The 144179-nt window shown below is 41.3% G+C and overlaps 1 protein-coding gene across 3 annotated transcripts; it reads left to right on the top strand.

Moving 5' to 3' along the window:
• The first annotated feature begins 83916 nt into the window (after nucleotides 1–83916).
• On the top strand, nucleotides 83917–126200 carry LOC137273817 (70 kDa neurofilament protein-like). Of its 3 annotated transcripts, none has more exons than XM_067806678.1 (11): nucleotides 83951–84660; nucleotides 106819–107005; nucleotides 110794–110889; nucleotides 114086–114247; nucleotides 114681–114806; nucleotides 119009–119229; nucleotides 121412–121521; nucleotides 123661–123818; nucleotides 124108–124212; nucleotides 125058–125174; nucleotides 125627–126200. In XM_067806678.1, the coding sequence occupies exons 1-11, from the start codon at nucleotides 84119–84121 to the stop codon at nucleotides 125663–125665; spliced, it is 1863 nt and encodes a 620-aa protein (XP_067662779.1). In that variant the 5' UTR covers nucleotides 83951–84118; the 3' UTR covers nucleotides 125666–126200. The 3 variants fall into 3 exon arrangements, with proteins under 3 accessions (XP_067662781.1, XP_067662779.1, XP_067662780.1); XM_067806679.1 differs by lacking the exon at nucleotides 121412–121521 and adding an exon at nucleotides 120193–120227 and having other exon boundaries at nucleotides 83971–84660; XM_067806680.1 differs by lacking the exons at nucleotides 123661–123818; nucleotides 124108–124212; nucleotides 125058–125174; nucleotides 125627–126200 and having other exon boundaries at nucleotides 83917–84660; nucleotides 120645–122373.
• Nucleotides 126201–144179: the final 17979 nt, after the last annotated feature.

Raw genomic sequence — 144179 nt, 5'->3', positions numbered from 1 at the left:
CAGAATTTTTGTTTGTTTCATTGGTTATTGTTTCGGTAAGTGAATTCGAAAGAACTAAACGTAGAGTGAGTGAGTTTAGTTCTATGTCGCTGTTAGCAATATTCCAACAGTATCACGGCGAGGGGACATCAACAGCTAACAGTATAAATATATAAAATGTCTTTTCAAAAATTTACTGGTAAGTTGTATTGAAACAAACCTCAACAAACATGTTATGATGAAATCGTGTGTGTTGTTAAAAGTCAAAGTGTCATTTACTATGACTTGGATGACCGATTCAGAACAATTCCGCTATGATGCCTTCCTGTAAAAAGATGTGACTGTTTGTTTGTTTGTTTGTTTGAAGACAATATTCCAGGTACATAACGACGGTCTGTAAATAATCGAGTTGGGACCAGACGAGCCAGTGATTGACATCAAATGGAGTGAGCTGATGGTCGGCATGACGAGAGAAAGCTTTCACAACCTGATTACCGCACTTGACCTTGATTGTGCAAAGCCTCTTCACAACAATGCAACAAGAACGACATCCGGTTCGTAAACAACTTGGCGAAAACCGTACAGATTTAGGTTAATTGCTAGATTTACAAGACTGATGTACCGCCAAACTGGCGCCGGTAGATATTTTCCAGATCTTTTCATGATGTTTTTTTTCTCTATCAAAGTACTCAAGTGATCTGATACGCTTATCGGGGTGAGATCCGGTGTAGATCTTGCTTGTCGATCTCATCGGCTTGACTGGGTGCCGCCACGTTTATTGATGCAAATGAAAGTGATTTGAGACGTGGAATCTGGACATACAGCTCGTAATATCTGCTGCTGGCGAAAACGAGAGCCACGAAATTCTAGCATAATTCTGCAAGATGTGGATCCGTTGGTTAACAGGAGCGCTTGTCCCCATGCTTGCCTCAAGCATAGGGATTTCCCAGTAACCAGATAACGAGTACACCACCCTCGTCACCACCCCGGATGTTGGACGAGACGAGCGAATACTTTAACCATTAGGCTACCCCACCGGTGGGTGGGAAGTGGGGCAGTGTAACCGTCGTATTTTTTGGTAGAATCTGTCCCCAGTCTTCGGGCAAATTCACTAGCTAATTTCTTCTCCATGCTTGGCTCAGTGTTTGTTTCTGAGACACAATAGGTACCAGCTAAGCCAAGGTGCTTGAAGGCCAAGTTCAAAGAAATGAATCCACTAGTTATGAGTGAGCGAAATAGCTTCCAAATGTTTTTGGCCTGACTAGAGTTTTACTAGCCACGGGCTAGCGGCCCAGTGTCTATTCTCACACTGCCAGTGATTAGAGATTTTGAGAGTACGCAGTCCGTCACTAATTCCACATTTCGGGATGATGGAATCCCTTCTCTTTCGTCACGATTTTTTATGGCGTTTATACAGGGAAGTTTCACGACTTCATCAGTGACGATGTGTCGTACCCAATGTGACTGTCACCCTCATCACGAAACAAGTGATCAAGTACATCTTCACCATTACCGTTAATGCAACAGTTGTTGAAAACACACGTCACAATCATGAACGGAACAGAGAGAGCATGACTCTGTTCCTTTCTGTGATCGGGTGATGGAGTCCATGCGCACCATTCTGGACACACAGATCAGGTTCTCTAGCCATTTTCAACCCAACGACTCGAGGGGAAACATCAGTGAAACACGGACAACACAATGATCCGCGTAACAAGATGTCTGGTACTACCCACAGGCAAACTGTAGTGCAAACGGGGATGTGCAACATAGAGAAAATGTCCAGTGTTTGTTCATTATTATCTGTCTGTTGTGCAGCCCTATTTGCGCTACAGTTTGCCAGTGCACTACCTTAACAAGATAACTTCGATCCTGCTATAAAGTGTTTCATTCATGTATAAGTCCGTCAAACACGCGTGGGATTTCATTAACAATCGATAAAATAATTTCATTTGTTTACTTGTTGTTTAATGCCGCATCTGAGCAGTATTCCAGCTATATGATGACGTTCTGTAAATAATCGACTATGGGCCAGACAATCAAGTGATCAACAGCATGACCATCGATCTGTGCAATTGAGATACGACGATATGTCTCAACTGAATGGAGCTGAATGGTTATAAAATGTAGTTTGACATATTTTGATCTAGTATATAAATCTGTACAAATCAAAATGTATTAATGTATACACGTCATTTTTAACGGATTTTGTTTTTATTTTTCATATGAACTCAGTTTAGCTTGAGATTTACCAGTTTTGTCGTGACAAGACTAACAAAAGCTTCTCAAGCCAAATTCACTGGAGTTGGCAGATGTTTACGATGGCTGAGCAGTGGGGTAGCCTAGTGGTGAAAGCGTTCGTTCGTCACGCCGACATGGGCGCAGTGTGTGAAACCCATATCTGGTGCTCCTCGTCGTGACGTTGCTGCTATATTGCTACATTAGTGTAAATCTAAAACTCACTCACTCATAGTAGACGAGGTACCAACGTGTTCCAAGGACAATAACTACATCATCTCGGACAGTTGCAAATTCATTTCCAAATCCAATCTTTACAACAACATCCGCAACCGCCCTCAGATCCGTCATCAAATAATGTCTTGAGCCAGTTGCGACCTTCACGGTGCGGAAATCCCATCTGACCGGTTTAATGACCACGCCGTATCCATGATCATCCGTCACCATGCCACGGCGACATGGGAGGGTCAGTTCAACGTCTTTGAACCAAACACGTTCTGCAAGACACTCGGCGAAAATTTTAGCCCTATTTGTCCTAGACATGTGTGCAATGGGCGTAGTTGATCTACTGCATTGCCTGATTGTATATCAATGTTCTTTGACCTCGCGGTCAAAAAGTCCGTCCAAAATTGAGGGGTCGGTGCGGTAGACGACTGGTTGAAGTTCCATCATTTAGCTCTTTTCCCACAGGGCTGTAATGAACGGAGCTTATTTCTGGTATCCCCGACATTAAACCGCCAGTGTGGACAATTTGCAATAAAGGGTACCTCGCACATGGGTGTAAACTGACTGGACGACTGACTGTTGCTGGTATCAAGACATACTGCTGACATAGTAGCGAATGCGCTGTTGGTGTATGATATAAATATAAGCTCGATAATCGATCCCAACTCGTGCGTTCACGTATTTCATTGTTTAACTGTGCCTAAAACAATCTAAAAACGTAAAAATACGTTTGAATGTGAGTGTTTCACTCACCAGTGTTACTGTGTAATTGTAAAATATTAACACCTTGAAACAGTGTTTTACTGAAAAATGTTATGCCCGGATAATCTAGACTGATGTTTTCGTTGCATCCGGATTGGTGAGCCATGTGAGTTCATCTATAAACTATTCTTTCCGATCATTGCCGATTATTCAGCACCAAACTCCTCGGTAATCGTCCCTGGTGTCACGGTCACACTCCCCTATATTCAATTTACAGGCCGCGACCAAACGTAGGGGTTCGATTCCCCACATGGGTACTGTAAATGCAGCCTATTTCTGGTGTGCCCCACCGTGATATTGCTAGAGTATTGCAAAAAGCGGCGTAAAATGAACTCACTTTCTAAACGGAAGGCGCCATTTTCTGGAGAGTCGACAGGTTTGAGGTATTTAATGGGATATTTTGAAAGGCAGTCTGCATATTTTCAAAAGTATTTGTTCGCTAAAACCAGTTTTGAAATAAATGCCCCAAGTTTAACAAAATATTGTATTGCTCTTCAGACAAACTGGATGTACTGTGTTAAATGTAAACTAAAATGTTTTCGGATCATGTTTTAAGGGGAACGGTAGGGTAGCCTAATGTTTAAAGCCTGGAATATTGCTAGAAGCGGCGTAAAACCATACTCACGCAGTTAATGTTTCAAGGCGGTTACCGAAATACATTCAACCTACATATATTAGGTCGCTGTTTAGTTCCAGGCCACTGAAATCTGGCTCAGACAGCAACTACTTTAGCGTAATGGTTTAGAGTATTTGACATTGTATGCACTGGGAAATCGGGGATGGTTTCCCCGGGGAAGAGTGTAGGTTGTCCTGGCTGCAGGCATCAGGTGAAAGAACGCGGGTCAACAGCCCGTGCTAGATTCAGGGGTTACAGGCATATTAATGGCTGCCGAAAGTAAGTACTATGGCACGTTGTTGTCTGGTTGGTGAAGCTTTCCATTTGTAGAACGCAGCTTTAGTACCAGTTTGATGATTAGATGATTAGATGTGTTTGTTCTTTAAACTATCTCAGCTCTGACACGGAGGGGAAGCCACTACTACTACTACTACTACTACTACTACTACTACCACTACTACTACTACTAGAATACTACTAATACGAACTGAAATATAGATATCACTATCTATTGAACTGGAGGCTGTTGGGGGAATGGAGGCGAAGTACGATCTGCGTACCACGAGTGGCGCTTAAAATGTTGAATAAAATATATTCACGTGAATAATTATAACACGTCACAATTTAATTCTGGACTCACAAAAGTCCAGAAACTCTCAGCACTGTGGCCACTCTCTCACAAGGGATTTCGCAAAATTAAACAGGCAGCTGTTATGTATATGTGCTAAGGATGAAAAAATGAAAAAATTTTTTTTCGAAAACTCAAAATTTAAACTCGCTCGCCCATGGGCACGCCCATGGGCGAACAGTGGCCAATGGGTAGGCCCATGGGGAGGCCCATGGGCGAAAGTGTTTAATTTCATCCAGAATAAATGTTTTGGAGGTTGTAAATGAATGAAAAAATGTTAATAAGTATCATGACACAAATTTCAGCTTGTTGTGACTTGACTCTGCTAACTGACAGCGATTTTGAAAAATCTCGCCCATGGGTGAAAAACGTATTGGCCCATAGACGAGAATAATTAATTTCATTGAAACTACATGTTTTTTTCCAGGCTTAGCAGTTTTACAATGAATGAACGTGTATTTATTATTGTCTTGACACGAAATTAAGCTTATTTTGACTTAATCCGGCTAATGTATAGTGATTTTTCAAAACGCCTCGCCCATGGGCGAAAACCATTTGGCCCATGGGTGAGAATATTTACTTTTACTCAAAATACACCTTTTCCCATGTTTTGGAGGTTGTGAATGGATGAAAGTATGTTCATAAGTATCATGTCACAAAATTCAACTCATTTTGAATTAATTCCGTTAATTTAGAGCTATTTAACAAAATCTCACCCATGGGCGAAAAACATTTTGGCCCATGGGCGAGAATATTTCCTTTTACCCCAAACACATCTTTTCCAATATTTGGAGGATGTAAATGAATGAAAGTACATTTATGAGTATCATGACAGAAATTTCAACTCATTTTGACTTAATTCCTCTAAATGAGAGCAATTTTGAAAACTCTCGCTCATGGGAGAAAGACATTTTGGCCCATGGGCGAGAATATTTGCCTTCACTCAAAATACATCTTTTCCTGTGGTTTGGAGGTTGTAAATGAATGAGGATATATTTATCAATATCATGGCACAAAAATCCAGCTCATTACGACTTAAGTCTGCTAATTGAGACCGATTTTCAAAATCATCTCGCCCATGGGCGATAAACATTGGGCCCATGAGCGAGAATATTTCCTTTTCACTCCAAATACATCTTTTCTAATGTTTTGGAGGATGTAAATGTATGAAAGGGCCATTGTGAGTATCATGACACAAAATTCAACTGATTTTGACTTACTTTTGCGAGTTCAGGAAGATTTTTAAAAAATATGCCAGAATAATCACTTTTACTCAAAATACATCTTTTCCTGTGTATTGGATTTTGTAAATGAATGAGGATATATTTGTAAGTATCATGGCACAAAATTCAACTCGTTTTGACTTAATTCTGCTAATTTGTAGCAAGTACAAGAATCTGGATTTCCACTTAAATTTTCATAGATTTTTTTATTGTCTTGGGGGTTGTAAATTTATGAATGAAAGTGTGTTTATAAGTATCACGACAAAAAAAATTAAATCATTCCGGTCTTAATTCGACTAATCTCTCTCGTGGACGAAAATATTTTCGTTTGCTTGTTTTCTTTATTTTGTAAACATATGGTTTAAAAATAGATGAAATTCTAATGACGATTCAGTTTCATTTCGTGAGTTTAGTTTTATGTCGCACTCAGCAATATCCCAGCAATATGGCGGTGGCTTGTAGATAATCGAGTTTGGATCAGACAATCCAGTGATCAACAGCATGAGCATCTACCTGCACAATTGGGAACTGATGACATGTGTCAACTAAAGTCAGCGAGTCTGACCACCCGATCCCGTTAGTCACCTCTTACGACACGCATAGTCGCCTTTTATGGCAAGCATGGGTTGTTGAAGCCCTCTTCTACTCCAGATCTTCACGGGTCCCGAACACTGAGCTTTACTTCCAGCAACATATACAATACACTTAGAATACTAAGCCTTGAGAATCTTTTGAATTTAGGTATTCTATAAATATACCAAAATTCAGCCTATATCTATGAAGTTGAAGTTATTTGTGAAAGCCCTAATCAAGAGTGACCAAACTCCAGTGACTATGCTGGGACACATTAATAAACGGTGTTGTGAGATCTTTAAACTGTATTGAAATATGTCTTGCCAATTCCGCTGACATTCACCAAATGTACCTACCTAGTAGTTTTAAGTGTACCTACCCAGTTTAGCATGTTTCGTTTTAATAGTGTGGTCTCCATTTTTAGTAATTCCCGTTTGCCCGTCCCGGCTTTTCTTCGTCCGAGGTTTTATGGGGTATTCTCCTATTTGTCAGACCAGAAATTATCTACAACAGGGGTAGGTCACTCGCTTGTTTTCTTTACCATTTGTACTAATTAGTATGCGCCTCCTCATGCTTCAATGCACACAGTGACCTGATTCGTCTCCATCGCAACTTTAAACTTTAAACTTTGCGTTTAACAGTACTTCAGCCAGTTTACTGTATCAGTCGAAATCTTACAGTGAATGAATGAATGAATGAATGAATGAAGAGCAAGAAGTATATGTGAATGAATTAAAGAAATAATAAAAGAAAGAAGTACATATGTGAATGAATGAAAGAAGAAATGATACACCACCGCCATCCCTTCCAAAACATGCTAAAGAACGCAAAACTATCGTTAGATCACATGTGTTAACATCAGCTTGTTATTGTCTCCCTGGTCAGGCGTAACAATTGTCAGACAGGTTAAAACAACAAACTATCTGGTTGACTGCACAGCTGCCTGTTGACGTAGTATACCCACATCACCTACTTTTCCTGCGTAACCTTCATCTACATCACCACCCTTAATATATTGAGCAGATCGGTCGGTCGGTTCCTTCGTTTTTACGACCCCTTCTAGCAGAGCTAATTTCGGGGTCGGGGTCGCTCCATGCTAGTGGTTATTTGGAGTATGGAAAGAAAAAAGGAAGAGCGATAGTGATATAGGCGAAGTTAAAGGAAACGACCCAAAAAAATGATAAAACGGAGGGTGGGGTGGGGGGGGGGGGGGGGGGTAAGAATTGGGATGGGTTTGTTTTAGGATGGGGCTATTTGGTTGTTGTTGCTGCTGCCCTGAGGCTGGTTTGCTTTTTTCCAACTTTTTAGTGACTTTAGCTTTCTTGACGTGTGCTTTTTATACTATTACACTGATTAGGAGCTTGCCTTTTGGCTTTGGTTTGGGTATTATGCTTCGGTGGCTATTTCTGGTGGGTTTGTTAGAGTAGTTTCATAAGGTTTGTTTTAGTGATGTAATTTATGATTGCGTTTTGTACTTGTAGGGGGTTGTGGGGGGATAGGAGACTGTGGATGCTTTTCGTGTATTTTGTGTCCAGTGTGTTGATGTACTGAATTCTGTATGGTGAGTAGAGTGTACATGTGTAGAATAAGTGTTGTATGGTTTGTGGGACTTGACATGAGGTGCAAAGCCCATTGGAATGGCGATGGTTTAATTTTGTGATGCCAACATATAGCCTATTTAGTGTAGACTGTATCTGCCGTGAGTGGCTAAAGAGGCTAACTGATGTGATTTGTTTTTGGATTGTTTTGTACGTCCACGTGACTGGGGAAGTATGTAGTTGCTTGAAATTTTCCCTTGTTATTAATTTTTTAACAATAGATTTGTATTCTTGTTTGCTGTAAGTTAGTGGGTAGTTGATGCGTGAGTTGTTTGTTGCTTCTTTGGCTGCTTTGTCTGCGATTTCATTGCCAGTGATCCCAATGTGTGAGGGTACCCACACTATACTGATTTGTTTATTTTGGTTTGTCATTGTGTTGGTTGAGTGCAGTATTCGATGTAGCAGATTAGGCCTGTTTGTGAAATTTCTGTTTCTAATAGATTGTATTGCACTGAGCGAGTCCGTGATGATTAGGAATTTGTTGTGATTAGTTTTTTCTGCCATTTTGAAGGCTAGATATATTGCCGTTTTTTCTGCGGTATATATGGATAGATTGTTTGGGATGCGTGCTGATGTTGTAGATGTACCTGGTTGTGTTGTGTGTATTGCGAAGGCTACTGTGTGGTTATCCTGGTTCTGTGACCCGTCTGTGTAGATGTGTGTCCAGTCTGGCCAATGTTCATGTATGTAATCCATTACCTGTAGTTTTTGCTAACGTCTGTTTGTTGATAGTTTTGTGATGCTTGTTAGGGCAGTGTCCGTATGGGGAGGTGGGAGGTGATAAGTGTAGTCATGTATGACTGGAGTGAGTTTTATGTTTCTAAGCTTGTAGGCTTTCAGAAGGTTGTTTAGTCGAATGGTGTATGGGAGTCGTCGTTTTTTCTTAATCAACTTGACCTTTTGTCGTGGTGGTAGGTTTTCAGTTGTGGTTATGAGGTTGCCAAGTAATGGGTTTGTATGTGCAGTGGCCCAGTAGTTGAGTACAGCTTGTTGGCGTTTGAGTGGTAGGGCTATTTCTCCAGATAACTTTAGGAGAGATGTAAGTGCAGTGCCTGATACAGTGCCGAATGCGATTGTTAGTGCCTTGTATTGCACAGAATCTAGTTTTTTGGAGTCTTTTTGTGTCAGTGCGTCGTATGCAGGTGCGGCATATTCCAGTTTGGGTCGTATCAGTGTTTTATAGACAGTGAGTAGCGTGAGTTGGTCTGCTCCCCAATTTGTACCTCGTATGCTTCGCATAAGGTTTAGATCCTGATTGCATTTTGTGACGATGTATTTGATATGTTCCGTATATGTTAGGTGTTGATCTAGTATTAGGCCTAGGAATTTTGTTTGCGTGCTGTAGGTTATTTGGCTGTTGTTTAATATTAGGGGTGGTGAATAGTTTTGCATGTAGGGTGTTTTGAAGAGCAAAGCTACTGTTTTGTCTGTGTTAATTTTGAACCCCCACGTATTTGCCCATTTGTTGATATCATTTAGTGCTTGTTGGATGTGTTCCTGGGCTGTGCTTAGTGTCTTGTGTGAAGTCCAGAGGGATGCGTCGTCTGCGAATTTGGCTGTTTTGATTGTTGATCGGATGTCTGTGAATATGTCGTCGATCATGAGATTAAAGAGTGTTGGAGAGAGGACACTACCTTGAGGTGTGCCGTTTTGGATGTGATGTGGGTCTGAGAGTGCATTGTTTACTTTCACAGTTATTGTACGGTTGTTGAGAAAGCTGTGTATAAAGTTTAGCATACGCCCGTTTATATTTTTGTGTTTCAGTTTTGTTATGAGCCCGCCATTCCAAATCATGTCAAAAGCTTTGGAGAAGTCGATGAATATGGCCAAAAGATAGTGCTTGCTTGCCTGGGCTACTCTGATGTCGTGCTCTATTCGAATGATGTGGTCTAGGGTTGTTCTGTTTGGCGTGAACCCGCTTTGGTCTGCCTGTATGAGATTGTTTGTGTTTATGTGATGTTGGAGTCTTTTCTTAATTATTGTTTCCATGATTTTGCATATATTTGATGTCAGTGATATGGGTCTGTATGATTCTGGGTTCTGGGGTGGTTTGTGTGGTTTCCTTATTGGAATGACAAGGGCTTGTTTCCATGTAGAAGGGATTTGTGACGTGGACCTGATTGTGTTAAGCAGTTTTAGCAATAGCGTTTTGCCGTGTGGGGTGAGCTGTTTCAGCAGTATGTAAGTTATGTCATCTCCTCCTGGAGCAGACGACGTGGGCTTACTTTGGAGAGCGTGTGTGAGCTCATGTATTGTTAGGGGTGCATTGTAGGGTATATGAGCTTGGGGCGGTTGCATGACATAAGCTGGTGTGGCGAGTATTTTCTGTTGGAGTGAAGCAGGATGATTGGTGTTACTGCTTATGTTTTGATAATGCTGGGCTAATGTTTGTGCTTTTAATTTATTATCAGTATAGTCATGTATTTTATGGATGTGTGTAGATTTTTTGGTTCCGTTTATTGCCTTTAATTTGTTCCACATGACTTTAGAGTTATTTTTTGTCGTGTTTAGGGTGCTGCAGAATTTTTCCCAGTGTTCCTTTTTTGTGTTTTTGATAAGCATATGTGTGCTGTTTCGGAGTTGTCTTGCATAGGGAAGTTCGTCAGGGTGAATTTTTGCGCGTCTGAAAGCTCGTTTTCTTTGTCTTCTTGCCTGTTTGATTTCTGGAGTCCACCAGGGAACCCTGTTGCGTTGGGGGTTAGGATTTGTTTTGGGAATGCACTTGGTAGCTATGGTAATAATTTGTTCAGTGAAATTGTTAGAAAAGGTTTCAGGATCCGAGCTGGTAATTTGTGAATGGTCAATTTGGTTGATTAAGGCTTGATATTTTCTCCAATCTGCTTTAGTGTAGTTGAATTTTGGGACTTGGTGCGTTTGTTCAGCTGTAAGGTTGGGACCAATGTTGATATTTATTGAGCAGAGAGCACAGAAGGCCTTATAGCTGTAACCACTGAACCGTGGCGTCTCTCTGCCCCCAAGTTCCCAAGTGGGGGTGTCCTTTTCTACCTATTCCATTAATCTTTAAAACATCTAACAAGCTCAACGCATGCATTTGTTTACTCAAATGTGATGTTATACATATCATAAGAGTATTTGTTATGTGTTATTCAGTTGATAAATTATTATTTCACGATACATATATGTACAATATTTTGCTTCGATTCTGTAACTACCCACATTATGACATTGAGACCATTCTGATTTATCGAGTAAAATACGATTGTATAGTTTTGAGTTTGAATCTTGGCATATTTTACCGGTTTGCCACTTTTGCACTCTACCTTTTTAAAGGGGGCGTGCATATTTTGGTGGTTCTTAGTATTCCATCTATTCATTTGGATTTATTAATTTATTTGTTTTTGTTTTGTTTTGTTTTTTGACTGCTAGTGGGCCTGTTAGTCTGCTTTGATAAGTGTAAATTTATTCTGACGTTTGACGAGCGGAACATGAAGTGTTGTTATCATGTATGTTATGTAATTATATTATTGGTATGGAGCGGCATTGATATGTATGTTTATGCTTGCCAATCCAGTCCCCATTGCTTGAGGAGATTAGTTTAAACTATAGATTAACGTATCCATACTATTAATGTGTAATCATTATATCGGGCTATGAGGAATACGTAATGTAATCAAGATTGACTTTGCGTTTACTATTCTATTTTTAAAATAAATTTTCACTATTTTTGCTACACTCGAACAGATTTACTTTGGCTTTCGTGATTGTGGTCTCTAAGTATTTTAGAAATTATGTTGTTGAGACAACTGGAACTGTTGATCTGCAGTCTTTCAAAATTCATTTTCACGAGATATATTCTCCCTTTTTACCAGTTCTCAAAATGAACATATAGCTGTTTACACAAAGGTATCTTCCCGTAAAAATAAGTAGGACGAAACGTGAAGCATAGCAGCTTTACTGAAGCCATAACTGATTGCCATAACTGAAGTTGTTAAAATGATCCTGAAAACTGTCATTTTCAACATTCACCTTGCAGGCAATTTTACCAAGAAACTAAATAATTCATTACTAATGGAAGGAGTGAACTGAAAACCCATCTTATTAACTGAAGTCACTGATTGTACTCGCTAACATCGATTCACTTACATTCTGGTACACGTGTCTTATTCGTTTCCTGAGGACACACATTTTACTTTTTTTATAGAAAATCCGTGTCTAATCCCATAAAACAACACCGTTGTCACTACACCAAACGATTTTGACCTCGACCCAAAACAAAGGTTTAACTTACAGGACTACCTGTAAGATATCCCTTTCTTGATAACGACTTTAACAGCTACGCCGAAATGCTGCTTACCTTATAAGAAGTTGTATATCCATAGAACTTTCGTATTATTTTCCAAATGATCATGACCTGAACAGATATTACTTTGTCAGAGACTTCATGGGTGATTTTCAAGTTCTAATCCACACACTGATTTCCACTTTTTCATCATTTTGACTTTTATTTCAGTTTGTTGAATATCTCAGCATAACTCGCAAAGACAATGGAAACTGAGCGGAACGATGACGCTTTCTGTTTCTTCCGCGTTCACTTACGTAATTTCCGCAAAGCGAGTACGACAATTTGCGCCGAAAACGTTATGTCTCGTCCGCTGGTCTTGTTTATTGGAGTATAACAGCTGCCGCTTTCAAGTGTATTTTACTTGTCATATACAAAATTCATCCATGGATCACATTAGGTCATTAGGGGACACCAGCTTTGAAATGAACAGGTGTTCGTGAGTGTATATGGATGGAAAAGACTGATTGCGCAAGACGCGCAGCCAAATATCTCACATTCAAAGGAAATCTCGAATTGATTGTTTTATAGGGCGTCGAGCTGACCGGTTGGTTTTGGTGTTGTGTATAAACCTCCTTTGCAAAAACTTTGTCAAGCATACCTGCTTTGTCCTTTTGCTCTGGAAAACCTTGTCCGGCACGATTTTCCTTCCAATTTAGTTATTGTGTGCATGCTGCATTTCAGTTTTGGAAATGTGCTTAAAACATATTTTGATTCTCAAAGAATGTGGTTCGTTTAGCAAGCAAAATATTGCTTTGATTAACACTTCACCAGTACTATACAATATTACAGAATACACAAAACCGGATACACAAAAACGACAAATTATAGCATTGTGATCAGGGGTATATGGGGTTATAGGAGTCCCTTTTTATCCACCGAGACAAGTCCTACACGCCGTGGTGGGGTGTGGATTCGGGGAGGGGGTAACGGAAGAGATGACCAAGACACACGTACTCCATACGCTATCATGGTCTTCCTTACTGCTTGAAGATCGACCTTTTCTCACTGCGGTCTATGATGACTTCGGTGAACGGAAAAGAACTTATTCACTGTGAAAACCAGAAAATAGTTGAATCCGTCCACGATTTTATCATAAAACACAAAGCTTGATTTATATTTTTTTAACAGGAAACTAATTAACTTGTCAAAAACCTTCTCACAAATGTTCAGTGTTTCTACAAAGAGCTAGTCAGACACAACAAACCATAATTCTATTTTTCGTGTTTACTTATATGATAGATGTATTTGATGTAATGATATGTATGCATATGTTATTATATGATAGTTCATATGGATGACGACACATGCTTCATTTATATTTTGTATTATATGCTGTATGGGTGAGGTACTGTAAAGCTTGTTCACCAGTCCCAATCAGAGTTACAAAACACACAAAAGTACAACAACATGGAGATGTGTGGAGAAAATAGAGACATATGGAGAACAGCAATGTCATAACTGAACAGAAATCATTCCCTCTATTGATGTAGACCGTGTGGGATTAGTTAAACAAAGAAATCTAGTCGACCATGCCTCCTAATCCTCTTACTCCTTAAACAAACGACTTGCCTGGGCTGTCTAAAATTGAATTGAAATTTTTGTAAATTCGATGTTTCGGGTATTACGTAAGGAGGTAATCAGGTGTCAACACTATGGCGTTCGACGCTCCGGACATGAAGGAATACCAAATACGTTATAAAGTACAGTAATGTGGTCAGTATGAGCGAGGCAGACAGTCTGATGAGCACAGCTCATTACGGAAATCTCTTGTCTTTGGAGCTGCTCGTTGAGACGGTGAAGCCTTCTGTCAAGTTCTTCTTTATTCTTTATTGTGGCCACTGTGTCACAATATGCAGTTTACATTGCTCACAGACCCTCGATTCACGATGACGCCAACTTTCTCGACTACTGTTCGTGCGACGACTATCATTCAGGAATTGGTTCCACAGCTCATTCTTTCACCGAAGTCTTTGTGTATGTGTTTTAGCTCGTTAATTAGCGTAGAGACGAGTCTTCTGCTATTCTCGGGCATTCTCAGGCACAAGTTCTCCAAGGTAGTCGACGCTCCGGGTGTCATTAGAACAGTGTTGAGTACTGTCACACTCCACTGCTTTTCGACAGTCCTGTTGTGTATTTGATAAAACAATCGACAATCCGGGTGTGAACCAAAAGAGGATACCACCATTCTCATCGGTGGATGAAATGGGATGAAGAAAACCCGCATACTCTTCATCACATTGCTACACCGTATTTACCATAACGAATGTTTAAATATCACTTTATGTAAATAGAGCATCAAAACAAGCTGAAACCATGTATTATATTAACATGGTACTAACTATAGTCGATTCGAACCACTGCGTTACAGTTCACTGACTGGATGCAGGCTTTTCCCACTTGGCGGGGTAAAACTTAATGATCTATTCTCCCTCGCAAGGCCACGTGAACCAATCAGAAATGGACATTCTTAAATGGGGTAGGAGAAATGTGCCCTGTACGTTCTTATGAACCTTGATCTTTCAGGTACATTTCATCAGTTGTGTACAAATAATGGTCTAGAATAATGTTTCAAACACTTTAATACGTATTGATGCAGGGGCTCCATATATGTTCTTGTTTACGTCCCGCTCGTCAAACGTTAGAATAAATTTACAGGTATCAAAGCAGACTCACTCGCTGGGCCACTTGCAATAAAAAACCCAAACAAAGCAAAAACAGGTAAATCAGTTAATTTAAACAAATAGATGGAATACTAAAAAACACCTAAATATTAGTATGCACGCCCCATTTAAAAAGATAGAGCGCTAAAGTGGCAAGATTCAAACTCAAAACTATTCAATCGTATTTTACTCGATAAATCAAAATGGTCTCAATGTCATAATGTGGGTAGTTACAGAATCAAAGCAAAATATGTTACATGTTTATGTAAGATTTATTTAGCAAAGCCAGAAAAATCCCCAACAAACACGACCGCTTCTCCTCAATACGTGGGTTTGTGAGAGTGAGGGTACTCCCTACAAGGCTCACTCCAATTAGTTAACAAGGCGTCCTCCCATTTTATGTATTTTTTACTCGATAGGTACGGAAAATTAATTAGGCGATGTGGGTATGTCATGACTGGTTGATTTCTCAGGATTGGGTATGGCAGAGTCGATATTCTATGATCAGAGAGGATTTAGCAACCATGTTGGAGTGAAGGAATGACAAAACTCTGTGATAGATTGATGAGTGTCTTTTTTAAGCATTATGAAAATGGGAATGGTAAATTAACACAAAATGCCCTAGACCTGTCCAGCGTGTCATACATATATATATATATATATCATAAAATAATAATTTATCAACTGAATAATACATAGAAATACTCATATGATTATGTATAACATCACATTTTAATAAAAAGATGCATGCGTTGAGCTTGTTAGATGTTTTAAGATTAATGGAAGAGGTAGAGAAGGACGCCCCCACTTGGGAACTTGGGAGCAGAGAGACGCCACGGTTCAGTGGTTACAGCTGTAGGGCCTTCTGTGCTCTCTGCTCAATATGTTAAGAGTGGTGATGTGGATGAAGGTTACGCAGGAAAAGTAGGTGATGTGGGTATACTACGTCAACAGGCAGCTGTGCAGTCAACCAGATAGTTTGTTGTTTTAACTTGTCTGACAATTGTTACGTCTGACCAGGGATACAATAACAAGCTGATGTTAACACATGTGATCTAACGATAGTTTTGCGTTCTTTAGCATGTTTTGGAAGGGATGGCGGTGGTGTATCATTTCTTCTTTCATTCATTCACATATGTACTTCATTTTTTTATTATATCTTTCTCATTCATTCACATATGCACTTCTTTCTTTTATCATTTCTTTAATTCATTCACATATACTTCTTGCTCTTCATTCATTCATTCATTCATTCATTCATTCACTGTAAGATTTCGACTGATACAGTAAACTGGCTGAAGTACTGTTAAACGCAGCCTAAGTTGCGATGGAGACGAATCAGGTCACTGTGTGCATTGGAGCATGAGGAGGCGCATACTAATTAGTACAAATGGTAAAGAAAACAAGCGAGTGACCTACCCCTGTTGTAGATAATTTCTGGTCTGACAAATAGGAGAATACCCCATAAAACCTCGGACGAAGAAAAGCCGGGACGGGCAAACGGGAATTACTAAAAATGGAGACCACATTATTAAAACGAAACATGCTAAACTGGGTAGGTACACTTAAAACTACTAGGTAGGTACATTTGGTGAATGTCAGCGGAATTGGCAAGACATATTTCAATACAGTTTAAAGATCTCACAACACCGTTTATTAATGTGTCCCAGCATAGTCACTGGAGTTTGGTCACTCTTGATTAGGGCTTTCACAAATAACTTCAACTTCATAGATATAGGCTGAATTTTGGTATATTTATAGAATACCTAAATTCAAAAGATTCTCAAGGCTTAGTATTCTAAGTGTACTGTATATGTTGCTGGAAGGGCTTCAACAACCCATGCTTGCCATAAAAGGCGACTATGCTTGTCGTAAGAGGTGACTAACGGGATCGGGTGGTCAGACTCGCTGACTTGGTTGAGACATGTCATCAGTTCCCAATTGTGCAGGTAGATGCTCATGCTGTTGATCACTGGATTGTCTGATCCAAACTCGATTATCTACAAACCGCCGCCATATTGCTGAGTGCGACATAAAACTAAACTCACGAAATTAAACTGAATTGTGATTAGAATTTCATCTATTTTTAAACCATATGTTTACAAAATAAAGAAAACAAGCAAACGAAAATATTTTCGTCCACGAGAGAGATTAGTCGAATTAAGACCGGAATGATTTCATTTTTTTTTGTCGTGATACTTATAGTATTTTGAGTAAAAGTGATTATTCTGGCATATTTTCAAAAATCTTCCTGAATTCGCAAAATTAAGTCAAATCCAGTTGAATTTTGTGTCATGATACTCACAATGGCACTTTCATTCATTTACATCCTCCAAAACATTAGAAAAGATGTATTTGGTGTGAAAAGGAAATATTTTCGCTCATGGGCCCAATATTTTTCGCCCATGGGCGAGATGTTCTTGAAAATCGGTCTCAATTAGCAGACTTAAGTCATAATGAGTTGGATTTTGTGCCATGATATTGATAAATATATCCTCATTCATTTACAGCCTCCAAACCACAGGAAAAGATGTATTTTGAGTGAAGGCAAATATTCTCGCCCATGGGCCAAAATGTCTTTCTCCCATGAGCGAGAGTTTTCAAAATTGCTCTCATTTAGAGGAATTAAGTCAAAATGAGTTGAAATTTCTGTCATGATACTCATAAATGTACTTTCATTCATTTACATCCTCCAAATATTGGAAAAGATGTGTTTGGGGTAAAAGGAAATATTCTCGCCCATGGGCCAAAATGTTTTTCGCCCGTGGGTGAGATTTTGTTAAATAGCTCTAAATTAACGGAATTAATTCAAAATGAGTTGAATTTTGTGACATGATACTTATGAACATACTTTCATCCATTCACAACCTCCAAAACATGGGAAAAGGTGTATTTTGAGTAAAAGTAAATATTCTCACCCATGGGCCAAATGGTTTTCGCCCATGGGCGAGGCGTTTTGAAAAATCACTTTACATTAGCCGGATTAAGTCAAAATAAGCTTAATTTCGTGTCAAGACAATAATAAATACACGTTCATTCATTGTAAAACTGCTAAGCCTGGAAAAAAACATGTAGTTTCAATGAAATTAATTATTCTCGTCTATGGGCCAATACGTTTTTCACCCATGGGCGAGATTTTTCAAAATCGCTGTCAGTTAGCAGAGTCAAGTCACAACAAGCTGAAATTTGTGTCATGATACTTATTAACATTTTTTCATTCATTTACAACCTCCAAAACATTTATTCTGGATGAAATTAAACACTGTCGCCCATGGGTCTGCCCATGGGCCTACCCATTGGCCACTGTTCGCCCATGGGCGTGCCCATGGGCGAGCGAGTTTAAATTTTGAGTTTTCGAAAAATTTTTTTTTCATTTTTTCATCCTTAGCACACGTACATAACAGCTGCCTGTTTAATTTTGCGAAATCGCTTGTGCGAGAGTGGCCACAGTGCTGAGAGTTTCTGGACTTTTGTGAGTCCAGAATTAAATTGTGACGTGTTTTATTAAATATGGGGTTGGAATATGAGAGCACACCTATGTGAAGAAATGGCAGTGAACCTTTGATGGGGGCGATATTTTATTTTGACATGAAAAATATTTTGGAATCGGAGCGTTGGACGTACGATGCCAACCAATGCTCGCTTCGTTCGCATATAAGAAGACTGGTCACATTCTTTATGCTGCACAGCCATATCTTTACTACAGATTGCCTGTGCCTGAAGCATACGGAAAGTAGCGATGCCTTACTGATAATCACTCTTTTGAAACATAAAAATGCACTACTAACTCTGATTGCAACCAATCACGAATCCTGAACACTCGCACCACGAAAGGACCTGTACGAGATGGCCAGTAACTCCTCCCAACAGTGAACTCACTCAACCTCCTTCTCATACCAAGCCACTTTTCAGATGAAAACGTCTGCCCTTATCCATCTCAAAAGACATGTCGGTGTCTTTGGAAGAATTCTCGACAAGGAGAATCGTTTTTTTATTCTCTCTCTCACCACACTCTCCTGGCAATAACTTTGAAGAAATAAGAGGATCTTTCATGAGGTCCTGGATGACAATCTTCCTGTTTGTCAATCAAAACGCTGAAGGGGTTATTCTCGTTACTAATTCATTACCATTCAACGATGTGCCACTATCTCATGTTTCTGACCATTTAATTTACATTTATTGCAAAAACTCGAAGTGACTGGTTTACGAGCAATTGAATTTACTCGAAATTAAAAAAAGAACCTTTTCCACATCCATGAAAAACCTCGACTTTACAATTCCAATAATATCATACGTATGTGTTTATTAATGACTATCAGATAAATACCTACATTGATACCGTAACGTCAATCTCACGTTATGAAGACGTTGTCAATTCATGTGTTTTATTGTTGTCTTTCTGCACTGTGAATTAATCATGATACCACTTGTTCGGGAAAAGGTGAGCGGATCCTTCCAATCTAACAGAGCTATACACTCACGAGATATGTTTTCGATATTGGAAATCTTGTAACAAGTCTTTGTTAATCTAATTTGTCACGGGACCGACGAAGCAAATTATTTGACAAAACTGATGTGCTCATTGTAGACCTCTGTTGCAAGGTGATTGGACGTAGGCTAATGGAATTTGGAACCGAGCGATCAGCGGAAACTGGCGTGTAGATCTTAACAGGACATAATAGACGTCGGTGCAGCTAGAATGGGTGAAAACCTAGAGCAACAGAGCATTTGATTACAACTGGGATAGGGTGTTATATTTCAAGCTGCCATGGCGTTGACACAAACTTAAATATGCATGTCTGTGTGTACCTCCGGGTTTGAGATGTGATGGAACAAAGTGTGAAACTGGCGGTTCAAGATAACCTACGTAAGATTCTGCCGTTCCAGTCGAATGTTTGTCGACACAATATAGAAACCTGCCTGATCAGGATTCGTGCGACAGGTCTAGTTTTTCATAGACTGGGTGTTCCTTTTAAACAGGTTTCTGTAACATTTGTCGAATTGGTGTGGACAGAATTAAGATACGACGTAAAAAGGAAATCTACCACATCCGTAGAAACCAGATGCTTTCGGAAGACTTGTTTATATGCATAACTGGAAAATGTTCTTTGCCATTAGCTTATATCTTGGACAAATTATTTTTCAGTTGGTTCACTGACATTAAGGAATAAAAGGGTCACAAGTCCAGTATATATACAGGTGAAAAGAAATAGCGTTCTTGTAGATGTCGATAGGTCAGTAGTTACCAGAGATTCTGAAGGGAACTAAAGCATCTGGGAACGAACCCTGATCGTAGACGTGGTGGGCGAGCACTTACCCACAAGGCTAACATGCTACCACCTGTATTAAACTCTATGTCGAGATAACGGATATTTCTTCTACACACAATACAGCTTATTAACTATACCATCACTTGACATTTTAGTTCCGACCAAACACCCATGTTTCGTGCCTTTATAAACTTCGTTAACTTTCCTATTCTGGTTGACTCGGATGATGTTCGATTTTACGAATAAAAAATCGACAATCCAAACACACAAGACGATTCCTCGGGTTCAATTGCCCCACGCTCTCCCAAGGGGGATGTAATGAGACTGTAGCGTGATTCAGTGTTACCGAGTCTACTTCATGTCGTGCGGCCACGTTTTTTTAGCACTAGCAGGTAGTTTTTTAGGCGTGAAATAATGCATCAGTTTAACACGTTGAAGCATACTGCCCGAGGATCACCCGACATCGATCTTAGATCACGTGTTCGATCATGCGTTTCACATACAAGTGAAAAACATATGGTTTTTATCTGTTATTGATACTGAACACGTTACTGGCGGTTTTCATCTTGATTCGTCATGAATCTGTGTGGGATTCACGTTGGAATTCTGTATTCATTGGGGGGACGGGATTCCCTTTAAAAGAAAACATTCAAGAATATGGTTTGTATACATATGAAAATTGAAATTTAATCATTTAAAAACACACTTGTGCCCGCACGCGAACACACCTCTATGAATATACGGACGCACGTGCGCACACTTTAACATACCCTCACTCACAAACACACACGCGCGCACATACATTTTTATCACTCACAAACAAGGCAATAAACGTACCCTTGAATAGATATTCAGGACATATGGGGTGTGGGGGTGGGGGTGGGGGATGGGGAGAGGGGGGAACATATTGTGCCTTGTAGCACTTCCACATGACGAGCAAATTCTATCTACAACCACGTCGTCCTTTGCAAGAATAACAGCGGAATGTGACACTACTACCTAAAGACAGGGTCACGTGTCGTCTGGGTCATAGGTTTTGCTCAGGAATATTGTAATTTTTGGAAAAGGTGAAATTGATTGACGAGATAGATCAGCCTCCTGTCGGCGGAGTGCCAGGATGTTATTGCATCATCATGTTAATGTTGCACGTACTCGTGTGTATTTGTTAGTGTGCAAGTGTGTTCGTGTGAATGTGTGTGAATATGATGGTGTGTATTTGTGTGCGTGTCTGTATGTGTGTTTGGGCGAGTGTTAGGAAGGGTGGGGGTGGGGGCATTTTCGTGCAGTGGACTAGACAAACTAGTGGTAAGAGCAAAACTGAGCCTCCACAATCAGCCAGATCACATGCCACAGCTATAAAGTCGATCTATTAAAGGGGATTCCAAGCTGAGCGAATCGTATGATTTAGCGTTGATCCTATGACAACTATCCCGTGGTCACTCACTCACTCAGTGTGTGTGACATGCATATATACGGCAACGTTGTCACATTAAACCCACGACTCCCGTATATCTCCCTAAACTACACAGCTTTAGGTCGGTTAGATGCAGCCAAACATTTATCTGTCTGTGACTAAATCCCAGTGTTTGACTATCGATTTGTCTGTTGGTTTCCAACCTAGGTCCTTGAACAACGCCGAGCCACCGCGCAGATAATTTTCTTCAATGTCTCTCAAAAAATGGTCAAGTGAGCAAAACGGTTCACTTCTGAATAAAGTCTGGCCCTCAACCTTAAACCCAGGTCTCAGTTTAGGTATCTGGATTGGATTTGACACATCCTCTATGTCCTATATTCAAAGCTGGTGTATTTGGGGACAACCCTGCATCCTTCTTCATCCTGGAGTATGTGTTACCACCCGAAGATATATAGTGCAGTAGCATCAGTTACCTGTAATCACAGACATAAACCTGTTGACTTTTCTTCCCAAAACGTCAAAGGTATCTCATTTATTGTAGTCATGTTACCTTGTGGCATACACTGTAATGTTTCTTCTGGGACGTATGAAGATTCCGATCGGTCTTCAGCAACCCATGCTTGTCGGAAGAGGCGACTAAGGGGACCGGGTGGTCAGGCCCTCTGACCTGATTGACACATGTCATAGTGTCCCAACTGCGTAGAACGATGTTCTTGGTGGTGATCATTGGCTTGTCCGGCCCAGATTTGATTATTTACACACCGTCACCATATAGCTGGAATATTTGCTGATGCGACAGTAAACAACAAGCAAACAAACACATATGTGCTTCTGGAACAAAGGTATATCATTTGGTTCAATTAATACTCAAATTACATCCAAGTATTTATAGGAGCAGTGTGGTAGCCTAGTGGTTAAAGCGTTCGCGGAAGTCCCGGGTTTGATCCTCCACATGGGTGTATTGTGTAAAGCCCATTTCTGGTGCCCCCGGCTGTGATACTGCTGGAATATTGCTAAAATCGCGCTCAGTCAGTAACACCAAGTAATAATGCTTGTTTTGATCAATGCGTCAGTTCTTGGAAAGAATGCTCATATTTCGGAAGGAATGTTCATATCTCGGAAAGAGTGCTCACGATCATCTATTTAATGCGCTAAAATGTAACCCGAAAACGGTAACTAATTTAGATGCTTATTTATAACAGTACTTCAGTTCTAGGCAGGAATGTACTATATATTGCATTCACTAACACGTAACCGAGTACGCTGAACATTACCGGAAATGTCCGAGTGGTAACGGATGCTGTAGTAGTGAGAGACATCCAATAATTAGGTCCCGAGAATGAGGTAAGCATCAGGTGTGAGAGCTGAGATTCCAGAACACAAGGGACATGATTGCTGCAGTCGACCTAGTGCCCCAGTATTGATCTGTATTGATTTTCTGATTGGCTGATCAGTTGCCGGTTGTCACAGAGCTTCAACGGCCAATGTATCCTATTCCAGCTTGACGAAGCGACAGAAATGTTGTTGACGTGGCCACCGTTGTCGACGTCCCAGTTTTAGCTGCTGGTAATGGGGAATTACATTACAAGGCTTCACTCTGCTAGGAGATGAAGTGTTGCTGATTTGAATAAACCAGCTCCTTGGCTTTTACGCGGCGGCTTACACTGTATATAGGCTAACGAACTCTTGTATAGCATATGTTTGTACTTGTAAACATGTTTTTGACAATAGTATGAAAAAAGCCTTAAAAGGTTCCAGTGTAAGAAAAACCGGTATATGTGACTGATGCTGATGTTATTCTTCATGCTCATGTTCACAACCTAAAGTAAATAGAGGACTTTGTGATAAATGATACGTGTTTGTCAGTTTCAAGTACAAATATGCATTTATCTCCAAATACAATTTCTCCATTCTCTGTGGCAAATGTTAAATCACAAAGCCACGAAACCATTGCACATTTTGATAAAGGAGCTTTTATTCATAGAAATGTCTTGTTAACTTCTTCAAGTTGCATATATCTATCAGAGGCTTATTTCACACAGTTCCTTGCTGAGGAATGTGTACTTGCCATCAATGCCTTGTTAATCTCGAAGAGACAGGATGTCCATTTGAGTGTTCTTGTTGAACACTTTAAGATGGATTTTAGGGATAAACGTGCTTAAAACACGGAAAGTGACACCGATTGCTCTAAAAGCGATACATGTCGTTTGTCGGCGCACTAGGAGTTTCGCTGACAGAGAGGAATTCGTAAAAAGAGTTTTTTTTCTAACAGGTGACTTGTTATAATATTGATGTGGCCAGGCTATCGATGCTCCTGCTCTTCAGCAACCGTCTTGTGAAGGTCGGGATCACGATACGATAGCTGAAGACATCCTTCAGAGACCATCTTGGTTTAGAGTTCGTTGTATATGTTACGGTATAAGAAACAGAAGAAGTGCCAAGGGAGTCATAGGATTAGATAGATAGATAGATAGATATATACTTCGGTCCTGACTGACAGGATGTATTTTGAGGACCAAAACAACCCTTTTGGGATAATAATTTGTTTTAGACTAAATATTTTAGTTTTCATTTGCTTATAATTATATTTCTTGAAGTAATCGTTTTCTGTTGTGATCGAGATCCATTGGTCGTTGAGCAGCTGACACTGCAACAGACATTTTGACTGACAGTATGCACTTAAGGATACGGTACACACCTATCTTTATGAATTACTTAAAGACTATCAAAGGTATGTTAGAAGATATTAGTTCACAAGAAAGCCTAACACACAGTATGTTAGTGACCTTATGATTCCACATTGTTTGGCTATACAGTGCAGTAGAATGTTTCATCCTCACCTCAACAGATTTCACGAAATTCATTAAGGATCGAGATTAACTTTTCTTTCTGTGTTTAGTGGACATGCGCACACGCGCCATTAGAATGCCGGAGGAGGCTTCGAACAGCTATGGTGCCAGAATGTTATGGTGTACAAGGGAATCTATCCATCTTGGTAATCGAACCCAGGACTTCAGAGTGACGCTTTAACCACTCGGTTACCCGCCCGCCCCATTGGATTAGGAATGTGAAGCGTTGGGCAACGTCACAAATGGGTACAATGTCGACGGCGTCTTGGAGCTATAAACACAACGTCTGTGACTTGGGTGTACTTTCTTTTGAACGCCGGTCTGTTTACATCCTGGAGGAAAACAAGTCATTGCGCCATCAAAGATGGCATGAAACTAAAATGGCTCTTTGGTTTTTTTTTCAGAACCATGCAAAAATAATCAAACATTTTGACATGATTGCACATGTTGACCCTGGGTGCTGACGTGCGTGAAGATTAGCGCGTGCGGGTAAACCTACGAGTAAATGATAGTTCATACATTCCCTGTATACACCTGTCCGAGTCATTTCAAACCTAAGTACCTCATCGAAGACTTTTAACTGTCGAAAGCAACTTTACTGATTGCCAAACGCCGATAGACCAAATGAGCGGTTTTATGTAATTGGTGAGCTTGAAAACGGAAGAGCCGGTTGTTAGACGTTTTGTGTTCATCAAAAGACTAATCACATTCTGGACGTCCACAAGAAAAGTCACGTCGGCAATATAATCATATCTGTCTGGTTCTCCTTCCAAATCGGTTTGAGACTGAACTTAGGAAGCCCTCAGTGTCCTTGGCTTACATCCGACTAGAGCAAGGACTTCGAAGATCGAAGAATCGATTACAAGTACATTACACAGGGCCGCGTCGTCCAGCTGTAGGTCAACTGTTGATGCAGAGGACTATGATAGGATAGTCATATAGCAGACTTGGGGTAGGTGTGTGTGTGTGTGTGGGGGGGGGGGGGGGGGGGTGTAGGGGAAGGGGGGGTGCACCTCACAGACTCATTCATTGATTTTGAACTCCTGTTGCTATCGCATACAAGGCGTGTTTAGACTAAACATGCTTAGGAATGTGTACAATCCTTAACACACAGTGGTTGTGTTCTATCTGAACATGTTTAGTGTCTGAACATTAGGATAGTGTGCAGTCCTAAATAGACACTAGTTGTGTTCTAGCTAAACACGTTTAGTATCTAAACACATGGAACAGGCTCAGCGAGTCCAACAACATACATAGGCAGATATGCTCAATAATTAGTGCGTTTGGTGTAAAAAGAGTTCAACATATCGAGAACTATATCGTAGTTTCAGCGTAGATTTTACGTTTTTGCATTCGACAGCGCTCTTTTGCAAACACAAGTTCACGGTGTTCATGGTGTTCACTGTCCACAATGTTGGCGCGTGTTCAATGTGTTCTAGGTGTATATATGTATATTTATTTCCAAAGTACAGGAATCAGAATTGGCGCTAACATCGCCTTCTGAAACAGACCCCTGCTCGACATGTCTAGACCTCAATATCGAAATACATCATTAATATTGCACGCGCTAGACGCATAGTGTTAGAGTGTAGGACAAATACCACTTACACAATGGAATTAATTTGATTGAAACGTTTTCAGAGTCTTCCGACAGACGTCTGTGGAAGGTTCCAAAGCTTGCAGGTTCAGGAAAAACGTATCTTACGTTCGAAGACGTTTACACTGGGTTATTCAAGATAGGCTCTATGTGGAGGATCTGTTCCTTAGGGTGAGTGAATGAGTTTTTGCACATTTGCAAAAGTCCTCCAATATGAAGAGGTATCAACGAATGGGGAAACATAAATAAATTTCACAGATTCCCCCCGATTTGATCTAGGATTTCAGCCTGAGGAGCAAACGCTTTAACCACTATGCAAGCCTTATTGTATGATTTGCTGGTTGGAACATTGTGTGGTCGTCAAGGATTACTACTCATACTATCAACCCCACGTACAAGATTCAGGTCCAGATACCGTGATTGGTTTACAGATTTTATACCTGTGAAGATCCGGATAAGAATTGGTCTTCAGCGACACCCCATCATATGCATATGATGTTCATGAAGTTCATCACTGCATTGTCTGGCCCAGAATCGATTATTAACACATAGCATGGGATATTGATGAGCACAGCGTTAAACTCACGAACAAATTGGTCACGAATTGATCTGTACCCCATGCTTGTCGTAAGAGGCGTCTAACGGAATCAGGTGGTCAGGCTCGCCGACTTAGTTGACACATGAAATCGTATCCCAAATGGGTAGATAAATGCTCATGCTGTTGATCACTGGAAAGTCTGGTGCAGACTCGATTACACATTGACAATCCGCCGCCATATAGCCGTAACATATCTGAGTGTGGATTTAAACCAAAAAAACAAACAAACAAGAAACCCTCTCAAAGACATTTAGATGGATTTAGACGTTAAATCCACAAGCACGTTTCTCGTGTTGACCAACCAAAAAAATCATTCCTGCCAACATTTATCAGGTTTCTGAAATGCAAAAGGGAAAGGTCTGAACATATTGCACAACTAGGCAACGCGTGTCTCCACTAGTTACGGTGTTAGCCGTTAAGCGGAAGCTTCCATTCTCCAACTCTTAGACACGTGATACTCGTTTGGGGCCCAAAGTTGCCACAGGCGGCGTAAAAGGGCACTCACGTACGAATCCTCTGCATCAATCTCAAGGAGAGAAAATCCATACGTGAAGTTGGCCAAATTTAACTCCACCCTTCTCCGATTCCACGGATAAAGATCTGATAAACAGCTTCGGAGTTGCTTGTGGAATCTGGCAGACATGCCCGCGAGACCACATCTCGCATATCGCGTGATCTCGCGGGATTGCAGGAACAAGACTGACAGGGGCTGTTGTACTGATTAAGTAATCTAACGTGTTTATGCGCGAGCAGCCGCATGATGATGCCGGGTCAATATGGATTGTGTTAATGTACACGCACCAGACCGTGATGTGCATGCAGTATAGGTTACAGAGGCAGACTCATCCAGGAGGATAACGTCAAACTCAAACGGATTGACGTGCGTGTCAAGTTGATTGAAATTTATGCCATGATAAAATGTTGATTTGCAAGTTTCAAATCGTTTCAGAATTTCTAAATGTCACTGAGATGCACTGACCCGTTGTGGTGTTTCTCTGTGTCCTCTCAACTATCGGGCTACATAAGGCAATAATGATGACTCACTTCTACATCTAACTGTTGAGGCTTCAAGCAACACACCGAAAACGAGAATCCTATGAAACTCAAATGAGCGTGTCACTGAAATGAGACTGAAGCCTCTTGTAACATTATTAGTAAGTGAATGAGTTTGTTTTACGACGTTCCTACAATCAACCAAACCCTAGCATCTTGTGGAGAACGGAGAATTTATCGAGGGCACTCATCTCAGATACTTCTACTGGGAAAGAAATTCCCAGCTTTTCCTTTTAAGTTATATTTCCAGCTTGATGAGGAAGGGGTAGTGGGGTAGCCGAATGGTTAAAGCGTTCGCTCGTCAAGCCGAAGACCCACATGCGTACTATGTGTGATGCCTGTTCCTGATGTCCCCATGTCGTGATATTGCTGGAATATTGCTGAAAGCAGCGTAAAACCGAACTCACGTACTCACTCCTTTGGGAGAAAAAAATCCGCTGATAAGCTCTAGCCCCGGGACAAATCAAGGCATTAATTCTTATGTGCCCAGAACAAAGAGTATTCAAACTAAGGGCAAATCTGTCCTAACTCCACGAGAACTGCGTGCCCAAGGTCTCCAGACAAAAAGTAATGTTTTTCTTTCCTTGACGGAATATGACGCTTTCAGTGTAGCCAGATTTAGCTACAGATGCCCTCGAGATATTCTACACTTTAAAAACCATCCATAAGCTTCATTTCTTTAAGAAAAACTGACACAATATTTCAAACACGTTTTCTTGCGTCGTTTCGAATAAAAGCATTTCATGTTCGATAATGGATAAAACTGAGACTGGACTCGCATAGATGTTTCCCGAAATGTGATAAGAAGGAATAGGCCTCAAGTGTATTTTAAAGAGTCGTCGCTATTCCAGCGAGAAAACATGATAATGTACAAGGGCATGAAAGGTGATGCGATCAATAGGTTATTATGACACTACGGATTTCTTTCTGAAATATATATCGATTTTTGCGGTTGGGCAAACCATGTGAAATGAGACAAATTAGATTCGTTGTTAGGGCTTTCTCAGATTGATAAATTTGAAAGATTGGCATGATCGTGATTTAAATTTAGCAGGTGTTAATTTCTTCATTTATTGGTGTTCGTTTGAGAGTGGAAGTAGATTTGTAAAGCGTGAGTGAGAGAGACAGAGAGAGAGAGGGAGAGAGAGAAAAATGTAAAGGACGACATACTATCTGACAAGAACAATATGATATAATCATTTGTCACAAGATGAGAGTATGACTAGTATGGCTAGTGGAAGCCATAGAATATCGTGGTGCCGACACCACAGATCTGGAAAGAGCTCCATTAGACATATGTACAAGACGTCACGTGCTTCCATTCAAGCTGAACCGCATATTAACGCCGAATAACCTAAAATGTTTTTGTTCCAATAAATACTCACTTAATGGAAGATATACTTCCTGAAAGGATATAGTTAATGTTCACTGGCTTGAACTACATGAAGACATTCCTTGAATCGACCTCATTTTGACGAATAATTTGATATGACACGCTGACCGTCCCTGCGCGGTGGAAGTATAATGATCTTTGTAACCACAGCTGATGTGTTGATAGAACTGGTCACTGTCATTTTGGCAAACCTGCGTTCGTCAGCAATAACAGCAGCGCTAAGAAACTGACAAGACTGCGACGTGAGAGTTTTTCATAATCATTGCTGGAACAGCCTTGGGATTTATCCCAGCGCTGCTCCCGAAAGGTCGATGCCCAGAAAGTCGGTGGAGCTAGTCTCGCTGGGACTAATAAGACGATAACATGGCAATAAAGTAATACTACCCTGCACGGTGAAATGGTTGCTACTCTACCAAAGTCAGGGATCCACAGCCACTGCAATGTATCTTCGATAAATTGCGTTAGGTGCATTTCCCTATCATAAGTTTCAACAATTCTTTTTAGGTGAATGATTGACTTGCCTTTTCATGTGTTTATGACCCGTTCTTTTGACGAACACATGCTGTGGATTTAACAGGGGTCGTACAAAGGGCCCTTTCTTTTACTGGAGATTTCCTATATTTATGGACAATGATTTTGTCGCTGTGTTTACAAACCAGTTTGATTTGACAATTATATGCAGATAAAATTGGAATTCTGTAAATATTAAATGCATTGCCAAATGTCGCGACTTGTTATTAACTCTGCACATGTAATACATTCGTTTCCTCGTTGAATGGAGTGAGAGACTGTATTTGACTTACGCCGCTTTTTTAATTTTCTTAGCGAATTCTTGCATTTGAAAAGGATTCCACGGTTGACATCCCAGGTACAACTTACACTAAAAAGGACGCCGCAATGGACACCCAAGGTAACTCTTTCCTTCACGAACAAGGGTTGTGAGGTAACCTAGTGGTTAAAGCGTTCGCGTCATTTCAAAAACCCAAGTTCGATTCCCCACATGGGTAATATGTGTGAAGCCTATTTAGGGAGTCCCAGGGGTGATATTACTGGAATGTTGCTAAGAGCGGCGTACAACCATATTCACTCACTTGCGCTTCACAAATATAAACATTCGCGTTAAAAGGACGCTACAATGAACACGATAGGTAGCAGTGTTCTTCAAGAACAGCAACTCACTGTTGGCAGACACTGACAAGACGATGCACTTTTGATTGAAACTGTTCGATATATTATGAAGTATTAATTAGATGTGTTCCCAAGCGTAGAGATTTCACAATCCGGTAAGCTGAGTTTTGTGTGTCACCGCATGTGTGATGTCATTGTGAGGCCGTAAGGCCGTAATGCTATGTTAAATATTTAAACATTGTTTATTCGTGTCCTCCTCTTCCCAGACAGGAATGTATTGTTTCTGAAGCGGTGATTAGTCATGCAACCATCCAGTGGGTTAATGACAGAACACGTCTGTTGTCATGTTACTCCGCTCGGATTATACATTTAACCCTTTAAACGGCAACGGGAGTTCGTTGTGAGCGACGGAATTGTGTTAGAAGACAATGCATGCAACAGTACTTAACATTTTTAAATATATTATATAAATTATTATAAATTGAACTCAATTTAAAGAACTATTCAATTTATAAATTTGAAGGCACCGCCCACAAAATCAACCCCAGTGTAACTACGTCAGTCGATGACGTGGTCTATGTACTCTCGCTATCGACCACAATTCTTCATACACTTGTGGTATTGGTCCTTGACCGCTCAATATACCATAGATTTGGTGATCAATGATCCATTCATTCACTTGCAAATTTAGGACTTTATTCATTGTTTACTTATAAATAATGATTCATGCCCCAGATGAATGAGATACATTCCAGCTGAACCACCACTGCTATATAATGTAAGTGGAGTGTCAGATGCATTAACTGGTTAGTCCATCAAATTATTTTGTTAGTAATCCGTGCAGAAACATGCAACCCCACATCCCGATGTGAAATATCTTCATTTCTTTCAGGCATGTTTGTATTTATGTTCAAGGATACGATGTTTGTACATAATCAATCGATAGTTAGTTTACAATTATCGAACACCAGAAATGGGCTCCACGCATTGTACCCATTTGGGGAATAGAACCCGGGTCTTTGGCATGACCAGCGAACGCTTCAACCACAGCCTCTTGAGGGCTGTGAAGTGAGGAGTTATCTGTTAATTGTCTTCATCGGACCAGATTAGTATGAGCTAGAACACATATAAACACCTTTTTTTCATCATCAACCAATTCAAGCATTTAACCAATTCATCTCATCTCACTTACATTACATAGCATTGGTGATATAGCTGGGATATTAATATTCTTGAGCATAAATCATTTCCCTCTTCTTGATATGAAGACCATGAAGAACAATGACATGAACACCCTGTTTCTATAAATGACAAACGTGTCTGCTCTTATGGTCAGATTCCATGAAAGGGTTTTCTTTTCTCTTTTTTTCTATAACGTCAGTACCTTCAAAGCTGAAAACACAAAACACAAAACATTCCCAAGATCGATTTAGTCTAATATGACTAGATGTGCGTAAACCTCTCTCTCTGAACTCACCTTGGTGTGTAACTAGACTGCAATTCATCTCGTGGTTCCGTCTGTCTGCAGAAAGAGCAATAATGGCTAAACGAAGGCAATCTGATCCTATCATTTCCATTACCATAAAAAGTAAAAAGAGACAGACAAAGATAACAAGAAAACGAAAGTACGATAATATCGCGTACGACTTTGAAATAATGAAAATAATATTTTTTCCCAAGACACTGATATGGTGGAGAAAAGAGAAAAATCTGCTTTAGGACGTTTTAAGCATCACAATCAGCTATATAGAGTTGTGTCCCTTAGGCATTGCAGGAACCCATAACCGTTGGTTTAAATTCCAGTTTATCGTAATTATGTGCCAGGTTTGTTTGGACTATAACTCAGGACTTTAAGTTCTACAAACGGCAGTCTTTATAAGCCAAAATATATAGTTTATATATCTCCCAAAGGCAGGAGAGTTTGGAAATAATATAAATGAAGAAATATATATTACATACTATAAATAGGGAATATTTAGTATAGTTGCAACGCCGAAGTTATCTACAACGTGGCAGGATTTCAGATCAATTTCAGTTGCATTTATTTATACAAACGGGGTTGGTAAAAGTGTCTGCAGACTGAATGGAGAAATGTCATACACACTCCCACAAACGACTCAATCTCTCAGCAGGTCAGTTTGTAATTTGGTCTGCAGGACAAGAAACACAACGCAAGCTCCTGTTCTGAGAGATTGTAGATAGCCGCTGAAGTCTATGTTTGCCAAGGCACACCAAAGTTCGTCTCTGATGTTGATGAGGTAGTCACAGGTAGTCACGAAGTGGATCAGTAGATCCTTGTAGAAGACACCGCATCTACCACACAGTGTTACATCAAGATACACGTCTTTGTAGACTGAACACATCTTGATGATGAAAGAAGCAGGTGTTGATTTTGACACAGTCCCCATGTTGGAAATCGAACCAGGGTGCTCAGCGTGACGACCGAACGCTTTAGGATACTCCAACGCACCACCTGGCCAAGACGTCTTAGGCGTTAAAATAATTTGTGTAGAGTTGCACCCATTAGACATACCAGGAACCTATTACTGATGGTTTCGACCTCTGTGTACTGTGATTATATGCCATGCCTGTTGGTACCATAACCGTGGACTTGGGTTTCAACAAATGGCAATCATCTTAAACCTACACCTGCCTCCCGAAGTACCCTGCAACATCCATCACTACCACATAGAGTCAGATGTTTGTGGGTTAAACTGCCATGACGTTCTTTGTACTGATAACGTACTTATTGACAGCGCCTCTTCAGTCTGCTGCCGGACCAACAAAGAACCAATCGATAAACTAATGATAAATATCACCGCGCACGAATATATTGAAAATAGTCCAAGCATACGAAGCAGTAGAGCATGACGTCCACTTTTTTTCTCCGCGGAGCAGTTAACCTGACGTTCGTTATTTGGAAAGTAGTTCCTAGCATGAGGAGAGACCGTTAGGCAACGGGGTTTGAATCAATATTGCATGATGGAGCCTCTGTTTTGTTCACAGAAACAGTGATCGGTGTCCTGTAACACAATAACCTTTAGGTCATTCTACAGAGAGAAGCAGGCCTGTGTCTTCCAACATGTCTTCAGCATGGTCGACCACCAGTGCAGATCCGGGTCTTCCGCCACATATGGTTGTCGGATGTAGCGACTAACTTGATCGCGTGGTCAGGCTCGGTGACTTGTTTAACACATATCATGGTATCCCTATTGCGCTGATCGATGCTCATGCTGTCGATCAATGGTTTTTCTGATACAAACTCGATTATTTACAGACCGTCGCTATATAATACAGAGTTAAACAACAGACATACACAGTTGACAATACCCACTGTTGACTATGTATAGGGTATATCGCCGCTTTGATCGAAATGTCAGTAATACCACGTCTTGTCAGTCTGATGATGTAGGAAACCTGCCTTCAATATCCTAAAAGAATCTTCACGGGGTATGTGGGTTCGAACCACGACCACACGCTTCAAGGTACGCTGCACATAAGGTGAATGGACCATACGTACCGTGATGCTAAAGCACCGACAAGCAGGAACCATTTGCTGATCATCACCTGACGTGATCTATTGGCACTGTGTTCGTCTCACTCGACACTACAACCCTAGGTTGTCAGGGCATCGTGATAAAATCAGTCAGTGACTTCCTACAATGCTGTACAGTGTGCGTCATCGACTCAACGGCGTGGTGGTTTGTCATGCACTCGGTCCTCTAAATCCCAGCTTCCCGATCCCCGCCGAGATTTAGAAACAAAATGCAGTCCTACTACCTATCAATAAAATCGGGGATCGGGTGGTTAAAATGGCTGACATTACAAGCCATAACTCGTCCTAACTCCTTGCGATACCGTGATACAAGTGGGTATAAGTGAGTGAGTGAGCGAGTATGGTTTTACGCCGATTTTAGCAATGTTCCAGCAATATCACGGCGCTGAATACAAGAACTGGGCTTCATATTTGGTATGCATGTGGGGAATCGAACCGTCGTGATAAGCGAAGGCTACTAGGCTAGCCTACTCCACCGCACCCATTGATCATTGATGGAACTAGAATGTTTAAAACAACACTCACTCGAAGATAACGCCGACGTCGTTGATTGTTCCTTCCCCATCCCATAATTTATTTGAAACAGTCCGGAATATATATATATGTTCTATATATATACACACACAGACACACACAGACACACACAGACACACAGACACACACACACACACACACACACATATATATATATATATATATATATATGTTCTACATATATATAGGTAGTTATTGCAGATCTGGATCTGCAGATATTTACTATCGATTCTCCTGTTCAAATCTGTCACATGTTAAGTGTAGCACTGAATCTAAAGTGTTAAAGTCCCATGCATGCACACATCCATTATTTTAAGCCCCCTCTGTGTATTCAACAATCAGCTACAATTGCTTGAAATATGCATGCATTTTTCCATCAGCTGCATTGTCTTGAATGTATAGATTTTGATCGTACTCCACTGGTAAAATTGATCATGACACAGACTATATCATCGTTTTATCTCTACAATAACAATGGCTCTTCCATTCCTGCTGTTCCAGGAACCCTGGGGATATGTGCGGTAGTTTGCCAGTGGAATACGATAAAGGAACATCTATTATGAAATGAGCGTGTACACACTGATGCATGACGGTCTATTGATCTCGTCTACCGTGGACATCATCGTACAAGCTAAACATACTGTGCCAACACATACTTGGGTATAGATTCCGGGACTAAACACATTTCCTACTTGAGATAGCAAATGATAGATACTATATTCTGCTCAGACGAATAAACCAGCTTTAATCTGTTTGGAAGCTTACCATGTAGTATCTCAGGAACACCGTCCAGAAACCATCACTGTTTCTGTAGAACATCCTCGATCGTCCAGGATCCATCACTGAGCTCGTTGAACTTGCTACGTATCCAAGGAAGAAGCACTGGTACTGTAGAACATGCATGATCGTCCAGAATCCATCACTGAGTTTGTGGGACGTGCAACATCTCCAAAGAAGAAGCACTAATTCAGTAGAACATGCATGGTCGTCCAGGATTCATCTTTGAGCTTGCTGGACGTGCAAAGTCTCCAAGGAAGAATCACTGATTCTGTAGATGATCGTTTCATGGTTGATTTTGGGAATACAACTGCACATAAACGAAACTTTTATTTTATGTAAAATAATACAAATAGATCAATGACAGGAAAATTCCCTTGGGTTGAAAAGGAGAGCCAAAGGATATCTGTGGTGAGATCTTTGGTGTAGTGGACTATGCAGGTGCCATCAAGTATACCCGTAAATAGTCGAGCCTTTGATCTAATGGGCAACACACCAAGGAAACTAACAGATGGCACCTAATCAAAATATCCCCAAAATATATGAGTTTAATTATCAATACTCATAGTCCAGGAGCAGGCAGCTGAAAAATCTGATGTCGTAGCCTCCCCAGTACTGATTTTGTTTGACACTATTTTCAGTTTCTATGATGTCTTGGGCTCATGAAAAGGCCTGTAATACTCTCAGAGTGTGGTATCAATTGTTTCACAGGCCATTTTATGTGGTGGGGGTCTGTGAGCATTTCATGACATTTGGTTTCCTGCCCGACAACATCTCAAAGTTAATCCTGGATAGTTTACTACTATCAATCTGATCACTTTCATTTTGATTTTTTCACTTTCATTGCTAAAGGATGTGGATTTCTTGGACATATTTTTGCTTCTGAAAATAATCAAAATGACCGCCATTTTGGCCACCATCTTGTCCATTTACATCCAATGTTGATACTTTTGATGTTTTTGACACTTGTCTTTACTAGAGTGGTGGCTTGGGCAAGTAATTTTGTATGGTCATGTCGTGATAATATTATGTTTTACAGCTTATTCCTTGAGACAGGGGATTTTAGCGATTCTCCGACTTTTCATGAAAATGTGTGGTGGTGATTTATTTATTGAAAGTTTACATTATGCTTCTAACTAGAATCAGTTGTTTATGTTTCTTCTACACTGTTGTTACTTTTAGAGTGACAGCATGTTATATGGAATTATTTCATACTACCCAGACTGAAAATGGCTGCCAAGATGGCCGCCATTGTAGTTTTACTACTTATACATATCAGAGAACTAACTTTGTACTGATATATAAACAAACAATTCATTTGATGTCAAATGTTTAACATAGTATAAAAACATTAAATGTCAATGTTACGGTTAATAAAAGCCTCACGTTCCTAACATACTTGATGAAATAACATTATCCAAAGTATTAGAAAACTATGCGTCAAGGCCGATAACTGCGTCTAAGTTCTTTTAGTAGCTATTCAAAGTGGTCTGTCAGATAACTCTTAATCACTTATGATACATTCAGAAGCTTACAATTAACTCTCCTCTTCACTTTCTTTCATATCATATGTAACATCATGACAGAAGCCTTTGGGCAACAATCACCCGCCATACAAAAAGACATGTCTCTGTGCACAATAAACCAGTTCATCTGCATTGACATAGATCTATCGGCTGGCATGCTGACTTTTAGCATTTTGTCTATGTCAGTTCAACCAATCCACGGGGAGCGGAATCCCTCGACATCAGAACACCAGAAAAGGGATAAGCTCACCATCACAAATGCTCCAACCATGGTCAACTGGTGAAGGAATATGTTTGGCTGCAGATACTTTTCAAACATGCACATGGTAGTTAACTTGTTCAATGTGGTATTCTAGACTGTTGGATGTTGGTGGGAGCTTTTCATTTAATGTCTTGACTCATCTACAGACATCACTGGATTGGTACATACATTGAACTAAACGTTTGTGCGATGTGATGTCTGGTTATGTTGATAGGCTTTTATAATGTACGTTCTGGTTTGTAGATATTATGATACGCCCGTGTACTGATGTATTTTTGTTGTAATGTTGGACTTGTTTCTTGATGAGTTTCTGTGTTGGCACTGTTTAGCAGTGGATGGCAGTGGATGGCAAAAACAAGCACACCTACACGGGGATAAAGTCGGGTACATCCGATTTCCATGGACAAAAACAGTTCTCGAGTTCACAACTTTCAGAAACAAAACAACAAAACAAACAAGTACAATTGGACCAGTTGTGCGGATTACATTTTTAATGTCATCATTCCCAGCATGGAACAGTACCAAATCCTCGAACATAAACACCAGCATTGTTGCCGCAGAATGTGTGTCTAAATTGACCTTGTTCAAATTTGAGATTTGAACGAGGTCAAAGATAACTGAAGCCCGACACGTAAAACCAGAGATAAAAAACTTTTTTGAGAAAAACAACTCTGGAACCGTATTCCCTCAACGTATGCAAAGCTACCTATTCTACTGGAGGGTTTACAGTAGCAGACACGCATAGTACGTTGTCACAAAATGTTCGCAAAATTGTCACAGTAAAACATCCATATCCTGCTACAGAAGAATCCTTGATCCACTTCTGTCCATGGAATATCTTCTTGGCAGTCGTTCTGCCTCTGGGGGACTTCAGGCTCCATTTCCGCCCTCAGGATGATGGTATCCACGCTCCTGATAATAAAGGTACGCATATTTCACATCATTGGTACTGTGTGTATTAATGCAAAATATATATGACTCCACGAGAAAAAATGCTAAAACATGAAACTCAAGTTGTCACTTGGCAGTAGACGTCATTGTAAACAAGGATGCATTTACACTACCACCTAAATATACCAGTCAAGTGCAGTCAGCATTGGGTCTACTGGGGATGCTGAAAAGACTGGGGCCACAGAGTGTGCCAACCCTAAACTAGCTGGGTTGCTGTAACAACCATCCTGACTGTACAATCAGGCCCTAGCACCGAACCTACTCCATGTACGATCGGCGGGGGGCTACGCGGAGAGCAGACGTACTATGGGGCCACCATGAGACAAAAGCTCATCCCATCGGTCCCCCGGAAAGCCAGTGTACTAAAGTCCAGGTGGAAGGGTTTAGAGGGACACAACACCAAATCCAGAATGTGCCAGGGTTCCTGCGTCTGAAAGAAATGAGTCATGCATAAGCATCTGGAATCACATCTCTCACGTATGTAGATTGATTTAACAACAGCGAACAAGTGTGGTTTTATGTCGCTTTGGGCAATATTCCAACGACGGGCCTCAGAAGTGGGCGTGAGGCATAGTATTTAAGTGGGGACCCGAACACTGGCACTGAACATGGCGTGCCAACACTTGAACAACTAGGCTACACTACCACTCCGTTTACATGCAGAATCCAGTATCAACCTTTCCCATCTATACCTAAATGAATGTATATTATGAGAGAATGAATGTGCACTGTATATTTTAACAAATATTTATGAAGACGCATATTTTCTTCAAAATAGATTTCTAAACACCTACCTGTCTGGTCCTCTGTCGCCCTTCCGAAGAAACCTTGAAGTCGTCCTACAGGATTTCAAGACTTTCTGTCCCCACGACGAATATTTGACATCATTGTGAGTTGGTGCTCAGACGCCAAGAGGGCTTCAGTCGCTCGCTTCGGTCGCTCGCTTAAAGTGTGCAGCTGGAAAAGACAAGGGGCAAACCAGCCACCTTACGCAACCTAATCCCAGTCGACGAACCCGAAACAAAGGGTTAAAGCTATTGAAAGCACCTCAATCACAAGTGTTTGCACTGAGACATGATTTCTGATTTAGCGTGAGCCGAGTAAGACCTGGTAATATTCTTTATTGAAACAAAACGAAACAAAAATTTGCTTCATTAATTACAGATTCATTTATGTAAGACAATATAATTAAAACATATTCAACGGCTAATACAATACAGGTATGACGCACTGTAAATTTAAAATTACAAGTTAAACCCAAAGTGACATAGGTGTATGGATCATTCAATACAAATGAATTAAAACAAACTGTCGTCCGTGGGTGGGAATCTTGCAAATTGTGATGTTCGTATCACTGCTCATCACATTCGTGACTCACTCGTGTTATTCTGCGATTACAGTCTGTTTGCCGTGAAAACGTACCGATGAATGTCTCTTTAAACAAAAAAGTAAATCGAATAAAAGTGAAATTAAGATTGCAGATCCTTATAATTTTACCTTGCCAATTGAACATTTAATTCTCAGAATTTTATTCAACTTAGGATGAAAGTTGTTTAACAAACGATCATAATTTCAAATCAATTTCTTTGTTTGTATTACAAGGGGGTATGCACATTAAATAAAACGCCGAGAAGAAGTTGGGCTGGTCTATGTTTACGCTCATCACGTACCACACGTGATCTTGTTTCACTGTTCTAACTGCTGCGCTTACCCCCTTGCAATACAAACCAGTAATAACGATTTGAATCTATAATCGTTTGTTAAACAACTTTTATCCTAAGTTGAATAAAATTTTAAGGCTTACATTTTCAGTTGGCAAGGTACAATTACGTGGATTCGAAATATTAATTTCACTATGTCTGGTTTACGTTTTGTTTAACGTGAGAAACCATCTCAACATCGGACATCACCATACATGTACATGAAACACCACCATCACATTCACCAGTAAATGGAGCACCACCATCAGCATTACATGAGTACACCACAACATCCATCAATGAACAGGGCACCACCACAGGCATACATGAGTATACCACAACATCCATCAATGAACAGGGCACCACCACAGGCATACATGAGTATACCACAACATCCATCAATGAACAGGGCACCACCACAGGCATACATGGGTACACCACAACATCCACCAATGAACAGGGCACCACCACAGGCATACATGGGTACACCACAACATCCATCAATGAACAGGGCACCACCACAGGCATACATGAGTATACCACAACATCCATCAATGAACAGGGCACCACCACAGGCATACATGGGTACACCACAACATCCACCAATGAACAGGGCACCACCACAGGCATACATGAGTACACCACAACATCCATCAATGAACAGGGCACCACCACAGGCATACATGAGTATACCACAACATCCATCAATGAACAGGGCACCACCACAGGCATACATGGGTACACCACAACATCCACCAATGAACAGGGCACCACCACAGGCATACATGGGTACACCACAACATCCATCAATGAACAGGGCACCACCACAGGCATACATGAGTATACCACAACATCCATCAATGAACAGGGCACCACCACAGGCATACATGGGTACACCACAACATCCACCAATGAACAGGGCACCACCACAGGCATACATGGGTACACCACAACATCCATCAATGAACAGGGCACCACCACAGGCATACATGAGTATACCACAACATCCATCAATGAACAGGGCACCACCACAGGCATACATGGGTACACCACAACATCCACCAATGAACAGGGCACCACCACAGGCATACATGAGTACACCACAACATCCATCAATGAACAGGGCACCACCACAGGCATACATGAGTATACCACAACATCCACCAATGAACAGGGCACCACCACAGGCATACATGAGTACACCACAACATCCATCAATGAACAGGGCACCACCACAGGCATACATGGGTACACCACAACATCCACCAATGAACAGGGCACCACCACAGGCATACATGGGTACACCACAACATCCATCAATGAACAGGGCACCACCATCAGCATTACATGGGTACACCACAACATCCACCAATGAACAGGGCACCACCATCAGCATTACATGGGTACACCACAACATCCATCAATGAACAGGGCACCACCATCAGCATTACATGGGTACACCACAACATCCATCAATGAACAGGGCACCACCACAGGCATACATGGGTACACCACAACATCCACCAATGAACAGGGCACCACCACAGGCATACATGAGTACACCACAACATCCACCAATGAACAGGGCACCACCACAGGCATACATGAGTACACCACAACATCCATCAATGAACAGGGCACCACCATCAGCATTACATGGGTACACCACAACATCCATCAATGAACAGGGCACCACCACAGGCATACATGGGTACACCACAACATCCACCAATGAACAGGGCACCACCACAGGCATACATAAGTACACCACAACATCCACCAATGAACAGGGCACCACCACAGGCATACATGGGTACACCACAACATCCATCAATGAACAGGGCACCACCACAGGCATACATGGGTACACCACAACATCCATCAATGAACAGGGCACCACCACAGGCATACATGGGTACACCACAATATCCACCAATGAACAGGGCACCACCACAGGCATACATGAGTACACCACAACATCCATCAATGAACAGGGCACCACCATCAGCATTACATGGGTACACCACAACATCCATCAATGAACAGGGCACCACCACAGGCATACATGGGTACACCACAACATCCACCAATGAACAGGGCACCACCACAGGCATACATAAGTACACCACAACATCCACCAATGAACAGGGCACCACCACAGGCATACATGGGTACACCACAACATCCATCAATGAACAGGGCACCACCACAGGCATACATGAGTACACCACAACATCCACCAATGAACAGGGCACCACCATCAGCATTACATGGGTACACCACAACATCCATCAATGAACAGGGCACCACCACAGGCATACATGGGTACACCACAACATCCACCAATGAACAGGGCACCACCACAGGCATACATGAGTACACCACAACATCCATCAATGAACAGGGCACCACCATCAGCATTACATGGGTACACCACAACATCCATCAATGAACAGGGCACCACCACAGGCATACATGGGTACACCACAACATCCACCAATGAACAGGGCACCACCACAGGCATACATAAGTACACCACAACATCCACCAATGAACAGGGCACCACCACAGGCATACATGAGTACACCACAACATCCACCAATGAACAGGGCACCACCACAGGCATACATGAGTACACCACAACATCCACCAATGAACAGGGCACCACCACAGGCATACATGGGTACACCACAACATCCATCAATGAACAGGGCACCACCACAGGCATACATGAGTACACCACAACATCCATCAATGAACAGGGCACCACCACAGGCATACATGAGTACACCACAACATCCACCAATGAACAGGGCACCACCACAGGCATACATGAGTACACCACAACATCCATCAATGAACAGGGCACCACCACCGGCATACATAAGTACACCACAACATCCACCAATGAACAGGGCACCACCACAGGCATACATGAGTACACCACAACATCCATCAATGAACAGGGCACCACCACAGGCATACATGAGTACACCACAACATCCACCAATGAACAGGGCACCACCACAGGCATACATGAGTACACCACAACATCCACCAATGAACAGGGCACCACCACAGGCATACATGAGTACACCACAACATCCACCAATGAACAGGGCACCACCACAGGCATACATGAGTACACCACAACATCCACCAATGAACAGGGCACCACCACAGGCATACATGAGTACACCACAACATCCACCAATGAACAGGGCACCACCACAGGCATACATGAGTACACCACAACATCCATCAATGAACAGGGCACCACCACAGGCATACATGAGTACACCACAACATCCATCAATGAACAGGGCACCACCACAGGCATACATGAGTACACCACAACATCCATCAATGAACAGGGCACCACCACAGGCATACATAAGTACACCACAACATCCATCAATGAACAGGGCACCACCACAGGCATACATGAGTACACCACAACATCCATCAATGAACAGGGCACCACCACAGGCATACATGAGTACACCACAACATCCACCAATGAACAGGGCACCACCACAGGCATACATGAGTACACCACAACATCCATCAATGAACAGGGCACCACCACAGGCATACATGAGTACACCACAACATCCATCAATGAACAGGGCACCACCACAGGCATACATGAGTACACCACAACATCCATCAATGAACAGGGCACCACCACAGGCATACATAAGTACACCACAACATCCATCAATGAACAGGGCACCACCACAGGCATACATGAGTACACCACAACATCCATCAATGAACAGGGCACCACCACAGGCATACATGAGTACACCACAACATCCATCAATGAACAGGGCACCACCACAGGCATACATGAGTACACCACAACATCCATCAATGAACAGGGCACCACCATCAGCATTACATGGGTACACCACAACATCCACCAATGAACAGGGCACCACCACAGGCATACATGAGTACACCACAACATCCACCAATGAACAGGGCACCACCACAGGCATACATGAGTACACCACAACATCCATCAATGAACAGGGCACCACCATCAGCATTACATGGGTACACCACAACATCCATCAATGAACAGGGCACCACCACAGGCATACATGAGTACACCACAACATCCATCAATGAACAGGGCACCACCACAGGCATACATGAGTACACCACAACATCCACCAATGAACAGGGCACCACCACAGGCATACATGGGTACACCACAACATCCACCAATGAACAGGGCACCACCACAGGCATACATGAGTACACCACAACATCCATCAATGAACAGGGCACCACCATCAGCATTACATGGGTACACCACAACATCCATCAATGAACAGGGCACCACCATCAGCATTACATGGGTACACCACATCATCCACCAATGAACAGGGCACCACCACAGGCATACATAAGTACACCACAACATCCACCAATGAACAGGGCACCACCACAGGCATACATAAGTACACCACAACATCCATCAATGAACAGGGCACCACCATCAGCATTACATGGGTACACCACAACATCCATCAATGAACAGGGCACCACCATCAGCATTACATGGGTACACCACAACATCCATCAATGAACAGGGCACCACCACAGGCATACATGAGTACACCACAACATCCATCAATGAACAGGGCACCACCACAGGCATACATGAGTACACCACAACATCCATCAATGAACAGGGCACCACCACAGGCATACATGAGTACACCACAACATCCATCAATGAACAGGGCACCACCACAGGCATACATGAGTACACCACAACATCCACCAATGAACAGGGCACCACCACAGGCATACATGAGTACACCACAACATCCACCAATGAACAGGGCACCACCACCACATGCACCACTACATATAGACACCACAGCCACCGACACAACATGCAACATGCACTTTTGCTGAATCAGCTGTCACGTAGACATATGTCATAGTGTGGATGCATCTTCCAGTCATCGCACATTGTAGGTTAAACATTTGTGGATTTAGATCTGGTTTTACATAATCGTAGATTATACATCTGTTTATTCAGATTTGCATCTAAATGATCGTAAATTGTACATTTGTGGATTAAACCTGGTTTGGAATAATCGTACATTGCCTATGCGTGTATTAAGATCTGGTTGCAGACAATAGATCATATAAATTAATACATGTTTTATATAATTGTATTGAATTCCGATTTATTCCCTTAGAATTTAAAGATATTCTTGTGAAATTCCGATGTTTTAATGACCTTTCTTGTGTCTTGTTTCAGGGAAGGGCAGACTGGATCAACCTTACAAAATGAGGACATAATAATATAGGACTTCACTAAATGTGAGAATCCTTGAGAATGGCTTTAAAACTAACATTTGGGGGATCGAACCTCCACTAATTGTTAAAACGCTTCACTCACTCACTCACTCAGCTATTTTGGACGTTGGGATTTAATAGCCGCGTTGTATGCGTATACAATCTGGAACATTCTTTGGCATTCTCTGACATTACACTGAAGTGTTTTGACCTGTTTCCAAAGTGTGTTAATAAGACGGTGTCAGGTGTAATGAAGATTTGATTAGGGACGGTTTTATATTCAAATTGTCCACAAGATATAATGACCGACAAAATCCTGATTGTCACCTAATTATGTGAATGTAGTTGGCGAGTTTCAGATGACTTCAATGTTCTACATGTTCTAAAATGGGACGGAGTGATAACGCACCTTAAACAGGATTGCCGTATGACGAACAGAATCGCCGTACTTCTAACGTAATAGGGATGTGTGCAGACATAATATAGTTAAACATCAGTTGCAATACGTTTCAGCACAGTTTCCACCAGTTTAGCAGACAGACGAAATTCGACCGCATTATGTTCTTAGTTACGAACATTGGTTTTCCGTGCAAATATTCTCAAAACCAAATGAATCGTTCTTAAGAAGTTTGCTGTACATTTCCACTCGGTTCTGAAAGAGCGCAATGGATTCTCATAAAGTTCTACTCGTTCTGCGTTTATGTAGGTCTCACACAGGTCTTACTATGTCAACACTGTGCGCATCTCGATATGACACGGTAGGGTATACACACATGCGTTTTTAGCACGTTCTCCGTTTGGGATAAACATTTTTGCCTGTGAAACATGAACAAATTTGGAAGCAGAACAAGAGTACAATGGGTTGGTAGAGCAAGAAAGGGGGAAACGAACAAGAACTTGTTGGGTGGGAAACTGGCTTTAACCTGAGAAGCCAACAGCTGTGGAACATTTCATCAACTGACACAGTATCTCCGCCTTGATGATCATGAGTCCAACAATTTCTTGAGAATCACTCCACCCATGTTTCATGAAATTCGTGAATGCATCACCCCTTCTTTAAATAAGATGCCTTTCTTGGTCCACCGTCATGTTTCTGTGGAGGCATGGTGATGTCGATGGTTCTATCTTGAAACTGATAACGGAAATAAGAATGGGCTGGGTACTTACAGAAATCAAACCAGGACATGTCTGCTATTACCACTGCACACGCTAGAATCAGAGTGAGAATGTAGTGCGAACGGGAAGAGGTGTCTGAATACGAACTGATTAAGAAAGCATTAGAGCTGGGTAGTGCCGGTTAAGAACGTGGTAGGTCTAATTCAGAACAGATATAAACTGACTAAAGACTCGTTTGAACTGCTTGAAAACGTTGCTCTCATGGGGTGAAGGCGCATTTCTTCCCAGTCTATACGTGATACCAAATGTCTGGGGATTGCTCACAGATGAGGTAGATATACTGACAACTGTTTATGATCAAACGAACATCGTAATTTATATAATCATTGCACGTTTTATCCCGTTCAGTTTCTTTTTGCAGTTATTGTTAAGACAGGTCAGGACGTCCTTAGAAATACAAATGTAACTTGGTGTGCCTTGGGCCTACCAACAGGTAGCATATCCGGACCAACAGAACTCCATCGTTCGTTCGTATGTGCGACAAGACTAGACATGCTGAGAGGACCGCTGATTTGTCCCAATGTCTTGGTAGTGGTATGATTTTACCAACATTCTTGACTTCTTGTGCCGTTGACGATCATCTTGGACTCGCTCCCCTACTTTGACGGACTCTTGCCTGGCATGCCAGTCCCAAACAGCATCCTCTGATGGAGTCAGTTCGATTCCGAATTTATCTGAATGCAAATCAGCCAAGTCTCCAAAATTTGAAGCAGTTCCCTTTCGGCACATTGGCAATTTTGCCATTCCATTAACTATATGAAGAGCCAGCATACTCTCCTCTGCTAGTAGACAATGAAGGGCCAAACACCCCCGTTTAAAGTTCCTCTGACAAACCGCATTTGATGTTTTTTTTCTTGATAGCCATTGTAAAAGCAACAACAGAAATGTCTATGTGCTAATCAGCATTGATGGAAAATCCATTCAGTCTTACAAATTAATGACGTGTCATGTCTGTATCTTATGAACGTTGCAAGTGGAGTTGTTGCCCCAAAGGATATAATTCACAGCTTCTTGCGTGTTGAACAGAGCAGGAGGATTAATATCATATGTAGTCAGCTGAACTCTTCAAAGACAAACTTTTGGTCACCTTTACATCGATTGAACCTGAAACCGAAAATCTTCTCTTCTACATTGATTCCCCAAAAGTCTACAAAGCTCAGGGATGAGAAGCTCCACACGATAAATGGGTCACAGTTTTGATGTTCACGAAACAGACTTTAAATCTTGTGGACAGGTTTCTAATGCTTTGTATGTACCAAATAATATAGTGATGCTTGTAGATGAATTATTGACAAAAACTCCCACAGCATCCAACAGTGTAAAACGTCTTATTGAGCGAGTTAACTACCATGTGCATTTGTGGATACAACCAATCATGAAGATTCCTTCACCAGTTGGCCATGGTTGGAGCATTTATGACGGTCAGCTATCCCTTTTCTGGTGTTCTGATGTCAAGAGATTCTGCTCCCAGCGGACTGGTTGAACGGCCAGCAGAGAGATCTATGTCAGATGAACTGATTTATTGCGCACAGAGACATGTCTTTTTGTATGGCAGGTGATTATTGCCCGAACAGCTTTGGCTCGTTGGTGAGTTTTTGTAACGTTTGATATGAAAGAAAGTGAAGAGGAGAGTTAATTGTAAGCTTCTGAATGTGTCAAAAGTGATCAAGAGTTATCTGACAGACCCCTTTGAATGGCTACAACAGGTCCGCATTTATCATTTCTCATTTAAAGGAGCACTATCCACCTTAAAATAATGTTATATCAATACGTTTATCGAGTGAGTTAAGTGCCATGTGCATGTGTGGATACATCCAATCAGATTCCTTGGGCCTTTTCTGATGTCGAGAGATTCTCCTCCCCATGTGATTGGTTGAACTGTAAATGCAAAAAGTCAGCATGCCAGCCGATAGATCTATGCAGATGAACTGATTTATTGTGCACAGAGACATGTCTTTTTGTATGGCAGGTGATTGTTGCCCTAATAGCTTTGACTTGAAGATGACTCCAATTCTGACATGATGTAACATATGATATGAAAGAAAGTGAAGAGGAGAGTTAATTGTAAGCTTCTGAATGTATCATAAGTGATTAAGAGGTATCTGACAGGTCACTTTGAATGGCTACAACAGGGCCAAAATTATCATTTCTCAGTTAAGGGAGCACCATCAACATTAAAAGAGTGTTATATCAATACGTTTACGTAACCTGTAAAAATATTATAGGGGGCAGCTATAGTCCTGTTTCCCCGAACCTGTACAGCCAGAGCTTAGAAGCAGTTATCGGCCTTGAAGCATAATTTTCTAATGCTTTGGGTGATGTTATTTGGTCAACTTTTTTAGGCAAATGACGCTTTCATAAACCATAGCATTGAACTTTTGTTCTTTTTCGGTACTGTATAAAAATTGACATCAAATGAAGTGTTTGTTTATATATCAGTACAAACATAGTCCTCTGCTATGTATAAGTAGTAAAACTACAATGACGGCAATCTTGGCAGCCATTTTGAATTCTGGGTAATGTGAAACAATTCCATATAACATGCTGATACTCTAGAAGTAAACAGGAAACAAGAACAGCTGATTCTAGTTACAAGAATAATGTAAACTTTCACTAAATAAATCACCACCACACATTTCCATGAAAAGTCGGAGAATCTCAAGGAATAAGCTGTAAAACATTATATTACCATTACATGACCATACAAAATTACTTGTTTTGTGCCCAAGTCACCACTCTAGAAGAGACAAGTGTCAAAAAACATCAAAAGTATCAACATTGGATGTAAATGGACACATTCGGTGTTAATTATTATGTAACTTTAACTGCCGAGAAGGCAACACACGACAATTCAAGATGGTGGCCAAAATGGCGGTCATTTTGAATATTACAACATCAGAATCTTAGTTATCTTTGATCAATATAAAACAATCTCATCATTGTTGATAGTTAACCGTTATTCTAGAAACGTCTACTTGATATTGCTGGGAAGACATGCTCCTGTACGGAATACGTCTTTGTTTAATCCGGACATTCGTTAATCGGGCCGTGGATTCTAATGTCAAGGTTTACGGGCTGCATTGTAATCATGTATCCAAGGATACAATCTGAACGTATTGCAACAGTCTAGCATCTTGACTTATTAATAATAATTTGTCTGCAACTGTATATTTAATCAGATAAGATTGCGTTAAGACAGAATTTGTCAGAGATGTTTTCTTGCTGTACATTAAATGTACAAATGAAATATCGATCTACTCCTGCTGAAAGAAATAGAGATAATTATCTCATCCATTTCTTTACGACTCATGGTGACACACAGCATGAATGCGAACACTCGGAGGCATCTGTACACATGAACCGTTTATAAGTGTGTATTCATAGGTATACATTTCAATTCAATTAAAATTATAGGAGCCAACCATAAGATGTGTACAGGCAATAAACGTCGTTGGTGATACAATGTATATTTGCTGTAAAAATCTGTAAATTGTTTTTATCTGAATCAAATAGAACCACATGTGGGGACAGCATCCTTTTCATTTCTCATCATGGCAACACAGGAAGCATGAGGCGTTGTCACACACGAACAGCGCCTGGGGATACCAGCGACGACTCATTATTGTGCAAAATAAATATAGCAGAAGAGCAGCAATGTACAGCCTCAAGCTTCCATACTTATTTTGGTGAGCTCGTTAGCATCGTAGACATGTTCTTAATGCTAGCAACTCAAAGGCCCAAGGCGGTGTATCTGGCTGCATCGAGTTAGGCCCCTTTGCCGTTTAAGGATCTCGTGGTTCAAATCCCGAGTTCATGAATACATACATTGAATGTACTTTGTTTGCACCCCCCGAAAGTTTCCAAAGTTGACAGGAAATGCCTTTCATCCGAGGTATTGCAGGCTTTACTTATAACTAACATGGAAAGCGGTGGTGCATAAATGTTTAGTTAGTCTCATGTTAATTTTTTTTTGGTTATGTTGTTATTGATAGGTCTTCAGAATGATGAAATACAGTGGAAGCTGTCTAAACCGGCACTCAAAGGGGCTTAAGACATAATTCAGTTTAAACAACATGCTGATGATAAATGTACAAGCCATGGGCAGGACTGAGATTTTATGCCGGTGGTGACAACTTGCTGGATTAGACAGATGCCGGTTTAGGCAGCTCTCACTGTAACACCTACTATAGGCTAATAAACGTCAAGCAAACCGAGCAATTCTAATTCCTAATTGCCTCCCTTGGGTGTGCCAGGAAACTATGATCGTGTACAAATCGGTTGGCCATAGCTGGTACAAACCGGTGCTCAAAGTTTCTCAAAGTGGCTTTTACCAAAGTGTGTTTCACAAAAGTGGGTTTGACCAAAGCGTGCTTCACAAATGTGGATTTCACCAAAGTGTAATTCCTCTCTGAAATGCTATTGAAATCCCATGTGTTTACATATAACGGTAAATTCAATAACGGTAAGTGATGCAATGGATCGTGCTATCAGGTGATGAGATCGTGGTCAATAAATAGTTCAAACTGACTGAAGTACATTTGGAGCTATTCCCTCAACGCAATGCCCGTCATCAGTCAACATTTCTAGATAGAAGCATCTACAATGTCAACCGTAAATAGAACGTATTCAACTATGACGAACATCTTTGTCTTCCCAGACAGATCAGTATTTACTATGGAAGCACGGACGTGCCAACATCTAGTTTCAAGTCGTGCCGACTGTTGGTCAATATTTTATCTCTGAGTTTTCCTATAAGAGTTTTTACACAATCGATTAAATATTCATCCTTCATTGCAAAGTTTAGGTATGATTTCCCTTGAGAGTATCACACCGCTCTACCAACCGGTAACTATCTATATTTCATGAACTGTGGTTTACTTTTCATTGCAGACTGGGGAACGTGTTAATGTTTGGTTAAAAAGTGTTCTGTTCCTGGAGCTGATGGTAGTCTCGTAGTCACACTTCTGTGAGGCATATTGAAGTTAACTTTTTGTAGAAACAAGATCCTGGACTGTTTGCTTGTACTCCCGATTTTATCTTGACAACACATATAAGTTGATATTGTGTTGTTTTACCCCACATAAAATACACCATGTGTAATCAATCCTGGATACAGACATTATAGTGATTGACATCATGAGCGTCAATCGAGGCACTCGGAACGTGATGATATACATAATCCAACTCTGCGAAATTTTACCAATTGTCAATAGCATCTCCCAGCAAGCATGGTTTGATGCAAACCAAATCTAATAGGAGATTTTCGGTTTACAGTGAGGAGTGAGTGAGTTTAGTTTTAGGCTGCACTCAGCAATAGTCCAGCTGGCTCTGTAAACAATCAAGTCTAGACTTGACAGTCAGTGGTCAACAGCATGAGCATCGATTTAAACAATCGGGATACTATGACATCTGTCAACCAAATCAGCGAGCCTGACCAGCCGATCCCGTTAGTCGCCTCTGACGAGAAGCATGGGTTACAGAAGTACAATTCTAACGTGGATTTGTCCAGGTCTCTTATTACAGCTCAGGGCGAGATCTTTGTGATAACTGAAAGTAATATCGACTAACACATAAGGAATAAGTTGATGGAGTTTCTTATTCTACGAATGAATGCGTTTGGCTGAAGACCGCTTGTTCTCAGGTATATCCTGGCGTGCCTGCTTAATGTAGGAGAAAAACCCTGAGTAAGGCAGGTCTCAGACTTCTACCACTTTGTGAGACCCATGTGTACGATATGCAGATAACACACCTGAAAATATAAGTATGCAGAATCGGGGATCCCATGTCGTTGTTCGTACTAAGTTTCCTGGGATCCAAAGGTTTGGGGAAGAGTATATGCTAAATCGATACCCATCTGGTGACGGCTGACGAAAATGGTGTAAGGACACATGAAGGACATCTCCAAAACTGAGATAGAAAAAATATCTGATGCAATTCCATATTTGGCTTCAATCATATGTTCTCGTGTTTTTCGGGTGAACACTGAGTGGCTGTGTTGACGTTTACGTCACCTTTAGCAATATTCTAGCAATATCAAACCAGAAATGGGCCTTCGGGTAAATTATTAACTTGGTCTTGCGTGTGGTTTTGACAACAACAGGACATAATTAACTCACCTTTCGAGACCTACCGTTTCATAACCATTTAATAGTGATCATCACATCATAAAACATCAATATCCTGATAGTCGGAATGTAACAGTGCTCTCAGCTATTACCAGATATTTGTTCTGGCAATGGAAATAGTTTTTGTGACTTTTAATTACTCCACCATTCTATCTCGAAATCTGCGCACAATGCATTCATTTCAGAGGGGACAACAGAACAGTGATATGATAAAAAAATTACAATTGACAAGACCGGGAAATCAGTGTGTTATAACGAGGTATGTGATTGCTCTAATGACACCACCCGAGCAGAAACACGTTATACTAGGGTCTGTTCTTGCACTAAGGTTCCGATATTTCCAGGTGAAAAAATGTCGATTTCACTATGAGGATGAAAACGTGTAAAGTAAGTTGACCTGATCCCAAGAAGGGAAGGTGGCATTAGAAACTGTATCCCAAGAATAGTTGCCCCACTTTAACATGTCGCCTCAAGCCTGCCCAATATCCGCTGCCAGTAGATGCGTGTCATCTTCATTCAAGGTAAATAATTAAACGAGTTAAACACCTTAGAAAATCTTTCTCACTTCCACACTTGTCAGTAATTCGGAGCCCTATTTAATGTGTGGTAAATGGTCAGAGGGTCAGCGTTTGCGATGCTCTAACTCAGCAAGATCCGATGGCACTATTAGGGAGTCGCGTGAGATGTTCCCGAGTCTCTAGATTCATATATTACTCTAAAACTGGACGCAGATTCTGCCTCACTGGATCGTGACACGCCAAAGGGACACAACTCCATAAAATACGGAGCCGTACGCAATTGGGGCACCGGGTCCTTTATTAAACCTTACGAAAACGAAATTGTTTTTAAATGTCCACAATATTTAGTGGATATCAATAGTTCTTTACATGAACTGTGTACATGATTCCAACAAAGAGGGTGACTGATTGGAGTTAAAAAGTACGGGTGTTTATAAAGTAGGTGTTTATGAAAGTGTGATAGAGGTTTTATGGTAGACATGTGGAGGGCATTTCCAAACTGGACGCATCGTCAATAGCCCGATACCATTCCATACTTTGATTTGTACAATATAGCCTCCAATAACTGACTCGCCTTGACGGTACCACAACTACGTTCTCCATCTCATCATGAACCATAAACACTGGACATGATAGAGTCAGAATTGTGCCTTCATTCACGAAGCAAGGATATCTTGTGACTGATGGTTCGCCAAGTCGTTGCTGTGCCTAAATTCGATCCGCGTACCAGAAACCTGTGTTTGTGGTTCGAATCCCGACTCGAACTGACGTTTCTACCTTTGTCATCACTGTAGCCGTGTCTGTAGGTTTAATGAAATAATGAACGTCTGCGATCAGCATCAGTGTGAATTTAAAACCTACCACGTTGTATATCTGGAGTGCTGTTCAAATGGCGATAAAATGCACTCACTCACTCAGTCGAGGCGGAAGGGTAGTCCAGTGGTTAAAGTGTTCGCTCGTCACGGGTTCGATTCCCAACATGGATATACGTAGTGTGTGAAGCCCATTTGTGGTGTAGCCATCAAAACGGTTGCTGGGAACGTGAGGGTAAAACTAAACTCACTCATTCACTCACTATGTGGACATATGTAATTTATCGTAAGCACGACCAGAAATAGATGTCTGCTATTCCAATGGACCCTTAGAGCAAAGCCTAGCAAGTTTTATGTGCGCGAAGACCCGTCACAAGCGTCTTCTTGTGTTTCTACTGGAATGGTGCTTGTGTTCGTTATCCTGACATGGCTTATCCTTCTGGGTCCCACAGACAGAAAAGGGAGACACTTTAATGGGTGTAAATCACGCAATTCAAGAGACGTCTCATCTCTCCTAATGCCGGCCACAGATTCAATTAAAGTTGGGTTTTTCTTTTCGCCCTGTTTTTCTTCCATACTCTCCGCATTCGTGACGTGGAATTAATTCTGAATGATCAACGCTAGTCCTTTTAAATGATTTTATTTGTGTTTTTAATACTGCGTTGGGTGTTTTTAAAAGCGTAATTGGAAAGACATCGGTCTTAATTGTATTTCCTTATGACCGTCCCAAGCAGGATAGGAGCCTGGGTGTGCATGATGTTTTACGCCGCAGAGCAGTGGTTGACATGTAGTACGACAAAGAGTACTCCTGGTCTTCTTTAACCAAGATTCATTAAAAAGGAAGTGGTTCTGGTGGCCAGGTCACGTGGGCACCACCATTCGCTGGTGAGAGTTGTGTTCATTTGGAACGTATAAGACAAATCATTGTGGGTTCGAATCCCATTTGGCTTTGATGCTTCTCGGTTTGGCACACTTCCTCGTTGATTTCAACAAACTGGTAAACATCCGAAACCTGCGTCACCCTCAGTGATTCTTCAACATAGAGTTTCCAACAGACTCACTAACACTCACTATAAACAGGACAGTGATAAATGCATTGTTAAATGATAAATAAAAGCTACAGTCGTCAGGTTTTCGTTCAAGGCGCTGCATGGTTCACTTTGCCGAGTAAACGTAGTATAATTGTCTGGTATTCTCAGTGATACGGTACTCTGCTTATGACCATCTGGTATCTGATATTCTGAACAAAACGGTACTCTCCTCGTAATTACATGGTATCTGATACTCTGTTTATCTTCATGGTCTCATGGTATTTATTATTCTGAACAAGACTGTACCCTCCCGGTGATCATCGGGTGTCTGGCAGTCTGTGCGAAACGGTATTCTCCTCATTTGGTATTGCAGAATACCAAAATGATGCAGAACAAATATATTATATATTTGAAAATGAAGCCGTGTCATTGTCATCTGGTTTTGTAACAGAAACATACCATAATCTTTCTCAACGTTCACAAAATGACATCATCCGCCGCCGTGTCTGTTGCTAGTCGGTCCAAGAGCACAAGACTCCAGAACATGAAGATATTATTCATGTATTCACCATGACTCATTCTAAAACAACGACACAAACAACTGGTTTGTGTGTCCGTTTATCTCGGTAGGTCCGTAACTGACAGACACCAGACTAGTGGAGTTTATACTGTCACAATGGAATAAACGGGGCTTTCTGCAATCGACTTTTATGGAAATAGATCATCTTTCACCTTAATATGTATGTTGTGGCTGATCTACATAACTCGGCCTATTTGTGTACAGAAGACTAACGTAGTCATCCTCTCCGCTTGTTTCTCCTAAACGTCCAGTGGAATCGTTTGAGACGGATAATTGGGACTGGTGTTTATCTAGTATTGACACGACGGCAAGACTGTGCTGCTCAGAGTAGGAAAACCTACTAGTGTGTGTGAGTGTGTGTTTGTTTGTCCGTTCGTGCGTGCATGTCTTTGTGTGACTGCTGCCAAAGCATGCTCTTAAAAGCATTGTGTATGTTTCAAAACCTTACCACCATCATCAAAATCACCATAACCTAGTACAAACCATGTGCGGATTAGCAAAATGATATAGATTTCAGTTACAGCTGGAATGGAAGCTCAATACAACAGACAGACGGAACGACAGGAACACGCACACGCACACGCACACGCACACGCACACACGCACGTTTTCTGTGGGCTATTGGTATCTTAGCAATTTTATTACTTTGACCCCTTCTAACATCATCACAATCTAGCATTAATCCTACCCTACTATTCACAAACATCCAATCCCCATTGAACCTCCTGAGATGTAACCAATGACGTATGCATTCCCCTTGACTCATGCACAATGGCTCCATCACACAAGCAGGTCCTTTCAGCTCCGGGACAACTTGCTCCCTACACTGCCTCTGCACCATTCGACAAGAACACCAATCGATGTAGCACCAGGGGAAAACCAACAGCGTGTATCAAGCGACATCTTTTGCCCATTACTCCTCACAGAGTAGATAGTACACCTAGCAGCGCACCACACATACCACATACACTAGACCATCTCGTTATGTATATTTGCTGATCCAACCAAAAACATATTTTCCCTGTAACCTACGTTTGAAGCCTCAAGCTGCTTCAGATCTTTAGGTATCGGTAATTCAACGCTACATGTTGGGAAAAAAGGTTTAAAGACATTGTAAAGGGTTTCCTTGAGGATACCAAATTGGTTTTTGCATCATTAAGAATGGTCGCGGAACCTGCAATTGGTGTAACTGAACGTTTCAAAACGAGGATGCTAAGAACTACATTCTAGGTATGTTAATACACAAATTTGAAATTCAATCATTAGCACTTCAAAAAGAGGAGATAAATAAACTGCGCTATTTATCCACCAGGACGTTCCTCAGGGACAAACCAGGAAGGAAAGCACTCATCTCCTTCTGTCATTCACATTGCAGAATTTGATCGAAATGTCACTTGACTATATTATTATTCATGGCTCCAAAACGTGTTTGGCAAATTCTGTTAGCTTCATAATATTCAAATAAACGTACGGTTTCGATATTAGCTTTAAAAACCTGCAGTTGTATTACCTTTTCTTCAGTAACTTTATTGTTACATTTTCGATCAACGCTGTTTCAATTGTATGCACAGCTCGTTGAGGTTGTCATACACCGACAATGAATTGCGTATTAGAGTGAAAAACGTTGCTATAAAAATACAATTACATCATTGATACTTAGTGAACCCGACAATGAAAATGTCGAAGAAAGGTGGGTTTTTTTTCGGTTATGACAAGAAAAGGTTTGATTTGATTCGAAAGGAAAGCATCTGAAACACGAGATTACTTCCCACCTAAAAATTCTGTCGGTCGAAGCTGAATTTTCTTCTTATAAATTAAATGTACAATAATTTGAATTAACACTGATGATCGGCGGAGTGCATGAGTATGTTTTACACCGCTTTAAGCAATGTTCAAGCAATGTTCAAGCTTTATCAAAGGGAGACTGGATGTCACACATTTCCGGGTGTTGATAACCGGACCGGGGCAATTAACGTTACTGGGACGCTTCAACCACCTGATCAATCACTTCCGGCCTTCAGATCACCGGCTGTCATTCCACAAGTGTGTTGACCAGTTTATCATTGCCTTCAGTCTTCAACGCCCTTTCAGTTTTATAAAGACTTGCGAGTTTGAATGCCTGCAGTAAACGTGGAATTTGAGATGATCATAAACTATGAATCATAAGAACGGTGATTTGATTCGAATTCATGATCCTCTGATCCTGTCACGACTCGGGGAAAGGACCCAATGCAACCTTTACCGTTGGTATAAGAGAGACTGAGTTTGATTTTACGCCACCGTTACCAATATTCCAGCAATATCACGGCGGGGGACACCAGAAATGGGCTTCACATATTGTACACATGTGGGGAATAGAACCCGGTCTTCGGCGTGACCAGCAGACGCTTTAACAACTAGGCTACCCCACTACCTCTCGAGGGTTGAGACATGAACTTACAGACGCAGATGTATTGTGACTGGGTAATGAGAGACGCTTCTAGAAATCAATATCCACCAAAAAAATAGAGTTGAAATTTCATTGATGAGGTTTGATGTATTCACTATTTCAATTAAAGTCAGCCATATATCATATAAAATCACAAAAAGTCTTATTTTGCGCCTTTAATACTCATTAATCATGAGGAAGAGGTTTTGTTTTAATTATGGGTACCCTTACCCCTTTATTTTTAGACAATCATGACAACTCTCATGTGTACCACTTCTAAATGCCACTCACAGACCTCGTTAAATGTGTTCACACACACAAAACACACACACACAACGGTTTACTAAGGTGTAAGCTGCTGGCAGTCAATATTGAGCCAGTATTAAATTGATATTATTGAAACAATACTACCGCTTGATTATTGATGTTATAACATGATCACCAAGCTGTCTCCATCTCCATCTCTCGCCAGCCTCTGCAGCGGCGGCGTCCTCATCATGTTCTGGTTTCATCCAGCCTTCTACAGCTACAACGATTATTTACCTAGCAACATCCCCGGCTGCATCTACACGATGCCGAGTTGGGAAAAATCCATAGTTCATTTTGGTCAAAGGATGATTGAAGCTGAGACAATAACTTGAACAGCTCACTCTCCCGAAACGACCGGCGTTATGACATTCGTGTTTTATGACTAAGCCTCTCGTAGTAGAGATGTGATGGACCTTTTTTGTCAATTACTGAGCCTAGAAGTCATGGGATGAGGTGTGATGCAGAGTTTGGCTTCTGTGTTCGTGTTTGATAAAATTTAAATTCCATTGAGTAGAACTGACATTTTTAACAAGATTGCAAGACGACAAGGTGTAGCCACCGCATAGCATGTGCAAGACTAACATCTTTAACATGTTACCATCAGGTACCTGAGAATGTATACAACATTTAACACAGGGCGGGTAGAACATTTACACGTGCACACCATCAATGACAGCTATTGCTGAATGTACGTTTACGGCAAAACGTACAAGACCTTTTTCGCAGTGTGTGAAAACGTGAGCATGGGTGCAATACACAACACAGAAAGTGAACAATGTTTACCACTGAATATGGGCAACAGTAACTGCGAATGTGCACAATATTTACCTGAAATTGTTGGTAACATTTACACCAGATTGTGTTAGTGTTAGCAAAATTTACATCGGATTGTGCACATGTACTGCTGAGCGTTAGTGTTTGTAATATTTACATCAGATTGTGCACATTTATTGCTGAGTGTTAGTGTTCGTAATATTTACATCAGATTGTGCACATTTACCGCTGAATGTGTACGAAATTTACTGCAGATGCACATTGCATTCAGCATTTCCCTACATTATTTAAGTAACCTTTCGTTAAGGAACTATAAATATCAAAGCCGGTACACAAACCGGACCAATCCATTTTATCTACCGTTGCCTGATTGACCGATTTCATGAATTCACGTGTAATTCATGTATTTACTGAAACACGTATCAACGGCCTGTTGTGTGCACCATTACCTGTAGAATGTACACAGCATATGAACGCTTGTGTGCCCCATTTGCATTGAAGCATACTCTTCTGAAATGCACTACTGCACATACTTCACGTCTGGCTCCTTTCCACGCCGATGACGTAACTGGAATTCTCGATCTTGACTTAAAGTTATTCACTTGTCAATGTACTTTGCAAAATTATACCTTCCCGCAAATCTAAAAAATGTCCGTTTTGAAAAAAACAAACATGGGGCAAAAGGTTAAAATAGAAAAGAATGATGAACTAAGAAAATAATTTAATCAATAAAATTGTTTGGAAAACAACTTCTTGAATTGAACTCCTTAGTAATAGTTTATGAAATATTGTTCAGAAAAAAACGATTGATAATGGAATCCAGCATGGAAGAAGATGCTCCAGTTAACAGTTGCCCTGTAACGGTGTTTGGCCCCACGATTGAAGTAGATGACATTGATGACCAGCGCAGTGGACAGAAATAAATTGTGATGAATTCACTCAGCTGTCTTTATTGGACTGCCACGATACTAAAAGCTAATTTGTTGTCAACAAGCTATCAAAGATCTCTGTTCGGTTTCACCAAAGCGACCATTTGTTTGGAATTATAATTCAACGCGATCAGCTATATTCCAGATTCACAAACAACTTCTTCTCAAAGGCAGTATTGATTGACTGCCTTTGAATCTCCCTGTGTCTGGCTATATCTTGACCATGTGCTCATGTGTTCCTATCAAATAGTGACGATAACAAATGTTCTTGAAAACCAGTTTCATACCAGAACTGTTCCTCCATTTGGAAACTGTTGTAAATTTTGGCCGAACGTGAAAACACTACCATGGGCAACTGAGTGGTTTGGTTTGCGTGAGTTAAGAAGACGTTATAGCCTTGTATTCGCAGTTCGCAATCTTTCCTCTACTTCAGCTGAACGCGGAAGAACTCACCCAAGCTTCTCTGTCATTTATACATATATGGGAACATCTTTCTAATTGCCCCCCTCATTAAAATAATCGAGACTGGGCTAGACCAACCAATGACTGATATTATGAGCAGCTGTTGCTGGGACATGATGACACATAGGTCACCACCATGGTCACTGGATCCATCCATCCTCCTAAGTGGGGACCCAAACCAATACGGATGCCTAGCCAAATACAATGACATTAAATGATTATATCATTAATACAGTACGTCATAGCTTAGGTGTCTTCAAAATATGGCGGCTTCTACATCACCTTGTATACAATGTGCGAGATAACCACTGGCCCGTTAGCCCTTTCCAGTAAAACTCCAGTCTGGCCAGTAAATCTAGACATTCACTTTCCCGACTGACTGTGGTCATTTTGTAAATATATCACTCGCTCCGACTTGTTAAATTATAATCCACTTACAAATCATGCAAGATTTTGGCCTGATAAAAATGTTCATCGTATTAGCAGCTCATTGATGAAACACGTTTCTACATTTAAATTGCGGTGAATTATTTTGTGGGATAGTATCTTTCAGGTGTAGCTAGCCCAACTGACAAGCAAACTTTGGAAACTATTTCGCGCACTGCTTCTACACAAATAAGACAAATATTACATGTTGAAGGTATGTGGAGAAGCTCTTGTTCTGAGACTTTTTCCATCAATCTACTTTCGCAGGTAACAAACGCATTGTGCATCCCCATGGCCATAGGTAAAGAACCTTCAGTAGGCAATCTATTTATGATTGTATTGCTGTGTACAGAAATATCAGTTCATATGCTAGTTGTAAGCATAAATCTGTGATAAAATATTTTTCTACTTTCCTTTGTTTACAAATATTTATAGAACCTAAGTTTGTTTTATTATACTACAAACAAAAATATGAGAAGGTCCTCAAATTAGATAGTCATATGTAACAATTATCATGGTGAGGTCATTTATACTTTAATGAAAGTGCAAATTTTTATGTTCTTGATGGGCACAAATGACATGTTAGAACTTGGAGTGAAGCAACTGATTCTATATTTCAATCAATATCAATAGAGATGAAACATTGTCAAAAAACAGGGAAAAACAAGGCTGATGAAACACACCTAAACACAACAGCTAGTGCATGTGGAAGACAGACTTCCTATGCAGCTGATGGCAACGTTTCCCTTAAAAGAAGCTACAGACAGCCTTTTTCACCATGGCAGAAGCCGGGTCATTGCATGGATGCAGGATGGTCAGTCCATGAGAAGTGTTTCTTGCCGTCTCCAGGTGTCTTCCTCTGTCATTCACAGACTGAGGGACAGGTTCAAGGCCAGTGGGAGAGTATAGGACAGACCTCACTCTGAAAGAACTTGAAAACATCAAGGACCTATCACAGATACGTTGAGCTCCAAGCCGTTCGGAACCAATTCACAACTGCCAGTGTCCAGTTGCCACAAGCTACACAGAACGTCCGTCTTCCACATGAATTTAGCTGTTGTGATGTGTTCTCACATTTGTTTGTTTGTAGTGTAATGCACATTTTTGCTGTGGCGATATGGTTGAAATTTTGCTATGTAACCTTCAGTTTAAAGTTTTAACCCATTCTTTCTTTTCTATCACATGTGAATGACCCGTGGCCATAGACATTGTTCCAGGGCTCCAGGGCTCAAACCAACAATCGCATCAAATCCACGTCACATCTAAGCAATGCACAGTTGTACAGTATACAACGAAACATAGTAAATTATCTGATGACTGAACAAGTGATGGCAGATACCATGCGATGGGATGAATAACTGCACTGTGTGCATCGCGAGAAGATCGCCAGTCTGTTTCTGCAACACATTCTGATGGGTGCACGCCCTCGCCAGACATAGTGGAATCATAGCGAAACCCCAGTGTACATTATCATGCAATTTTAATCTTCTTTGAGCCGATCTCTTCTCTTTGTTATGCCCAAGAGACGGTGCAACTAATTCAAGACTGACGCCCCGCGATAGTCTGAATTTTCGATCTCGCGACACTTCTGCAGAGAGCAGAGCGGCATGTTCGTTGATTGCAGAATTGCTTTTTTAATACAAACACCGATAGGTAGGGGAGACCTTGAAAAATTTTCGAGTTATCCGAAGTTCGACATAACCGAAAACAACCTTGGTTCAACACAGCAGTGTTCGACACAACGGTATTTGACGCACGTTTCTATATGTACAATTGTATCAGCTGTTTTAAGAGCATAGTGACAACACAATTCCCATTTGCATGCGGCAATGACTATACATGTATACTTTTAATAGTAAAGGCATTCCTAGCATACAAAATGCTATTATGAATATATTTTTGTTTTAAATCTCGTCACATCTTTTGTTTGCTATGATCAAACGTGTTGTCTCGTTATCATTTCCATTTGAAACTGAGGTCCTATTTCTTTGATCGTATCTTCTTGTTTCGTACCACGGGCTTGAAGACGAACAGACTATACAATTGTCTTCCAGTGTGAATGCAACCCTTCTATTAATTCGTTTAAAGTAACTCATTAGTTTTACAAAATCGGTCTGCAGAACAAAGTGTCCATTATTTACATGATAATATTGTTTTAGAATATACAGGGTACCTTTGTATCCTAAGATAAAAGCTATGGCAGATTCTCTAAAGAATTAACCATTCACTAAACGTCTTGAACACATGAGTATGAATACTTAATGCCCCCAGCCACGAGAGCCGTGCTAATTTACCATTGTCAGAATATGTACATAAGGACTGTGGACTAGACTACCAGCTGTCGAACTTTCAGTTTAGTGGAAGACCCGGCGGCTAAGTGGGTCCGATGGAAGTGTGAAGTGATGCCATGTTTTCAGAGCTTCGGTTTGAATTTCTACCACAAGAGAAATTTGCAAACATAAACAGCGTTACAAAACATGAATTATCGGTCAAAACAGTATTTACTTCTGCTTTCCAAAAGTATATTACGTATCTTGAAACAGAAAAGTCTCTGTCTGTCCATCTCACTGTTTCTGCCTGTCTCTCTCTTCTCTTCTCTTCTCTCTCTCTCACACAAACATACATGCATGCATACATACATAATTACATACAAAACATAATTAGATACAAGCATAACTATATACATAACTACATACATTCATACTGACAGACATACTGACAGAGATGCTGACCGACAGTCGTACTGACTGGCAGCCAATACTGGCAGACATGCTGACTGGCAGCCAATACTGACAGACATACTAACTGGCAACTAACACTGGCATACATGCTACTGGCAGCCAATACTGGCAGACATGCTGACTGGCAGCCAATACTGGCAGACATACTGACTGGCAGCCAATACTGACAGACATACTGACTGGCAGCCAATACTGACAGACATACTGACTGGCAACCAATACTGACAGACATATTGACTGGCAGCCAATACTGACAGACATACTGACTGGCAGCCAATACTGACAGACATACTGACTGGCAGCCAATACTGACAGACATGCTGACTGGCAGCCAATACTGACAGACATACTGACTGGCAGCCAATACTGACAGACATATTGACTGGCGGCCAATACTGACAGGTATACTGACTGGCGGCCAATATTGACAGACACACTGATTGGCAGACATATTGACATAGTGACAGACACACTGACAGACACACACGCATACACTCATACAATGATAACTGATACCTTGGTATTGATGAATTATTGCTACTGGTGGTTTCTCAACAGTCAGTTAATGTATATGAATGGGGCTGATTTAGATTTACAATTAACAGGGCTTGGATTTTATTGATTTTGGGGTAAAGAAAGCTGTGACTATGTCTACAAGCGACGATGACATTCATCGATGTCCACAGAGTATATGTCCATTTTATCAGCAGAGAGTATGGAAAACTCATTATCTTGCTCATACGATGGACTGGAGTCGATTCCCATTCAAGGATTTACTGGGCTTTCATTGTAAACTTAACTTTGTTCGTTAATGATGAATACCTCCCAAGTGGCCGAACCTACGATCAATGGTGACAGTGCTGTAGCCCGGTTCTGCTGCCTTCTAGTTCCAAAGCCAATCTCAGATCGGTGCCAAGAACTATCGATCCTACTGGTCAATATCACATCACTGACCTTAGCCGTTCCATGCTTATTCCGTGTCTAGATCTCTTTCATCCACACAAGAACATATGTAAGGGTTCTACTGTCAGTCAAGCAACCGACTCGCCCCTGAACGTACCCGTCTGACTGACGTCATACATTTACACTCCAACCTTGGCGATAGGAAAAACGGTCAGTGTCGTTTCCTGGAAGGAGGTTGGTCAATATCCTTGAGTGACCACTAGACCATTTCGACGTGAATGTGGACAGAGCTGTTCGACTTGTCACAATGATATTTCGTATAAAAGTGCATTTTGTTAATAATATTATTGCTAGGTTTTGAATGTAGAATATCATTAGGCGATTGGTTCCCGAATTTGTGTCTAGGAAAATATCATGAAACGGAATACCTACGCGTTAACTCGAATACGCACCAGTCTCATGACGACACCTACAATAAACTATTAGACTTTTCAACAGCCCTTCTTCCCTATTAGATTAAAACTATCACAGGAACACGAACGCTTAGAGTTTATTTAAATTTCCCGTTTTTAGAAGACATCTATTATCACCTTTCTACGACGATCCAAGAGTCAGACTTCTCTGACTTTTCAGGAGCAAAGGTTATGTCCAACGATTATGCACCGTCCATTTTTTCCCGCGTTGATATAAACTTAATGTACCTTTGCATGTGTTTGCGAAGGTGCATGGTGGTAGCACACGTGTTATCATATCTGGGGCAGGATCCGCTGTAATTCAAGACAATAAGTTCATGATAAAGTCGGAGTCGTGCTAGTCTCTGATAATTTCACAATTTCTTCTCGAAAACAAAAACTAATATCTTTAGGACGACACACAAGGCACCTCGGCGATAAAACCTTCAACTGATACACCTCCTACAGACTGATGTCTGTGAGGAAGCGAAAAACTGCAAACCCGCCTGCATGGTTATCCAATCTTTAAATCTAACGAGGGATAAACTTGGTCCATAAATTGAACACCGGGTTTTCTTTTCCTAGTGGACTAATCGGTTCCATGCTATCTACCTTCCCTTTGTGAGTTAACTTATTTCTCCATACAAGCACAGAGGTTCGAATGGGGCTTCTTATTGGGAAGGGTGCCAATATCAGTCTTAATGGATGACGCAACAGAAGGACCATCACTCAATTATCCTCCCTTTTTCACCCAACTTCCTCTGAGCATGATTCTGTCGTCTGCTTTGCAGGAGCAGACGACCTCTGGATGGGCAGATTTCGTGATCGATATGATCCGGTAGAGGGCGCGGTGACCCGTAGGGACAGGTTCTATCAGAAATTGCTTGTGTTGTGGAACATGGCGTTTTAGCATTGACAGATATTCAAAGAAAAGGAACTGAAGATTTCGGTGTGAATGGGTGAACAGATATTGATTGTGTACAACAGCTGGCATTTGTAAGAAAAACGCAGTATTTTGTCAATTTGTGACATAAAAAATCAATGATGGTTACGGAAGGTAAACGGGCAGTTTGGACAAATGCGGTATGATTGGTTGACGATGACAGGCAGATGGTGCCACTGTGGCATTGTGGCAGTGGTCTTTGAAAAACGATTGATTTGTACATGCTACAGCTCAGAGAAACGTTCATAGCAAACGTTCCATTTTTTCCAAGTACAGACACAGTTCACAGAAGCATCTGTGAAGATCAATAGATTCAGCAGCAGCTGAAACCTTTAAGTCTTTCACTTGTAGTAGCATTCAAACCTTGATTATAAATTCAAGGACCTTCGGTTTAATATCGCCTAGCCAAACAACAATCCATTTTGTTTAAAATATCAGCTGGATTCTATCCTTGGATGTTATCATTTGGATTTTATGTAAGTGCTGATATAAAGTCTCCGTGATGCTCCATGTTTGTTTGTCTTAATATACAGTGATAAGTACAGGTCAGGTAAAAACCTTATTTACAAACGCAGACAATTCGGGTGGAAGCGCTATCATTCGAGCATCTAGCAGCCTTCGAAGTGCCGGTGTATGTTGGTGGCATTCATTTTTTAATATGAATACACACGAATAACGGACACGTACGTTTCACGTCACATTCTATCACTTGAATAATGCATGGCAAAAGAGTGAGTGGGTGAGTAAAGTTTTACGTCGCAATCAGCAATATTCCAGCAACATGGCGGTAATCTGTAAATAATCGAGTCAGGACCAGACAATCCAGTGATCAACAGCATGAGCAACGATCTGCGAAATTGGGAACCGATGACATATTTCATCCAAATCAACCTGACCACCCGATCCCGTTAGTCCCCTCTTACAAGCATAGTCGCATTTTATTTGCAAGCATGGGTTGCTTAAGGCCTTCTATCCAGGACCTTCACGGGTCCATGGCAGAAGAATAAGAAGAATACACCTAAATATACCAGATGAAAAAAACCAAACCAAACCAAGTCAAAATCACTGCAAAATATGTTGAGTTAATAATATGCAAAAGAAAAGCATGTGACTTGACTAAGTTGGCATTTTTGTTATACATTTCATCGAAACATTCAAGGTAAGAGGAACACCTACACCATTAAGATCTTCATTATCCGTTAGACTGGTGAAATCTAAAATGATTAGTGAAGCCTAAAATGATTGGTGAAACCTGTGACCAAGAATTCGCAAACAACATGTTTCATCACAGATTATCTCCGATTATTTCACACAAGTTACCGCTATTTGCATCACAATGGAATCCTTTTCTACGCACAGTCGAGTCATTGTATGAAAGTCAAACACCATTCACAAGTTACAGGAATCTGCTCACACACTTCGAGTTATCTGATTAGTGCGACACAACCGGAAACTGATGATCGTAATACGGAATCCACAGACATCAAACTTTTGCTTCGAGACAACCGAAGTTCGACACATAAGAGTTCGATGTTTTACTATTATATAATGACTAACATGGAATTCGGCTGAGTAGAGTAACCCCTGTTTTAACCTAACACGGCCCTGTATTGTTTGTAGGCGTAGAAAATGAACCAGTGCCAAGTTCTGAACCCTTGCCCGGGTCACGGACACATTCATCTAGCGGCCATTGCCTTTACTTGGCGCGAGGTCTTCCAGCAAATTCCAGAGGTAATTTAGTTTGCTCAGAGCGAGCAACTTTTCAACACTGGCAAACTTTTACGTAAATATATAGCTAAACTCTCTCTCGCAGCAAATATTTAAAAATTACAACCCGTATACAGGGTTTTACTGCACGCTTTTATTTAAATTAACGATTTTTTAAAGAAGTGACACAATTTGCTAGAAACATTATGTGTTGCCGTTGGGACTTGGTATTATGAATACTAGGAATAGATGCAGTCATTTCTTTGAGGGGCGTATGCTAAGCTGTGCAAGTTTCCTATTGCTCATATAATCTCGGTGCATTTAATCAAAGGATCTTTCAAAACACAAGGCTCAGTTATTTCACAGTGGGTGAGTGAGTGAGTGAGTGAGTGAGTGAGTGAGTGAGTGAGTGAGTGAGTGAGTGAGTGAGTGAGTGAGTGAGTGAGTGAGTGAGTGAGTGAGTGAGTGAGTGAGTTGAACTATTCCATATGGCGGCGTGGCAGTAATCTAGATCAAGGTTATGAAATTCATGACCAAAGGGATGTAATTCTGCAGAGCGTCTGTCCTTCACGTACTCGTTTCCCAAATGATCTGTCTTGATTGAGTAAGTGAACTTCTTTCAGACCTATTATTAAACACGTATCCTTTACTTTAGACAAGTTCGTAGAAGTGGCACATATCCTTTAACAAACGAACATGAACGGTGGGATGCGGGCATGTGAGATGTAAATTCATTTGGACCCTTCACTCTTCCACAAATGACCCCCGTGGTCATTACTAGAGATCTAGAGTATTCATTTGTTTAGCATTGCTGGGCTAATCGAAATATAATCTTGCAAACTGCATTTGAATAGCAAATTACAAAACGTTATAAATATTTGCTGAAAACTGCAGAAATGAAAAATAAACATGCGTCTTCTTCGTAGGTATTAGTACTTATTCTTACGTAGAACATAAAATAGTTGTATACTGCGGCACTAACACCAATCAAAACCGTTAATCGAAATCAACCCTTGTTTGTTTACTTTGAGCCAACGTCAAAGAAATATGTGTCTTCTTCCTAATGCTGGTGGTACAATGTACGTGCATCTCGCCGAGTATAGTGGGTTCCAGGGGATATCATTTCACAGTATATCAATTTGAAACACAGTTCCAGAAGCCGCAGCAGTAATTAAAAGATTTGTTACCTGAGGGGAATTATCAGATTACCAGCTGTTTCATTTTGCCCAGTAAGAATACATCGTTCCATCGTGGTGCCATCAGTCTGGAGCCAAAGAGAGATGTCTGCATCCTCATCCCAGGAATCGCGACCATCTGCATCAGGATCAAGATGCTAGTTTGAACACAATCGGTGATATAGCTTTGTAAGCCAACACCGTTGAGTAAGTGAGTTTTTGTGTAAGTGTGATAAACACCGTTGTGAGTAGCATTCCAGTTTCCTTATTTGTTTGTTTGTTTGTCTGTTTGTTTGTTTGTTTGTTTGCCGCAATGTTACATCAACATGACGTCGGTCTGTAAATAATCGAGTCTTGAGCAGAAAATGCTGTGATCAATATCATGAACATCGGTCTATGCGATTGGGACCTAGTCAGCAAAAGTGATCACTCGACCCCATTAGTCACCTCTTACGGCAAACATGGGTTGCTGACCACTTCTAAGTCGGATCTTCACAATACCGTTCCAGTCATATCATGGCGTGGTAAGGTGGGACGGAAGCCCGGAGCAATGCAGATCCAAGACCTTTACTGTATTTTGTGAAATCCATGATGGCGAGGTGGGTGCCGACAAACCGAGAAACATATCCAAGGCGAACCGGGATTCGAACCGAGTTTGCCGGTGTGCTCAGGCCACGCAACTCTGTAAGGCAAATTGTCTCGCCCAGGACGGCCGTCGCACAAAGCAGGAAGAACGTTGGAGCGTTTTCAGTAGTTACTGTCAAAACTGGTTGCTGAGTGGAACATTGAGGTTTTCGGCCTGAGCAAGCTGTCTATCACGTCACTTCTAGTAACTTAATCTACTGGTATTGTAAACCTGTGGTCCGCCATTTGGTCCCGGTTGTCGACTATGAAGTCTCACGTTGGGAAACTGAATGACGGTTAATATATTGCAGTTTTACGAGAGATATACGAATTTACATACTGGAATATTTCGATGGACGAAGATATGTCAATGTTCAGGGAAATGTGAACTTGTAGAATGTGAGGTTAGGCGAGGTGAAACTTAGAGCCGACAGTCCCTTGTGTTCTGCCGAACCACAGGATTCATATCACCCTTGCTCGACAATGTTCAACACAGTACAAAGTTCGAGATAGGGAACAGTCGAGGTATGGTTTAGGATAGTGAAAATTTCAACTGATATCTCTTAAGGTTTAGAGTGAAATACAGAATATTTTAATAGCTAGTTCTGAATTGTAGTTATTAAGTTCCCTCAAAATAATCTTCCATGATTAAAGTGGCAATAAAAGGTATTATAGGATCACAGGAGCATGACAGAGAAAAATAAGGATGGGCGGCGAGGAGAAATTGCAATTATATCTCATTGAAAGACATTACCTCCGACAATTGCATTTTGTATTGTCCAAATGTCAAGAGCGCCTCCTGGTGTCAAACACATGTAATTGCCAAGGCAGGTAATTGCTTCCTGTCGTTGCCACGTCAAACGGACGCATATCCCGCCGCCTGACGTGGGCCCATGCACACATTGAAAAATGGACGATCGAAGCAGGATGCTCAAGTCTGCATGCAACCTGTAACATTTTGTAAAAAACATGGTTTTATAGATAATGAATAAATGGACAGAAAATGTAAAATTTAATGCAAAATCGTTTTTGTTTTTTCATGCTTAAACATATTATAGTTGAAGGATAAAATGACATATTTTAAAGTCTAATCCTAAAATGTCTAATACTGTTAAAATACATGAAGTAAACTATGGTTATAAGGAACACGTTCAGAAGAAACTATTGATGTTTCGAACTTCATGGCGGCCCCAGCCACTTACAGTATAGCATTTCAAACTACGGATAATACGAACTAAGGTTGTTGGTCCCACTGAATTCGTTACAGCCGTAGTTTACTGAAATCTCGTCAATATACGTGTGATTTATATGGGGATAGGCACATTCATTCTTACGACAGTATATTTGTTACAACTCACAGTACTTAAAACTTTCAGTTTTGACACCGTGTGATTAGTGGGAACAAATTCATACGAAAAACGGGTCTTGGATGTAAAATCAGGAAACATGGGATTGCGATGTTGGTGAAATCAGATACAATGCAATTAAGTCGGGATTCGAACTCAATCATTTTGACATTTCAAAAAACTTTTTCAAACTGATCATCCGTATCCCTTGATGTATGCATAAACTGAACAGCAACTGAGTCGCAACTCTGGCTTTTTGTCCCTTTTTAAAATAGAAGATATAAACATGAACGCTTACTTTTATGAGATCATTTTTTCGAAACTTGCATTTCTTTTGCTGTTCAGTATACATTTCCCAAAGCAACATCCTTGAAACTTTAATATAAAGCCATACAATGACTGAAACTTGCATACGTTTGTCAAGTTATCACCGTACGTCGGTTGTGTGGCAGCAACAACGATGGCGTATGTACAAATGACAGTCGTCAAGACGTAGCTGTAGGTCAGAAGTCTCACCTCTGACTTGCCGACCAACACGTCCGGTCTAGACAGTCAAAGCGCATTATCAACGCTGGGCTTTCGGCTATGATCAACGTAAAATCTAAAACAGATTTGCACTAAAATTGCTTCATAAAAACGTGATTACCTTGAAGCGGCTAATAAGGTTGATGACTGTCCGTTTAGGGAGGGCTTGTGGGCATCAACAGCTGGTTGAATGATTCAATGATAATCCTATATTGTTTGACCCTAAGTGAGAATAGATGAGAGTAGACGATGTATATCATATGAGGTGATTAAAGGGTCATGCTTGACTTGGCCGAATACGTGTATTCACGGATCGTTCCCCAAATATTAATCACTCGTTTGTCTGGTCCACTTTGCGGCATCAAACAACAATCACACAATAGAAATACGATGGATAAATCATATGATGATACGTATTTATACAAGTTGTATAGTGCTTTCTTATGGTTATTGATAATCTTATTTAAAGTTTCAATTTGGAAATCCAGACCTTTCCTCAAATCAACAGAATGCATTTCAATACATATAAATCGGTGCTTAACTGTCTAGCATGTGTGTACAAATAATTTCTGCTTCTCACAGCATAGAATTTCCTCTGTTGCCGTACCTGTAATTATTTGAACCTCTTTGATCACACCCATATTAGCCTTTCAAAGTGCTGGTCAATCAGCAACACAATCTTGACCATTCAAGTAGAGGCAACAAGTTACACCGCTGTGTCATCAGTTGAAATCCCCGTCCTATGACTTTAATCTTCTTATTATTAAAGCTAAATGTACTTAGGCTGTAGTAATTGGTATTACATGTTCCGTGAACCATAGACGGCAGCAGGTTTGTATGTCAGGTAATGTCGAGTGGTCCAGGTATACAATAGTGACGTAATTGATTACAGGTAAGCACGATCAATCACAGGTAAGTTCCCCCGCGTTAACAGGACATGAGTAGTCATGACGTTTGGGGTCATGCTGACATTGACTGACCTACACGAAATAAGGCGTTTTTTGTTATGCAATTTAGTACCATATGTGAAGTGTTTTGCAATTGTCAAACAGTTTGTTATTGATTTGTGACATATTGTTCAAAATGTTGTAACATATTGTTCAAAATAATACCTTTAATACATTATTAACAGTTTTCTTGAACATTTGGTTTTCAGCACTGATTTTAGTTATACTTGCATACATATATAACATGCATGTGCGTTTAATGTTCTTATGTATTACATTGTAATTCATGTTTACTCATAACTGAAAGACTTCTATCCCACTAAGCATACGTCTATATTTCTGTCTAACGTTCCCAGTGATACAGGATACGTGCCCGCGTAGCTGTTGACACCTTTAATCTTACATTAAGTGGTTAATAAATGATACACAATACAAGCGCCCCAAACACTTTCGATAACCTTCCGAAATCTCCGAAAACCGGAGACTATTCAACTATAATAGAAACATGTGTTTACGAATATGCGACAAAGAGTGTTTTTACCGGGTGTTAGCGAAAGGTCAGTGTATCCTGCATCATCACAAACACTTACCGAAAGAAGTACAGGGAAATATTAAAGACTGAAATCATAATATGAAACAGCACTGGGCAACTGAATTTTCTTCGACATTTTGTGTGTGTGTGTGTGTGTGTGTGTGTGTGTGTGTGTGTGTGTGTGTGTGTGTGTGTGTGTGTGTGTGTGTGTGTGTGTGTGTGTGTGTGTGTGTGTTTGTGTTTGTGTGGGTTTTGTGGGTTTTTTTGTTTTGGTTCTTTTTGTTTGTTTGAGGGGTTTTTTTTGTTTGTTTTGTTTTGTTTGTTGTTTTTGGGGTTGGGGTGGGTGTTGTTTTTTGTTTATTTGTTTGTTTGGGTTTTTTGTTTGTTTGGGTTTTTTGTTTTGTTTTGTTTTTTGTTTTTGTTTTGTTTTTTGTTTGTTTGGGGTTTTTTTTTGTTTGTTTGTTTGTTTGTTTGTTTTTCGGGGGTGTTTTGTTTCTTGTTTCGGCTTTCATCCTGTCACTGGTGATTTACATTGGAATAGGTTTTCCATACTTCCAGAACCGTGCATCCATTCTCCCTGTCTGTACTCTTAATAGGTGTGGGGTGGCTGGATTGCCTAGTGTGTAAAACGCTCGCTCGTCCCGAAGACTCGGGTTTGATTCACCACATGGGTACAATGTGTGAAGTCCAGTTCTGGTGTCAGCGACCGTGTTATTAATGGAAATGTTGCGGAAAGCAACACTTTTTGCAACATACTCCCAATCAAACAATCAACTTAAATTCGGGACTTTTTTCTTAGTCAATCAGCGTAAACTACATCTAAGCGTCCACTTAAAATTTCACCTCTTAAATTTTGCTCTCTGGAGAGATTCGTTAAACCTGGCATGATACTGACATAAGAACTTCTATAAAGGAGACACTATCTGAAGCTGATTGCCATCGAGGCACCATTAAGATTCCACAACCACCAATTGCCTCTCTTGTGAAATACCCGTGTCTAATAGGATGACATTGAGCAAATTTTGTCAGGCAGAAAGTGTTCCGCATTGATTTTCTGTCCAGGTTGATGACCAATATATTTGACGACGAGTAAACGCGTGTTTATTAAGCTGATTTAAACAACATGTGAGCGTATTTATGTGATGTTTGTCTAATGATGAAAACACATAAACAGATGTATGGTCTCATTGAGGCTGTGGCGGGTCGATACATGATTAGGGCTGGAGTTCAGTCTGAAGATTGTTGAGATGTATAATGTATACGGGACTCCAGATGGTTGTCAGTGTTTAGTCATTCTTACCGCATACCAGATACTGACCCACGGCCATTCAGCTTAGACGGGGACCAGTGTAACAACAGAACCAAACTGTGGATGTCAAGTGTTCTTCGCGACTGATAATACTTGCCCATCAGCATGCTTGCCCTTTGTCATATTCCCTGGCAGAACAAGGTAAACGTATATCTCTTACAGACATCAAAGAATCGTCATGTGCTATTAAACAGGAATGGATAAATTAGTTCCAGCTGGATCCTCAAAACATTTGTCTTCGTCCAACTTACATGTGGTCAATGACCTCAAAATGTGTGACAGTGCAATTGGAAGTCAGGCCATAATTCTGATATTTCCAGAGACACCCAGTGGTCAATGGTTCTTGAGTGAGGTATTTTTCGCGTTAGAAATGTCCTTTAGTCCTTTAGTGGATTATATTTAGCATTCGTTCAACTAACCAAAATTCAAGTCGGACCTTGTACACACTGTGGAACTGGACTAAGTTCTTACAGCGAACCTAGTACATATGGGGGACCTAGAACATACGCAGGACCTAGTATGTATGGAGGATCAGAGGACCATGTACTTGCGGAGGTCCTCCTCCTTACAAAGGATCTCGCAAATAGGGATGACTTAATACATACGCAGGACCATGTACTCACGGAGGACATTGTGCTTACAGAGGACCTCATACACACGGAGGACCTTGTACATATAGGAGTCTTAGTACGTATAGAGGACCGAGTACATACAGGAGCCTGTCTACGTAAATGTTTAACATAAAACATGAAATCAACGGGTATCAAATTCCCAATAAGAAACGTTCATATGCGTTAAAAAGACATATTTATCTCCTCACACTGTCAACAAAACACACCGCTCGCCATCACGAAGGATTAGCAACTGCTGTATCTGGCCGTGACGGACGTAGGTTTCAACCAAGAATCCCTCTTGATGCTTTGACTCAGTCCCACATGCAATGAAAATACTATGGCTGTCGTGTAATGTTAGCAAAGTAGCGCAGAGATCACTTTACGGATTAAGTGTAAAAGGGTTTTTACTTTCCACTTTTACCAGAGCCAAATATATTGAGTGTAATTTCCCCTCTTCTTGAAAGTAATGGAGAACTTAAACTCGAACCGACTGCATCTTGTCAGTGTATAGATTGGAATACTAACGCTTTTGTTCCTTACGGTATTTCATTACTTCGAATTGAATACCTCATTATTTTTAATTTTCCTTATTTAGTATTATATTCACATAGGTGTCTCCATTACTAGCATTTATATATATCTGACCTTTAGAGGTTGAAAGACCGTGTGTAAAACGTGTGGGAAACATTTTGTTTCAAAGACGACAGTGTACCTGAGAACACAGTGCATTTTCAAATGTTGTATATAATCTGTATGAACCCTCTATGTAACCTGTATGTAACCTGATTCATAAGAACTCTATATAGCCTATATGCAGCCTTTAGGTAACCTGTACTTACCGTGCTTTATAAGAACCGTTTATGTGGACACTCTATATAACCTGTATGTAGCCTGCATGTAACCAGTTTTATAGGTACTCTATATAACCTGTATGTGAAGTGGGATAAAGGAACTCTATATTAACCGTATGTAACCTATTTGTAACCTGTTTATAGCATCTCTATATAACCTTATGCAACCTTTATGTAAGCTGTATGTAACCTGTTTAGAGGAACATTGTATAACATGTTTCCAACCTCTATGTAACCTGGTATACAGGAGCTCTAATAACATATGTAAGCTATATGTGACCTGTACATGTACAATTTATAACGGACATGCAAAGCAGTTGATGCAACTATAGCTTTCTACAAGTATTCCAAATCTGACACACCAAGATAACTTGAAACGTTGTACAAGACAACACATACATACCGGAACTGTATGTATCTTCATACATATAATAAAATGAACATTAGTGTGTTGTCGATGCGATGAACCAATCCGATAAAAGTTTTTTTTAATGATTCGACATATTTGTAAATGAGACCGCACAACATATTCTTTAAGCTCTACATACAATCTGTTTCCTGACGTCCATTTTCAGTTGACGTTTCTAAAGTTATTTCATCGATCTACTTACATGGCATGACTTCAATTATTTTTAAAACATAATGATCAATAGGATATTAGATAAATATGTAATGTCAACATAAATATATCCTGTAGTGGATATACACTCCCATAATGCACAAAGAAAATAATTCTGTTAGGTTCCACACATCGATACAAAGGATATTTGCTCACGCTCCGTCTCAGCTGAAATATTTTTTTACGTTATATTTGATTGCTTAAATTCTTTTCACAACGTTTTTGATAAGAACATTATTACACAAGTGGTTTTCTGCCGTATTGAAAATATATAAATGTAAATGTATGCTGTTTTCGCCAAAGGTACTTACAATACAATCTTATTTTTCTAATTTATGATCACAATGACACTGAAAGTCATGCCACTCTATACTTCTGTTTCTCGTAAATGTGTCCACCTCCCAGCAGGCCTCGAAACACTACTGTTAATCACCACAGCTTTATTTGCTTTGTAATACAGATGTATGGTTCATTTAACACAACGCACTATATCCCTCAACAAAACACCAGTTTTGCGGGATACGCGATGACCTGATAGTGCTGCACAGAACGTGATAATTATTTGTTGACAGGGGAATGTGTTATATTCCGGGACAGTTGTCTACTTAATAGTTTATAACTCTCTCCTAAACGTTTTAATTGTCGTCCGCTAGTAAAACTACCTGCATCGCCCATATATATATTTGTGTGTGTGTGTGTGTGTGTGCGTGCGTGTGTGTATAGGAGCTGAATCATATTAATGTATACACACATATGCATTCCGCGAATGTGTATGTGTTTTGTTTGTGTGTTTGTTCAAATTAACTTATAAGGTTTTATTTTACGAATTACGAATTATAATTAACTGTCTGATTGACACTATGTTGGAAACGTCATCGTCCAGAATGAAGGGGTGTCTCTTTAAGAGAGATTATCATCTGGATTATCTGCCGAAACAGTTTTGACTCCTCGTGAAAAAACATGTCACTAAAAAGGAATGAAAAATGGATTGGAATGCTTCACGGAAATAAAGTCATGTAAGTGAGCATTTTCTGTCCTGCAATCACCCTCCAATGACACAAGTTGTTAAAATGTTTGTGTTTGTTTGTGACTGAATGCATGAGGCAAATTTTCCATCTGTCCATTGATGCGTCTGGAATACAAAGACGAGTGGCACCCGACGACATGCCTCGGTGATGACGTCACTATTAGATTATTCACATATTACAAGAAAAAGATGAAACGACAAATTGAAACGCTTAATCACTCCTTTTCCCGAAAACCGATTATAAAGGGTATTTATATACCACTTAATCACATTGTTCACTTGTTTAATTTCAAATATCCGCTCATGTAGTTCACTGGGGACACATTCCCCATATTTCATCAACATGTACATTGTATCTAAATATCAAATACTGCACAGGCCCGGTCCCCGGCAACACTGTGAAAATATGTGCACTTATACGACAAACACGAGCAGTTTATTTACACACTTACCAACTATACAGTCAATCTGTGGCTGTCATCTCATCAAACACTGATGAGGACAGGTTTGGTTACATAGCAACTAGGATTTCAAAGGGGCCAAGCCCATCTTTTACACATCGTTGGGGGAATCCTTCTCGCTGTATCACCGTGTGTAGGAATCTCTGGATAAAACATGCAAGGAGGTCAGGCAAGGAAATGTTTTCCCTCCAATAAATTCCATTTGGAATGGACCTGCTGTTTGTGTGTCGATCTTTTCATGGTGTTTCACGTGTCTGTCATGAGAAAAGTACCACTGACAGTGCCAAACAATGAACATAACATTTAGTTGAACTAAACAGGTAACTGAAACCGCCAAGCTAGGGAATACCCTGTCTCGATTCTACTAATTCTATAGTAGGCAAAGTTGTGGATAACAATTTTGTGAATGGATTACTGAAAAAATGGTGATGGCATGAAGTGTTAAAGAAAACGAAAGCACGTATTGCATTACCGGTAGAACAATTATGAAAGGGTAGTGTTGTTTTCGACCGATGCCACAATAAATATATAAACATCATTCGTTTACACTTTCAAACCCAAGCAGAAACATCTACAAGTAAAAAAGCCATATATTTTCATTAATTACATTTTCAGACATTGCCCGTTCTGTTTCAAAGTCATTAAACAATGCTTTTCTCCAATATCTTATTTTATCTGTCAAATAATAGTATTTCAATTCCTTCTTAAAGTGACATAAAGTGGGTGCTATTTCCTTCAGATTACATTTATATATAATATTTCATTTTATTCAACAACACATTAAGCTTATCTCTATAATTCGACAGCTGCTTTTGTGCAAAGCTACTTCTGCTGAATTTTATTTTATGGGGGAGGTTTGTTTGTTTGTTTGTTTGTTTGTTTGTTTGTGGGCTTTGGGGAGTTTTTTTTTTTTTGTTTCTTTGGGGGGTTGTTTTTTGTTTTGGGTTGTTGTTTTTTGTTTTGGGGGGGTGTCTTTTTATTTGTTTAGGACAAATAGATTTCCAGTTTGACTTCATCATCTCGTGTGTCAAGATGACACAAGAATCCAACGGTAAAACCTGAACCTGAATGGCAAAGTGCGTTTGGTACGATATTATAAACTACATCATTGACCATCCCATGGGTCGTTTGTCACAGAACCAGACTTGTCCACCAGTTGATCTGCCCTTTGACCATCCCAGACCTCCCTTCAAAGGGCAGGGATTGTACTGAAAGATGGGTTAGACCTGCTATCATGTCTTGATATAACGACATTGTCATTCTGTAGCACACAGGATTAGTGTGCCAATACATATGTATACTTAAGAAATGAACTATATTCAAGGCAAAGGTGACTTGTAGAGATTGGGCTGAATCCGTTTTGAACGGTATATACGTATAGTACGACGTATGAATTGAATTTTAGAGGAAAACCCGAAGTCACCCGCGTTTCCGAAGTTTAGCATTTACTTGACATACGTTACTGACAAACAAAAACTTAAGGGTAGCTTAAAACGGTCATTGTCGACGTCGTCATCTTCGTCATCATTCCCTGATCATCTTGTCTGCCCCACAACTGATCATTTACAGGTTGTCGTTATTACTGGAGTGTTGATGTCAGCGGAGGAGACATAAATATCAATTCAATATATTATATATTCATCACATACAGTGCATGAAACAGTTATCACAGTCTCTCATAATCGACACAGCGGTTTGTCTGTTTGTGAGCATGATTTTAGACAGCAATATCCCATCAATATCACGTGGTTGGGGGAAGGGGACAACATTAACAGGTTTCACTTACACATTGTATACTGGAATCAAAACTGTCTTCAGTGTGACGAGCGAAAGCTTGCACAACTTGCTTACCGAAAAGTCCCTGCTCTCATAAATGCATTGCAACGTTTGTAACAAGAGGCTGAGTGGTACATTATCAAAATGCTTCTCTCTCCAGACATGTGACTGATATGTGTACAGAGATTTATTCAATAACATTAATTCTTAATGATCAAGCAATATATCACCAATTCAAAACTAATTCCATCGACATAAATGCCTAGTAAAACTGTAGAGGCCGCACGCACATGTCTTTTACCGCTGATAGGTCATGGTGACATTCAGGCATAAGTGATCTCTTGAATACTTTTGAAAACCCTTCTTTGTAGACATGATCAATTTCGGGATACTGCGTAAGAATAAGACATCGCTTGTACATCTCACTATGTTGCAGATCTGTCAAGACGGTAAACAATGCAACATTCAAGACTTGCACATTATTGATCGACGGCGCTGGGTTCGGGTAAGAATTGCCAGGCGACAGGTGATGGCATGACATGTCGTCGTCGGGAACGGTATCCATGATATTGATGGATTTTTGAAAGTGTAGTTCGACGTTTTCATGATCTGGAAGTAAGGCATGTGATAGTAAAGAGGGTGATATGTTTATTGATACCTTACTGAAAAGTGCCAGAGCATTCTAACCTAATGGTATTCTTGTGATAGTAAAGAGGGTGATATGTTTATTGATACCTTACTGAAAAGTGCCAGAGCATTCTAACCATAATGGTATTCTTGTTTAAAGCATATTTGTAGTACTTTCTAGAACTGTGTCAGCTACGAGGTAGCAGGTATGTGAAGAACTGTTATTAGCAGTATTCCAGTAACGTTACAGTGAAGGTCAATGAATTACTAAAAACCAAAAATGCATGCCATGTCTTACCGTTGTGTTTTGTCTTAGTCTTTTCGTAAGTAATCAATCCACCGTAAACAGCTTATGTCGATTAAATGCTTTAAAGGTTAAAGCATTCGCTTGTCAAGTTGAAGACCCGGGCTTGATTCGACACACGGTACGATGTATCATGACCATTCCTGGTGTCTTCCACTGTTCTATAACTGGAATATTGCTAAAAGCGGCGCGGATTTAAACTCACTCACTCTCTCAGTGTATAATGAGAAGGAATTGTTTTGTCCAGAATCTTGTCCAGAGCCAACATGATTGTGCAGATCTTGAAATAAAGATGGTACACGCGTTACCTTACATATATTTTCAGATAACAAGAGTAAAAGTTTCCAAAGTGTTTGTCCTTTAATGCACCTTCAGCAGGAACAAAAATGGCATCACTATACAATGACGTCATCACACAACATGCACTTCAATGGCAACAGCAAAGACACGTCCAAAGCGTGAACTTAAACAAATTCTTTTCATTACAAATCTACCTGAATGCATTGTGAATACATATCACGGTCGCAATAATGTTTTCACATTTCAAGAAAAGTATCTATGAAATGTAAGGAGCCTGTGCTTTTCATATTCAACAACCTATCCTAACTAGCAAGCACATTGGTATCTGTGTTTGATATTTCATTGTTTATACAAACGATAATATTTATTTCCATGTTGGATCTGTGCACTTTTAAGACTTCGTTCTCAATTCAACCAAACGAAGGTACTAAATTGTTTTGCTTTACATTAGAAACTCAATTTAGCATACTTGAAAACTAGCCACATCATTGATTTAGCCTGATATTGATTTGTTCTGAATCTAGTCTCTGCTCTCGTTCGGACAAATACAAACGCAGCTGTGTTATTTTGACGTCTGAAAGTACGTATTGTGTTCCAAGAAAAACAAATTGATTGACTTATCAACTCAAGAGCAGGAACGATCAATCAACGCAATCACAGTATTAATCCTATCGCAAATAAATAAGCGAAAACACATTCATTTAACACACAAACTGACGGTGATACATGTTTGTGCAAGATCTCCTCGAGCTCAATTTTAGTCTCATTATGACGATTTTTGGTCTTCCTGAAGCTGCATGAATACTTTCATCACCCTAGGACTTCTCCCTAAATATAACAGCACCTGATGTAACCGAAATACTGTAACTAGTGGTGCTAAACCTAAGGCAATCAATTTTAGGTTGAAAAGGATTCTCTGGAGTAGACGTTTCCAGCCATGGATCCAAACCTACATAAGCGGATCCTGCCTACAACAGGGCTGACTACTGCATTATCACCTGCAGGTGGAAATAAAAGATTCCTGCAAAATCATCAACTCTCCTCGTATGGCATCTTAAGTTCATATAACAATGTTGTCATGGTGATTGGAGCCAAGGTTGTTTTCATAACAAAAATAGTCGAACCCTATTGTCTCGAACAAGTGGGTACTAGACAAATAGTTCAACTCATCCAGATTTTGACACATCCGACTCGAACCTTGTTACCGCCTAAACCAGCTGGGATCGGACATTGAGTTCGGCACTGTTCGCTGTTCGATACATCAGATTTCGAGACTACCATAATCGATTTTAACACGATACTGTAACAAACGGATCTACTCATTTCTAATTCTTACTCTCGATCACTTCTAGATGAAAAGCAGTTCTCACAAAACGACTAGAGTTAAATGCTGAGGTCACCGCGTAGGGGTCATAATGTCCTGAATTGAAGGCTCATAAGTCCTAACTTCGACACCAACGAAGCATTAGTATCCCCTCTTATCGAATAACCCAACCCTAATCTAATTACATCATGATAAATACGATCTGGCTGATTTACAAAGATTTGGGATCAGAACACGCTTCTCTATTCAAGACCTACAATTACTAAGGTCGCGGCCTTATCAGTTAGCCAATCGTTCAGCTCATGTGTGAAATATTGGTCGTTATATGAAAACAAATCTTTAAGGTGTATTTTAAGCAGATAATCCGAGTTGCTCCAGGGCAGGCAGACATAAGAATGCACGCATTCGTTGCGCCTGTTGGTGTTTCTTGTTTGTTTCTAACGAGAGGGTTTAGAAACTGTATAATATGGTTCAAGCGATTGTCGTTGAATGAGATTTTGTAACATCTGGGTGCGATATATGTGTAGGTGATGTAAGATCTATTTATACATGTACATAGAACCTTTCAAGTGTTTTGCATCAAAATACATTATGGTGATGGATTGACCCTTCACACTATACCTGGTATCAAAACTATTTCACCATGACGCAAAAAGTAAAATCAGCACACTTGTGTTATAGTAAGGGGCGTATTGGCAACACTCAGGGTGATTATGGAAACGTTTTTCTCTCCTCTATGTACAATGTAATGACCCTCTCAGTACAAAGACATGCATATCCATGGTCATTAATCACCATTCGTTGTTATAGAGGACGAAGTCCTGGGTTCGATTCCCCACATGGGTACTATGTGTGAAGTCCACATTTGGTGTTCTCGTCGTGGCATTACTGGAACATTGCTGAGTACGGCGTAAAACAGTACTCACGCGCTTAATATGGAAGCTAATTAATCGGAACGTTACAGTCCGAGTCAGCGAGGTTTTGCATTAGTAAGTTCATATTACGCAGTACAGTGATTTACTTGATTTGTCCTTGCCTCAACAGCAGCAACAGCAGTCAACACCAACATCAGCAGTCAACACCAACATCAGCATCACAGTCAATACCAGCATCAGCATCAACGTATCAAGCAGTGTCTACCCAATCAATACATTCCCTCACCAGTTTAAACTAGGAATGCGAGCATACAATCGTTCATTTCACAGGACTGTGTAGTGTACTTTATGTCGTAATCAGCATTCTTAGCAGTGAAAGCATTTATTGCACACCCGACAAAGCAATCAGTGGAGCAGGTCATTTAATTCAATATCCCGATGTAACTGCACTTAAACGAAAGATTGGTTTTTTTACAGGAAATGACTCTTTTTTCCTCTTTATTGGTTGAAATAATAATTACACAAACGAAATATTGCTTTTCAGATGGAAACTGTGATTTCATAATCATTATTTCAATTAATATCCATATATATTTCTTGACTGATTTCTATTTTCAGTAGATGAAACGAAACATATAATTTATTTCGGTCTATCATGCATCTATTTCTATATTTTAGAACCTCGAATTCCTTTGAAAATGCAAGTGAGTGCACATCAGCCCACTGTGTAGATAAACATGTTAAGTAACCTTACATGAGAGAATGAGGTTCAATTCAAAGAGGTTTCGCCTTCCAAAACGGCCCTGTTTATTCTTGTGGATGGCCATGTGCGATTATACGAATTAAGATCATGCATTAATACTTTATATAAGTATATATAAGTACAGATGAACAAAAACACAAACGCCCGTAAATATTGTGTCCGAATTGATAGGGTCTGGATACAACATAAGTTAATCTAGGAAAAGCAATGCTTTGTATTGACTGGTGTGGCTGTCTGGTACAGACTTGATACATTTGAAGGATGTGGTCTCATAACTGAATAAATGCCGATTCCGGAGTAAAAGAATAATCAAATAAACAACAACAACAAACATGTACTTTATAGTAATAGATGGATAATTTCGTATCAGATTGAGTCATTAATGAACTGGTCAAGTGATCATTCAGCCCCTAAGGTGAAGGCTTTTTGTTTACTTTTTGCATTTAAGCGATCGATAAACTGCCCCATAGTATGAAGACCGGAATGTTTATTTTAATATGCTGGCTGCGTCTGGTTAATATGATCACAGGAGAGCAGGGATGTTAACGATACTGAGCCTCGGATCCTCCCAAGCAACCGGTGATTAACTATAGTTGAGAATTGTCTGACAAATGCACTCGGCTTTTCCCTTTCATTGCTCGTCTGCTCGTTCAAAATGTCGTCTGCTAGCGATCAGTTTGACTGGGCTGTGTTTGATTTCTGTCATAGGGCTGGTTTTCGGGGCTGCAGAACAGGTAAGACTGGGGAGACATATGTTGTAGAATTCTTTCATCCATATATAGAAGATTTTGAGGGGAAAACAGCTCGAGGTCAATTCCCGACCTCGTGTCATGCACTAAACGCGACCGAGCGAAGCCGGTACCATGTGACAGGCGACGACCAATCAACAGGCCCGGAGCCTCCGCGGGTGGGATTTTGCTCTATAATACATTATCCAGCTTCAGGTGAAATAGCTGGGCAGAGAGACACACGGAGTAGATACGAGTTTCGACCGGGACGTACAGCGGGCTACCGGACAGAGCGCGAGCAGGACTGACAGAAAGGAGCAGACGACACAAATTCAAAATGTCGCAGATCACTGAGAAGAGAACTATCATCTCAACTTCTTCCTCGTCATACGATGATGGTCCGGAGGGTTACACGAGGACCTATAAGTCTAACATCACTCCGCGAACTGGAGGAATCAGCCGCACCTCTGTCTCTTCCGTCCTCCCTGCTACCAAAACTGGCTACACCCGCACTGTGGAGATGTCGTCAAGCGCGGGGCTGATTTCAAACCCCGGTGCCTATGGCACCATCTCTGCTACCGGGGTGGGCAATGTCCGTAGTACCCGACAGAGAGAAAAGAAGGATATGCAAGACCTTAACGAAAGGTTTGCAAGTTACATCGAAAAGGTACGTTTCTTGGAGGCCCAGAACAAGAAGCTAGGCAATGAGCTGGAAGCCCTAAGGTCCAAATGGGGAAAGGAAACTACTCAGATTAAAATTATGTACGAAACAGAACTGGATGAAGCTAGGAAACTTATTGACGAAACCAACAAGGAGAAGTCCCGATTGGAGGTCCGTGTTAGCGCTCTGCAGGAACAACTCGACAACCTCCAGCGACAGTGAGTACTCATGTTATATTTGCAATTCTTTTACAACCCAAGGAGTGCAAACATACTCGCAGACTCACACACATACTTCTTCTGCCCATTGAATACGCACCCATTGACAAAACCGGCCCGAACAAGCTTCTAGCTACAACGTGCTACAGTTGTGGAGAGTTACAAAACCACGCCCACTTTTCTGCATACGTTTAACTTACTCTAGTAATGTCCTAGCTCCCCAGGTATTTAATGAATTCTGATCACCAGGTGGTATTAATATTTATTATGATTATGTTGTCGGGAAACAATGTGCAGTTATTTATAACTGTTTTATAGTTGTAACACACATGTCATAAGTTTACGTAACTGTTTCCAACAGCCGGCACAGAGCTCTGAAATGTACAGTTGTTGATAGACATAACGGTAAAATGAATGACGCTGGGTGATGCACAATGCCCGAGTTGCACCTATGTAAATATCAAATGTATCCCAAGGTATGACGCATTCTTAGAGCAACACATTATCAATTCCCACATAATACATGCAACATTACTCGTTGGTCGGATGAATAATTAAGAGCATGTCTGGGTGCAGTTGTCAGAAGCAGGCATGTTAGCAAAGGGCATTTCCAGATTTAGAATCGTCTCTTGCTGGAAATTCACTGAAACTTAATTCTTAAATGTGTAAAATGTTATTCAGTGTTGTGACAGGCAGTCGCCGTCTAACTCCATGCCGGATGACACCTGTTGCTCACAGTGAAATGTCTCGTCATTCTACATGCATTGCTTTGGACAACATTTTAATAAGACCGAGAAACCCCACTCACGTTCAAGCGTGGAAATGCATAAACACCGACAACACACGCATCTACGCATTTGATAGCATGTGTATTAATTATCCCCGTGCATACAGAGGTTTGATAAGTAAGAAGGCAGATCCTCGTGACATTCTGAGAGTGTAACTGTATAATGTTTCTTGGTAGATGCCCTGAGGCAAGGTGTGTGTAGCCCCGTTCATATGATCGTGTCTATCTAGGTCATATCGCTTCTTTATGCTTTGCTCAATATGCTCAAGTAGCTCAATGTGTCTTTCACACGGTGTATACACAAACCACGGTGTGGCTCAATGCCCCCACCTCGATGTGACCGTGTTCGCTCAATGATATATTCACAGGTGTGTTTACGGCACAATGGTCGTTGCTACATATGTAAATTTATGGGGAAGTATTTGTATCCATTCAGACGAGATTGACAGGATTTAGGTAATCCTTGGATAGACACTGTCTGTTGAATATTTGAGTGTGAATAATCTAGATAGATTTAGTTTGGATAGTCTGATAGTTACTGGTATTGATCAACCTTTGAGTTATTGTGATAGCTTATGTGAAATTATTGAACAGTTGGGAAACAGGTATGAACGGAACGTGAGGAGGGATTGAAAAGGATGCATATTTATTCAAATCATATTTATTCACGTTTATTTACGTTTTGCATACAGTCAACAACTTGTTCCAAGTTGCATCTAACTTAACAAAAATGACACTGAAAAGAATTTTTTAAAATATTAAACGAAAAACATGCAGGTTTAATGGGAGTATCTGCCTACAATATCCGACATAATTTGAGCTGTTAACAGCAATCAAAATGACGTTTATGTCAAAGGCATGATGACGAAGTACGCCAGTTTGCATGCGACAATGATTTTGCGCATTGCGTCTCTAAACCTCACACAATCCATTATCATTTTACAGGTAATCATTATTTGCATTGTAAACTTCTCAACTTATTTATCACTAAAGCTATCAACTTTTCAGTTTAATTACAATTCATGTGCACATTGTATGTTTTTTACCCAAAAAAGCAAAAGTTCACATATTTGGTTTAAAGTTTGCGGAAGGCATAGCGCTCTGTTAAAAAATCATTCAGTAAACATTTGCTGAAAGTTCCTCTCCGACTGATAATGTTTAGGTAAATAGACCTTTCTTGCAAATTCTTAAAATAGCGTTACCGGTTTCAGCTCCCGCAGTCAGCAATGAGTCACGGCTACGCAGCGATGTGTCGTAGTTGACAGGAGCATAGCTGATGTCCATATTCTTGCAAACGCTAAAATTGCCTCAGGCCCCAAACATGAATAGTGTTGTTGTCATACTTTAGGATTAACTGTTACACAACTCGGGGACGAAGCCTTAGGGCTGGTAAGGTAGTCCGGAGACAAGATAATTTCTAACACGTAACAATAGTTGCTTACATTGTAATCAAAACACATTATAGCAAAAGGTCTTGTTGCAGATCCTGGGATGCAGTGATCTCAAAGTGTACAATGATAACCTCACCTCATCATATATGAACATACATGGGTTGTCATAGTGATATGTAAATTGTTTGTACTCTTATTGCGATTTCTTCAATGTGTCAGATCTTTTATTCAGTCTTTTAAAAGACTTTATCGATAACTAAAACGTCAAATTGTTGATCGGTTTTAGTAAATAGTGAACACTGGAATTCTGAACGATCTTGAAGTTTTCATACTTTGTGATGGAACTCTGCCAGAACGTGTTGATCTCATGAAGATACTGCAGGTAGACTGTCCTTCTTTCTTATACGATAGCTGTGGGAGGATTATATTTTAGTTTCATATTTTACAAAAGACATGTACACAACGCAGATTTATTTCTTGTTGAAAAATTTGATTTTGATAATTTATGAAAGGTGATCTACTTGCGAACCACATATTTTAGTCAAATGAGGCTGGTGAGGCGGAAGCGCTGCTTGGAGCTTCACGTATTTGTTGATTGATCTTAGTGGCACATGGTACCTCCATCTCGAATGTGAAGTTGAAATTCACCCAAATGTGTCACTGATTTACAAATCTAATCAGCTTCTGGAGGAATGTGTGTCAGTGCTGTAATTCAGGAATCTGGTTGCCCCATTAAGGGAGATTGGGTCAGATTTAGCAATGTCGACCAGTCGGAATTGAGAAATTAATTTGAGTAGGTCACTTCGGAGAGAAGGACTTTATTGGAGTCACGTTTCTCGTTGAGTGCTAAAATGTCGATGGAAATCTGGAAGGTTCTCGATGAAGGTCTATTTGATGCTGAAGTTTGATTTCAGCTTCCTACCACACTCGGTAAAGGCTTAATGGGTGCTTGTCCTGAGGTACACAATCTGAGTTCAATGAAATTCTTTCAGTTCATACGCTTAATCCCACACACGTTAGCAAGTTCTTCCTGATGTTTATTCACATCATTTGTGGTACCCAAATAGGTAGTAATGATGCTCCAAGGACAGAGGAGTGTCCGTGGTTAGATGTACAACTAAGCGCTGAAAGGATGGTGAACGGAGCAGACGATACAGTTTGGGACAAGACGACACATTTGAGAATGAAAGAAAAACTTGGCACGCGTTTTGAAGGAAGGTACGAGACGCAATTACGTATTTCCAAGAAAATTATACGTCTCGGGTCCTCTGCGGTGTAATCTGTTTGGCGGTCCGTTAAAGTCGAAGCCAATATTTGGGAGGATGGAAGAAGAAGTAATGTTTAGAGAAGATAAGATGAAACTGAGTACCGAGCATTTCCAATTATAGTGGTATTTAGATTTTCTCTGGATCTAGCACAGGTGTTGCAGACCTGCAGCTTAACCTTTAAACATGCGACAGGTTTACTGGTACGTTGCAAATGGACGTCTAGCAAATGGAAATACATATCCTCAGTATTAAATACCAATCCTTGACTACCCTTTAGAAAACCCAATAAAAAATAGAGTATTTTGAATTGACTCGGTATTTGGTCCTCTGAGACATTGGTCTAGTTATCCGTTCTACTTTATCATCTCTCAGTTCTCTACTGGCGACCACTAATGCATAAATGGCTTCCGGATTCCACCATATTGCTTCTCCTCTAATGCCAGATTCTCATATCATTTCATTTGGTCCAGTGTATTTTTATTCCAATCAGTATTGAACGTATTGACCCATCGATCTGGAGAGTGCTATGTACACGTGAAACTGACCACTTCTATTGTTGACCATGATCACTTCAGGCTATGCCTGCTGCTGATGCTGGTAGTTATTTTATGTCACCCTGATTCCTGCAAATGAGTTATAACTATTTGGCGTGACAACCTTTGCATATGAACCTCGATAATGCATTGCTTTGTATGGGAGGTTCTTGCCATTGCTGGCCAACACGCTATTCTGGTGTGGTATGACATGGTATGAACCGTGCAGAGTGAAAGGTCATCAGCATACTAATACGCGCCCGCTGACACCTCATCCAGACAGCACTTATTCCCTTTGAAGTTTCAACAGTGATAATGATAGTCTAGTTTACGCACAAGACCCTTTCATTTTACTGCGCATCATTGTGCGATTAATGGACGTTAGATTTTTATGCATGGATTGTTTTATGATGTCAAATCATGATCAAAATTATCTGCTCCCAAGGGGAGATAAAGAAGGCAAGTGCTTAAAGCATTTGTTTGACACGCATAAGTCTCAGTTTGATTTTCCCTAGGGGTGAAACGCTCATTTCCGTTTTCCTCCTGTTAAGTACAAGAATATTATCAAAGCTGTCGTACATCTCCACTCAATACCTACCGGAACTAGATAAGAAAGCATCACATAAAAAGCAACAACTTTTCAAAAACCTTGAACATAATTTACGTATTGAAGTCTTCTGTTTTATGTCTATCAAAAGGGTATTGATCCCAAATCCTAATGCCATTGCAAGTCTTATGTTCTGTGCAACAGATATACATTGTCACATACTCATCTTTGGTTTAGTCTCTTGGAAGCGTGTCTGTCAATGTTATTTTTTCATGTTCTCCAGAGAGAGCGTTATTGATCATGACTTAATCCGAGACCATTTCTTCAGGCACGATGGTGTCTTTGATGCCATGACTTGATGAATAATGTTTCACTGCATCCACCGCAGGCACCGGTCTTGCCAGATCCTGGTACACGCGTGGAAGTCATCATTCTTGATATCTCGGTTGAGACCTTCAGATGCTGGGGGATTTGAAAGGAGTTGGGTGTCAGATGTCTGTCTCTTTTGAAATCAGTAGCATTAAAATTAATGTTGGGGATACAGTTCAAGATTACCTTTTTAGACAAGAGATTGATACTCGGAAATGGTTTAAATGTATCTTTTTGAGATATGTTATCCAAAGTTTGGGCAAAGATCTGTTTGGCATTGCGTATATCTCAAAGAGAGACAAGTTCTAAAAACATTATTTGTAGATAGTAACCAGAAATGACTGAATATTCCGGGGAAATGAAAAGCTTTCCATATTTGTATTAATGTCGCTGTAATGTAGACAAAGCGATTTTTAAAATGTGGAATTAAATGCATTTTAAACGAGTTTAAAACAAAATTCCATATCCATTAGAAATCTCTGCAAAAACAGATGTTGGCTAAAAGAATTAGCGTGCGATTTTCCACATTATCTTCAACCTTTGCATCTATTTCCAGTGCCATCAATTAAGTGTAGTGTTCTGGCAGCTGCCAAAGATAGTATTTGTAAAAGTGGATATTAGCTGCAGAAAATAGAATTAGGATAAGAAAAATACAATGTGTTTTTCTAATAGGTACCCGTCGTAACCAGAATTAATAGCTTCCAAGGGTTAGTTTGTTCCCTCACTACCAAAGGTCGCCCAATAAAAAAATTCACTCGTGTATTAAGCCGGAACCAGATGCTTCAGCACTTTGCATAGTTACATTGGATTATAGAAACCATGGCAGGGCGAGCGCCTGACATTTCAACATCCTGAAATAAGAAAAGTGTAATTGAATCCAAAAAGTCAAGGTCACAGGGCATGTTGGGAAATTATCGACTGGCTGGATCCAACCAGGCGATAACGCTGCATGTTTTAATAAACATGTGCCATATTTAGTGTCTTGTTCCCCGAATAACAAAATTAGAAGTAAATTCTTAAAGACAAGAATCAACGTTTCAAGGTACCTTGATAACGTGAAGCAGAAATTCTGCCAATGTACTAAATTAATGGCCTTTAAGACTGTAGGGATGTTGTATGCGGCATCTGAAGAAGAACAGAGCCTATTATTTCAAGCAACGATTTCCTCAGTAATGTGAGTCATGCGTTGCTTGAAACATTTTTCCAACTTTGTCATAGCGCATCTTGACGACCGGCTTTCGCACTCAATGCCTACGTGCCCGCTTTGTAAAATCAGTTGTCATGGTGACTCTATTAATAGGTGTATTAAGTGCCAGAGTACGGTTTTAGATCAATCAGGAAAGCAACAACATTTTCTCCGCAAATGGTGAGATGGCAGATGGTGGATGCAACAGGTGGACAGGACGAACACTTCTTGTGTTTGACTGGTCCTCGTGTCCCCGATGTGTCCTTGTATCACTAAGTTTAAATGATCCTCGTTTCGCTAGTTTTCAGTGGTTCTTGTGTAATTTTCAGTGGTCCTGCAATGTTGCCTTTTCGCCCAATTGAGTCTGTTTCGGTGGAGGGTTAAGACGTTGCGTTCTCTGGCGACATATTCACTGTTTTATTTAAATCAACATACCGCCCTAAAGCCAGCAATGTGGGTTTTATACTTCGTACCCACATGCTGGCAATAGAACGCGAGTCTCAGACTGACAAACAAGGCGTTAACTATTTGGTTTCGGATTGTCCCTATTTTGTCTGGACAGATCCCCTCCATTCTTTAATACGCTTTTAAACAAATACTTGAGGCTTAATCACACATTTGCTTCTCGGTTGTTCTTCAGGAACATGTCAGCACTTGAACCAATTTGAGCTGAGAGGGTGCTTCAGTCCATACATGAGCATGTTGTTTTACCTCGTGTTGACATTCTGATAAGCCACAGGTCACCTGACCTGAAGGGTTTCGGGTCATTTGACCCAGACTGGCAACCATGGCTCGTACGGTAACGCCGTCCGTAGCAACTGGGCTATGCAGACAGACCAGGAATCGAGATGCTGGGCTGATACTGATGAAGTGGATGTGCTGTTTTGCCTGCTGCATGTTAGAACTACTTTGACATCAGATTTACGGCTATCACTGGCTTCTTCGCAAATTTTAGGTATTTGAGACACGTAATCATACAAAATACTTCACTAAGTGTCGTTTTAGAGACAACAAATTACTGTAAGGTGTAATACGTAGATCAAGCAGAAGCACTAGGTGTAACAATATTGGAGTCTTGTGAATGTTTTCAAAATTGACTTACCTTTGTGTGTCTGTTTGAGTCATGATACATTTTTTTACAAACAAACTATTTTTTGGAACGTCTTCGGTTTTCCAGGGTATTATACGTCTAGGTTATCTACATAAGTATCTCGGCACACCCGTCACCAATTCCACCATTTCCATACCAAACATACAGTATTACACAGGCCATTACTTTAACGGGCCCTACTACTACTACTACTACTACTACTACTGCTGCTGCTGCTGCTGCTGCTGCTGCTGCTGCTACTACTACTACTACTACTACTATTGTATCTTGACATGCAAATCCAGCTCAAATATGGTAGCAGGTAAGTCCTAGGGAACGTGCACAGAGCTCTAAGATCTTCTTAAGATTGTGTTAGAGTACTGAGCCTAGATTTTCGAAGCGCTCTTAACGCTAAGATAGTCTAAGTGCTATATATAACATTACCTTACGACTATCTTAGCACAAAGAGAGCTTCGAAAGTCTAGGCCCAGGATACGATAGTTGTGGTAGGATGCAAGTGGGCCACTTATGCAAGCGGGCCCTGGTATTACATGATATAGACTGAGATTTTAAAATATATCCCTGGAAAATCGAGGATGGTGAAAGGATTAAGCGTTGCGTACACAAAGGAAGTGCATTTGTTAGAAGGCAGAACCTCCCAAAGACGACACTGCTATGGCATACATTCTATTACACGTTTCTCGAAAGGTGAAAGCTGTCAAACTGTAATATAGGCAAGATGCATTGATCTAATATAGACTTGTTATCTGCACGATCAGACCAAACCTAACACGGTCTCTCATTAACATGTCAAGCCGCACGCTTTGGGCATACAGAGTCGGGGCGTCATAGTAAACCACGAAGTCCAGTTATAGCATAATACAGTTGTGATTTTAAATAAGAGTGTTTATGTCAACCCGAATTAATCCACACGTAAATGCCTGCTCGACCCCTTACGAATACCGACGCAGATAATGGTAGTTTACTTGAGAGTGCTTAAGATGACATCATGTAGGGCAGTACGTCTTGTTTGTACACCGTGTGAGTGAATGAGTTTTGTTTAACGCCTCTTTTAGCTGTCTTCTACATCACTTCGTTTCAGTTTAATGTGAGGGTAAACCCTATGTGATACAGACGAACCGAGATTTCGAACCCATGACAATAGGTTTCTGGAAAAATTAAATCATATTCCTTCACCCGATGGGTCTTTTTGTTTCGATTCCAAAGAGTGGTTTATATTTAAAACCATTCTTAACGTTTTCTGGATGGTCACAATAAGTATATGAAAGCCTACCGAGATGCCTAAAATTGTAAGGAACAAACTTTCACGCCTTTGTGACAACAGGTGCTCATACTTTCCTTCACTGGTTTGTCTGGTCCAGAATTAATTAATAACACACGTCCATGACATATTGCTGAAAGCGACATTAAAGACGCTAGTGCTTATTTTTCACTGATATTTGTGCGTGAAAATTAAAATCACATACAATACAATGCCTTTAGTCCATTTAAATTATGTACAGGACTGTTTGTGTTATACTGGTTTAATCATCACCGCAGTGTCGTCTTCTGCAAGTCCAGTCTTGTTCTGCATGCTTGTCCGGATGCTTGGGAACGTGTTCTGGTCGGTTGTAGTTGAAAGGGAACAAGGTGTCATGTAGTTTACGCTCCTTCGCTCCCTTGAGAAATTAGCCGGAAATTCGGTGTCACTTTTCATAATGAACCAACAGCAGCGCCGAATAGCCGGGTATTGGAGCAATATCCTGTCACTTTGTTTTGATTAAGTTTGCTTTATGGCTGTCGGTCCTTGGTCCCAATTAATTATCCAGTAATTTAACAATTTACGCATAGTAAGTGAAATGCATATGGCTGTAAGTGAACAAGGGTTGAAATGGAGTAATTCCTAGCTCAACAAAGGCATGCTGTTTATCTTCATCAAACCAGACATTTCGCACTTTCTTTTTGCTGAATCAGCTTTAATCATTACGTACCAGGATCGCAGTAACCTTGGTTGGTGCAGCTCAATGTAAGCACATTTTATGTATTCATAAGAGCAATGGATGTTGTTTTGTCGTCGAACGACCATTTGAATTCTTAGGATATGGTGATGCTACTTTGTAAAGTTTTACGGTACTCTGCAATGTATCATTGTGCTTTATAACGTATTCTTGAATAAGCTATATTGCCTGAGAACGTCATGACCGTTGTCAGCCTAGCCTTCCAGCCTCTGCTGAAATGTTAAAATATTTATCGTAATGAGAGTCCTCGGGTTTGTTGCCACTGACAACTCGTAAACTCCTGAAAGAAATTGTTTTGTACGTGTAACATACCCATCTCAAAGCCCGATATATAACGGTATACAAGGGTGATCTATTATTTCTTTGAAATAATACATACATTACTGACAAACTGGCTATATTTGTGAAGGGTTAAACAAAAGAAACAATTAATTCGGAAAAAAACGGTTTTATTCAAAAAAAAGTCGCAGAAAAATTCCTTTGTCGTCTTTTCAAAAAGTATCATGATGCTTCATTTCGTGTATTAATCTAAGACAGTGAAAGAAATCATATACCCCTAAGGATATCTCAAGTGCATGTATGGTGGCAACACACCGTTTTCATATATACTACATACGAGACAGACCACATCAACAGTTTGGTTAACGCCGTAAATATTCCAGCTATATGGTGGCAGTATATAAATAATCGAACCTAGACCAGACAATCCCATGATAGAAAATATGAGTATCTAGGACCCGATGACATGTATCAACCAAGTCAGCGAGCCTTACCACCCGATCCCGTTAGTCATCTATTACGACAAGCATGGATTGCGGAGGACAATTAAAACCTTCACTAGGAGAGACAAGCATGGATTGCGGAGGACAATTAAAACCTTCACTAGGAGAGACAAGCATGGATTGCGGAGGACAATTAAAACCTTCACTAGGAGAGACAAGCATGGATTGCGGAGGACAATTAAAACCTTCACTAGGAGAGACAAGCATGGATTGCGGAGGACAATTAAAACCTTCACTAGGAGAGACAAGCATGGATTGCGGAGGACAATTAAAACCTTCACTAGGAGAGACATGCATGGGTGAATGAAGACCAATTCTTCACAGATTTATTTGCTTAAGAATTACTCTTAGTAAAATGCAATTGTTACTTTGGCTGAAGATCACAGGGTGTTGTATGCCTTCTGATAAATGTTAAATCTTGTTTCCATTTGTGTTCCAATTCCGCCTCAAAACTATCTTTGAAATGAATTATATAGTCATACTTCTAAGCAACACAGTCCTATTACACACAAATGCAAATAATTGAATACGGCATAATCGTTCGGAACATTTGTCCACGTGTAACAAATCTGGCCACATAACGGTTAGCAAAAGGTAGTAAAGGTTAGTAAAGGTGCCTTTCATTCTCTATTCCTTTTAATGGAGAAGGCCGGTACAACATCACTATACAAATGAAGGACACTGACGGTAATCCTGTAATCCCAAGAAACAATGTTCAAATTCTTCACTGATGGCTTCTCACCCTGGAGTCTATGAAGTCACCGTAATCTAGAGCAGATACCTAAGCTACGGACATTAAGATGGACTCGTAAATGTCACAACTGCAGTGCCTCGAGTGGTAGAAGAAGAGGTCACGTGACCTGCATTACTCGGGGGAAACTGTTACCCTGGAGAAGAATCTAGAGTCGATTTCTGTTGGGCATTCCCAGTCACTTCGTGTCACCTTCCTCTGTAAACAGCGAGAAATGAAATTTGGTTTCAATTACAGTACAGAAGATGAGTCTGTTCCTTTCACTCTAGCAATTGCCAGCCATGTAATTCTGTTAGATCCAATTCACGTATAGGTTAGTGAAATTCGTGCTTGGTAATTGAGTTTAGTTTCTGGTTTCTTGTATGGTTCGTGTGTGTGCGAAACAACATATTTCTTAGTGTTTGTATTTTCGAAACAATCACATTCCACTCACGTTCACGTCGTATTGTGTTCTGGGTGCTTCTTTCTTCGCACGTTTTTGTCTTTGCTAGTCTTCGCCAATGACTCTATGACAATCATGCTTCCATCTATACCAAATGGTAAACTATACTCGGGAATTTGACAAACCTCACTCTGCAGGTACGTCGCAATGGTGGCGGTTTCTTGCAGCTGCTGTTGAGTTGTCAATGTTATATGCTACTCAACAGAAGTTAAGGAACACCAGTTTTCCTTCTTACTACGTAACATATATTATGCCATGGGATGATTCACGGGACCAATTTGGTCCATAAATACGACGTTATGTTGTGTATAATACAACAGATCACCGTTTTGTCGGGCGTTGGTGTGTCTAGTTGTCTCGAAGCAAAAACGTAGTCCCTGCCTTTCCCTTCTCCCGTCATCAAGTTTCCTTTGTGTCGAAAGAAAATCAATGTAACAACATGCTCTGTTATCGCATGATGGCAATCATTGGATTGTTTGGTCCAGACTCGATTGTTCACAAACAATATCGTGCGGTGCAACACTGCTGAAACACGTAGATACTCATGGCATAGTCGCAATTGTAAATCAGCTCTGTTTTAGCAAAGGGTTTTGTCGTTTCTGTTACCCAGAGGGGTAGTACATGCTGGTAGTGCATGGCATGCTCAACGCTTCATGAACACCTGGTGTCTTCACTGATTCAGTCTAATCTTCATCACCATGGAATTGGTGTTAGTATTTATTCGAGACCAGAGACCATCTGGGGTTACATTTAATTTTTCTCTGTGTCTACCAGCTTATGAAGAGAAATGTCATGAATATTTAATACACCAATACATACCCACTGCTGCAGCTGGTATGTTCACGATGACATCGTCCAGTCTTGTTGCTATAAAGCTGTTGATCCCAGCTCAGGGGTAACACTGTTTGCTCAGTAACCATGTCTATGAACGCCGACTCCCCTTGCCATTACAAAACCCGACAAACGACATCCTGTAGCGAGAGGCTAAAAATATTTCCGCCGCATATGTCACCTGTGAAATTTATTCTTGTCGCTGTTCATCTCTCACTCTCAGCAAGGGTTTTACAAGGCCCTTGACATTCAGTAACATTGTCGTTAGCATTTTAGATCGAATCACACAGCGAATTGTAGTACTGGGTGGACTGGTTTTCGCTTTCTGTGGCGAGGGCAGTACTAATTATCCCGTGTCGAGATACCAGAATAGTTTTGACATTATCATAACAATTTAAAATGGGGTTCTGGTTTTCAATGCAAGTATTCAAGTCCTTTTGAATGTCTATTATTATGGCGTATGCTATACGTACAAATCACACATTTGGATTCTCATGTGTTATGTTTATCTCGAATTCGTTTGTATTGAAATTGTGTTGTCACAAAATCGCCTTGCGATATAACCAGTGTCATCCCTTTGTGGCTGTTATTTTAACGTTTAACATGACTAGTCCATTGAACCACAACAACAACAAACATAAATATTTTATGGATATCGTAAAATTGTGTACACAGTCTTTAATACAAGAATATCCCCAAAAACTTCATGATCCGTAATTTGTGTGTTGAGTATATGTACATAAATACACCCTCGTAGTACACATTCCCAAGTTGGTATCATCAGTGATTGTGCAGTTACGTTTGCTGATTCAGCATATTACCAACATCAGAATATGACCTCTAGCCCACGCAGACTGTCCCTTTCTGTTTCCCATACGCATGCTCAGTCTTAGGTACAGTTCTTAAGCATGTGTGACTATCGCCGTAAGTGTCAATATTTGCCCCGGGGATCTACAATATATTCTGCCTGCCCATTCAGGTCTTGTAGAAGTATACGAGGCCTGCAAGCACTCACAAAGGACCGGTTATGTACAGTATCGCCCGAGATCTTCGTATATGACAAATAATGGCTACTCCTTTTCAGGACAGCTTTCAGAGGTGTACACCTTGACAGCAAATATCACATGACGATATTTCATGGAATTAGATTTACCCTAGACTAATACGCCCTTCCAACCTGTCCGAAACAGGAATTATTTACTTCAAAATAAACAGCACACTTACCTTTATGGACAGTGCGTAAAACACTACTAAAAAGACTAAACCATCGAAAACATCTCAAAACAAACAACCCACGCTTTCAAAAACATATAATATCATGAATTTTTACGAGATCGTTTGAATTTTGGGTGTGTGCGAACAAGGAAGGAAAATGGAATGAATCGGATCATGCTAGTAGATTTATTCAGCAATCTGTAAATCACTCACTGCAAGCTGAACTATGCACAGATGAATTATGGTAACACGTCAGTTTACAGTGCACTGGGTAGGTTAACCGTGTGTACAGTGTTTGAGGTCAGTCATACAACGGTGGATATCTTAAAACCAAACAAGCACTAAGCTGCAGATAAAAGGATTTAGATAAGAAGGCCGTTTATGACGTGAGATTATTGACTTGATCATAGTACAAGGTGAGGTTGTGGGCTCAAGTAGATTGTAACATGTCGTGTGGCCGTAGCCCCATGTCGACAATGAGATTTTCTATCTTCTCTATGAGACTTTTAGTTACGGAACATTTTAAATTAGTGAGCCAGTGACTGAGTTATTTTTACGCCGCACATGAATGACTTAGATATATCATCGCAATGGTAATTAATAAGTATGAAATAAATGTATGCAAAAAATACATAACAAAACAATGACTTATATCAGTGAAACCGATTTTGTCGGGACCCCTAGTCATGTAAATTGCAGGGCAATAGAGTAACTGAGTGGATAAAGCAGGCGCTAATTACACAAAGGTCCTACACCAAAACCTACCCCACGTTTAACAGATCACACATAGTATTTTAGAAGTGTATGGTCATATATGTAGACACGCTTTGAAATACGTTGCTTTATATCGACACATACTCGTACAGGGGCTTTTGTGCTTACATTTTGCTGAATCAGCTTTGATCATAATACCAAGAACGTTGTGACCTAGAAGAGACAATCCTCACTCAGGTGACAATCTAACAATGTTGTTGGGAGTGTCTCTGTATACTTTCAACCACATAATTCTGAATATAAATTCGTGAATCCAGATATTTATGGTCGTTAGAAACTATACGGTCTGGGTTAACGACTTTTTATTGAATGAATTATTGAGTTTGTGTATGCATATTTTACGAGAAATGGACTCAAAACAATCTCAGGTCTTTGCATCTGGATGGTGATCAATTAAAGAATTAACATTTCAAAAGAAAGAAGTTGTTATTGCTAACCGAGGTTGTGTACTGTAATAACTTTTAACGCATTCAAGCAAAACGCCCCCAATCTACAGTATTTTATCGGGGGCGTCATGTAGTTTAGAGACTATTCAGAGTAAGGCAAACAGCATAGAGGAACTGATCAAAGAGCCGGTTCTACAACTGCTAGGTCACGCACTCAATGAGGGTAAAGCTGTTAGCTTTCTTACATTAGGAACAGTCACGTACAGTCACGCGTACAGGAATCATTTTGTGCAAGAAAGTTTATAGCAGGAGTACGCCAGGGCGAACTCCTACTCCCATATGTATTGACACAAACACAATGTGTAAGGTTTTTGAGAGTCATCGAGACGCCATTAATAATAAAACCTCCAAATATTTTATTTGTTGTCCCACTGGGGTATATTTAGCTGTTGATACATATTTTGAACTGTGGCATAAGTGGTACTCTGACTGCAGAGTCTGACTGTAGTATGAAGGGATTATTGTCTTTATAACTGGTTAAAGTGGATTGATGTGGTTAAATGTGCTATTATCCCAGTGTTTTGCCGAATTCAAAGTGGGTATTATGGGAATATTCGAGTAGTGAAATTCTGGATTTGATATAACTTAACTTTGATATAATAGGCACATCGTCTTAAATCCAACATTGATATCAAATATTAAACTTCATTCCCTAACAAGTCAACTGAGGGTCAGTGAGGGAAGATCTCAGGGTCTGACCTGAAACTGACACATTGTACAATATCATTGCACACTTATACCGCCAAGTGTTCTGTCAAATCTGTTGGGGCGAGATATCACCCTGAATTTCAACACTTACGGCACTGCAGAGTGTCTAAAGTTGAAATTGAGCCATAGTGTATTCGAGTGCATTACAGGCGTATGGTAGAACGCTTTATTTGTAAATCATTGCGTATGCCGTGCGTTCAAAAGGTTTATGAGACAAGAGTGCACATGTCCTTTGAAAACAGGTCACCTGAATCCTACTGGATGAAATTCGACTCTAATTAAGGCCTGAAAGCAAACCCGACTCAACTCAAACACGTTTCATCACAAACCACAAGCACGAAACATGTATCAGTAACAAATGAAACGTATGTGATGTAAATGTCACATGATAAATAAATGAGTGATTTTTTAAAAGTGTTACTGACAATAAGTTACTGACACAGCTGGTACATGATATAAGGGGGGTTGTGTTTGATAATGATCTCTAACAATTTAATGGCATATTGTCTCATGCTTCCTCCATCCCCGAACCTTGTGTTTAAGTCAGAAGGGTCAATTCCCAGAGTTAAGAGTAACGCTGATGTTCCCCAGTTACAAATTGCTGGTATTGAACGGAAACGGCATAAAACATCAGTCAGTGACTCACAGTGACAAAACTGAAAAAATGTACAATTTTGGAAATATGCTATAAACATTTAATGCTTCAATTAGTGAACGAGGTTGTATGCCGTTTTAAGCTATATTCCAGGCGGGGAATAAATACACACATGGGCGTCATGTGTACCAAATAGTTTTCCCAACTGTGATGGCCTGCGAGGTTAGCTATGCGTGAAAGTCACTAGCCCACAAAATAATTCACAAGTCCGAAATTCGAGTATAGAAAATAAGCTTAAGATATTGTCGGCATGACAGTGGCCCGACTTCATGTTTTCTAACCACAGACTAGAGGGCAGTGGCTATTTCGCACACTAGGTGTGTTCAGTTGGGAATCGAACTTGTGTCATCGCTTTCACCACTGGGCCCTCCCCTTCAATATTACAAAAACAACATGTGTTCAAGGACGCTAACATTGTTCATTCTGTTTCTTCCTTCCGTAAATAACTGGAATTCCTCTGTTCATTCTGTACAGCTTTCAGCCTGTGAATGTAGAACCATAAGCTCCCTGCACCTATCTGCATTCTGCGTTGTGTCTCGCTACAGTGCATCAGTGTAATGCAGAGATGAGATTCAGCTACACGCCCAGCAGCAATGGAACGTATCATAGTCGAGCTATCTCGGTTTTATTTGCTGAACACGCCTCCACACAATCATCCAGCGTCACTGAGTCCCCGAGCCTAATGTTTACCTCTCCCGATTTTGTCGTCTGCTTGATTACGTCATGTTCTGCCATTTGTCACAAATGATAATGACTTTACTGACCTGTTATTGGGGTAGGTCCTGAAATAAAATGTCTGTCCAGTTGTGTATTCAGTGACAATTCCTCTGACCTACTTAAGGGAACGATTGGGTAATCCAGTGGTTATTGCGATTACATATCACGCCTTAGTCCTGGTTCTATTCCCATATAATATATCATGTGCAGTCAAGCGTTCCAGATGTGTAAAATCATACTCACTCATGCGCTCGTTCCCTGTCACTGTAACTACATTGATGAAACTACACCTACCAACGAACCAGGCAAAACTTGCCCATTCTTATGTCCCAGGAGTCATAATGATACATTTTGCCACACCTGTGTAACATAATACTCACTCGTATGTTGACAAATGCTACCCTTGACACAACTGTATTAAAAAGGCCTGTGGCATCGCATATATAACACAGGATTGGTGTTTTTATTTCAACCTCGTTCTTCATAATCTGAAAACAGGAACGTTTTCGTACAGGCATCCAATCGCTTCATCAAACGAGTTTCCAAACTGTTAGGCTAAAGATTTTAATTTGTAGATTGAATGATTGTGCATCTCCAATTTCATAGTTAGCCCTTAAAATTTAACAGTCATGCAAACGATTGAAACTATGCCTCTGAATTTCCTGTGTTGTAAAACACCGCCTATCTTATGCACAGATACGTCAAACACGGCAAACGCCCGTTGTCACTTGTGAACATGACCCCTGGCTTTTAAACTTCCAGCCCACTGATCAGTCGCTTCAACCGTACGTCAAGATAGTCTTGCTGCACGAACCGGGTCAATGTGACATAGATAGTTTGGGCTGATGTAGACTGATTCATGTGAAATCGACACTAGCAAGGGGCTGCTTGTCACCACCTCGCAACGACTATATACAAAAGTGAAATAATCGATACATCATCTAGAGGTTTACTAAGCGCGTTTGTTGCGTGTCAGCACGACACCAGTTGTGCAGCCAGTTGCTGTCAAGCATGATAACAGTCAGTCAAGCAGGATAACACAGTAAAAGAAAAGCGTGATTACAGTCATTGTCAAGCACAATAGCAGTCACAGTCAAGCATAACAAAACAGTCATTGTAAAGCATGATGATAGTCGTCGTCAAGCATAGCACAATCACAGTGACGTATGGTAACAGAGACATTGTCAAGCATGATGACAGTCATTGTGAAGAATTGTGAGTCTTAGTCAAGCATAACACAATCACAGTGTGGGATGACATCCCGCCATTGTCAAGCATAGCACTGTCAGTCAAGCATAACATAGTCACAATGAAGTCACAAACTAAGTGTAGAGGTTTATGCATTCAGAACACACAAGGAACACAAGGAAGAGATATAACATACTTCAGACTTCAGATTAAACTTCAAATCAGTTGGATACGCGTACAGCTCCCAGTCGAGTAACGCCCCTTAAACCTAAATATTACCAACACTGGCCCAGTTGTTTACCATAAACTGTCAGTGATACAAAACTCAACTGTTGTAACCGACGTGTCAGATAGTACAGGTCAATACAATAGCTCACTAAGATGAATCGTTCGGCAACCCGAGGGCAAAAGGACACCGCTGCAGTGGTCACGGCTGGTGGATCACGTGCGCCAGGTGAAGCATCTGTCACTTGTTAGTAGCCAGTGTCAAAGCTGTAAGATGTTACGTAGATATTACGCATTTTTTTTAACAGATCAATAGAGTCGAAATAAATTACCAATAAATCACTGATGTGGGAACTATGAATGATTTGTTGAACTTGCCGAGTCAGCAGTATTTCACATAGCGTGTTAATCACGTGCATACGTAAGACCGGCGCAAACTGACTCCTACCACCCAATGCTCGTTCACGTCTCACAAACTTTCAAAAATAATAAAGATGTACAAAGAGTATCCTTTACATACCTTTTTTAGCTTAGCGGGCAGAAATGAAACTTGTGGCTATATTTACAAGCAAACCATAAACAAAGCATATAAATCATCATGGCAACGGGGGACATTCTGTAAGAAAACTGACAATCGGTAACTGCCAGTCCTCTATGTTTCAGATTCGGGACTCAACCACCTATCTGCATTTCCAGTGCTCTAATATGTAAAGACATCCATATCTCTAAATTACGATTGTAACTTCAAAACAAATTCGTGAATGATTTTCATTAAATGATCCTTTTTTTAATGTCATTCATCATACCAGTTAAGTTCAATAGTTCCTGCAGTGAGATTTGATTGCGATAGGGTAGCCTAGTAGCCAAAGCGTTCGTTCATCATGCCGGAGACTAGGGTTCGATTCCCCACATTGGTACAGTATGTGAAGCCCATTTCTAATGTTCCACGTTGTGAAATGTCACAGTGGTATGGCCATAATTAATACATTTGTGGGTGACAAGCCAGTTGTTTTGTTCGCCTTGGGTCAACAAAACTAGGCCATCTTCCAATTTGACCGACTCTCTGACACATTCTCGACCCCTGCAGTAACAAGGTGTTGACAATGTAAACATTTGACGATAGGCATTGTCAATATTGTCAACGTTATGGTTTGCAGTTGGCGACTGCTTATTGAAAACGGTACGTGTGAAGTGGTACCAGTAACGACAATGTATGCATAGCTTGGAAGTTAATCCAACCACAAGGAGACGTTTTGAAACCAGTTAGAAATTTTTCATGTTCATTCCAGAGCCATTGTAAATTTAACCTAACACAAATAAGTCAAAGGTGGTGACTTTCGTAATACCGTATGATTTGTTTGTCAACTGGATTTCGAAAAAAATCCCTACTGTCATATATTTCCATTAATATCACTATCATGTCGGAATCCCGTAAGGGATATAAAAACCTACATAACAGACTCCTTTGAGAACATGAAAGAATGACACCGCGTGAGCGAAGTGAAGAAGTTCGGGATGATGCATTCAGATTTGCCTTACCTCTCACGAAAGGTTGGGTATGCTTTGTTTAAACCACAATGATGATATTGTACTTGTGACATTCAGGCCAGAAAAGGTCCGGTAAGAATTGATCTTAAGTCAGCATTCATGAGATAAGCGGCGTGTAACAGGACCAGGAGGTCAGGGTCATACATGTCATCGTATCCCTATTGCTGTTCATGATGTCAATCACTGGACTGAATGGTCAAGACTCATTGATTACAGGTCAAACTGAAAGTGAACGGCTTTAAATAACAAACAAAAAGCAAACTAACATTCAGATTACTTGCATAAAACAATACGTTTGAGGAATTTCTGGAACTGTTTCCCCATACCCAACACAAAACAATCTATAATGTTTTGTCAACATGATGAATGTGAAATCAATTCTATCTCTCCGTCCAAAGCCTGTGCTTGTATATTTCTTGAACGTAGGCCAAGTCTCGTCAAGAATAAGACAACGTCTTTACACGGATGAAATGAAGTATGGATTGTTCCCAAGGCAAATTAACTTGGCTAGACTATGGCGATGAATTTGACGATTTCTTCAACGATTTCCATCCATCGTAACAAATTGAGTCAACCACTTGTGAAACATCAATTCTTGCCAGACGATGTTACACGTTGACTTGACAGCGCAAATCACATTTGATCCTTCCTATACAAGGGTAAACTGAGTTATATCAATCAGTTATATATGAAAACGAAATTGCAGTATAGATCCACTCAGTGTTTCGAAAATATACAGCAGACAGTTGTAAATTATGCACAGTTTCGAAACCATATTCAAAATAATTACAAATCTCCTGCTTTACATACATTCATGGGCGTCTTACGTCAGTGACGGAATCAGATGACGCTACTCAAAGTCAAGGTCACTTGTGTAATTGCTTAGGTCAAGGGTGTACTACGCAACATATCAGTGGTACGTCTGCTCAGAGGTGCGTTCCTTGAGCACACCAGATCATGGGTTCGAATCTCAGCGAGAGACAAGCATGGGTTGCTTGAGACAATCCTACCATGGATGTTGGCGGATGAAACAAGCATGGACGGATGGAAATAAAATCTGACCCGGATCTCCACAGGTAGCTGAAGTCCAAATTTACCCCGGATTTCACGGGTAGCTTCCACAATAAGTTACAGTAACCCACTCACTACTCCATTAAGCTCAAGTCACCAGCCCTGCTTCTGTATTAAATACAGATATTCGTTTTGAATATTTCAAAAATAATTTTACCAGTTAACCAGCCTGCGTTGACTTACTGCGACGTCACAGGTCGACTTGCCCGTGTCGACTATGGACAAGTGTCGAGGGATGCCGTCAGGTTCACGTCGTCACGTACAACAAACACAGCGCCTTCTCGTCAGAGTCGGTCGATATGTCTGACTTGTTGAAACGATAGGTGGCGCTGTAAGGTAAAGGACATTCTCAAAGGTCAAGTGCAGGGTGACCCAGACGTTCAAACAGTAAAACCAGAAAAGACGCATTCACTGCATTGAAGAATAAAAACGACAAATATTAAAATGAAAAAGATATGACGTGTTATCAGCTCTTTGAAGCGCATGTTGGCTTGAATATATGCACGTTACTGTATGCATCCCAATAATATCGGTTCCAATTCATGTACAAAAATTTATCATATTTTGTGTGTCTATGAATGCAGCCACCGATGATACTGATATATTCAAATATCTATCTATAAACATTTAGTTCGGTTTTACTCACTGAACCATAAGGATCGATATATCATTTTAATCTGAAATAGGAAATACTATTTTCAGCCGTCTCAACTTATAAGAAAAATATGACTTAACACGCGCATTGTATTCATTTACCTCTAAGTATGAAAGTTTTGACATATTTATTCATACCTTTAATAGCGCCGGTCGTAATCAAATTCAATCAATAATCCCAATGGTTTGTGTGTCATGCAAAGGTTCAGATCACACAATAGGCTTTTGATTTATGATCCAGCTCGTACAATACCTGGATGACTTATTCGTTCCACGTTTATGTTGAAATCATTGTATTTATGGTGCGAGGCATATTAAACTTTATTGGCGTTTTACATGGAACAATTGGATACTTATATCATAATCGGTTTGTGGTCCAATGAATGGCACATCCATTATGAACTTGACCATTTTGTATAACAAAAGTCAATATTTTTGGTATTTCTTTAAAAGCAATATTCTTAGATGATTTTATGGTATTTTTCCGAATGAATCAAATGCACGGTAACTTAGCTAAGTCGATAACGAACACATCTGTAACGAACTTTCTTGACACTAACATATACCCATGCTTATGGTTCTTGTGCATTCCTTATACATTCCTTAATCAAATCTCCTTAAATGAAGACGTAAATGATACTTTAATCTTTAATCTTTATTTACTTTCATCCCGAGTTATTTTGTTTGTCTTGATACAACTATGCATTCTTACCAATTCATTACGTTATTTTTCACTTGGATCAATGTCATTCTTGGTTTCAATCAGTAAGCATTTTTACTGATAACATCACAAACTACCTCACTTTCACACCTTTCGCTTCATCCATTAAATGTTCGACGGATTGGTATTTGGAACCATGTTTATGATTTTACATTAACAATTCTTGAAAAGCGAATGAATGTGCAAATGTTCTTCTATAAGTAGTTTAGTGCCATACTAACCTTCTTTTGTTATCTTGCAGGTTAGACGAGGCGAAGAGATGGCGCGCTCAGGACAAGGAGATCATCGACAAGCTGAATCAGCAGATGTCGGAGATGGAGACTGAGATCAGCATGCTAAGGAGATCAAACGACAGCATGGACAAGGAGAGACAGAGAGACAGAGCTACCATCGGGAGACTTAACGACGAGCTGGAGAGACTGAGGACCGTAAGTAATGACCTCACATGTAACGTTACCGTAACCTGGACGACGTTTTTGTCAAGGTTTCCCAGTACACAGCAAGGTCATGGCGTGTAAACCAAAAATTGGCCACTACTCATTGCGCATATTTTTTAAATCAAGCCGTTTGGGGTATTAAGAAGTAACTTAACACTATCGCACTATCTTTGAACCTTGTCCAAGACGAGGTACTGACTTTTTCAGTAATATCAGTGAAATATTATCTAAGTGGCGCACGTTGATTTGGCTGTTTGACACTTCTGAACTGTATGGGAAAAGATGTATAGAATGTTTGAAACCATATACGGAGTGAATCTTGAAGACGATGTTTAGTTCCTAGAGTCTTCTTACTATGGGGACATCACGACAGTCTGAACTATAGGGACATTACGATGCAATCTGAACTATGGGGGCATCACGATGCAGTATGAACTATAGGGACATCACGGTACAATCTCAACTATAGGGACATTACGATGCAACTTGAACTATGGGGACATTACGATGCAATCTGAACTATGGGGACATCACGATACAGTATGAACTATAGGGACATTATGATACAATCTGAACTATGGGGATATCGCGATACAGTCTGAACTATAGGGACATTATGATACAATCTGAACTATAGGGACATTATGATACAATCTGAACTATGGGGATATCGCGATACAGTCTGAACTATAGGTACATTACGATACAATCTGAACTATAGGGACATCACGATACAATCAGAACTGCAGCCACTTTACGATATAAAGCCCCGAAACGTCGTGAGATATACATTCAAGAAGTTTTTATCCATAAGAAATTGTTTTCCTTCTTGAATCTATTTCTCAGGGAGTTTCGGGGCTTGTTCTAGCCCCACCGTCAGGCTTTCGACCTGATGTTGGGGCTAGAACAAGCCCCGAAACTGTCGTGAGAAATAAATCCAAGAAGTTATTATCCATAAGATTTGTCCTGGACTGACTTGCACGAAGTGATCTTAGCGCTACAATGATTGTGACTCCCATTCTTCAACATAGGCTTAGATAGTCGTAGCGCTAAGATTGCTTTGTGCAAGTGGGCCCTGTAAGATATGTAAGTGGTCGTGAGAAAACAACCCATATTGGTACAAGCATGTTCAACATAAACGTATATAACTCTGTGTGTTTATCGTGCATTAACAGATGTTAATTAGACACCACAAAGCACGACGGTACATCAATTGAAGTAATGTATTATTCTCAAGCCCAGTCACTTAAAACTCTATATCACTATGGCCATAAACCCCCTTGAAAAATGATAGTTGAGTATAAACAAGCACGAAGCAAGTATTGGTGATTCCTGACACTTCTAAAATGTCACTCAGATTGCCTCAATCCTAGTTTCTTGTCAATTAGATTGCCTCAATCCTAGTTTCTTGTCTCTATGTGTCCACGACGTGACTGGCACACGGAGTAAGCACATGCATAGGTTATATTGAGCCTACCTATCGCAGATGTTGCAGTTCGCCATCGATTTCTCCTCGTCACGGGCCACCTGTGAAGCACATGTGCCAGAGCGTGACCCTCGCTAAAGCTGTCATATACACATGTGAAATATATCACAGATGTATATACTTATCAGAGGAAGTACAAAGAACAATGCAGTACAGTGGAAGCTGTCAAAACAGGCATCTGTCTAATCCAGCAAGTTGTCAACACCGGCATAAAATCCAAGTCCCTTCTGTGGCTTGTACATTAATCATCAGCTCTGCAATCCGGCACATTCTAAAAAAACCGTATTATTTCCACAGTCCCAGTACGTGCCGGATTAGACAGCTTCCACTGTATATACAACTCAGCGGAATAAATATACGCCTCTAGTGGTTTATCTCTAAGCTTTCATTGAGTAAGTATGGTTTACTGGCACCATGGTAAGAGGCGAATCGACACCACCACCTTTCCCCTAGTCTTTAATAACACAACAGAAAGTAATCCTGCTATTCTTCACATTACAATGACTGTTGTCAGCCAACACCAAATAAACTATTATTATTTTAACATACCTGCCGAGAGAATCAATACTGTATCAGTGTTTCAAAGTTCGGGCGCAATGCAAGAAAATACCGAAAGAAGAACACGCAATTCTTTAATTGGTATGTCATTACTTAGGGATCAAAAGAGACCCATAGCACCCAACGGTCGAGTACAAACTCGGAGTATTTATGTTTAACATATACATGTGGATCGATGTAGGAGGTTCCATTATTGCCCCAAACAGACTTTCTAATCCACATTACACTGAACACTGTATGCCGGACAGAAATGTCTAAAAGATGACATTCCTATCAACCAACCTTCAAGAACTGTGTTACCAGAACCACCCGATCGTATTTATGAGTGTAAGCTTCAAAGAAAATAAATGTGTACAAGGTCCTAGCACTATGTATTCACGCTGTTTACACTGTAGAATGTGAATGTTCCTTTCAGTAGAAAAACGGATAGAGGAAAGGCGTGAATGGTGCTCTTCAAATGACAAGTACAATAAGTTAAGCTGGGAATTAGGTCCTAAAAACTAGGTCAAAAGCTTTTGGTCGCTTTTGCAAAGTCAGTACTTCGTACGTTCAGTTTGGCTTTTCATTGTGACGTTAACACTAATACTAACTTAACGTACCCCAACAGTGAATATTCATAACAGAAGATATGTAATTGTTAAGCCATCATATAGCTGGAATATTGCTGAATGAAAACTCACTCACTCATGAAATTGTTCATATGTTGAAATTTTCATCCGGTATACGTTATTCTAACATTAAATAAATTTACGTTATTTTTAAAATACAACATATATTTCACTCGATTTATTATGTTTCAAGCGACATCAGGTTCTTCTACTCTACAAAAACATCCAAACGGCCACTTACAGCACGCAACGTTCCACGATGACCTATTTTACTCTAAAACAGGTTTCCCCAAGTGATTATTCACACTTCAACTGTGAGGCATAATGGTTCTTTATGGAAGTTTGGGGAACAGTGATGTTTCCTAGGGGAATATGGAATGTACCAAATAGACTCGCATGTTGACCTTGACCTGCCACTGAATCGTCAAGGTTGAAATATAATTAATTTGCATAATTTCTACATTGTGGCGCTTGTGGTGCAATTATGTCTATTGTATTGAAAACAGGGTTCTGATGCTCACATGAGGATCTGTAAAACAAAATAGGATCCATTGTCACTGTTTGTTATATGATAATAAATGAATATGAAGGGGTTATTGATTATCATTCACACATAAACGTAGGGTGTGGCTTTGGAAATAAGGTCACCTTGCCCTCAAGGACTGGACATGGAACTGAATTACGCCATATGTCAATCGTGTTTGTTGAGTTTGGATTGTTCTTGAATGTTGAATAGTCCAAGATAACTAGTACAGTGAATGAAAGTTTTAATGTGCTCTCACTGCAGAGACTGCAGGCTGGAAATCAAGTTAGGTCCATCACTACTCTTGCTTTTATAATTCCGTCAGACTTACAAAACTGTCGAAACATGTCTGAAATAATCGAAAATCTGCATATAGCCCGTAGGAATTCACCATCTTGCACAGGTTTGCCTACACAACACCCTTACGCTTGTTGTGGCTAGGTGCTGCAGTGTCTGAAGTGCCAACCAAAATTACATTATGTTATAACTGCCTAACAGTTGCCCGGTAGATACAACATGATGTCTTCCAACGAATGTCTCCATGAATATGCAGTGCCCATACGCACATAATGGATGAGTGAACTGTATGTTTTCATGTTTGCAGGATCTGAACAATGAGACCCTCGCCCGCATGGATGCCGAGAACAGACGCCAGACTTTGGCCGAGGAGATCGAGTTCCTCAAGCAGGTCCACGAACAGGTTAGTTTCGGGCAGTCCCGGTCACTCAGTACTAAAACCCTTGTGAAATCCGGGTATATACATGGTCCTCCAACACCCAATATCGGTTTGAAGAAACGAGACACGATGCCCTTGGTTGATAGCACGTTAATCCCCGATGGCATAGAAAATAGCCCACAATATCAGTCACTGGTTTATCTGGTCCAGACTCGATTTTTGTACATGCAGCTGTCATATGGATCAGTCTTACAGATCCGTGAAGAACCGGGTTAGAATTGTTGAATTGGTCTTCAACAACCCATGCTTGTCTTAAGTGGCGACTGATGGGATTTGGTGGTCAAGTGCGCTGACTTATATAGTTGACACAAGTCATCGTGTTCCTGAGAAGTACATCATTGCACATGTTGTTGATAACTGGATTTTGTGGTCCAGACTCAGTTATTCACAGACCACCGCGTTGAACAACAGATTAATGTAGTTGACAATCTTAACAACACATAACTCGGTGAACAAAATTCTGGTCAATACGCTTTTGCTTATCAACAACTCTTTTATGGAAATGACTTCAAAAATATAAAGTATAATGCTTGAAAAATCAAACACAAAACTCGAGTTGCCCTGTTGGAATTATTACTCAATTTGTTCACCACGAGAACCGACATATATTTCAAAACCACCTAAAGACCTAATTTAGTTTGTATTGATATTTTCTATGATTCATTAAATCGGATTCAACTTCGAAAGAGTTCAAGCAGTTTAGTCAGAATCGTTCAATAATTGAGCCCATATCTGGAATGACTCAGCACCTTTAATGCATAATAATAAGGAGTTATGAACCAACATTGAACGTTAGTATGGATGATAGTATTAGCACCAGGGAACTTAATTCCGCTTCCTGGCCTGTCCGGTATCTGATCACAAACATCTTCGGCGTCGCGGAACAATCCACTTTTACGGGAGAGTTAAAGACTTCACATGGCTCCCCATGGGCCTGTTGGACAAATCACTTGGGTGTAAGAGTTGGTTGAGCGCTGCCTATACTCGTAAAAGTGGAAACTTTCATCAGTTGCTTGAATGATTTGCCATGACAACGCGTAGCCACTAGTGCTGAGAACCATTAATATTTGATGGCTGGGTGAATTCAAACAACGTTCTTGTTTACTTCTTGGTCAATTCCCATCCTTGTCTCAACATACCATATCGGGCCTCTGCGTGCTGTTTGTAATGCTTTCCAATATTCTGGAGACACAATTTGAAAATGGCAAGGTTCAAGGTTCTGGTAATAGCGAATGAGTGATGTAGGCGCGGAGCTTTCTTGAGTCTGTTTTCCGTCTCAGCGGATTTCAGCATCTTGATCTGACAGAAGACCTCACCAATTCAAACAGACTCACCGATAGAAGGAACACTTAACATTAGACCAATAGCCAATTACTTCCAAGATCAAGGTGAATGTTCAATTTGGAGCCATCTTCCCATTCAGTATGGAAATATACATGCCGGAAAGGATAAAATTCAGATCGCAAACTGGTGCTGGCATAAGATCGGCAATACGATATTTTAGATGCTAAAGGGTGTGAGCAAAGCCCCAGAGGCTGGAATACCTAGAGGGACATGACAAAAATATGTCAAAACCGAATTAACGTTAAACGCACGAGATTGTGTAAACCTAAATAGCAATGCACTCAATCTCATGATTCAGTGTGAAAAAAACAGACCTGGGTAATAACAACGCTTGGAGCACACAGGTGGAATATTGTTACTATTAAAATTAAGCCTCGATTAATCAGAACTGTCTCGATAGCTAGACTGCTCCTTCAACTACAACCCGAAGATGTGATTAATACTCTACATCTGTATAAGCCCTCATCTTTTGTTCAAGGCTGAATACTCATGCAGTGCAGGTACAAAACACCCACAAAACACCCTCCTGTTTCACTGAATCAGCACATACGTAATGTGAACAAGTGCGACATCTGTTGAACAAGCTACACTGCATACCACAAATAAACCCGTCCACCATGCAGGTATACAGCATCCCCGCTATCATTGTTCTCTTAGTCTGCATCCAGAAACACGCTGAACAACTCGTCCTGAATCCATTCGGGATGGTCTGCTCATCTGTAAATACCCTTATGAATATTCATGAGAGCATGCAACAGCGCATGTCTATATATAGTCGTATACTGTATGCTAGTTCACTTTGTTAAATATGGACATTCTGGCAAAATGGTACGTAGAAAGAATAACATTAATCAATAGACTGCACACGTTGTCATCGTGACCTCATCCCAGAGGGATGCCAGGGGGCGTCTCTCTCTTGTTTAATGAGGTGGAGCGAGGTAAATCAGTCACGTGATGTTGGAGAGGCCTGGTTGATCCATAAGTTGCTCCTTGCCAATGTATGTAACCCCCTGAGAATACCCCGGCATTATTTAACTGGTGACTGCGCAGAGTGCAAACTGGTGTTTAATTACTCTCATAGCGATTATGGAATCTATAATCTATTGACGCCAAGATGGGGCTTTTACTTCTATTATTCTGATTCTGAAGTTATGTAATCCGAGTTGCGTGTTGTGAAGATGACATGAACGACGTGAGCTGATGCTGATGCTGGAATGTTCCGTGATGACGTTCCCCTATGTAGATCAATATGTGTAGGGTTATGACATCGGTAAGCCGAACACATCTATAATAGTGCTTGTAAGGTGCAATAATCATTTGTCCTACAAGAGTTGTCTCCCTTCATAGCCAATAAGAAATATAATGGAAAGGAAAGCATCTCTCAAAAAGCGCGTATAAAGTTGTTGAAATTTCATATAACCAATAACTGTTCGGTTTGAAAATGGTGTGTAAGATGAAAAATAAAGGTACTTCCTGTTACAATACTGGTTTAATATAAATCGGATTTTAGGGGTCAGAATTCATGCAAACGAAGTGAAACCACTAGGGTGGATACGGCCACTGGTCCGTTATCCCCTGAACATGAAAGACAAAGATGTTCCGTAACCTGTTTATCGATATATGTCTGACCAGTACTCCGGGCGCGGCATTTTCTTGTACAGAGTTCCTTCCCCTTCCACTGTCAGTATCCATTTATTCTACAGTTTAGTCCCAGATGCGTTATATTTATTATGTAAATTATGGTAATGTTGGAACAGGCGATAAACACTCACTCAATCAATCGATCACCCGTCATCTGTGATTTTCTTCTGAACAGGAGCTGAAGGAGCTAGCCGCCCTGGCGTACCGCGACACCACCGCTGAGAACCGCGAGTTCTGGAAGAACGAGCTGTCGCAGGCCATCCGAGACATACAGAACGAGTACGACGCCAAGTGTGACCAGATCAAGGGAGAAATGGAGGCATACTACAACCTCAAGGTTAGTACCATACTGTGTCAGACCTCTATACACTGCAACCCTTACAGTCAGGACCCTTAAATCTGGAAATCAGGGAATCGTAGAAGGAACATAAGTCAGAAGAGCCACAACGGGATATCTGGACCAAGTTCACCAGTTTGTTTCTGTCATCTTTCGTTTATAGCAAACAATAACTTCAGCTGTTATAGGGAGATGTAAACGTCCATATATCGATACATTTGGTTATCCCATAGGATTTAAAGGGAATAGGGCGCCAATGTATTTCCAGAAGATCGATACCACAGATCAGTTTTTCTCCCTGACTATTTCATGGGAAAGTTTGATCTTCAGTCTATGCGCAGAATAATAAGGTGAAATGAGAAAGAATGTTGCAAAATATGAACAAACTGATTCTATTTGTTACAAGTCTGACTTTATGTTGTTGTCGATCTAGGTACAAGAGTTCCGAACAGGAGCGACCAAACACAACATGGAGGTCACACACGCCAAGGAGGAATCCAAGAAGTACATCAAACAACTCTCGGACGCCCGTGCCAGACTTGCGGACCTCGAGGCTAGAGTAAGTACTTCCTACTGCCCAATACGTACTGCACAAGAACATCATGTAGAACTGACATCAAACAACTCTCGGACGCCCGTGCCAGACTTGCGGACCTCGAGGCTAGAGTAAGTACTTCCTACTGCCCAATACGTACTGCACTAGAACATCACGTAGAACTGACATCAAACAACTCTCGGACGCCCGTGCCAGACTTGCGGACCTCGAGGCTAGAGTAAGTACTTCCTACTGCCCAATACGTACTGCACAAGAACATCATGTAGAACTGACATCAAACAACTCTCGGACGCCCGTGCCAGACTTGCGGACCTCGAGGCTAGAGTAAGTACTTCCTACTGCCCAATACGTACTGCACTAGAACATCACGTAGAACTGACATCAAACAACTCTCGGACGCCCGTGCCAGACTTGCGGACCTCGAGGCTAGAGTAAGTACTTCCTACTGCCCAATACGTACTGCACAAGAACATCATGTAGAACTGACATCAAACAACTCTCGGACGCCCGTGCCACACTTGCGGACCTCGAGGCTAGAGTAAGTACTTCCTACTGCCCAATACGTACTGCACAAGAACATCAGGTAGAACTGACATCAAACAACTCTCGGACGCCCGTGCCACACTTGCGGACCTCGAGGCTAGAGTAAGTACTTCCTACTGCCCAATACGTACTGCACAAGAACATCAGGTAGAACTGACATCAAACAACTCTCGGACGCCCGTGCCACACTTGCGGACCTCGAGGCTAGAGTAAGTACTTCCTACTGCCCAATACGTACTGCACAAGAACATCAGGTAGAACTGACATCAAACAACTCTCGGACGCCCGTGCCAGACTTGCGGACCTCGAGGCTAGAGTAAGTACTTCCTACTGCCCAATACGTACTGCACAAGAACATCACGTAGAACTGACATCAAACAACTCTCGGACGCCCGTGCCAGACTTGCGGACCTCGAGGCTAGAGTAAGTACTTCCTACTGCCCAATACGTACTGCACTAGAACATCACGTAGAACTGACATCAAACAACTCTCGGACGCCCGTGCCAGACTTGCGGACCTCGAGGCTAGAGTAAGTACTTCCTACTGCCCAATACGTACTGCACTAGAACATCACGTAGAACTGACATCAAACAACTCTCGGACGCCCGTGCCAGACTTGCGGACCTCGAGGCTAGAGTAAGTACTTCCTACTGCCCAATACGTACTGCACTAGAACATCACGTAGAACTGACATCAAACAACTCTCGGACGCCCGTGCCAGACTTGCGGACCTCGAGGCTAGAGTAAGTACTTCCTACTGCCCAATACGTACTGCACTAGAACATCACGTAGAACTGACATCAAACAACTCTCGGACGCCCGTGCCAGACTTGCGGACCTCGAGGCTAGAGTAAGTACTTCCTACTGCCCAATACGTACTGCACTAGAACATCACGTAGAACTGACATCAAACAACTCTCGGACGCCCGTGCCAGACTTGCGGACCTCGAGGCTAGAGTAAGTACTTCCTACTGCCCAATACGTACTGCACAAGAACATCAGGTAGAACTGACATCAAACAACTCTCGGACGCCCGTGCCAGACTTGCGGACCTCGAGGCTAGAGTAAGTACTTCCTACTGCCCAATACGTACTGCACTAGAACATCACGTAGAACTGACATCAAACAACTCTCGGACGCCCGTGCCAGACTTGCGGACCTCGAGGCTAGAGTAAGTACTTCCTACTGCCCAATACGTACTGCACTAGAACATCACGTAGAACTGACATCAAACAACTCTCGGACGCCCGTGCCAGACTTGCGGACCTCGAGGCTAGAGTAAGTACTTCCTACTGCCCAATACGTACTGCACTAGAACATCACGTAGAACTGACATCAAACAACTCTCGGACGCCCGTGCCAGACTTGCGGACCTCGAGGCTAGAGTAAGTACTTCCTACTGCCCAATACGTACTGCACTAGAACATCACGTAGAACTGACATCAAACAACTCTCGGACGCCCGTGCCAGACTTGCGGACCTCGAGGCTAGAGTAAGTACTTCCTACTGCCCAATACGTACTGCACTAGAACATCACGTAGAACTGACATCAAACAACTCTCGGACGCCCGTGCCAGACTTGCGGACCTCGAGGCTAGAGTAAGTACTTCCTACTGCCCAATACGTACTGCACTAGAACATCACGTAGAACTGACATCAAACAACTCTCGGACGCCCGTGCCAGACTTGCGGACCTCGAGGCTAGAGTAAGTACTTCCTACTGCCCAATACGTACTGCACTAGAACATCATGTAGAACTGACATCAAACAACTCTCGGACGCCCGTGCCAGACTTGCGGACCTCGAGGCTAGAGTAAGTACTTCCTACTGCCCAATACGTACTGCACTAGAACATCACGTAGAACTGACATCAAACAACTCTCGGACGCCCGTGCCAGACTTGCGGACCTCGAGGCTAGAGTAAGTACTTCCTACTGCCCAATACGTACTGCACAAGAACATCAGGTAGAACTGACATCAAACAACTCTCGGACGCCCGTGCCAGACTTGCGGACCTCGAGGCTAGAGTAAGTACTTCCTACTGCCCAATACGTACTGCACTAGAACATCACGTAGAACTGACATCAAACAACTCTCGGACGCCCGTGCCAGACTTGCGGACCTCGAGGCTAGAGTAAGTACTTCCTACTGCCCAATACGTACTGCACTAGAACATCACGTAGAACTGACATCAAACAACTCTCGGACGCCCGTGCCAGACTTGCGGACCTCGAGGCTAGAGTAAGTACTTCCTACTGCCCAATACGTACTGCACTAGAACATCACGTAGAACTGACATCAAACAACTCTCGGACGCCCGTGCCAGACTTGCGGACCTCGAGGCTAGAGTAAGTACTTCCTACTGCCCAATACGTACTGCACTAGAACATCACGTAGAACTGACATCAAACAACTCTCGGACGCCCGTGCCAGACTTGCGGACCTCGAGGCTAGAGTAAGTACTTCCTACTGCCCAATACGTACTGCACTAGAACATCACGTAGAACTGACATCAAACAACTCTCGGACGCCCGTGCCAGACTTGCGGACCTCGAGGCTAGAGTAAGTACTTCCTACTGCCCAATACGTACTGCACTAGAACATCACGTAGAACTGACATCAAACAACTCTCGGACGCCCGTGCCAGACTTGCGGACCTCGAGGCTAGAGTAAGTACTTCCTACTGCCCAATACGTACTGCACTAGAACATCACGTAGAACTGACATCAAACAACTCTCGGACGCCCGTGCCAGACTTGCGGACCTCGAGGCTAGAGTAAGTACTTCCTACTGCCCAATACGTACTGCACTAGAACATCATGTAGAACTGACATCAAACAACTCTCGGACGCCCGTGCCAGACTTGCGGACCTCGAGGCTAGAGTAAGTACTTCCTACTGCCCAATACGTACTGCACTAGAACATCATGTAGAACTGACATTAAACAACTCTCGGACGCCCGTGCCAGACTTGCGGACCTCGAGGCTAGAGTAAGTACTTCCTACTGCCCAATACGTACTGCACAAGAACATCATGTAGAACTGACATCAAACTGTATGCGTACAAGAAGAAGTCGAAGTTTTTAAGACCATACTGTGCATCAGTTACGAGCGCTTCATAAACCTGGCACATCTCCACATATATTTGAAGGTTATTGTTTTGGATGTGAATTATGTACCAGGGAGTGTGGAAGATATCGAGAATTCATACTTAAGTAAAAATTCAGAATCAGATTCATGCAATTAACTTGTCATTATCCAACACACAACAAATCACAACAAACCGTCTGTGTAGCAACACAACGTGGCTGAACAACACAACCACAGTTTACAACAATGAGTTTGTACCACAAGGTGTTTGTACAAGAATGCGTCTATAACCCAACAAGTTGTCTGTAACCCAACAACTCGTCTGTAACCCAACAACCCGCCTGTAACCCATCAAGCTGTCTGTAACCCAGCAACCCGTCTGTAACCCAACAACCCGCCTGTAACCCATCAAGCTGTCTGTAACTCAACAACTCGTCTGTAACCCAACAACCCGCCTATAACCCGTCACGCTGTCTGTAACCCAACAACCCGCCTGTAACCCAACAGACTGTAACCCAACAACCTGTCTGTAACCCATCAAGCTGTCTATAACCCACCGCTCTGCCCTACAGAACAGCCAGCTGGAGAAGCAATACCAAGAACTACTGAGAGAGATGGAACAGAAAGACCACGACCATGACCTTGAGACCAGCCAACTGAAGGAGGAGATCACCAAGCTGAGATCAGAGATGGAGAGCATCCTCCAGGAGCTTCAGACGCTCATGGACGCCAAACTGTCCCTCGAGCTGGAGATTGCTGCCTACAGGAAGCTCTTGGAGGGAGAGGAAACAAGGTGAGGAAAGCTTCTGCAAATGACTCTGTTTTAAACATGCATGGTTCGTTGGGCCCATGAGCTCTTCGACCTTTCGCCTCGAAATTTTGCTCTGCGAGAATGGAAAAAGACGGTCTGTCATTCTGGTATCATATTTTGGCAACACCAATTTCTTTTAAGTCCGACGGCGTAGAAGTCGTTAGTGCTTGACTCATTTGAGTCATCTGAAAAAAATGTTTTAATAAATATCTGTGTTAAAGTGGTCTGTACCATTCTTTGATGTTCAATTTTAATCTATAACTAAATTTTGAATAAAATAATTTTGTAAGTATTACTATTACTATTTCTCAAGGAACTCCTAAAATTTATTCGTACATTCTTATATAAAGTTCATTCAGTAATTGTTTTAAATTTGTTAGTCGTTATTTCCGCATGTTTGACACATGCGTCAGTAACTGTTGTGATATAATTTTATTTACTGTTGCTTACGATGCATTTTGTATCGATTTCAACACTGTAAGTCAAATATTAAATTTAGTGTGTTCCTTAGCATGGACATTGTGTGATGAAGAACATAGCTGATCTGTGAAATACCTTCAGTTATTGCCCTATCTGTGATACTAATTTCAATATTTATATTTCCTTAGTGTCATTTACAGTTGGAAGTAACTTTGGTAAAAGTGAATGCAAGTGTTTACTTGTTCATTTGAAATTAGTCAGGTGTTTTCGTTTGCGAATGTGAATGCTGTTTAGGACCATGGTTTTGTTCTGTTTTTTGTTAGATATTCAACTGTCAACTACAATTTTTAATGTAGGTTGTTGTAAACAAATTCCTGCAAGTGATTTCCTGATTTGAGTGATACAATAAGTTGAGTTATGTGTCATAAGAGCTATGCATCTGAGTCGTTGGTTTTCTTTGTCCAGTGATATGATTGGTTGGTTTACTCTGTCCAGTGATATGATTGGTTGATTTTGAATTTCTAGACAGTATTCCACGGCTGGCGACACGACCACTGCAGGTTAGACCTTGACCTTTCCCTATCAGTGGCAATATCAATTGCATTGTTTCGTCACACTACCGCGTGGATTTAGTTTTAGATACTTTTCACTCTGTCGGTGCAAAAAAGCCACACCCTTTTTATTTAGTTGCAGTTTTTTGTGGCCCTTGTCACCTCTTCGGGGACCAAATTCTGGCATACCCGTCAATTGAATTTAAAATTTCAAAATTCTTATTTCTGTTCAAATTGAAATGTATACAAATCCTAATTCGGCTATATTTGAGCCGGTAATTATTTTTTTACAAATTGACCGGTATGTTAGTCTTCCCTGTCAGTGAGTCTTGTCCGTCTGTAGTAGATGGTTGTCTGGAAATTGCTTCTGTTCCTTGATGGCCGGTGCAGGCGCATGTAGCGTTCACATGTTTGTAAACATCTCAGGGAATACAATATAAACGGCGTGGAGACAGACCACGATGGCAAGATTGTGCGAGTGGTGACGAGAAGAGTCGAGTCGTCTTCTTCGAGCTCAAGTCGACGTGCACGCTCGCCGACTCCAGAGGAGCAGGAACGCCTAGAGGAGCCTCAAGGCTTACCTGATCCTAAACCCGTTGAGGATAGAGTTGAGGAGGCCAATGCTGCCCCAAACGAGAGTCAGCCGGGAGAAGATGGTGGTGACAAATCTCCCGGCGACAAGAACTAAATAGGGTGTGAGGGTGGTAGGTGGACGCCACATGGCCGAAGTCACGTGGTCACCTGCATGCAAAGTATTGCGTCCTAAGATGTTGTGGCTTTTTTTTTAAGCTTCAGTCCCGCACCGATGAGTTCTGCTGACTATGTTGTGACTTGTGGGGTATTGGTGTCTTCACTGATTTGTTCTCTACTCTTTGCTCAACATTTATTTTGTTTTCATGCACTCTCTCTCATGAAGGCCATCATCCTATATGAGCTCATCCTCATGGAAAAGTACCCGAGTATCATCTAGTTCTATGTCGAGCCAGTCAACAGGCCAATCCGGGAAGGAGGAAGAAGTTAAAACCAAAACGGAGGAAGAGAAATCTGGTACTGAGCAGACCGTGTCGTCGTAAAACCAACCCACGAGTCGTGTCTAAGTGTGACGCTGTGCCCACAGTACTAACAAACATTCCTCTTCTAATACTGACATATCGTTGACATTTGATCATTGACCTTTGACCTTTGTCTCACAGAGTCGGTTTACGGCAAGTCGTCGAGCAAGTTATGAACGTTCAAAGTGATAGTTCTTCCCGACTCGTAGACTATATCAACGCTGCCCAGTCTGGACAATTTGAAGTTGGGGGTGCGTATTAGAGAACCGCCGAAGGAAGATTAACATGGGCTTATGCGCAACTAACAAACGGAAACATCCTTTACGCATGTCTTAATCTAAGGATTGTGGGATAGCTAACTGTGCATGGGCATTTCTTGATATCTTGCTTCCAATTTATCCACCGAGTAGAAATTACTAGAAACTTTGCTTTTGCTTCTAATGACGCCAGCATTTTTTTCTAACGTGCCAATTTTTCCCTGTCAGTTTCCTGATCTCAGAAGCCCTAGCGGAGTGTGTCCTTCTTGCCACCTTCTCGCTTAACGAAAGACGTTAGTAGTATTTATCGTGGTGTATGATAGCTGATCATATGTTATATAGCTAGTCGATGTCTTTATTGTTATATGCTTAAAGTTGTGATAAGCTCTATTGAGCTCATATGCATAACTCATCTGTGATGATGTACCATTATTCTTATAATACTCAAGGAAAATCTTTACATTTTTGCATCACTATACCCTCCCCATCACCCGTTTTTGGATTTTGTTTATTTTACATCGCCTTTTAGACACATTACGATTATGAATATCACGTTATTCCTCGGACATGTGTCGCACATATGGTTAGTGATTACTGAATACCAATGGCATAATCTCATACACTGCCATTCGATCGCTGTATCTTCGTCTCCTTCTTCTTCCTCTTCCTCTCTTTTTCCTTTGATGTAGTTGATCCGGTGATAACATCATTAAAATACAACTTCGCCTGTAACGTCTGAGTTAACTCTCTTGTTGTCGATATGGTTTTCATGGCAATAACCCCGTAGATTGCTGCGATCTAGGGGAGCTTCTGTAAGCAGCGATTTAAATAAACTAACACATCTAACATGTTGTTATTTCACAGTGGGATGATGATGATGATGATGATGATGATGATGAGACGCTTCTAGAAACATCGTTTCTGGCAGCGATTTATCAATACGATGAACGAACACGGGCACCATACCAACAATTGACATCTCGAATATACTACTCGAAAGAAGTTATTAATAAGGCACCTGTTTGTTTCATACGATTGTAGTTAATCTGCCATTCCATGTAAAACACCGGGTCTCCGTTATTTTGTGATAGTATGACAGGTTAACTAGGCAAATGAAAAAAGGGTGTTAAATTTATAATAGTATATACGATGTGGCTGCTGCAATAACATCCCTTTCAACTCGGACTCTTGATATCTCGAACTCTCGATGTCTCGAACTCTCGACTGCGTATGGCTTGTAGACTCTGTATCACTAGCTTTGTTCCTTCTTTTAACCGATACAGAGTGCCAGTGTACAAATAAACAGGTCCTAGTCACACTAGTCAAATGCTGGTATGGTATTCGTCTGGGTTATCATGAAGTGTCACTCATTTCATCAAGGTAGCATATCATATCTTCATTATTCGCAAGTACATTTAGTCATAAAAATCATGTTGATAACGCATGTTCTTTCATTATGAATGCATTACATATAACACAGTGACCATATCTTGGAAAATATTTGAGGCATTTGAGTCTGTTTTCTCAAAGAATGATTCCAACAGTATTCTGGACCGAAAGGAAGTTTTATTCAAACATCAGTATGTGACTCTTAGAGCATCAAAAGATGGGAGAAATTGTCAAAGTATTCCACACATTTTTCAATTTTCTCCCAGATCGTCCCAAGCTTGCTACCTACACCTAACGCTCACAATGAACCCATTGATATATACCTTCCTTTTGTTTATTAATGAAACGGTTATATGGGTTTTATTAACAATTTCTTCATGTTAAACATTAATCACAGCAACTATGTTTACAATCTCGCATTTTAACAAGGATAATTATAGATATACGTTGGTAAGTATTGCATTGAACTAACCATTTATTCATAATTCTTTTGTGAGTTAATTATTCTGTAATGTACGACATAAAGGCTATGTCTAAAGTAAAACGTATAAAGAATAAATTTAAATGATATATTATCGTATGTCATAACATAAAGCAATGAAATTATGTTTATTTTTGTTGCATGTACATTAATGATGATAAGGTTATATCATATATAATTATAAAGTGATTTGTTTTCTGTTGGGATGATGCGTTTGGTGAACACTGGCCATGTGACTACATTATTGACGATGTCGTTACTAGGAGATGCATCCCAAGTGTCGATGAAGATGATGCGAGGAGAAGTGTCGGCCAAGACAACCTATCAGCGCACCTCCACTGGACCCGTCGTAGTCGCCTCCGTTGACCCAGAGGGCCGGTTTATTGTCCTTGAGAACACATCATCAGGAACATCACGCAGAGTAAATAGAATTTTTCTGTGTTTCAGCTAACTGTCTGCTATAAATTTGCCATCACTCCAGATGTAATGGTTTGGAGTCGGTAATTTCGAAAGCGGGCTGAATGTTTCATAACAGATTTTATTAAGACAAAGGAAATATGAAGCGATTTTGAGTACTAATACAGCAGCAGAAGATATGCAAAGACAGGTTGCGCATGTTAACTGAGAAAACGAAAACGTTAGGGCCCGTGAACACCTTTGCATTTTTTTTATTAAACAAAATACCCATACGTTTTGTTTTGTTTTTTCAGGATGTCGATCTCGATAACTACAGGCTTGAGAGGGACTTGGACTCAAAGAGAAAACTCTCATACACCTTCAGAAACTATTCACTGAAGGCCGGGAAACAGGTCAAGGTGAGGGACACTTTGGGAAACGTCTGTTGCTGTTGGCAACGTCCACTCAGTAGTTAATAAAGGTCCTCTTTCTGCTCTTTGTAACCAAATGGAATAGGGTCCGTAAGTAGGTCTCGGTACTTCGCGAGATCTTAGAACTTCCGGTGACAAACGCTTCATGCCTTTTCGAATGGTCACATGGTTGTCAGCTGACAGTAACTTAGAAGGAACTTAAGACGTTAGCTCTCGGAAAGGGAGCCGGGAACCAATTTAGCCTCGAGAGGCTTACAGACCCAAGTATTTGTCAATTAGACATGCCAGGGAAGCAAGATATTTCACCAAACCCCCAACCCCAATCAAAAACCAAAATTACAAACTGACATGCATCCCTGACGTTAAATATACATTCAGTAAACAATAAAAGGTAATTATATAAAAAAAAAACAATCAGTGAACTTGTGTTGTAATATTACACATGGGAAGGAACAAAGTTACTATGTAAAGCGAGTGGGGCACGGACGGAACTCTTTCCCCGCATTAGTTTTTTTTTAGATTATATAACATTATCCTAGTATTACTGTTATTATTGTTACCAATGCAGCTGTTCTCCTTCAGAAAATCACAAATATTGTGCGCTCATTGAGAAAACACTGTTTTCGTTTAAAATAGTGCACTGAATTTCTCTTCTATTTACCCATTATCGATTTTAATGAATTTTAGAATTTTAAAACGTTTTGTGGGAAGAGGGTGATATATTCTTGAACAAACACTTATCACTTAATTTATCATATAATTTCACTTACTTACATTGTTATCATGTCAACAACATGTAATATAACCAGTTTACATTTAACGTTTTCTTGTAGATCTGGGCCAAAGGATCCTCAACGAGTGCCGGCTTGAACGACCTGGTGTTCCGCGACGCTGATTCCTGGGGTACCGGCTCCAACATCACCACCACTCTCCTCAATAACAAGAACGAGGTATGCAAACGAGTGGTTAACAGTATGAACATCTGTTTACGACAGTTGGGCAATGAGATAACTCATCGACGCTGCTTACATGTTCAGTAAAACATTTTTGTTTAAAGTGTGAAAGATCCTTTGCAAATACTTAGAGTTATTAAAAGTATAATTCAGGAATTGTTATTACTTCGACACAACCGTTGGTTCCACACAAGTTCGGTATTATTGGATATCATACACATATACAAAAGGGACATTCTCAACCACAATTAGAACCTTTTTCATAATTGACAAATTCCTTGTGACCCCTTAGTCAATGTCCCCAGCCCATTTCTGGCGTCCCCGCCGTGATATAGCATCAATATTGCCATAAGCGTAATAAAACCATGACCCCCTCTTTCACCATTAATCAATGTCGAAACCTTTCTCCATTCCTCCCTTTTAAATTCTCTCCAATGCATCTTTTGTAGGAGAAGGCCTGCCACATCCAGAAGACCAACTACTCCTAAACGTTCCCAAGCACTGCCATGTCACGCCACCAGAGGCGCACCGTTCTAATATGTGGGCGTGACCAGCCCCAGACACCTATCCGCTGTTTATACTGAGTTAGAATATAGCTAAAGATTTCAGTTGTTCAGTCCAGGTGTTTTTTTTAAAATGTATGTTAATATCACTTTTTGAGATCATTGTGGACGTATTGAATTTTCATGCTTGTATATCAACCATATTTATGACAATACTCTCTTGAACAATTTTTATGTTGATTAGTGTTAAACATTTTTTTTCAATTTTAGTAAAGCGTATGTAAAAGATCTAACAGCGCTTGTATTACGTCTTTCAGTTCAATACTTTATGTGGTGCTACCGTATCAATTGGATGGTTACATTCTGGTTGTGAAACTGACCATTCACACAATGTATCCCTTGTACATCAATGGATTCACATTCTTTGTTTAAAAAGGGTAGATAACTCTGCTTTCATTGTATCTCAGGCCTGTCTTGGTGTATCAGATCTGTTTGTAATATATTAAAGATTTTCAAAGAACACATCTTATATACTTTTTGCAAACTATTTTTCATAATATTTACCTTTATATGATATTGTTTTCATCTAGCCTTATGCATTTAAAGAAAAATACAGGTGTATTTAGGCAGCATATCACAATGTAGTATAGATGTAGGGGAGGTCACTCTATTTCAGGCAAACACATCACATGCACGTTCTTGATATGGTCATTACGATTGTTGTCTTGACTGACAAACAGTTACAAATTTATATCAAAATACTTTAGGGTACAGCGTGACATCAACCTCACCGTGTTGGCTCTTTAAGGCACAATTTTGAAAAGAACTTGCTTGTACCCAACCTCTATCTGGGAAACGTCTCCTCCAGGAAACAATCATACGGAATTGTTCCCACGACTGATTATCTTCAAAAAGAAGCGGCACAAATTTTCACCCTCATCACTAGGGTAGTTCATGTGGAGATTTGCTAAATTAGAGATGCCCTCTCGTAGAATCTCCCTTCCTTGCAAAGGCAGTTTCGCGGAGGGAAACAAGCAGCCCTGAGACTTGGGGAAAGGGACGCTTATAAAATGGTGGTTGGTTCACTTGGACATTGCCTCAGAGAAAGTGATGTCATTTCTCCTTAAACCTTTCTTCTACGATCTTTCCGCAGTTGCATAATACGTTTCCTTACTGAACATCTGAAAAACGTTACACCAAATTTGGCAGTGGAATCTTTTTCCCTTAACCTGGTGTATGTGTTACACGTGATTTCTGTGTTGTCATTCAAATGATCTCATAATAAGCACGTTGTTTACAAGTTGCATTCATTGTCTTGTTAACCGTCAACTTGAAGCGTTAATGTCTATGTTGTGCCCAGGGTTGGTCTGTTGAGCACAAACATGCAACTTAACTCATGCGCAGCTAATGGCGGCGAAAGGTATCCATTGTCCGAAACTAAAATGAAGGATTTTACATTCGTTTTTGCAGAGTTTACAGATTTTGTATTTTTTGAATCAAGCGCCTGTGTTGCCTGAAGCTTTTAATATGTACACCTGTTGAAATACGCATTGATAGTTTTTGTAGAGGCAATGCAAGGACAGCACGTATTGCAATAAAATATAATAATAAATTACTGCATTTGGACAATTTTGAATATGGAGTCAATAATGCATTGTGAAATCATATATGTTCAAAACACTCAAGTGATGCGTGCTGTAAGTGTGAATATGGTGATAGTGCACTCAACTAACCCTTGTGAGCTGTTTGTAGATACATTCCATTTCGTACGGCCGTCAGAGATGGCTCTGCCTTCGTGTTCCTTGCACTCTGTCAATATCACGTAAGGTATCTGCCCTTAATTTTATTGTACCTATGCTTTTTAAGCATAATAAACTATTAACAACATATACTCTGTGTTATATATCTTCAAATATATCGACCAGCAACAGAAACGCAATTTTCGAAAAGAAATGAAATCTCATAAAGTAAGCAGTCATGTTTATGTTTTCTATTTAAATACATGACAAAAAATCATAGTTGCGCTTCTTTTGCTGTTCAGTATATTAACATTTCACGCAGTTCACAAGCTCACTGACTTCCCCATTCCCTTGCACAAACAACCCCTCTCCTTAAAGGTTAACCTGGCTGTGAAAACGTGACAACCCAGGCAAATCTGGTTCAAGTTAGTTACAACAGACCACTTTCCTTGAGTATAAGTTCCTTCTTCTTGTTTCTTCCCAACACCAGGTACACCGAGTGTGTCAAGTTTAGCACGACTTTGTGTTACCTACTTGGCCGTTGGGGTAGGCTAGTGGTGAAAGCGTCCGCACGTCACGCCGAACACTCGGGTTTGATTCCCCACATGGGCTTAATGATTTTGCTGGAATATTGCTTAAAGCAGGGTGAAAACTCAATCATCCACTTAACCATAGTTGTGACGTCAGAATCACTGATGAATTCAAGGAGACCTAAACCTCGAACGTGTGAGTGTGTGTGTGTTTGCGTGTGTGTGTGTGTGTGTGCGCGCGTGTGTGTGTGTTAGTATTGACACTGTAGTATAGGATTTACACTAACCCACTATTTAAAACTCATCTACAATGTTTCTTTGCAATTCTAAACAAGAGAAAAGGGCCGTCGGGTAGCACAGTGGTTGAAACGTTCCTCTCCCGATAAACCCCACGGTCTCCGATTCCCCAAATGGGTGCAATGTGTGAAGCGCATTTCTGGTATTCTGCCATGGTATTGTTGTAATAATACTCAAACGGCGTAAAACTAAGCTGGTGAATGACGAGTACCTAATTGAAGTTGTTTAGAGCATAAAAAACATATATCACGTTCAAGTAGTTCACAGGTACAGGTATCTTAGATATAGTCTTCCTGCTTTCTAACATAAACCTTCACTTATAGCATCGACATGAAATTTCGTTGATAAACAGAACGTCATACACGAAAGGAAATTACAGAATTAAAAATAAGTATTTACATTTCATGCATTAATGCTAATTAATGTGAAAAATGTTTGTTTTTACTGTTTACAGATATGTGTCTATGATAACTGTTGCCAAATTTCTAGTGGAGAACCTAAATATTTCCTATGTTATTCAGACTAGAACAAGTATGTTTTTCCATATCACACACATTTCCACACATATCCCAGACGCTTACTAAAAACACATATTTTCCGCCGATACAATGCCGAAACCACGATAAATCCGAGACTTTCATATTTGGTGATCAACGGGAACCTGCATCTTCCAAGGCATGGAAGTTCTGTACTCAGTACTTTGGGAAGTAATCTTTCTGTGTAAGAATGAGGATGGTAAAGGCAGAGCACTGTGAAAAAGAAACAGACTTACTTTCAAGTGGTTATGCGATAAGGTGTGCGCACGTCTTCAACCATCATCGATATCGCAAGGGAATTTTCGCACACAAACCCATTGATCAATTCCCTGATTACCCGCCAATGATTTCCAATGATTTTCCAACACAAGTGGCTACGGAACTCAGTTTTGGGCTGACAATTCAAAATTGGGGAGAATTTGGCCATACACTTTGCAACAACCGCGGGATTGGTCTTATAGAAGCACGGTGTCAATTTCATAGTGTGTTTACTGATGAAGAAGAATCTCGATCAAACGCACCTAATACGGAAGACATGGTGAAAGGATCCGTATGAAATTCATGAAAATGAAAATGCATGTACATATCGTGACAACCCTACCAATGAAAGCGAATCACATACGCGCCTGAAATCATTTTTTTTTTCATCGCCATGGCACGAATTAGGAGAGATCAGAGGAACAAAGTCTTAGGACCATTGCAAGATTTATGGACAATCTGCCCACAGCAGGGCTGGCACCGGGTCACTAGCAGCATCCCAGACTGCTAGTGACAGTGGGCGGAAAGTACGCAGAGTTCACATCTCTAATCAATCTTCTTACAGTTACTAGTATTCTGTTCACGTGAAACCCTGACTATTCTGGTTTAGATTGTGACAAGCAGACTCTGTCGCAGAGAAAACGCAATGTCTGGTTTACTAACTCCTGTTTGTCTGCCTGCCTGTCTGTTAATGACAATATGCAATGCACAATTTCAATTACTGACCATTTGCAAATTGAACTTAACACCTATCAGGCTATTAAGCCATAAACAAAGAGCCGGCTGAGCATATCGGTAAATGAACCAATGGTCAATCACAAGGTGTCGTCACACATCCACCGGCCCTGACTGGGCCCCGTATCTCGGCTGTTTCGTTTCGAGGGAGGTAAATCCAAGTACAAAATACTTTTCATTTGCAATTAATCGCTTATTATTTTCTTCATTTGTATTGTCACAATCACCAATGCATTTTATATATCATGAATAAGGAATAAATGTGTTTTAATTATTTTTTATTTTTGGGTTGTATGTGACCTTTAAATCAACCCTTTAAGTCAACCCTTTAAATCAACCCGCTGGTAACTGTAATCACATCTGTAGACAAATACACTACGCTAGCTAAAGCTCTGGTAAGCTTAAATTTACTTTCAGTGCTTTGGGACTCACGCACTCCAACAGTAGGACAATAATAGTACAATAATTCACACACACACACACACACACACACACACACACACACACCTGTGAAATCTACTATAACAATCGCAGCTGTTAATTTCAGCTATCAATTATAAAACATTTATCAAAATTTATGCAACAGTTCTATTTCTTTGAAGAATGCACCACTTATTTGAGATTAACATTTTAAAAACCCTTCACTGTTTTCACACTGAAATTTTTTATTTCTTGTGATGGAAAAGTCAGTCAGGTATGACATGCTTAAGCGTGATTCTTTCACCACAAGGGACGCGAAATGGGAGGTCTTCGCTTTTTGATGAATACTCATGAGTATATCTATAATGGTCAGTATGACATCAATAATGGTCCTATTAATCTAGACTGACAACTCAAGAAGGTGTAACCTATAGCTGGTGTTGTTTCATATAACTGATTTATATTCTGGTTACAGAAAGTCGAAAGAATACCATCAACAATCGACAAAAAAAGCAATAATAATAATAATAATAATAACTGAGGGCTTCCTTTTTGCTGCTCAGGACCAGTCACTTCCCACTCGCAATCGCCAGAATGTTATTCTTAAAGAAAATATCAATATGAAATGTCGGCTTTGCAATCAATTTACAGAGACTGTCCAACACCTTGTCAGTGGATGCCTTTCCTTGGCACAAACAGCATATCTTAAAAGACATGATGGCATGGCTCGCTGCTTTTACTATCGTCTCCGCCATGCCTAGGCCTGTGGCTTTGACCCCGAGGTCCATCCATGGTACGACCCTGAACATGTCCAGGGCGTCCTGGAAAATGATGCTTTCAAACTTCTCTGGAATAGGCCAATATACAGCCTGAGACGAATTCCCGCCAACAAACCTGATCTTGTCCTTTTTGATAAAGCCAATGAAATTATTTATATCATAGAATTTTCTGTCCCTTTTGACAGCAATGTGATTGGCAAGATTCAGGAAAAGCATGATAAATATGCGGGCCTCGCCTTTAAAATGTCTCGATTGCATCCCAAGTACACTGTCGTCAGGCTCCCCATTGTTCTCGGTGCCCTTGGTTTGGTACCTCCTGATCTCTTGGCGCAGATCAGAAGAGTGCCCGGGTTCTTCACTGGGAGCACAGCCCTTCTGACAATCTGGGTAATGCAGAAGGCTGCAGTGTTGGGGAGCCTCCATATTCTCCGGTAAGTTCTTGGTGGGTTCGACTAGGCAGTGTTTCCTGGGAGAAGTCCCATTCACTGTCTGGGCTGCGTGTAGAGGGGGCGAGGGCCCTGAGCTGATGATGAGCTTGACCAGCCTGACTGTGCCAGGATCACCCGAACCCTCTCTGCTGCATTTCAATTTTTAATCTGTAAAACATAATAATGAATTTATATAGCGCCTGCTTCCAAAAAAAGTATTTGCTCAACGGCGCTGAAAGGTGAGAGTAAGAAAACCCTATGAGAGGGATAATGTGAATAGATGGGTTTTTAGGGCTTTTTTTTTTAAAGAGTCTTTACAGCTGATTTCTCTGATGGTGATAGGAAGGCTGTTCCAGAGTAGTGGGGCTCCAACTGAGAAGGCTCTGTCACCCATTGTGGTTTTGGTGGATGGCTGGGAAAGAAGAAGGGAGTTGCTGGAGCGGAGTGCTCTGCTGGGTGCATGGAGAGTTACAAGGTTCTTCAGATACTTGGGAAAGTCATCATCGTAGATACAGCTGTGAGCGAAGAGGAGAAGCTTGAAGCTGATTCTGAAGGATATTGGGAGAAAGTGAAGTCGTTCAAGGATGGGAGTGATGCTGTCATATCGGGGAACACGGGCAACGACTCGGGCAGCAGAGTTTTGAATTATTTGCAGCGTGGATAGTAAATGACCAGGAATGTTAAAGTAAAGAGAGTTGCAGTAGTCGAGTTTGATTGCAAGATTTGTCATGAGTAACTGAGTCGTGTTATAGTCCAAAAGGTGACGGATTTTGCTTATGTTGAAGATATGAAAGTAGCAGGATTTGGAAAGGGCACTGATTTGTTGTTGGGGCAACATAGTTTCCTAGAAAATGGTGCCTAAATCTTTTGCTGAACGTGCAGGTGTGATAGCATCATCACCAATTGTGAGACAGACAGACTGTGGTACTTGCAGGAGTTGCTGTCGGGATCCGGTGGTTAAAAGCTCCGTCATATTGTCGTTAAGTTTCAGATAGTTGAGCGCCATCCAGGTTCTTATTTCTGCGATACAGTCTTGGATTTGTAATGCACAGTTTTTCGCATACTTGGGCTCGGCAGACAAATATAGCTGGTTGTCATCTCCATACAGGTGGAAGTTCACAGGATATTTTCTAATGATCTCTCCTATTGGAAGAATGTAAATACTGAACAGCAAAGGACCAATTATGCTGGTGACGGTGCGCCATGCATTGGTGGATGTTGTGGTGTACTCATGTATGCCGATGGTGGTGCACCATGCATTGGTGGATGTTGTTATGTACTCATGTATGTTGGTGGTGGTGCCCCATGCATTGGAGGATGTTGTGGTGTGTTCATGCATGCCGGTGGCGGTGCGACAAGCATTGGTGGATGTTGTGGTGTGCTCATGTATGCCAGTGGCGATGCGCCATGCATTGGTGGATGAGATGGTGGTGGCTCATGTATACCGATACTGGTGCGCCATCCATTGGTGGATGTTGTGGTGTGCTCATGTATGCCGGTGGCGTTGCACGATGCATTGGTGGATGTTGTGTTCTACTCATGTATGCCGGTGGCGTTGCACGATGCATTGGTGGATGTTGTGGTGTACTCATGTATTCCGGTGGCAGTGCCCCATGCATTGGTGGATGTTGTGGTGTGTTCATGCATGCCAGTGGCAGTGTGCCATGCATTGGTGGATGTTGTGGTGTGCTCATGTATGCCGGTGGCGTTGCACGATGCATTGGTGGATGTTGTGTTGTACTCATGCATGCCGGTGGCGTTGCACGATGCATTGGTGGATCTTGTGGTGTACTCATGTATGCCTTTACCGGTGCATTGGTAGTTGTGATGGTGGTGTCCCATGTATGAGGGTGGTAGTACCCCATGCATTGGTGGATGTTGTGGTGTACTCATGTATGTCAGTGGCGGTGTGTCATGCGTTAGTGGATGTGGTGGTTATGTCTCATGTATACCTGTGGTGGTGCACCATGCATTGGTGGATGTTGTCGTGTAGTCATGTATGTCAGTGGTGGTGTGTCATTCATTGGTGGATGTGATGGTTATGTCTCTTGTATGAGGCTGGTGGCGGTGCGCTTTGCATTGGTGGATGTGATGGTGGTGTCTCATATATCCCGGTGGTGGTGTGCCATGGATTGGTGGATGTTGTGGTGTGCTCACGTATACCTGTGGTGGTGCCCCATGCATTGGTGGATGTTGTGGTGTACTCATGTATGTCTGTGGTGCTGCACCATGCATTGGTGGATGTTGTTGTGTACTCATGTATGCCGGTGGTGGTGCCCCATGCATTGGTGGATGGTGGTGGTGTCTCATGTATGCCGGTGATGGTGGCCCATGCATTGGTGGATGTTGTGGTGTCCTTATGTATGCCGGTGGCTGTGCACAGTGTATTGGTGGACTTTGTAGTGTACTCATGTATGCAGGTGTAGGTACACGATGCATTGGTGGATGTTGTTATGTACTAATGTATGCCGGTGGCGGTGCGAAATGCATTGGTGGATGAAATGGTGGTGGCTCATATATACCGATAGTGGTACGCCATGCATTGGTGGATGTTGTGTTCTAGTCATGTGTGCCGGTGGCGGTGCGCCTTGCATTGATGGATGTTGTGGTGTGCTCATGTATGCCAGTGGCTGTGCGCCATCCATAGATGGATGTGATGGTGGTGTCTCATGTATGAGGGTGGTGGTGCACCATGCATTGGTGTATGTTGTGGTGTGCTCATATATGGCGGTGGCGGTTCGCCATGCATTGGTGTATGTGATGGTGGTGTCTCATATATGCCGGTGGTGGTGTGCCATGGATTGGTGGATGTTGTGGTGTACTCATGTATGCCGGTGGTGGTGTGCCATGCATTGGTGGATGTGTTGGTGGTGTCTCATGTATATGTATGAGGGTAGTGGTGGCCCATGCATTTTTGGATGTTGTGGTGTGCTCATGTATGCCGGTGGTGCTGCACCATGCATTTTTGGATGTTGTTGTGTACTCATGTATGCCGGTGGTGGTGCACCATGCATTGGTGGATGTTGGTGGTGTCTCATATATGCCGGTGGTGGTGCCCCATGCATTGGTGGATGTTGGTGGTGTCTCATGTATGCCTGTGGTGGTGCCCCATGCATTGGTGGATGTTGTGGTGTCCTCATGTATGCCGGTGGCTGTGCACAGTGTATTGGTGGACTTTGTAGTGTACTCATGTATGCAGGTGTAGGTGCACGATGCATTGGTGGATGTTGTAATGTACTAATGTATGCCGGTGGCGGTGCGAAATGCATTGGTGGATGAAATGGTGGTGGCTCATATATACCGATAGTGGTACGCCATGCATTGGTGGATGTTGTGTTCTAGTCATGTGTGCCGGTGGCGGTGCGCCTTGCATTGATGGATGTTATGGTGTGCTCACGTATGCCAGTGGCTGTGCGCCATGCATTGGTGGATGTGATGGTGGTGTCTCATGTATGAGGTTGGTGGTGCCCCATGCATTGGTGGATGTTGTGGTGTGCTCATGTATGCCGGTGGTAGTACCCCATGCATTGGTGTGCTCATGTATGCCGGTGGCGGTGCACCATGCTTTGGTTGGTGTTGTGGTGTACTCATGTATGCCGGTGGTAGTGCCCCATGCATTGGCAGATATTGTGGTCTACTCATGTATGCTGTTGGCGGTGTGCCATGTGTTGCTGGATGTGAAAACGGGGGCTCATGTATGCCTGTGGTGGTGCACCATGCATTTTTGTATGTTGTGGTGTGCTCATATATGCCGGTGGCGGTTTGCCATGCATTGGTGTATGTGATGGTGGTGTCTCATATATGCCGGTGGTGGTGTGCCATGGATTGGTGGATGTTGTGGTGTACTCATGTATGCCGGTGGTGGTGCGCCATGCATTGGTGGATGTGTTGGTGGTGTCTCATGTATATGTATGAGGGTAGTGGTGGCCCATGCATTTTTGGATGTTGTGGTGTGCTCATGTATGCCAGTGGCGGTATCCCATGCATTGGTGGATGTTGTGGTGTACTCATGTATGCCGGTGGTGGTACCCCATGCATTGGTGGATTTTGTTGTGTACTCATGTATGCCGGTGGTGGTGCCCAATGCATTGGTGGATGGTGGTGGTGTCCTCACGTATGCCGGTGGCTGTGCACAGTGTATTGGTGGACTTTGTAGTGTACTCATGTATGCAGGTGTAGGTGCACGATGCATTGGTGGATGTTGTTATGTACTAATGTATGCCGGTGGCGGTGCGAAATGCATTGGTGGATGAAATGGTGGTGGCTCATATATACCGATAGTGGTACGCCATGCATTGGTGGATGTTGTTGTGTACTCATGTATGCCGGTGGTGGTGCCCCATGCATTGGTGGATGTGATGGTGGTGTCTCATGTATGCCGCTGGTGGTGCTCCATGCATTGGTGGATGTTGTGGTGTCCTCATGTATGCCAGTGGCGGTACGCCATGCATTGGTGGATGTTGTGGTGTGCTCACGTATGCCAGTGGCTGTGTGCCATCCATTGGTGGATGTGATGGTGGTGTCTCATGTATGAGGGTGGTGGTGCCCATGCATTGGTGGATGTTGTGGTGTGCTCATGTATGCCGGTGGCTGTGCACCATGCATTGGTTGGTGTTGTGGTGTACTCATGTATGCCCGTGGTAGTGCCCCATGCATTGGTGTGCTCATGTATGCCGGTGGCTGTGCACCATGCTTTGGTTGGTGTTGTGGTGTATTCATGTATGCCGGTGGTAGTGCCCCATGCATTGGCAGATATTGTGGTGTACTCATGTATGCTGGTGGCGGTGTGCCATGTGTTGCTGGATGTGAAAAAGTTGGCTCATGTATGCCTGTGGTGGTGCACCATGCATTTATGTATGTTGTGGTGTGCTCATATATGCTGGTGGCGGTTTGCCATGCATTGGTGTATGTGATGGTGGTGTCTCATATATGCCGGTGGTGGTGTGCCATGGATTGGTGGATGTTGTGGTGTACTCATGTATGCCGGTGGTGGTGCACCATGCATTGGTGGATGTTGTGGTGTACTCATGTATGCCTGTGGTGGTGCCCCATGCATTGGTGGATGTTGTGGTTTACTCATGTATGCCTGTGGTGGTGCCCCATGCATTGGTGGATGTTGTGGTGTACTCATGTATGCCTGTGGTGGTGCCCCATGCATTGGTGGATGTTGTGGTGTGCTCATGTATGCCTGTGGTGGTGCCCCATGCATTGGTGGATGTTGTGGTGTACTCATGTATGCCTGTGGTGGTGCCCTGTTCATTGGTGGATGTTGTGGTGTACTCATGTATGCCTGTGGTGGTGCCTCATGCATTGATGGATGTTGTGGTGTACTCATGTATGCCTGTGGTGGTGCCCTGTTCATTGGTGGATGTTGTGGTGTACTCATGTATGCCTGTGGTGGTGCCCTGTTCATTGGTGGATGTTGTGGTGTACTCATGTATGCCTGTGGTGGTGCCCCATGCATTGGTGGATGTTGTGGTGTACTCATGTATGCCTGTGGTGGTGCCCTGTTCATTGGTGGATGTTGTGGTGTACTCATGTATGCCTGTGGTGGTGCCCTGTTCATTGGTGGATGTTGTGGTGTACTCATGTATGCCTGTGGTGGTGCCCTGTTCATTGATGGATGTTGTGGTGTACTCATGTATGCCTGTGGTGGTGCCCTGTTCATTGATGGATGTTGTGGTGTACTCATGTATGCCTGTGGTGGTGCCCTGTTCATTGGTGGATGTTGTGGTGTACTCATGTATGCCTGTGGTGGTGCCCTGTTCATTGGTGGATGTTGTGGTGTACTCATGTATGCCTGTGGTGGTGCCCTGTTCATTGGTGGATGTTGTGGTGTACTCATGTATGCCTGTGGTGGTGCCCTGTTCATTGGTGGATGTTGTGGTGTACTCATGTATGCCTGTGGTGGTGCCCTGTTCATTGATGGATGTTGTGGTGTACTCATGTATGCCTGTGGTGGTGCCCTGTTCATTGGTGGATGTTGTGGTGTACTCATGTATGCCTGTGGTGGTGCCCTGTTCATTGGTGGATGTTGTGGTGTACTCATGTATGCCTGTGGTGGTGCCCTGTTCATTGATGGATGTTGTGGTGTACTCATGTATGCCTGTGGTGGTGCCCTGTTCATTGGTGGATGTTGTGGTGTACTCATGTATGCCTGTGGTGGTGCCCTGTTCATTGGTGGATGTTGTGGTGTACTCATGTATGCCTGTGGTGGTGCCCTGTTCATTGGTGGATGTTGTGGTGTACTCATGTATGCCTGTGGTGGTGCCCTGTTCATTGGTGGATGTTGTGGTGTACTCATGTATGCCTGTGGTGGTGCCCTGTTCATTGGTGGATGTTGTGGTGTACTCATGTATGCCTGTGGTGGTGCCCTGTTCATTGGTGGATGTTGTGGTGTACTCATGTATGCCTGTGGTGGTGCCCTGTTCATTGGTGGATGTTGTGGTGTACTCATGTATGCCTGTGGTGGTGCCCTGTTCATTGATGGATGTTGTGGTGTACTCATGTATGCCTGTGGTGGTGCCCTGTTCATTGGTGGATGTTGTGGTGTACTCATGTATGCCTGTGGTGGTGCCCTGTTCATTGGTGGATGTTGTGGTGTACTCATGTATGCCTGTGGTGGTGCCCTGTTCATTGGTGGATGTTGTGGTGTACTCATGTATGCCTGTGGTGGTGCCCTGTTCATTGGTGGATGTTGTGGTGTACTCATGTATGCCTGTGGTGGTGCCCTGTTCATTGATGGATGTTGTGGTGTACTCATGTATGCCTGTGGTGGTGCCCTGTTCATTGATGGATGTTGTGGTGTACTCATGTATGCCTGTGGTGGTGCCCTGTTCATTGGTGGATGTTGTGGTGTACTCATGTATGCCTGTGGTGGTGCCCTGTTCATTGGTGGATGTTGTGGTGTACTCATGTATGCCTGTGGTGGTGCCCTGTTCATTGATGGATGTTGTGGTGTACTCATGTATGCCTGTGGTGGTGCCCTGTTCATTGGTGGATGTTGTGGTGTACTCATGTATGCCTGTGGTGGTGCCCTGTTCATTGGTGGATGTTGTGGTGTACTCATGTATGCCTGTGGTGGTGCCCTGTTCATTGATGGATGTTGTGGTGTACTCATGTATGCCTGTGGTGGTGCCCTGTTCATTGATGGATGTTGTGGTGTACTCATGTATGCCTGTGGTGGTGCCCTGTTCATTGATGGATGTTGTGGTGTACTCATGTATGCCTGTGGTGGTGCCCTGTTCATTGATGGATGTTGTGGTGTACTCATGTATGCCTGTGGTGGTGCCCTGTTCATTGGTGGATGTTGTGGTGTACCCATGTATGCCTGTGGTGGTGCCCTGTTCATTGGTGGATGTTGTGGTGTACCCATGTATGCCTGTGGTGGTGCCCTGTTCATTGGTGGATGTTGTGGTGTACTCATGTATGCCTGTGGTGGTGCCCTGTTCATTGGTGGATGTTGTGGTGTACCCATGTATGCCTGTGGTGGTGCCCTGTTCATTGGTGGATGTTGTGGTGTACTCATGTATGCCTGTGGTGGTGCCCTGTTCATTGGTGGATGTTGTGGTGTACCCATGTATGCCTGTGGTGGTGCCCTGTTCATTGGTGGATGTTGTGGTGTACCCATGTATGCCTGTGGTGGTGCCCTGTTCATTGATGGATGTTGTGGTGTACTCATGTATGCCTGTGGTGGTGCCCTGTTCATTGATGGATGTTGTGGTGTACTCATGTAATGCTGATGGTGGTGCCCTGTTCATTGATGGATGTTGTGGTGTACTCATGTATGCCTGTGGTGGTGCCCTGTTCATTGGTGGATGTTGTGGTGTACTCATGTATGCCTGTGGTGGTGCCCTGTTCATTGATGGATGTTGTGGTGTACTCATGTATGCCTGTGGTGGTGCCCTGTTCATTGATGGATGTTGTGGTGTACTCATGTATGCCTGTGGTGGTGCCCTGTTCATTGGTGGATGTTGTGGTGTACTCATGTATGCCTGTGGTGGTGCCCTGTTCATTGATGGATGTTGTGGTGTACTCATGTATGCCTGTGGTGGTGCCCTGTTCATTGGTGGATGTTGTGGTGTACTCATGTATGCCTGTGGTGGTGCCCTGTTCATTGGTGGATGTTGTGGTGTACTCATGTATGCCTGTGGTGGTGCCCTGTTCATTGATGGATGTTGTGGTGTACTCATGTATGCCTGTGGTGGTGCCCTGTTCATTGGTGGATGTTGTGGTGTACTCATGTATGCCTGTGGTGGTGCCCTCTTCATTGGTGGATGTTGTGGTGTACTCATGTATGCCTGTGGTGGTGCCCTGTTCATTGGTGGATGTTGTGGTGTACTCATGTATGCCTGTGGTGGTGCCCTGTTCATTGATGGATGTTGTGGTGTACTCATGTATGCCTGTGGTGGTGCCCTGTTCATTGGTGGATGTTGTGGTGTACTCATGTATGCCTGTGGTGGTGCCCTGTTCATTGGTGGATGTTGTGGTGTACCCATGTATGCCTGTGGTGGTGCCCTGTTCATTGGTGGATGTTGTGGTGTACTCATGTATGCCTGTGGTGGTGCCCTGTTCATTGGTGGATGTTGTGGTGTACTCATGTATGCCTGTGGTGGTGCCCTGTTCATTGGTGGATGTTGTGGTGTACTCATGTATGCCTGTGGTGGTGCCCTGTTCATTGATGGATGTTGTGGTGTACCCATGTATGCCTGTGGTGGTGCCCTGTTCATTGGTGGATGTTGTGGTGTACTCATGTATGCCTGTGGTGGTGCCCTGTTCATTGGTGGATGTTGTGGTGTACTCATGTATGCCTGTGGTGGTGCCCTGTTCATTGGTGGATGTTGTGGTGTACTCATGTATGCCTGTGGTGGTGCCCTGTTCATTGGTGGATGTTGTGGTGTACCCATGTATGCCTGTGGTGGTGCCCTGTTCATTGGTGGATGTTGTGGTGTACTCATGTATGCCTGTGGTGGTGCCCTGTTCATTGGTGGATGTTGTGGTGTACTCATGTATGCCTGTGGTGGTGCCCTGTTCATTGGTGGATGTTGTGGTGTACTCATGTATGCCTGTGGTGGTGCCCTGTTCATTGGTGGATGTTGTGGTGTACTCATGTATGCCTGTGGTGGTGCCCTGTTCATTGATGGATGTTGTGGTGTACTCATGTATGCCTGTGGTGGTGCCCTGTTCATTGATGGATGTTGTGGTGTACTCATGTATGCCTGTGGTGGTGCCCTGTTCATTGATGGATGTTGTGGTGTACTCATGTATGCCTGTGGTGGTGCCCTGTTCATTGATGGATGTTGTGGTGTACTCATGTATGCCTGTGGTGGTGCCCTGTTCATTGATGGATGTTGTGGTGTACTCATGTATGCCTGTGGTGGTGCCCTGTTCATTGGTGGATGTTGTGGTGTACTCATGTATGCCTGTGGTGGTGCTCCATTTACTGGTGAATGTGATGGTGGTGTTTCATGTACATGTATGGTGATGTCCGATGTTGAGATGGTTTCTCACGTTAAACAAAACGTAAACCAGACATAGTGACATTAATATTTCGAATCCACGTCATTTTATCTTGCAACTGAAAATTTAAGTCTTAGAATTTTATTCAACTTAGGATAAAAGTTGTTTAACAAACGATTATAGATTCAAATCGTTATTACTGGTTTGTATTGCAAGGGGGTAAGCGCAGCAGTTAGAACAGTGAAACAAGTGCACGTGCGGTACGTGATGAGTGTTAACTTAGAACAACACAACTTCCCGACGTTTTATTTAATGTGCACCCCAAACCCCCTGTAATAGATACAAAGAAAGTGATTTGAAATTATGATCGTTTGTTCAACAACTTTCATCTTAAGTTGAATAAAATTCTGAGAAGTAAATGTTCAATTGGCAAGGTATAGAATTATAAGAAATTTGCCATCGTAATTTCATTTTATTCGATTTACGTTTTTCTTTAAAGAGACATTCATCGGTACGCTTTCACGGCAAACGGACTGTAATCGCAGAATAACACGTATGAGTCAGGAAAGCGATAAGCAGTGATAAGCACATCAATTACAATTTACAACATTCCCACCCACAGACGACAGTTTGTTTTAATTCATTTGCATTGAATGTTCCATACACCTATGTCACTTTGGGTTTAACTTGTAATTTTAAATTTACAATGGGTTATACCTGTATTGTATTAACCGTTGATTATGTTTTAGCTATATTGTCTTACATAAATAAATCTGTAATTAATGAAAGAAATTTTTGTTTCGTTTTGTTTCAATAATGAATATTACCAGGTCTTACTTGGCTCACGCTAAATAACAAAACATGCCTCTGTGCAAACACTTGTGATTGAGGTGCTTTCAATAGCTCTAATCCTTTGTTTCGGGTTCGGCGACTGGGATTAGGTTGCGTAAGCGAGAGACCCGAAGCGAGCGACTGAAGCCCGCTTGGAGTTTGAGCACCCACCTATAGTGATGTGAAATATTCGTCGTGGGGACAGAAAGTCTTGAAATCCTGTAGAGGTAGGACGACTTCAAGGATTCTTCGGAAGGGCGACAGAGGACCAGACAGGTAGGTGTTTCCATATCTATTTGGAAGAAAATATGTATCTTCATGGATATTTGTTTAATATACAGTGCACACTCATTCTCTCATAGTACACAGCCATTTAGGTACAGATGGGAAAGGTTGATACTGGTTTCTGCATCTAAACGCAGTGGTAGTGTAGCCTAGTTGTTCAAGTGTTGGCACGTCATGCTCAGTACCATTGTTCGAGTCCTCACTTAAATACTATGCCCCACGCCTACTTAACGCTGGAAAATTGCCCAAAGCGGCAGAAAACCACACTTACTCGCTGTTGTTAATCCAATCTACATCCGAGAGAAATGTGATTACTGATGCTTATGCATGACTCATTTCTTTCAGACGCAGGAACCCTGGCACTCTCTGGATTTGGTGTTGTGTCACTCTAAACCCTTCCACCTGGACTTTAGTACACTGACTTTCCGAGGGTCCGATGGGATGAGCTTTTGTCTCATGGTGGCTCCATTGTGCGTCTGCTCTCCGCGTAGCCCCCTGCCGAGCGTACATGGAGTAGGTTCGGTGCTAGGGCCTGACTGTACAGTCAGGATGGTTGTTACAGCAACCCAGCTAGTTTAGGGTTGGCACACTCTGTGGCCCCAGTCTTTTCAGCACCCCCAGTAGACCCAATGCTGACTGCACTTGACTGGTAGATTAGGGGTTAGTGTAGATAGGGCCCCCTTCGTGCATGCCCTGTACGATGCTATCTATAGATAGTATAACTTAGTGTTAACCCACCATTCCGTCCTTCAATAGGTAGTTCGAGACAAAGCAAGTCCCGGATGGTCACTTTGAAAGTCAGTGTACTGGCCACCTGCTGGTAAAGCATTCACTATTTCAGTTTAAAACTTAGACGAAATTTTGTTTTTCACGTCCCGACATATTTGCTTTGTATTTAAATGTAAGGGGATCGTCGAATAACCGAATGGTTAAAGCGTTCGCTCATGACACTCCAAACAAACCTATTTCGATTTTCCATATCTGAATGATGTGCGGAGCCGACATTTGTTGTTTCTCCCCGTGATATAGCTAGTATATTGCTGAAAGCGGTGTAAAAGGACACTCATGCAGTCATAATCTGTGTGAGAAGCATAAATTATGTAAAGTGTTCTTTGCCTTTTTAAGTAGAACCGTTGCTTACGCATGCAACTGTTCCTTTCAAACAATCTTTTGAATAAACCATAACATGCAATGCATCCTTGTTTATCATGACGTCTACTGTAAAATTACAACTTGAGTTTCATGTTTGAGATTTTACGTGTAGGCATATAAGTTGCATTTATGCACACAGTAAGTGCCAGCGATGTAAGCTATATTCTCTTTACTGTTATGAGCAGGGATGCCATCTACCTGGGGGCGGAAATGGACCCTGAAGTCCCCCAGAGGCAGGACGACTGCCAAGAAGATATTCCGTGGACAGAAGTGGATCAAGGTCTCTTCTGGCGGCAGGACAACGACCACAAAACCGCCAGACTACCAGGAAGGCAAGTTCTCCAAACTATCTTTTGAAGACAACATACAATATATTCTTGTTGACAATGACGTCATGAGCAAGTTACAATTTGTGTTTCAGGTTACAGCGTTTTCCTGACCAAAAAGGATATGCTTTTAATATTTATTATCTATGTAGTAAGTATCAGTGATATGAAACACTAACCTATTAGTTATCGTTACTATTAGGAACGTGGATGCCATCGTCCTGGGGGCGGAAATGGACCCTGAAGTCCCCCAGAGGCAGGACGACTGCCAAGAAGATATTCCATGGATAGACGTGAACCATGGATTCTTCGGAAGGGTGACAGAGGACCAGACAGGCAGGTGTTTTCAACTCTATTTGGAAGAAAATATTTGTTTCATATATAGTGCACACTAATTCTCTCATAGTATACAGCCATTTAGGAGTGAGTGAGTTTAGTTTTACGCCGCACTCAGCAATATTCAGCTATAAGGTGACGGTCTGTAAATAATCGAGTCTGGACAAGACAATCCAGTGATCAACAACACGAGCATCGATCTGCACAAATGGGAACCGATGACATGTTTCAACCAAGAAGTCAGCGAGTCTGACCACCTGATCCCTTTAGTCGCCTCTTACGACAAGCATAGTCACAGATATTTAGGTATATATGGGAAAGGTTGATACTGGTTTCTGCATCTAAACGCAGTGGTAGTGTAGCCTAGTTGTTCAAGTGTTGGCACGTC

This window comes from Haliotis asinina, chromosome 2 (genome assembly GCF_037392515.1).
Source record: "Haliotis asinina isolate JCU_RB_2024 chromosome 2, JCU_Hal_asi_v2, whole genome shotgun sequence".
In the NCBI taxonomy this organism is placed as follows: Eukaryota; Metazoa; Mollusca; class Gastropoda; order Lepetellida; family Haliotidae; genus Haliotis; species Haliotis asinina.
Note: the sequence above shows the minus strand (reverse complement) of the source record. Positions and strands in the feature narration are given on the sequence as shown.

Coding starts and splice junctions, on each gene's coding strand:
- LOC137273817 (XM_067806678.1), top strand. CDS start 84,119: ATGTCGCAGATCACTGAGAAGAGAACTATCATCTCAACTTCTTCCTCG. Junction 123,819..124,107: donor CATCAGGAACATCACGCAGA/GTAAATAGAATT, acceptor TTGTTTTTTCAG/GATGTCGATCTCGATAACTA. Junction 124,213..125,057: donor AGGCCGGGAAACAGGTCAAG/GTGAGGGACACT, acceptor GTTTTCTTGTAG/ATCTGGGCCAAAGGATCCTC.